General features: G+C 40.3%; 3 protein-coding genes across 7 annotated transcripts; 1 reads left to right on the forward strand and 2 right to left on the reverse strand.

Annotated features, from left to right (window-relative positions):
* Nucleotides 1-3,181: 3,181 nt before the first annotated feature.
* LOC119648654 (2-oxoglutarate dehydrogenase, mitochondrial) lies at nucleotides 3,182-82,313 on the reverse strand. Of its 5 annotated transcripts, none has more exons than XM_038050428.1 (17): nucleotides 82,232-82,313; nucleotides 81,937-82,028; nucleotides 43,624-43,711; nucleotides 43,134-43,274; nucleotides 37,853-38,038; nucleotides 34,638-34,740; nucleotides 27,136-27,214; nucleotides 26,867-27,043; nucleotides 22,724-22,958; nucleotides 22,060-22,639; nucleotides 20,246-20,379; nucleotides 20,035-20,189; nucleotides 19,697-19,968; nucleotides 18,964-19,586; nucleotides 12,296-12,450; nucleotides 10,763-10,966; nucleotides 3,182-4,168 (listed from the first exon to the last, which is right to left on the reverse strand). In XM_038050428.1, exons 3-17 carry the CDS (start codon nucleotides 43,690-43,692, stop codon nucleotides 4,069-4,071), a joined length of 3,213 nt encoding a protein of 1,070 aa, XP_037906356.1. In that variant the 5' UTR covers nucleotides 43,693-43,711; nucleotides 81,937-82,028; nucleotides 82,232-82,313; the 3' UTR covers nucleotides 3,182-4,068. The 5 variants fall into 5 exon arrangements, with proteins under 5 accessions (XP_037906356.1, XP_037906354.1, XP_037906358.1 ...); XM_038050426.1 differs by lacking the exon at nucleotides 34,638-34,740 and adding an exon at nucleotides 35,575-35,704; XM_038050430.1 differs by lacking the exon at nucleotides 10,763-10,966.
* A 13,658-nt stretch (nucleotides 82,314-95,971) lies between these two features.
* On the reverse strand, nucleotides 95,972-105,074 carry LOC119649050 (general odorant-binding protein 70). The gene is made up of 4 exons (XM_038051028.1): nucleotides 104,871-105,074; nucleotides 104,702-104,795; nucleotides 96,633-96,793; nucleotides 95,972-96,279 (listed from the first exon to the last, which is right to left on the reverse strand). The coding sequence occupies exons 1-4, from the start codon at nucleotides 104,955-104,957 to the stop codon at nucleotides 95,995-95,997; spliced, it is 627 nt and encodes a 208-aa protein (XP_037906956.1). The 5' UTR covers nucleotides 104,958-105,074; the 3' UTR covers nucleotides 95,972-95,994.
* An 11,599-nt stretch (nucleotides 105,075-116,673) lies between these two features.
* LOC119650233 (translation initiation factor IF-2) lies at nucleotides 116,674-128,255 on the forward strand. The gene is made up of 5 exons (XM_038052811.1): nucleotides 116,674-116,751; nucleotides 116,823-116,953; nucleotides 125,795-125,932; nucleotides 126,436-126,617; nucleotides 126,696-128,255. The coding sequence occupies exons 2-5, from the start codon at nucleotides 116,841-116,843 to the stop codon at nucleotides 128,120-128,122; spliced, it is 1,860 nt and encodes a 619-aa protein (XP_037908739.1). The 5' UTR covers nucleotides 116,674-116,751; nucleotides 116,823-116,840; the 3' UTR covers nucleotides 128,123-128,255.
* Nucleotides 128,256-144,179: the final 15,924 nt, after the last annotated feature.

The raw sequence follows: 144,179 nt of genomic DNA on the forward strand, positions 1-144,179 counted from the left end.
TCTCGAGACCATTCAGCATCAACAATGGTCAAGGACAAGGGGAAGCCCTATCATGCGTCCTCTTTAACCTGGTCCTGGAGAAAATGATTCGCGATACCAGTGTAAAAACGAGAAGCGCCATCCTCTTCAAGTCCACCCAACTACTGGCCTACGCTGACGATATTGACATCATGGGAGGAACAACCCAAGATGTACAGTCTACTTTCATCCAGATCAAGCAGGCGGCGCGAGATCTTGGGCTGCACAATAATGAAGGCAAGACGAAGTACATGGTAGCAACCTCAGCGCCAAAACCAAAACCGAAAGAACGAACAACATCGAATCGCACTGGTCAGACGAAAACAGTGAAGATAGGAGACTACAACTTTGAGACCGTTGAAAATTTCTCCTATCTAAGGTTGAAAATCAGAACCGATAACAGGTATGACAATGAAATCCGCGCACGGTTGTTGGCAGCCAACAGAGCCTATTTCAATTTACAAAAACTGTTTCGCTCGAAACGTCTCACCATAGGGTTAAAGCTCTTACTGTACAAGACAATGATCTTGCCAGTCCTCATGGAGATTGGGTTCTTAGCAAAAAAACTGCGAACTCTTGGCCGCGTTCGAAAGAAGAACCTCCGAAGAATTTTTGGCCCCCTACATGAGGATGGACGATTCCGTAGTCACGAACGTCTGGTTGTGGATAAAATGCGGCCCAAGAGGCTGCGGTGGGTGGGTCACTTAATCCGTGTGGATGAGGATGATCCAGCCCGAAAAGTCTATAAGGGCAATATCTATGGTAAAAGAAAAAGACGAGGCAGACCCTGCCTGAGATGGAGCGATGGGGTAGGTCAGGACGCTAGACAGGTTTAAGTTATATAGAATTGGTGGACTTCGGCGCAAAACCGGGGTGTGTGGAGTTCCTTATTAAGGCAGACCTAGACCGGATACTGGTTGTTGTGCCGTTAATGATGATGATTGAACCCCTCATGTTTCTAGATTTGTCCTGCCTGGCAGTCATGAACTATACCATCCAGTGTCCGAAGCCAATTCCCAAGGCTATGTATGCAACATCCGACATGTTTCATTTGGCACAGCTCGGTATTTACAATGTGAACTTGCGCCGACCGATAGAACTGAAAACTGGCATTACTTGTTGGAGCTACTTTAAAGCAGACTTGGGGGAGCCGGATAGCTGAGTGATTAGAGCACAAGGCTGTCGTACGGAAGGTCACGGTTCAAATCTCACTGATGGCAGTGGCATTTGTATCGTGGTTTGACGTCGAATACCAGTCGACTCAGCTGTGAATGAGTACCTGAGTCAAATCAGGGTTATAATCTATTATATAATTGCTTCCTACAGTGTACTGTAGTGTGCCGTTAAGGTCTTGAATGAAGTGCTTTAACACACTTCAAGGCCCTGATCCAATATGAATTGTTGCACTAACGATTATTATTATTATTGGAGGAGCCTATCGTGAAAACCTTGTTTGGTAAATCTTGGCTTCAGATTTTTTTCTTGCACAGGCACTTCCGATCGATAGTAAATTGTCCCTGACATCTTGCCATCCTTTGATGAAATTCCCAAGGCGGCGGTCAGAAATGAACACGCAGCTTGCGCATACGTTCTCTTCTTTCGCACCTTCATTTTCTTATTCCTATGGGAGGGAGTTTCGTTGAGATCTCTCTTGCTGACTTGTTACCTTCCGGCACAACGATCGGAGTCTCCGTGGGATGTAAGTCCTAGTGCGGAGCTTACCGCTGGCCGAAGAGTCTGCTGCATTCAGTGTGGGACTTACCGGGGTTACCAGTTTGTCCCCAACTTTCGGCTAAGGTAGCTTGCGTCCAATTTTTCTTTTATATGCAAGTTCTTCTAATTAGTATAAGTATATAGAAATATAGGTTGACCCTGATCAATTTGTAAGGCCAGAAAATGTCAACGGAGTTGCATTCAATATATTTCAGTATCATTAACGATATGCAACAAGGGGATGATCTCTAATGCATCCTTTTCAACCTACACCCAAAAAAAGCGATCTGCGACGCGGAGGTGAGTACTGGAGGCACCATTTCTTCAACGCTATCCAACTGTTCGCCTCTATAGAACATCAGAAAATGTCCAAACTGCCTTCATATATGAGCGAATATGTAGAGCGAGATCTTGGACGCAAATTAATGAAAATCAGCATCAAAATTCTATGCCATTAGTCAACTAACAATATTTTTCTTAACTAGGGTTGAAAATTACACCCAGTAGCGAAAACTTTTTCTTTCGAAAGGTCTCACCGTACGAATAAAGCTATGACTGCACAAAACAATAATCTTGCCAGCCCTCATGTATTCCTCGGGCGTTTAGGTTTTTAGCAAGCAAAATTGCGGTCTATTAGCGATGACCTAGAAGATATCTATGAGCAGTATTGAAAATGTAGACTCTGCCTAAGATGGTGCTGAGGCATAGGCTAGAATACGAAATGCTAGGAATATCGGAATAGAAGACCTCGGCGCAAGATCCGCCACCGATTGTTACATCACTGATGATAATGATGCTTTTCTGGCCTTGAAAACTATCCTAGATAGATAAAAACAATCTGCAAATTTAATGCTACCTGTGGAATTGTCCATATAATTCTAATACCTACCTTCAACTATAAATTAGGGACTTACCACGACTTTAATGAAAAGCCAAAAAGCCGAACAAGTTCCTCCTATACGAAGATAATGATTGTCACCTAATTCAAGTTTTAAGTGGGTCATGCTAATCAGAAAATTATTCACCTTTATATGTTGCATATGAAATTATCAAATAAAATACTACTCAATCACTATTTTAGGAACTCTCCAAGTACAAATATCGCATCCATTTAAATATCAAAGGAAGTGCATACAAACATCTCGCAAAATTGTAAAGGACAAATGAAAATTGAATGCAAATTCAATCGGTAAGAAAAAAACACACAACTGATGTCCAAAGGCTTGGAATCATTACATTTTGAAAAGGGCCCACATAGGGAGTGCGAATTATTGGGATCACCTGGGTTAAGAACAGAATGCAAAATTACGATTTAGTGTTAGTGTAACAATATTTAATTAGTGCAAATATAAATTATCTCTAAAAAATAAACATAGTCCCTAAATAGATTCTTATAAACGTACATCAAATGAATGGTCATTTCGTTTTAGATCGAAAACAAAAACGAACGTCGAGTGCAATGTTAGCAACATTAGAGTGTGCATACTTTATTTCCATTTAGAAATATTTTAAGGTAATTACTTCATATGGTATTTACTACTATGAATAAAAATAAGCAATTCATTATCACGTTTCATTGTATTTTTGTTTCAAATATATCTTCTTCATCAATCGTTATCAATAACTTAACATATACTACTAAATAACATACTATGAAAAATTTGTTTACTAGCTTTGTTTATTAAATATAACGTTGCTTGCTTCCTTCCAAATTTCATGAGAGTTTTTCGGACAGAGAAGCATTTTCTTTTAGCTTTCTTACGATATTATAAGGGGGACAAAACGAACTATCTAAAGTAAAGTCACTGTTTCAAGTTTTATTTGAACTAAACAATAATTCCGCAATTTGTGAAAGTAATTTATTCTCAATGATATTCTAGGAAGCGCGAAAAAACGAAAACCTCGTAGCAGTAGGGAACTTATGACGAAAATCCTTGAGGGAAAGAAAAAAGATATCATGCATACATTTCACGTAGCTGACTACATAAATAGATGTTGCTAAATTATAATGAAAATCCATAATTACATAGTCCAGAAAACGAAAGTTTGCCTTTTAATACGCCTGAATTGCAAAAAACCTTAAAATGACGTTAATCGAAAAAATATAACTTTCTTCCTTTCACAAACTAGATCAAATTCATTTCATTTCTTTAAATTAAAATAATTTAATAAATTAGAGAAAAATGACTTCTTTGATGATACCACGTTAGTTTCTATGTTTGCAGTTGGTGTCGGTTTTTCAATGTTTCTATCATCTCTAGTACTTTTACCAGTATCTCTATCAGATACTTCTAGATTTTTTGGTGATAGGACGCCTTTCGCGTCGTTCTTCTCGATTCAGATCGACATGGCATCTTTCAGTAAATTGTTCAACTCCCGAGTATGCATGTTCTTGGATCCGGTAGCAGTTGATGCTCCACAGGCGCGGCCGATATAGCTAATTGGGTCAAAGTCGAAATGTTATGGTACAGGCGTTGTGGATGTCATGAAGTGGTTGACCGTACGCAAGTTTGCATCGCAGGAAAGAGTAGATTGGAAAGAAGAAAATAAAAAAAATTGTGTTTATTTTTTGTTTAAATTATATTATTATATGTCTTATTCCTGAATGTTATTAGAAGTAGAATTATACATGCATCTTTAAAGGATTAAATAGGCCAAAGCGAAATTATTAGGGTGTCATGCTGTTTTCATATAAAAATATTATTTCCTTAATTTAGTTTTATTTTTCACACATTATCTTAACTTATTAATTCCCATGCATTGTGTGTGGTGAAATTAGTAGTGTACCCTTGGTTAATTATAATATTTTAAATCTAATTGACAAAATTTAATTTAATGGATATTTGTGATGTGCTGAGTTGAATTAAACATTAAACCTAAAGACTCTCGTTATTCACTCAATTTTATGTGTTGCGTGGATCTTTTTCTAGTATGTATGCATACATATATGTAATTCTTCTTCCTTTTTAGCCTTTGTCTCGTTCAGAAGCGGGATCCGCCCATCTTGATCGGTTGCATGGTATCGCGGGGCTCTCAAATCACCACCCAGCGTATCTAGCTATCGCTGTTTCGACGTTTTGGTTCAAACGAATTGTCGCAAGTGAGGTCTCGTCAGGGCGAATTACATGTCCATACCATCGAAGAGCCCTCTCTAGCAATGTTTCCACGAACGGTGCAACCCGATATCGATCGGGGATATCCTCATGGTGTGTTACGTCACTGAGAGTCATGTGATTATAACAAGAAGGATTTCTTCAGAGAGCACATTTCCCTTTGAAAAGACATACTCTGTTGTAATTTCCGAAAAAGAAGGATGACCGCCACGTAGTCAATGATTCTTCGGTATTACGAATAAAAATCTTTTCACCCACAGCTGAACCATGGAAGAAAAAGCAAGGGAATTATTTGAGAACCCGAGGGTGAAGTTGGCCTAGAATTTCCCAAAAATGATCATATTTTCAGTAAGGAGGTACGCCACTCGAATTCGCTCCGTAGTGTTATGACTGCCTTGAACTCGGTCGACTAAGTGAAACAGGAACCGGCTATTGAGCTTTTCAATGATGGGACTACATTCGTGAGGACATAAAAATCCAAATAGAACATCTATCGGAGGCGCTTAAACTATTTCCTGGAGAAAATCGAGGTAGTGCAGGAAATGTACATCTTCGCAACTGCACTCTCCGGGCTCACGCTCCTTTTTAGGGATTGACTCAAGTTTTTCCTTCCATTGTGAACTTTAAGCAGTGAAACTGCGCATGTTCTACATTCTCCAGTCTACTACTCCATATAGGCCAATTCGGGGTATCATCCAACCCAAAGCGGCGTGGATACTGACTGTGGCAACTACCGGATACCGGGTGGGTAATGTGGTAGTTAGCCTCCCCGTGTTTCCGCTCAAGTCGTATCCTAATATTGAGAATGGCCATGTTCGACCCGCGACTCTTCCTGCCTCGGTGGCCGCGCTGTCTACGTGCTCCCTATAGCTCAGTTTGGCGTCAACACTCAGATATTTGATAAGCGGTGTTTTTCTTTCGTTCAGGAAACGGTTTTTTTCTTTTTTCTTTCCCGCCAGGGCCAACACGGCCTTTTTGAGCCAAATGTTTCCCGCTCTCACCATCCTCTGGGTGCTTTTCTGCAGGAACTACAGCCGGGTCATCCGCAAAGCCGACAATCGTAGCACCTCTGTGGCGGGGAGCTCAAGCACGCCATTATACATGAATATGTGGAATCTGAGTGCTGCGTTTGTCTCCATTTTTTCCATCCACTTTCTTATTAATAAATAGCTTTCGTCTTCACCATAATATTCAAAATATAGTATTGTTTAACATTACTGGTGACATCAAGGCATTAGGTCGTGGGTAGCCAGTGAGAAACAAAAGGGGCAAACGCTGTTTAAAGATTTTGCAGAGGAAGACATGTACTGGGAAGGTTGGGCTCGATTATCAATCTAACGTAGTTTAGTGAATCCTCACAGTAAGGGATGACATTTGGTGGATGAATGAACTACGCACCCGAAGAATTCGCCACGGAGGGCAGACTCGACAGTCAGGTTGCTTGACTGGTCCGTCGGTGCTTTCGAGGACTAATTTCTAGTGACTTTTGAAAGGGTGGTGATCCTAAAGGAATGGCGATGTAGAAAGTGGGAAAGCTACTGCGTGTAATCGAGGCAAGCGTCGTTACCATGCGTAATCGTAGTTTGCAACGCTATTAGGTGCTGCCCCGAACTGATGTAGCCAGAAAATTGAAGCTTTGAGGTCGTTTGGCCTCTAAATGAGAAGACTTTGTTGAATGTACAATAAATAATAGTAGGAAATGGAGAAATAGTACCCGTATTTTCGAAAAAGCTACGCCGAATAGCAAGCGAGAATGTTACAGGAAACTGTATTTTATTTTGAACCCGAACCTCTATGCAACTTTTGCCGGAGCAAGAGGGGAGTATACCTCAAATTATTGCTCAACGGGATGTATGGTATGTTTACCTTCAGTAATCTACATCGTACATACGAATGATGAGGATTTCTGAACCTTTGAGAAAGTTCCTCTTCCAGGGAACTATCCCGATTCTCGTGTTATGAGACCTATTTCTGATGAAGAACCAATTGGGTCCTTTGCGATTCGGCATTGCCATTCATTGAATACGTTGGATAGGCATCCTCGAGAGGAACAATACGGAATCTACAGCAATAAGGCTTTGAGGTTGTATGGAATAAGCTAACCCAATTGATTTCTGCATAATGGAAGAAGTGTTTCCCTATTTAGTGGAAGCGACAGAAGTTGATTTTACTATCGTAAGTTCAAAAGTCACCAGATTATTTACTAGTTAAAGTACTGAAGAAGAGGGTAATTGACTCCCGAAATATGCATGTATACACATGAAATAAACATTTTTGTAAGAGAAGTTACCCAGTTTTTATTATTGGTACCAGATGTACTTCCCCCACATCGTCCTATTTATTTTTCAGACAACATTTGAAAGATAGATTAAGAGCTTATTAGCAAAGCTGAATGTGTCTCGCTATTTAGCTTGGCTAATAATGTTCGGGTAGCTGAGTGGTTAGAGCGCAAGGCTCCGTACCGAAGGTCGCGGTTCAAATCTCATTGGAGACAGTGGGATTTGTATCATAATTTGACGTCGAATACCTGAGTCAAATAGGGTAATAATCTCGGGCGAGCACAATGCTGACCACATTGCCTCCTACAGTGTACTGTAGTATACCGTTACGGTCTTGAATGAAGTGTTCTAACACGCTTCAAAGCCCGGATCCAATTGGGTTTTTGCGCAAACGATTATTATTATTATTAATCTGAGAATCAAGAAAGAGCAAGAGCCGAAAGATGTTTCGACGGCAATCCCTCAAAGCGCCGTATTAGAAACTATTTTATGGGATGTTATGTATAACACTTCGCGATGATTATAGTTGCGAAATATACGAAAATGAAGCCGCATATACCATTAACGTAAGATTATTTATAATCAAACGAGACCAGGCAGGACAAGCGATTCCTATCACAAATTGACTATGCTCGGAGACGGCTATGAGAGCTAGCTAGGATGGCCCTTTGAGATGATTCCTGGAGGATGTTTTCGGTCCGATCACTTGCGCCTTGTAGGAATTTCATGCAAGTTATGATTAGACGCAAATCGCGGTCAATCTTTGTGGTCCCAGTGCCACTCAAGGCCATTGGACTCACACACACCGATCCTTGTATTGAGGAATAGTCAAGCGAAGGAAGGGGGAATCAAATTATCACTCGACCTTATGGGGCACGATTATGACAGTATTTCTATCATGTAATATGTCATTATGCGAGGCTCGTGAAGTAGACGACGACGCTGAGGGACGTAATAAATCTAAATACACGATCCCATAATTTGGAGGATGAGATGATGAATTAAGAGGGGAGCTGGACCACACAGCTGTGACATTGACAGTAAAATACAAGCTCTAAGAGAGAGAGAGAGTGGGCTCAGAGGGTGAGACGAACAGCAAAAATTGCCTTCCTATTCTTCCTAGAGCCAAGAACACTAGACACTGGAGTTTCGTCTTCCGGTGTTATTCTTAAAATTGTATGGTAGAAAAAAACCATGGCGCATATCCGATCTTTTTCGGTACGTGGGCGAGAAAGATTCCACATATCATGCATTATCATATACACAGCACTAACATCAGAGTACTGTGTATATGATGATGCAGTGACCATGTGGTTGTGAGCATATGACATTAAACAGCCGTTTATGGCCGAAATGATGAGTACTTTGCGATTCCCACTATAAAAGTATTCTTCACGCAAACGTTTACGCGCTATTTGCGCTTTTTGTAGACATGTATGTACCTGAATACGATGCATTAAGCTTAATACAACATGAGGGCTTAAAACTCAACTCAACTCTTTGATTCAATTCAATGGTAACTGGCCCAACATCCAAAAAAAATCTCTGCTGGAAATTGATGAGAGCGCACCATTCGAACCTGTTCAGATAATCAAGTAGGATTGTGAGCATTAAACGGATAATTACATCGATTCAATTCATATGGAATTATCATAAGGCGCTGTCTAAATTAGATTAAGGAGAAATTGCCAAAAATTTTGCTTTACAATTGCTGACTAAGACCGGCCTTAGTCATATTACCTTCTATTGTCAAGACTATCTCGAGGGAACGAACTGCTAGAGTTTCATGCGGTCGAATGGGGTAATTCAAACTTTTATTGGCAGACAGAAATTTTCGTGAAGGAAATTGATGCCGCTAGACTTTTCCAGAAAAGGGAGTAATGCGGTCCAGAGTAGAGGCAACTCATCAGACGCTGTCGCTCTACTTTATTTTGATTGGGATATGACGCTGAACGAAACCGTTAGTATTTTTTTGTTTTTTGTATGCTTGGGTGCTATGCCCCAAACGAAGGATCCGTGGACCGAAAAACGTGGGAGTAAGTTGCTCTCCATTTGGTCCGGTCGAACATCAAATGACTGTGCACTTGGGATCCTTCATATTCTTAATTATAAATTTCAAGGTTGTCACAAAATTTCCCCAAAGTTGAGTCTTACCGATAATTGTAGTGATAAAATGTATGTATCAATTTCAATTAGAAACTTTATGGTTGAAAACTAATCATTCTAACTATTTTCATTCACCACACTTTGAAAGCAGTTGAAAACAGCAAGGCAAAAAAAAATAATAGCATATTATCAATAAACTCGAAAATGGTGCAAAACACAGAGATGTGTAGATAAAATTTAGAACAAAATTATGTCGCTACAAAGAATTCGACTAACAAATCAATGATTTTCATTAGTAAAACGATGTGTACACAAACAGGCTCAAGCGATATTCGAACTAAGAATATTTTCGAAAACACAAACACTTCCAGATGCTTTTTTTCCGAAATTATAGGCCAATTACAAAAATGTACACTTCGTTTAGTAGCTACGCAACTTTTTTCGTTCTCTAAGGAGGGACGGGTTATTGGAAGTATATTAAAACGTTCTTGGTTAGATACTATTCGAATTTTTGCGACCAAAATACTTCACTATGATTTGAATGTAATGAACAATGAGTAAAACAAGCAAAAATTAAAGTAAAAAGTGTTAAAAGACACCAATTTAAGAAAAAAATATAAAATATATATAGTTGAAGCAAATTCTAACTGCTACTTGAGAGCAAATTCATTTGCTTTTCCAACTGATGTGAATTCAAATTGCGAAGTGAAATGGAAACTAAATGGGAATTATTCTATTGGAAGATGGTTTCTGGTCACCTTGAAACAATTTTAATTGTTCATTTTCTGGCCTGAATTAAATAATATTTGTGCAGGGTAGGATGATGTAGCGCACTTTGCATGCGAATAATGTTAATTTTTGGACAGGTATAATAACAACACATACTACGGGGAATGTTCTTTGGTGATAATGAGAGGAGGAACATCACTGCATTTAAATTTGCGCTTGAGCCAAAGAATGGACTAACCAAACTAAGAGGTTCAAGCCTGATAAGAAGAATATGAGTTCACCTCGCAATCGTCGAGGAGCAACATGAAAACGACCGATCGCATGTTCTCAAAAATTATTTTTCGGCATTGTTGATTTCTTTAATTCCGTAATTTCGTTTAGAAATAGTAAACAGCCATCAGTAGTATTTTAAAGTGAGATATGACCAGTTTTATAAATTCGTTTTTTTTTTGTGGTTATTTAAAGCAACCAAATTTCTTGTTCAAATACATGAACCTCACGGAGGGTCTCCTCTTAAACGTATCTTTCCGAAATTTTATCTCAAAGCAGCGAATAGTGAGTTATTATTGCAATTAAGTTAAAGAAATACTCATCTGAATATACCTTAAAAGGCCTAGTTTAGCACAAATATTTCGAAGAAAATTGATGTTTAGCCAAAATAAAAATAAATCGACCATCATAATCATATTCAGTTAATATTTTCATTTCAAATTGAATTCACAGAATTTACTTTCCTACAGCGCTTTTTGCTTTTATTTGTTCAATGGCATATAGCTCAATGACAATTTAAATCCCGTCCCTCACCTAATTCGTCTTCCCGCTTTGATAGTTTGTGATTTTGCCGCGTTTCCATCGGATGGTCGATTGAAATCTTGCAAACGAACGAACGCGGTATTTTTATCGAATTCTTTATGAACGCCAAAATTATTTGCATCATTTTGGGTTGAGTCTTTCGGAGTGAAAATTCGATTAAGCCACTTTCCATCATCATCTTTCTTATCACTAGGGCTGTAACACAAATTATGTAGGTTACGAAGATACAACAAATATAATAGTGGACGAGTGAATTGGGTAGAAAGAGAGGAAGGAACATGTTGGATAGAGATGAAAATTGAAGGGAATAAGGCATAGATATCGGAGAAGAGGGGATAACAATTGTAGATATGATAAAAGGAAATTATGAAAAAAAGAACGAAAAACATGAATCTGGAAATAAATTTTGTGCTTTGGAATGATAATACATAATACTGTGCGGTTTTGTAACTGTATCTGTCCTTGCGATAATCTATTTTAATATAATTCTTTTTTTCTGTAATTTGTTTTAGGTTGCGGTGGGCAATTAATCATTCAACATGACCCCATTCGATATACGTTTTCCAAGCAGAACTGATGATTATAAAACTCCGCAAGGACCAAATACAATTTTAATTTTTGCTAGATTCGCAATGCATATTTGTTTAGTGCAGGAAGTCTATTATCTTAAGATATAGCTCCATGCGAGAGTTACGTAATGTTTATTATTTTATTTCAATTTAGAAGGTACTAGTGCATTATTTAGCACATAGGGGATATCACATGTTAAAGAGCAAAAGCTATTTTTCAGTTATAAAATATTTTCTAAACTTTGTACCATATTCAATAACGAATAGAAAACTGGCAATCTGATTGCGCAACGGGCGGGCTAAATCGTGAAAAAATACTCTTAAAACATCTAAATATTCCGAATTTTCAGACTAGAAAATATGTACCTATGCTTTCGAATGTGAAGAGTACAAAGACCATATTTTAACAAAATTCTTTGGCTCTTTAACTTTATTCATATAACAAAGAAAGTCGAATTTTTAAAATGAAAAAAACTGGGGACGAGTACGAAAGAGAAAATTAGAAAGGCTCGTTATATGATTTTCTGTTAAATATTTCCAGTTATAAATATTAAGTTCATTATTATATCCATAAAGCGCCAGAAATTATTTGTCATTCAAGAAAGAGTAAGGGAAATCTACGAAAGTTGCAAATGTCGGTGCTTAATTAAATGTTGAGATGGATATAACTAGTTTTCGATACTTTGTGAATGATTTACAAAATAAAAAAAATAATTAAAATGATATTTCCAATTTCTTAAGATTCCCTCTTGAGTAATGAAAAGAAAGAAACACATTAGGGAAGAAAACCAAGGATGACTAAAAGATACCCAAAGGTATAATTATAGGAACAAGAAATTAGATTTTAAATTATGAAAAATATAAAACCATATCCCCATTTAGCTAAACAAACTGGGCTTCAATAAGGAAATAAAACATATTCATCTGAAATGATGAGCAATAACGAAAAAATTACCTGATGTCCCGTGATGAGTTCAATGCAGTCATGAATCGAGGTTGAATGTAAGTCCATGCGCCTTGGTTTTTGTGCTCTTCCTGTACCCAAACGATTTCAGCACACTTGTATTTTTCGCACTCTTTCTTCACTAAATCGAAGGGGAAGGGTGAAATCTATGAAAAATAAGGAATAATAAAAAATTTGCATTAATTACCACAATGTAGTCAGATAGGGGCAGGTAGCTCGCGATTGGTTTTTTTTTTAGACGTTTTATTGCCAGACAGACGCCGACGACTTGGTGATATTAGTATCAACATAAACCCAACCAAAACGCAACTGATGCTATTCATCACCAAAAAAAGGATACCTGAATTCCATCTACCACGGCTGAATGAACAAAGATTGGTTCTTTCCTCTAATGTAAAGTATCTGGGTGTAATCCTGGATCCTAAGCTAAATTGGAGGTTGTAGTGCGTACGATCCTGACGTACGGCTCTATTGTATGGTGGCAGGCTTTGAAGAAAAAATACAATAGAACGAAGCTTAATACGATTCAAAGAACCGCGTGTGCAGGTGCTACGGGGGCTCTGCATTCCTGCCCGGCAGATGCTCTCAATGTACTCCTGCATCTCCTCCCCGTAGACCTCCACATTAAATATGTTGCAGCGTGCAGTGCCGTCAGACTACGTGAGTCCGGATGCTGGACAGCGAAGTCATACGGCCACAGCAACATCGTAGATGAAATACCTCGAGAAATCTGGGCATCCCCCACGGACTATGTCACACGCAAGCTGAACTTCACAAGAAGCTTTGCTATGGACCTTCCAACCAGGGCAAAGTGGAAGACTGGCGGCGTGTTGCAAGACTATGACACGGTATTCTTTACGGACGGATCAAAGATGGCCTATGGAGTCGGCGCGGGGGTTTTCTCGAATACACACGGTGTATCCAAGTCGTATGGTCTCCCAGGTTTCGCCAGTGTATTCCAGGCGGAAGTATTGGCGATATTGGAAGTCTGTCGATGGGTGGAGCGTGATTCGAGCCCCAAGCGTAACATAGCCATAATGACCGACAGCCAAGCGGCCATCAAGGTCTTGTACTCAACGACGACATCTTCCCGGATGGTGGGGTAGTAGAGAGACGTGCTCAACCATCTGGGCGGCACGCTCAAGGTCACTCTCCTCTCGGTTCCCGGGCATAGGAACATACAGGGGAATGAGCGGGCTGACGGATTGGCCAGGCAAGGCTCTGCTCTTGGCAGTCCCTCGGCGAATAGAGCCGATGTTCCGCTGGCGACTGTCGGGGGCGGAGTCTACTCGCACTACCTAGCAGCCGCGGGCCTGAGAGCTCCTGTGCCAGATGCGTGCAAATGCATTCAAGATTACAGCAGTCTGCACGGGGCACTGGCCCATAGGGGACCATGCCGCTAGGCTCGGCATACCCTATAACTCGCATTGCCGAAGCTGCGGAGAAGGAAGGGAAATCCTCATGCACTTTCTCTGCGATTACCCAGCTCTGGCTAGAGTCAAGCTGCGGACACTGGGTAAACCATTCTTTGGGGACCTCAGAGAGATTTCTAGCTGCTGGGTCGGAGAGCTGTTTTCCTTCGTGAATGCTACGGGCTGGCTCTGAAGATCCGAGCCGGCTGGTCTCTGCCTCCTTGCTCCCATAACAACAGTCACGGTCTTAGGAGTTTGTGGCATCAAAACGGCGCACCAAAGCGCTAATTGGGCTCCTCGGAGCGGCCACTGATACTTGCGATACTAAGCGATATTACTCCTTTCTAATTATTTTAACGTGGGATGCTTTATCCTTCTGCTATGACCGTCTTAATACTAATACAGTAGAATCCTGATAATTCGTTTGGTCAAGAAACACCATTTGATACGAAATTTCGGGTTTACCAATTATCGAGAGTGTAAAAGAAAAAAACCTAACTCTGGGGATCGATAAAATTTATACAAATTACCCAGAAATACGAATAATCGATGTACGAATTATCGGGATTCCATTGTGCATGGAAGTGATTTATTTTTTAAATATTATGTATTTAACTCTGCCTGCAAGAAGCCCTCCGCGAGGAAATGAGGTCTGTGGCTGAGGATGGTTCTTCAGATATACATAGTCTTCGTCTGTCATGTAAGCTACTAGAGTTCTGTAGTTCTGTTCGGTGGACGTTCATATCAAATACGTTATATTGTGCAGTATCGTCAGACTCCGTGAGTGGGTGGACAGTGAAGCCCTAATAACATCCTTGCTCTCAGAACTGGGAACAAACTTTTCATAAGGCCAAGTAGCGCAGCCTAAATGCCTCTAGACATACAGAACTTTTGCGGTGCCAGTTCAACCTCGACACTGGTTAGATATTATTTTTAGGACTTTGTTGTGACTTTACCGAGGATGACAGAGCATTGAAATGAACGAAATCAGCTTGGCTTCCAGAAAACTGAAATTATTGCCATGCAGCTGCATTTTCTGTGGATCTTAGTGGCGAACCAGACAGGATAGAAGAGCAAAAGATTTGAAGAAGAATGGACGTAGCACGGATGCACAGTGAGATGTCAGTTGATAATCGCCAGGACTGACAGGCATCAGCAGCGATGTTAGCATCAAATACTGATTATTGAGGTAGGCAATTTTGAAAGATCAAAATCAAGAGTGGAATTGAAATGATGAAAGCCGACTACGTGTTGCGGAGTTACGATACAGTATTCTTTACGGGCGGATCAAAGACGGTCTGTGGAGCGATATTAGTCACTTAGTGATGCCCGCAGCATGATTCGAGCCCCAAGCGTAACATATTACTCTGACCGACAGCAAAGCTTCTATTAAGGCCTTATAATCATTAGCGATATAAACCAAGCTTTTCTGGAGTTCCAATCATAGATGGATAGAGGGGAATGAGCAGGTCAACGCGGGAGGTGCAGGATGCGTCCAGCTAGCGACTGTAAAAGGTTGAACTACTTGCATAGCTTGATGGCTGTGGAATACAAATGACAAAGAATCATCATCGGCGCTAAATCGTAGACGATTCGATCCTCCTATAACGAAACTCGACCACGATATTTCTGGAGATAATATACTACATGAGTCCACCATCAGTTTCATATAAAATGCTTTTCTCATAGGTAGCTGTCGACAATAAGTTAACTGGGAATAACAATCGTAGGTAACGACCACACTCAGCACAATCCACCATGGCGTTAGTTCTGGCATACCCAATAATTCACATTGTCTCTGTAGCTGAATGGAGGTAGAAAACCTCAAGCATCCACTTTACGAGCTTTAATTATAATAATAATAATCGTTGGCGCAACAATCCATATTGGATCAGGGCCTTGAAGTGTGTTAGAGCACTTCATTCAAGACCGTAACGGTACACTACAATACACTGTAGGAGGCAATGTGGTCAGCGAAATTTTTTTTTGTAAGATGTTTGTAAGATGGGGCCTGCTTTCTTCCTGAATTCAACGGCCGGGCTCTGAACATTCGAGCTAGTTAGACTCTACCGCAGTTGCACTTTCCCTAGCAGTCACGGGTCTAGCAGTTTGTGGTTTTAAAACGGCGCATGACCAAAGTTCCAAGCCTTCGTGAACACCTGTCTGCGTTTTATCATCGGAGTACGCTGCCTTGACACTATCTCAAAGAAGAACTTAGTCGGCGTACAGACTTGGCACATAGTTCCTACGCAGGGTTTTGCGAATCGGAGAACCTATTTAGAAGATATCTTCGTCTAAGGAGGTCGAATAGCTGCAAATCAAATTCAGGACCGTCCATTTCCCCTCCTCCTCACTTTCCTCCCTATGGACAGCCCCGATCATATGAACCTTTCTTCCCGGCAGTATATGAGGAATTCATGATTAAGAGTGGTTTGATTCCAAGCTATCTTGCCGCTTCACAAATCACAAGTGTGAAGACATTGTCGATATCTATGAATACACTGTCTGTTGCCTTCTCAATTTTTGCTGACTGACTGACTGACTGCTGTTTCCGTGCTAGGAATGATATCTGCAGTGAAGCGACTAAATACAAACTCAAATAGCCCTTATGAAATGATCCACGATTTCTTTTAATAGAAAAGAAGTTAGACTGATCGGTAGTAAGCTTTTTACGTTCGTTTCTTTGGTTTAGGAGTAAATACCACTCTTAAGTCACGACAAGTAATCGAATTATAAGTGTGTGACAAACATGCGGCAGTATATATTCCGAATATGTAAACCTAGGGCATCCATTTCTCGATCGAATGATGTATCTAAGTTTTATTTAACTCGGTCAAGTCATACTATTTTGCATGTCAGCCTCAGGATTGAAAGCTGCATATGGTTGTCGACCCTGGGCTGTAATTTTAGAAGCTGCTTAGGAAGTGCACTTCCAAGTAGATAAATTGATGCAATAGTTCCAAGCCCGTATAAGAGCCAGCAGCCTGTTTGACATCGCACTTTCTTAACGTTCGCTTCAAGAATTCTAATAGCCGGGAAAATTCCAGGTTTATCAACTGTTCCTTTCTTAATTTGTACAGGTGGCGGTGTTGAGGTGGTTCTGGACTTCAAGTTGTTCTAGGAACTCAGCGTCATTTCGAGTCTTTTCAGGAAACCAGAAAAGACAATTTTAAAAACGGTGACAGCTTAGTTAATTCCTGTTCGAATATAGCTTTCTCGATTTTTTCCGTAAGTTTCAGGAGTGCTGTTTTGGTAGGCTTATCGTTTTGATAGACATGATGCTTGCAATGAAGCTATCTGCTACCTTAAAATATCCCGTATGAAGCGTTCGAATTCTTTTAATAGAAAAGAAATTAGGCTTTTTGCATTCCGGTATGTAAGTCTCTCCGGTTTGGGAATAAATGACACCTTCACGTTACGGCAGGTAATTGGAATATAAGTGTATGACAAGCATGCGTGGTATATATTCTCATCACAAAGTGGAAATGATGTATTTATGGAATTTTATTTAACTCGCTCAAGTGATATTGTTTTGTATGCCATATGGCTGTCAGCCCTAAGCTATAATTTTGATGTTGCCTGGGATGTGAACTTCAAGTGGAAAATTTGCCGTTTCCTTCTTGCTTTCTGTGTACCGCTCTGTAAACGTAGACTACCCACAAGCTGGCTACATTCTCGATCCGCTTAAGCTTCGAGGCAGCTCCACTGCAGGTTATGCTATCTAATGGAACGGACTATCCCATGATGATCGATGAGTGGGTCTTTTCAAACGTTATTCGTTTAAATCTCTAATTTCTCCATCAACAACGGATAGTTATTGTGTGATGTGTATAAATAACTTGCAGCAGTTGATCTGACCTTTGAGTAATGCAGTGGTTACTTCACAATGCTGCAAATTTACTTGAAAATATTATAACCCATCTATGCTTTAGAGGAAGATGGCATGCGCGTTTTCTGCTTCGAGAGCCGATATTTGTAACGTGGCAGTTTCAAGCTCGTAACATTCGCTTCAAAGACGTCGGTAGTTAAGAAAATCCTTGGCCCATGAATTCTTAATGTCGGTGGCGGTGTTAAAGTTGTTTCGAACACTGAGTTATTCTAGAAACTCATCGCAATTTTGATTCTCCCCCCTGATTTCCAAGGAAGGCAGTTTTTCAACGATAGTGGCTCACTGATAGTCGTTAAGGAAAGGCAAAATTTAGCCGTATCACTTTACGATCGAGTTAAGGAAAACCTTAACGGTAAAAGCCTTACAAATAAGCTTCTTCCTAAGCTGTTTTCACTGCTCTCAACGTTGATGGATTGATGTCGTCACATAAGACTCATCCACCATCGCAGATAGCTTAATCAACAAATAAAGACTTCATTGTTGTTGGTTGGTTTGTGGATCGTCAAAAACCGCTGTCCGCCGTTTGTCTGTCTATATTTAGTCATAGATACCAGGGATGATTTTTCCCTCTATACTGACACGGTTATGGCTTGCTCGGGGTCAATTCCATGCCAATGGTTAAGACTATGATCTCAACAGGAGGCGACAATTGAATTGGAGTCTAGTGTCAGGGGTACTCAAAAAAGAAGGGGTTTCTTCAGGAAGCTACATTCCTTCACACTTTTCGTTTCAAAAATTAACTATTGCATGGATTGTTTTTCATAAGACTATAAGGCTTAACGGCAGATGTTGAACCTGAAATCAACTCCTAGGATTAAAAAGATCATTTAAAAAATTTAGATCTATATAGGGGCTGTTGCGTTCATCCAAAGCTATTAATTTCAAGATATCGTCAGAGAAGAACAAAATTATTCAACCACAAAAAAAAAACAAAATGGAAGGAGAATCCAAATGCTGTAGAATTAGCTTAAACCGTGGTAGATTTTAACATTTTCCCCTACAGTAAAATGGTCTGAGTGGAAAGTCGCCGAAATTATCACAGTTGTAGAGACAGATGCAAACATACTCTTTGAAGGGCGTGTATATTGAGAATGGTGGTGCTTCCCAAGCTGCAACCCTTTCCTTCTGCAAATGGAAGGCTCTTTAGAGTTACTTTTGAGGATAAGAGAGCATTTGTAAAACAAAAATAACAACTGATATCACCTAAATAAATTTTTCCAAATTCTGCTTCATTCCTTAAAAAACTTGTGGAATATCCCATCTTTAAGGGCAAATTACAAAAAAAATGTCTCTGGCAATAAACGTTTACAAATTAACATTCTACGAATTTAAAAGAAATAGCATTGAAAATCTCTCACCTGTTCTATCCTAGCAATAGCAATATCGTTCTCCAATTTCTTATCAGCTCGGGCCTTTGTTAGGTCATAATACACACGTCCCGAACAGAAAATCAATTTCTTAACAGATTCAGGATTACCTGAGCATGGACCATTTTCAGGAATAATACGCAAGAATTCGGTATCTTCAATCATTTCGTCGAACGAGCTTCTTGCCTCCGGATGTCTGAGTAGTGATTTCGGAGTCATAAGGATCAATGGTTTGCGGAATGGCAGAGCAATTTGCCGCCTCAAGATATGGAAGTAATTTGCGGGTGTTGAACAGTTGGCAACAATCCAGTTGATATCGTGGAGTTGACGAATAGCGAACTCATCAGATTCTGGTGGGAAATAGTCTGGATCGTCGGAGGACATTTGCAGGAAACGTTCAAGACGAGCGGATGAATGTTCGGGTCCCATGCCTTCCATACCGTGTGGTAGATTGACAACAAGTCCGGATTGACGTACCCATTTGGCTTGACCGCTTGAGATGAATTGATCAATAATACATTGCGCTGTATTGGCGAAGTCACCAAATTGTCCTTCCCAGAGAACTAGAGCATTGGGATTGGTCATTGAGTAGCCGTGTTCGAAGCCAAGTACAGCTGGAAAATTCAAAATTTAAATAAATCAAACGTTCTAGAAAATTAACTGCCAAAGTAATAACGGTCGTGTATTATAAAGTATCGTTCACCTCCAAATATCGATTACTTACCGTATTCAGACAAGGAACTGTTTGAAATTGAGTAAGGAGCTTGATCAGGGTACAAATGGCACAATGGATTATATGTTGCCTTATCAACTAATTGATGGTGCAAAACGTGATGACGATGTGAGAATGTGCCACGTTCAACGTCCTGGCCCGAAACACGAACATGAATACCTTCTTTGAGTAAAGAACCAAAAGCCATGGCTTCACCAAGAGCCCAATCAGCAATACGTTTGTCAACCATATCTTTGCGAGCAGCTAGAACACGTAGCAAACCTCTGCAAAGTAATAAATTTTGAATTTTAATAGAATCTAGCACGAACTATTTTTTCGCTTTTGATTACTTGTGAATTACGAATTCAGCAGCATTTGGTGGGGGCGATGAGAAACGATTACCAATGTGTACGAGAGTTTCTTCCCGAACGCCAGTTGGAGAGTAGCGCAATGGGTCCTTGCCTTCGAAGAATCCAGACCAGGGTGAGTCGAGCCAATCTTTGTACTGTAGAAAAATGAATTTAGAACTTTGCCGTTAAATGTTTTATTTGAATTAGTTACCTTAATGTGAGTTTCCTTCTTTGCTAATTCAAAAGCTTCTTCGCAGATTTTATCGTATTTGTCGGCGACTGATTTGACATCTTCAGCAGTTACAATGCCTTCTTGAATGAGTTTGTCCGCGTATAGATCGAGGCCTGTAAGGAAAGTTGAAAAACAATGTGAAAAAGATGTGTGTGTGTGAAAGAGCTGAGTGCTCAATTTAAAAAGCAACACTCCCTAACCGAATATTCAAAATAACCAAAGTAACCAGCAGCAGAAAAGTATTTTAGCACGAGAAGGGCTTTTGTTAGCAGAGGAGCCAGTGAATGTCCACGAAGAGGCATAGAGGAGAGCGAAAGCGAAAGAATGCAAAACGCCTGGAGAGGTTGATCTTAAGATAAGTTTTGGAACATAACTTGACAGTATTGAGGCAAGCCAGAACTATTGTTTACGGTGGTGTGTGAAAATGATGCCATCAAAAAAGGTTCTTTATAGAAACCGCAACAAATGCAAACAAGGTTGTCGTAGAAATTCAATAGAACCAAACTTAACAGTTCTGCCTGATAGATTCACTCAACGTGTTCCCACACCATCATATTGAATTTTGCTTTGCTTGGCAGAGTGGAAAGACAGCGATATGTTGCGGTGTTACGACACAGTATTCTTCACCGATGAATCAAGATGGTCTCCGCAGTCCGTGCGGGAGTTTTCTTGGATATGCAGTGTCTTCCGGGATTCGCTAATGTATTCCAAGCTGAGATACTGGCGACGCTGAAGGCCAGCCGATGACTGGAGGATGATCCGAGCCCCAGGCGTAACGTAGTCATTCTAACGGACAGCCGGGCGGTCATTAAGCCTTTGTTCTTAGCGCCGATATTTTCCAAGCGAGTGGAGCAAGGCAGGTCCGCTCTGAACAATCTGGATGGCATGCTCAAAGCCAATCCCCTCTGGGTTTCGGGTAACAGGAACGCAGAAGCGAATGAACGGGATGGTAGGCTTGCCAGGCGGGACTCTTGAAAGTCCCTCGGTGGGCGCAGTTGCCTTTCTGCTGGCGAATTCCGCATATCTTACAGTTCACACCTCCGAAGTTGGAGAAAGGAGGGAGAAGCTCTCAGGTACTTTCATTTGCGACTGCCTAATTTTTGATATGACCAGACACTGGCAAACAATTTTTGGGGACCTCAAAGAATCCCTTATCGTAGTGTGGGGGAGTTGCTACTCTTCGTAAACGCTACGGGTTGGCTCTGAAGATTTGAGCCGGCTGCAGTCTGCTTCCCTAGCCGTTCCAACCGCCGTTCATTCCGGTTGGCCCCATGCAGTCGAAGGTCCAAATCTCCGCATGTTATGGAGAGATTATTTTTCTGCGGCGCACATTAGGCAAGAAATCCTGGAAGTTAAGTGACATGCGGATGTTACATAGCTAAGCATCTGATCTCGATCAATGCAGCGGCTGTGTTTGGATAAAGGAAATCACACAATGCACATAAGAAAAAAAAACTTCATTTACAAGGATGAACTGGGCGAAATACGTAATGCCGTTGACTTTTCTATGAAATTGATTGATCAACGAAAGTAACTTGCACATTGACTGCCAATGGAGACGATAGGGTAATAGTCGTAAACCCGTTAATGGAATACATATACAATTTAATTCTTATCCAGATAAAATTATGATTGCTTATAGTCTGGACTGTCGTTCAGTTTTTCTTTTGAGGTGTATTTAGTGATACACACATGTACACATCCTTCGAAGAAAATAGTCCAGTTATTAAGTATCTACTTCACTCATTTTTCTTCGAATTTAATCTTATATAAAATCAAATATATTTACTTACAATTCTTGTGTTTCCTGATCTTCTGGTACATCAACGGTTGGGTGAACATCGGTTCATCAATTTCATTGTGTCCATTACGACGGTAGCCGACCAAATCAATAACAACATCCTTATGGAATGTTGCACGCCATTCTGCAGCTACTTTGCACACATGCATAACCGCTTCAGGTTCATCAGCATTCACATGGAAAATTGGAGCGTTCACGACACGAGCGACATCAGTACAATAGGGCGATGAACGTGAGAAACGAGGATCAGTTGTGAAGCCAATTTGGTTGTTGCAAACAACGTGAATAGTTCCGTGAGTCGTGTAGTCTGGTAAGTCCGACAAGTGCATAGTTTCGTAGACAACACCTTGACCACAGTAGGCGGCATCACCGTGGATCAGTATAGACATTACCTTCTTGCCTTCACCGTCACCGCGATAGAATTGTTCGGCACGAGTTTTTCCCTGGACGACTGGATCGACAGCTTCCAAGTGAGATGGGTTGGCTACGACAGCTAAACGGATGTTTTTGTTTGTGACACGGTTCAATCGTTCGATATATGTACCCAAGTGATATTTCACATCACCGGAGCCCTGAAATGGAACAAGATTTATAATAAGCAAGCGACTCTTTCCCAGGAAAGCACGAATGAAATATATTGACAGTTATATACTTACATCATCAGCAGCCTCAAGACCAGCGAATTGTGTGAAGATTTGATGAAGTGGTTTACGGCATACATTGGCCAATGTGTTCAAACGTCCACGATGTGGCATGCCCATGATAATAGATTCCACGCCCAAATCGGTTGACACATCAATGATTTCTTTCAATGCTGGAATCATAATTTCACAACCTTCCAGACCGAAACGTTTTTCTGATGAGTATTTTTTCGCCAAGAACGATTCGAATCTGTAAAGGTTCAAGAAATTTTGGTAAGAATTTATTCGAATTCAAATCTTTGCGATGAAATAAGTTAACTTTTTAGTTCATTGATTTAATGATTTTATGCAGCTGCCCGGCATCCTCAGATCTCAGACGAAGACACCTTGGCAAGGTTTTCTTCAATGAAGAATCTGCACACTCTCTGCCTCTGGAGAATGTTCTCAGACTCGCTAAAGCCTGCGAACACCGTAGGCGGGAAGTAATTGAATAGGCAATTTACGGGGATAATACAATGGGCCTAAAAAAACTAAACTAAACTAAAACTTGATCCAACGCCTCAGGAAACTTCTTTACAAGTGCGATTGTCACGCTATTCTGTATTATGTCGTCGCTAGGGATAAGATTTATACAATAAGGTGTAGTTCAAAGCCTGATCCGTAAATAACTGCCATCGCAGCGTCGACTTTTTGTGGACGAGTACTGTCTTCTCGAATAAACAGCTCAGCTCGCAACGTCATTAAGAACATCTCAAGTAGAGATGACTAAATATCAGCTTTGTACATCATATGATTTATCACTTCTTGAAAAAAGTGATATTACAATGTAATATTACAATGTAATATCACGAACAACATTTTCAGTTCGACTGCAAGCTCGATTCGAGTCTGAGGACGCACTTTAAGTTCATCCACAAAATAAAAATAATTTTGCCAGGCCGAAGCCAGCCGAGAGAACAGGGAATCATAATACTAATAGGTTCACAAGCAATCATCGGTATGGGTACTGGACAATTGCAACCGACACTTGTATAAGGACAGACGATAAAATACAGTATTATTCGGTGATGTTTAGTGATATGATATCACATCGGCACGGAGATTACAAATCATTACTTATCACTAGAGTAATATCATCATCATTTATCACACAGTAGATGGGGGCGATTTTTGATGATGTTGTAATGCTTGGTGAAGATGTGATGTTTGGAACTTGCTCGTTAATGGTGATGTGATATCATACTTTAAGGTGATATAATTTTTGTGATATTACATTCATCTCTACCCATTTCTAATCTCAAGGTTTTACATGCATATCTACCCATCTTTAACCTCAGGGTTTGCCCTTGAAATATCAAATCCTTTTTTCCGTTCATCGCTTAACAATATCGCCGTCGATGTGCGAATGATTCTTTGCATGCTATTCTGTGAGCTCGTCTAAATGTCTGATGACCACATTTCGCCAGCTTTTTAACACCGCTTCTTGTATGGAGCATAAATGAGCTAGATTCGTAATTTTCGTTTCCTATAGCTGTTTTAACCTCTTCAAAATCCTTGAACTACCGTGTAACTTGGTTTAAGGGTGATCAGAGTCCCTAATGTTTTATCAGGTTATTTTCTTAATAGATATTTTTCTAGAGGGCAGCTCTTCCTCAATTCTTGAGTTTTCCCCGAGAGACTGACGTCCTGTAAATTTCGAAACTTCGTTACTACCGAAACATCCGGATAATGACTGACTTCACAGTTAACGAAAACTCGTTTCGATGTTTCCGAAATATGTGCAAGTTCTTGGACAGCAAGTGAAAATTTCGATGATATAGGCTGAATATTCTGGGCCTAAGCGAAGTGGGATGATTAAACTCTAGAGAGTACTCCTCTCTTTCTTGTGGCATTAGTTATCTGTAATCTGTCAAACTGTTGCTGACAGTCACCTCAAGGGGCCCATTTATGACCTTGATGTCGGCTTCTGAACGGATCTTCGCTGCATGTATAACTATTGTGCATTGCTTCGCACCAATGAAAGATTCCCGATTTCCTCCCTTTGAACAAATACACGCAGTTCAGGAGAGATGGTATTATGATCATGATTGGGTGATCTGAGTGCCAGGGTGGGCTCTAATATCACCTTTTGGGCATGTCGCGAGAATCCATGGTCTTGGTAAAAAAAAAAGACGGTGAAAGTTTTATAGATTCCTGTAATACAGCCCAGATTTTGGCAGAACGAAAACGAACGTTTGATCAGATCAACCCTGTCTTTTGAATGTGCGTAACAAAAAAGGTTCTACCATCGAGCTCGAAAGAGACCATCCGATGATGGTCGCTTCTTTTCACTTGCTTGTTGCTGCTCTATCTGCTCCCAGAAAAACAGAGCGCCGGTCCTCCAAATTCATTGCGGGCCGTCTCCGGATGCGGTTGTCGCCTAGCAGTAAGAAAACTTCTTTGCTGGACAGCGACACAAACTCTGAACAACCCAAGAAAATTGATGAGCGCTGAGTTTTTCTCAAAAGTATCTTTATCTCTGGGGCGAAGTCATCGGCGCCAACCCAAGATCCGGCTGAATTGAGAGTTCTGTTATCTTGTAAGCGGGGGTAGATACGACGCGTCAAGACTATGTTCCCGTGACAACGTACATACGCGAAGTGCAGCACGATCTTTTTGCGGATTGCCACTTCCACTTATCCATAACCTGGGATCTATCCCAGGGAATGGAAGGAGATAATCCTAAAGATTGAAGAAAGGCACTTGTGTAACCATTGGGGGGGGGGGGGGGGGCAGTATTTGCGTGCTTCCTGCTGCTATGGAAATACTAGCTAAAATTTTTGAAGAACGCAGCTGTTTCATGTCCTCTACCTCCTGTATTGACCACATTAACTCTCTCCGGATCATTGTGGAAAAGTGTACGGTGTTTAGATCATCATTCCACCCGTTCTTCATTGATTTCGAAAAAAATTTCGTTAACCTAAACAGTGAGTACATATGGAAATATGTACGTAGGAGGATCATTCCGAAGAAACTAATAGCTACTATAAGAGCAACATAAAACGGCACAAAATGGCACGTGCCAGATCGAGGTAAAATCTCGGAGGAAAGTGGAGTTTAAAGCGAAGTCCTCCATGGTTGTATCTCCTCCTCATCGATACTTTATATTTTCGTTATTTGTGACGACATGCTGCCTTGGATGGAGGACGTGGAGGGTTCAATAGATGATACCATTTTCTCTTAGACACATCGACTATGGTAATGACATTCGCTTGTCCTCTCATCGAGGAATAGAAGCAAGGCAGAGTCGGACTGAAGATAAACACTAAAAAAAACCTAGGTGCTCAGCCTGACTAGTCATATTCTATATGCACATTTGCATTTAAGGACAGAATATCGAAGATGTCAAACAGTTTCTAAAACAAGGAAGTTTTTTCCATTCCGATATTCGAATGGATGTGATGATCGAAACAGTTGAGTGCCAGCCTATAGTTCTCATCACCCCTCCTCCGCTAACTAACTAAAACATAGTTTCATTGAGAACTGTGTTGATGTTCTACAGATGAAAGAACTGGAAACATATAACGTTCTATCAGGTTGTATCACATGGAAAATGATCGGGGATTTTTGAAAGCTCTAAGATAAGTCAACGGAATACTCTAATTTCAGACAGTAATAAATGATTTATCGACGGACGGGTCTAGGATGGCCTATGGGCAAGTCGGCCTGCAGTTATGAGCCGCAAAACAGTGGTAGAAGAGTTCAAATTTCTCGAAAAGTCGTGAGGGTAGTTGAAGTGAGCAGCAATAGACGGCGAAAGCGTATGGGTTTTATGGCAATTCTACACATTTTATGCAAAATTGGATATAAGTTAAAGAATCGCAGATATTCTAAATAGAGCAAGCATTTACGCTTTCTTTTGAAAGCAATATCTCATTTATTATGATTGGAAAAACACAGATTATAAATATAACTGCTATCGGGTAATGTATTGCATTAGATAAATTCAATGCAATAATTATATTGTTTCTACATCAAGATGTCAACACAACTGTCTACATTCTAATAATATTATCGTACTTCCCCTGTCATTTGATTAAAATTAATTGCTTCTTCAATAAAATCGTATCTATTGTAAACAGAACAAGCTATGAATATATAGTCATGTGATTTACTTACCCTGTGGCTCTCGTTACACGTGCTAGGATAAGTCGTTTTTCTTCCGGTGTAAAATTCATGACACCAGGCGTTTCAAATCGCTTACGTATCCAATTACATTGTTCTAATGAATTGATAAACATAAATTCTACGCCGATTTTATTGCAATATACTTGCTCAAGACGATCTAAGATCTCCCTATAAGTGGTTAAAAGTAGAAAAAAAAAAAAACAATTGTTGAGTAATTTATGAGAAAATTAGTTCTTTGTTGTAAGATATAATCAACAGACCTTAGAGATAGGTATTGCTCGTTACCGCCAATAAACGTTGTGCTTGGTAATTTGAATTTACGTTCCATATCTTGATCGCCTGCATGATTGTCATTCATTAGGATGTTGAAAATAAGAATATGTAATTAGTATCATTTTAAGAAAAGTTCTAAATGGATTTACATAAATTATAAAAAAAACCTTTAATTCAAACTAGGAGAAACATAACATAATTCGGATATTATTGAAATTCGGAGGTTATGCAAATAGAAGTTTTAAAATAAAAGTTATGAATAGCGAAAGTATAGAATGCATACATCAATGGCAAAATAGAATTACAAGCTGAGAAGCAAATCTTTAGGAAAGTTTAACATGATAAGCTGAAAGAGCATAGTCGCATTCATAGAATGATTAATAACTTTCGTTAGCTCCATTAGAACTATTCATGGTATGTCTACGTAAAGAAAATGAAACATAATCATTAATTTTATTTACTCCCGTTTTGTTTTGTCATACTCTGACGTGTTGATATAACATTTAATAAATTCTCAGATTCTAAGTCTAGACTATATAATAACAAAACAACAATTTGGAACTTTTGTCATACGTATTCGAAGTGGTCGCTCTGTAACATTTTTATGAGCTGTCGTCATATCGTTATCAATACAGCGCCTGCACGTCTGGTGTATTGAATAACAATGAATAGCTTGACTATAACGGAATATTTCCCTATATTCATTTGTGCTTGCAGATGTTAGATGAATTCAGTTGAATTTTTATGACTTGAAATTCTTCTCGAAAAGTTTATGACTAAATTTTGAATTCAATATTGCTCTGAAAAGCGCTTTGCATACTTGAAGTGGGTAATAAAATGAGCTACAAAGATCCTAATAGACTGTTTGATGAGTTTTGATTATGTTGATTTGGGGAAAAGTTTAACAACCATTTCGTTATAATTCATTCGTGATTGTTTGAGGGGAAATCCATCAGGCAACCTATCAAATCTTAATTGATTCGCATTAAAACCAGAAGAGATTCATTTTCAGTTTGGACTCAACTAGTTATCATGTATGATGAGCTTACAGTTTACTAATCTTTAAAGGAACCTACTAATAACGTTGGAGCCACGCTTAATCTGATAATAGAATGGTAAACAATGCATTGTATGTCTTTTTGTCTGAAATATAATTCGGGAGATTCTAGATTTTATCAAACTTATTTGAATATTTCTATCTGATGAGAATGATTTTGCATTTCAAATAAATGATTAAATTTTGAAAACGTTTCATTTGTTTTGAGTGGAAATGAAAAACAACTAACAAAATTTTTGTTTCTGTAAGTGCACATTTGCTATGGAGACAATGTAATGTTGGGAGATGTGTTTTAGGAAAATACCCATAGGCTTGACTACCAACTTATGTTAGACAAGAATTATTGAAATAACTGGAGAAGCGTTATATATTATATACTGTTTACTAATAAATTCAAGCCAGCGACAAAGTAGCACAAGCTTCTTTGACTCTTCCCTACGACTGTAAAAATGATTATTTACGTAGGAACTAACTTCTACTTTGTAACGTTACAGCCTGTTTCAAGCCTTGGCTTCCCGAATGCATTGCCTCCTGCCTTCTCGGTTCAATGCCCGCGTCCGTTAGTTCCTTATAGCTAGTAATGAAGTACTGTCGGTATGCACTGAGCCACCCCATCGTTTTCTCTCAAAAATCTTCAGTTGTCATTCGTTTTCTAGTTTGAACAAAGATTTTAGTTTTTTTGTTTGTTGACCCGTAATCTTATCGCCTTCGCTCCATTCTTGAGCTTCAAGAAGATTTTTGTTAGAAACCCTTAAGTTTTAAAAATGGATTAACCCGACTCTGCTCTGTAGCGCATTGTCAGTATGGCATCTATTCTATTTGGCTAGAACTAAGCTAAGGTCGCTGTATATGTTGTCCGTAAGCGTGTTTTTTTTCTATATATTATTTTTGAGCAATCCTCAGCAAACCAATTATTCCTTCTTTTCTGGGATTGCGTTCCAAATATTGTTTCGGCGACGATTCCGATAGTGTCGCTTACATTTGCCCATAAATCATTGATAAGATAATTTTCCTTTCTAGAGTAGAAACATAAACCTGCACCACTGGCTCGTTTTGAAGTCCATCGATGTTCAGACCTACACTTGATGTTGAGGTATCGGCATTTCCAGAGCTTAGACAAAACAGTGAATCTAGCGCTGTTAATGCATCTTACCATTCGACCCGAGCAAGTGGATGTCATCAGTGTAGTCGAGATTTAAGTTTTCCAAGTCCTTCGGACAAAGTAGTATTGCATTTTATTATAGATTTTAGTTCTTCCATTTTTCCTTTCTCCTCAGTCCTATGAAAGTTTATTAGCAATACTGCGGCATTCACTTTTTTTCGCATGGCGCAATGCATGTCCATTAAATAAGGTCTTCAACGCGCCGGAGCAGTGCGGCCAATTTACATGTAAGATCCGTCAACACTGCCATATTGCTTAGCTGTCCTCGAATTTCTAACAATTATATTATTTAGTTTTTGTCCTGTGACGAGAGACTTATTTCATATATGCAGTATATTTCCTTTCTCTAATATCGCTCATAGATTTCGTGGTTGTGTAGGCTACGCAATCGTCCATCCTCATGTAGGGGGCCACAAATTCTTGGAAGGATTCTTCTCTCGAACGCGGCCAAGAGTTTGCAGTTTTTTTGTATAGTAAGAGCTTTGACTCTATGGGGAGGCATTTCGAGCGGAACAGTTTTTATAAGCTAAAATAGGCTCTGTTGGCTGCCAACAACCGTGGTTCTGGTTGTTCAGTAGTTCATTAAAGTACTCAACCCATCGCTCTAATATGCCCATTCTGTCGGAAATCAGATTTCCCTCTTTGTCTCGGCAGGATGAGCATCTAGGTGTATAAGGCTTCATCCTGCTCACTTGTTGGTAAAACTTGCGCGCCTGGTCCTGTTGATCCCTGTACTTTTCGAGTTTACAGACCTGTTGATTCTCCCAGGCTTCCTTTTTCCGTCTGTGAAGTCGCTTCTCCGTTCACCGGAGTTCGTGATAAGTCTCTGCGCGTGCCCGCGTTCTTTGAGAATGCAACATTACTCGGTATGCGACATTCTTCCGTTCGGTTGCTAGCTTACATTCATCGTCAAATCAGCCGTTGCGACTCTTTTTGCGGCTGGGGTCAAGTATGTTTGTGGCCGTATCATTGATAACGTTCTTCTTCAAGTGATTGTGAAGGTCATTTGTTGATGCTTCATCTCCAGGATTTATGTTGACTGCAGTTATTGCGGCATCCATTTCCTTCTTATAGATGTTGTGCAGGGCTGTGTGTTGGATGGCTTCAGTGATAACTCTCACCTGATTGTCAGAGGGGATTCTGAGTGGTGTTATTATTCGAGCTCGGAGCTCGTGGAGATTGAACGTTAAAAATGTTTTTTGTGAGTTTCATGAAATCTGGAGTGAGCACTTTGTAGATCGAGAAGGATTCGAATTTTATTGGTTCTATTTTTGTAATATAACGGAAGGAAAATCAAAACGAAGAAAAACTAGAATCGTTGAAAGCTGCTGGCTATTTCGGAAGTCCGGAAAATGTTGTTTCAAAAGAAAGAAATCTTTGCACGGCTGTTCGATTCTAGTAGGAATATACTTTTCGGATTTGTTTCCTAGTCGAGGGTGAAGTTTTGATTTCATGGTGTCCATTTGAAGTGCTCTCAGGACTTCGCGTGTGATCAGAATTATATTTAATATTCTTTTAATCATTCAGGGAAATATCAAATTGAATTGAATATTGAGTGTGACTAAATTACTTAAAACGTTATTCCGTGAAGTATGAAACCGGGTATTTAGCCCGTACAGGTGTCGCTAAAGAGCAACGGCCGCTGATCGCGAAAGTGGAAGCTGAAAGGGAGGCAATACAGACAAAATAGCTAAAACATCTGGCGGATGGTCGGTAAAAGAAGTTGGTAGGAGTAGACAATGCAATTGCAGCTAACAAAACCGCTCAGTTGCCATTAAGAAGGATGGATTTGATAACTTTATTGTTAAATTTTGAAGAAAAATCAATCAATTTATTCGGAAGTTAATTATTATAATAATAAATTTGTCACTAGTTTCTTTGCTTGTTGAGAACGAAACAAAAATATTTATGAAGGTTTTTTTCTTAAACCGGATCAATGTTGCACAGAAAACCTCTTGGGACAGTTTTTTTTGACATTCTTATTATTTTATGATTTTTTCTTTTCTTTTTTTTTTTTTAGTTTTGTTTAAATGCTTTCATTGTTTCTTCATTTCCGTTTATCATGTTAAATTAAATTGAATTAAAATTTTTAATTTAAGGACCTCCTCTACCCCTTCTTCACCCTAATCAGCGAAACTTACAATAACAAAAGGACATTTACAAAGTCATGGCCTCAGGCCCATAGAAAAGGTGTCGATTGACAATATGATCCTTTGTGGATCTTCCTCTTTGATCGCAACACTCGAGTCCTGAGTTTTACGGCTCCATGCGCCCGTTTGTTTCGTATTTCAGATTCCGGTGCGGAGCCGGACGTATGAAGTTTTGTATAATGATGCGTCAAGGACTGCAGTGTTTAAAAGGTTCAAGTGGCAAGTGATGGACAGTCTCTTGTGGATCATGAAAAGCTTAGCTTTGTGCGAATTTACCGCAACCGGTACTGATTGTGACATTTCAAAAAATCTACCATGCTATCCAAAAAAAAAAAAAAAAAAAAAAAAACGCTGACGAAAGGAAGTGTGAAGTGAAGTTTTATCATGACAACGCTCGCTCCATTCCACCCGTCGAATCGTCCCGCCTACAGTCCACATTTACCACCCAGTTAGAATTATCTGTTTCCTGGATGCATCGATGAGTACATCGGAAGATAGCTGAAAGTTCACCGACGTATAGTTCATTGTCAATAAACATGTTTGGTCATGTGAAAAATAATTGGAGTTCTCATTTTACGGACAATCGTGTTATCCTGGGAACTAATCCGAAATCCCTTGGGAGCCATTTTCGTCGATTTATTGGAACATTGGAATCTATTATGCCTAACAATCTGTTCGGCTACAACGTGAAGTTTAAAATCAGGAAGTCGTCTGCACAGAGCAAATAATCGTATGCTAATTGAAATTTCAAAGAGTTTGATATACAATGGCATTGTAATCGCAGCATTTCTTAGTAACTTTGTATTTCAACACTTGTGTTATAAAAACATTAGAAGAATCGTTCGCTTTTGGTTTTCACTGCAGAATTTATTACCTTTTTCGTAAATGTAAATCTTTATCTTTTTTTGCAATGGATGGTATTGGTACAGTTTTAGCACCACGAGTCCTTTCATATATATGTTTGTCTTTTGTCGTCTGACAGTTTACGATTTATGCTTCACCCCTTAAAAAAATTGAGCAATTTGGTTGAGTTTTAGACATTTCAAAACGGGCTAAAAATGCAAGACCAAACGGTACATTCTTGAAATATATTTTACTCTTTTACTTCTGCAAAGGTAAAAAATTGAGTGAGGCGCGTGAAAACTTGTTTGAAAATTATATAAAGACATTTGAATGTGAGAGTACCTCCTGATTTTTTTCAGATTTTTCAGTTGGGTAGTTTCTGAGAATGGGTTCGTTAAAATAGATAATCAGTTTCGACCACTCGCACTCGTCGCCTCTTCAACAAGTGTCAAAACTAAACCCAGCTTCGGAAAGTACTAACCGAGACCTTTCATTTGATACCCCACATGACTACAATTGGGTAAAAAAAAATACACACCCTTTTTGCATGTATGCAGGCCCCTTTTAAATTTGACATAAAAGGAGGTAATTCACTGTATGCGTGAGCGTTCATAGTTTCCACCTTTCCACCAATTTGGTGTCAGTTACTATAACCGTCTCCGAGAAAAATGCGTGTGACGAATAGACAGACAGACAGGCAGTAAACCGATTTTAATAAGGTTTTGTTTTACACAAAACCATAAAAAAGTAGTTCTTATTCAAGGTGCAAATGTTAGTCAGTCTTAGTCGCAAAGCTACCGTGTTGTAAGTGAAACTTCTGAACCAATTTAATGTATTTGAGTAGTCTTGCGTGCGACACCCTTTTACTTTTGATAACAGTAGGTCTGGGAGTCAAATGCCTCGTTACTCAATAGTTTCACTTTTCAGTTAGCGCCGCTTTTAATGAAGAATTGACATCATCGTTCGTTTGCGTGACTGAAAAGAATTCCTTTCGACATTGAAAAATTGGATGTCAACAAACAGTTAATTCTAATAATGCTTGGAAATTCTATTTCACTTTCTTTGACCAAATGAATAAGAAATAATTAGCGGGCGGGAATATTTTCCTCGTTTAACATAAGAAACATTGTTTGAATAATTCCATATGATGTTCAACAGTTAGATCTAAAGTGGATTCATTCACATTAGCAAAAACGACAGTGGTTATATCCATAATAAATATTTGAACCATAAGCACGAGCCGCAAATGGATTCTATAGAAATAAAGTTTATCTCGTCTTTTTTTTGAAAATATTGTGACCGCAAAAGTCAACCCGAAGGTGATTGCGAATTCAGTGTGACTGGAGATTTGATAGAATTGAGCAACTGGTTTCAGCCTTTACAAACGGGAGGGCATTGTTTTTAGTTTTTAATGTGCAAGTCATTACATTGCTCCAAAAACAAAAGAAAAAGTACTTCTAGTGGGGTTGGCTTTGTTTTCATCGAAAATTTTGTTATTTTTTTAAACATTTTTTTTAGTTTATGTTTTGGGATATTAACCACGATTTAGAATTCTTTTTTTCTGAAATTTGTACCTTTTTGTGAACACGAGCAAGAGCGTATTCTTACATATATATGTTTCTTAGTTTTTTCATCCGCCTATCAAATTAGATGTTTAGGACATACAATCTCAAGTGTGAGAAATGAATTAAGTATTACAATAATGAGAATCATCTTCATATCGAACCGAAAAATGATCTTTTCCTAAGATTTGCAGACAATATTGATATTTTTTACATTTCTTGCACCAGTAACTATTCAAAATATTTTACTGATATGCGCTTCTTCGACTTATTTTTTGTCAGTTCTACTATCATTTCCACTCACCGACTTAAAAATATCCAATTCAAGCAAATATATATGTACATGCAACTTCTCCTTTTTAAGCAATAAATTAAAACAAAAACAAATGCATTCCTCTGAGAAAACTTTTATACAAAAACTAGGACAAAGTTATAGAGAAATCCAAACCGAGAACTTGAAAACTTTAACAATCTATAAAAATTAATAAAAAATTCACAAAGGGATCACTGTTTCTTTCACAGAAAGGAAAAACACAAGGGGCATATCTAAATTCCATCGTAAAAGAAATTAATCGCGAAAAAAAGATACATGAACTGAAAACAGTTACATTCTAAACAAATTGAATATTCTTCCTCCTTGACTATGTTTTTTTTTTCTACACATATACGTAGGTTTTCATTTAGTTTCACTTTTCGTGAAAGAAATTATACTCACCAAAATTAAAATTGGCATAAATGGCTTTCGTCGAACAATTGTCTGGCAATTCAGCAACGTTTATACCGAGAGGATCGAGGCGAGCAATATTATGTCCTCGAATCTATGTTTTATATTTTATTTTAATTTAGTTGTGATTAATTGACACAATATGAAAAAAATTAATTCCAATGTGTTTGTTTTTTTTTTTGGTTTTGTAAACTGAACATAAATCTTAAACTATTGAAGAAAATAATGCAGAAATTAAGAAGGTACTACTCTAGGGTTAATATATTATGAACAAAGTAAAAATTGCAAGGTAGTTCTGTTTAGAGGGTTGGTTTAGAATTGCGTGTGCTACGTTTAAAATAACTGATACGGGGCTGTAATAATAGCGTTAACGGTGCCAAATATTATTTTGTGCGAACGAGTATATGTGCGTGACATTGCATGGTGAAATGTGATGAAAGCAGAATTGGTTGTTGGTTGATGCTCCAAAGGAATTCGATATTGATCATGATTTGTATTGTTTTTCTATGTTTGAATGTTAGTTCGAAGCACCTGTCCAACTTCCAACTTCTTAAACTTAATAGATTGAACATGCATAAATAAAACGAATACGGGGAACAAGAAGCAGACAAACACTAACAAAGACTACATATAATGCAATATATACAAAATACAAAGAGTAAAACCCTGGCTACGCTAAAGCCAAATGTATTTTGTTTGTAAAATTGATACTCTTGTTTTCCTATATTGTTACCACGTAAATACATATTTCTCCGAATTTCAATTTGTTATGAAGTTTTGAAAAAGTTTCACTTTTTCATTCGTGTCAGTATTTTGTTTTTTATTGTTGGATTTGATACATAAAACATAAAATATACTAAAATAATCCATAGTTAGAAAAAAGGATAATGATAAAATTAATAGTAATAATAAAGATGGTGAACTTTACCACGCATAAACCAACTATGTTGCCTAAGTACAGCTTCATTAGCCCGTCGTTTAACACCATCTTTTGTTTCGGTTATCTCTGGCGTAACAATTCCTAACGGATCCAATTCAGCTGCCAAGTGACCACGAGACTACACAGGTAAATGCCAATGAGATGTTTTAAAGGATATTTTCACTCTGTATATGTTAGTTTAAGTTTTCAGTAAAGAAAAGTTGACAATCCTAAAGTGTATTTTCTAATTCCTTTACTGTGAGTCCCACCCAGATTTTTTTTTATTTTTTTTGCTGCTACTTAATTTGCACTTTGAACATATTTAAATTAGTAACAAAACGAAGATACTGACGAAGGGACATAGTCATAATGAGATGTGAAACAAAATCTGAGGTCGAAATCAATATCATAGGATTTGCAGGAAAACTTGTTACGTTACACATTTCTGAGTTGACAGCACAAGCTCTACTCGCATTGGCTGGACATTACGTAAGCTAATTTCTTTTTGTTTTTCAGGTCGATTACTGACTATAATGTAAACTAACTAGATTTTGTTTCACAACTTTACAATTGTTAGTCATCCACCCTAACCAGCTCTCTATACTCGTTTGACAATATCCTAACCTTGGCAGAAATGAGGGATATCGTGGTGAACAAATATACGACATATTTCTTTACATTCATTTGAGACGTGTTTGCCTTAATTTTAATAAAATAAATTAGTGTAGTTTCTATGATTGAAAGCATGGAAGCGACATTATTTCGAATCTAGTTATTTGGCAAACAAATAATGCTGTCGACAGACCGGCACGTTTATATAAGCAATCTCTTTATCTGGGAGTCAGGGTAGAAGCGTACTTCTAATAAGAGTGAGGTGTAAACTCAATCATTTTGAAATGGTTTACATCCTATGAACAGGTGTCTTGCGACAAATAAACTAAGCCTATACAATGTACGAGGCGAGAAATATCTCCTTAATTGATTGCGTAAGCGTATAACACTTACTAGTTTAACGTGATAATCTGTCATCGCAATAATAGAACAAAACCAAATTGAATTTCGTCAATTAAGCATAATGTAATAATGTAAATGATACACAAATTCGAAGCATTATTTGTTCACACTAATTGAAATAATAAATAAAACCTTTTCGGACTGCCACACGAAAACAATTTAACTTTTATTTGAATCTTACGTAAAGTAAAGAAATAGTAATAGTAAAATAGTTTCACGTGTTTTCAGTTAATATTTCAAAAAAATTGAATTAAACATTTGCAGAGGAAGGCACATTTGGTCCAGTTGACCTTAAATCAAGTTGGAATTTCCCAGCCACCAACCAGTGTCTCCTTTTCCAAGCATAATTTTTCAATATCAATTTACCATCTGGATGGACAATATCACACAAATATTTGAGTATACCCTTCAAAACAAATTGTATAAAATATTCCATATCACCGGAAAATGTATTTGTCCTTATTATAACTACTCCTCAACTTCACTTCGAGACTAGAATATTAACCCTTTTTTAAATATAAAACCATGCATTATTCTTTCGGCTGAAATAAATAAAATCTAATATTCCGTTGAGAAAAAAAAGAAAGCTAGATAAGAATTAACACCGATTTACGGCCATTTTAAATTATATTGCACATAATATAAGGGACTTGAACTCATGCAACGAAACATAATCATCATAAAAAAATCAATACTTATAATGAAATATGATGAGAACTGCATGAGATTTATGATGATTTATTGTGCTAAATATTTTTTATTGGATACTTTTCATTCTTCATGATTGTTCAGTTATTTATGTGGCATGATGCAAAGTAATATTGCACATAAGATAGGGATACAAACCAAAAATATTTTGCTATTAGAAAAAGTGAATTTAATGATTGAGAAAATAATTGGAAGTGTTTTAGGTGCTATGACTTGTTTTTACAATGAATATCTTATTGAAAATAGGAATTCATTTTAATAACAAAATTTAATATGTTCTACGACCACATATAATAAATAAACAAGAAATTTCTTTGGAATTATGAATTGTTCCTATTAATGTGCATTACTGGAAAACCATAAAATAAACATCCACAGCACACGAATATTTCTCGATGTAAAAATGGATAATAACGCATGATTTCATATTTTTTCCGCGTTCTCTCAATAAGATATTGTGATTTTCCAATAATAAAATTAATCATTTTTCCTGCTTTGTCTTTTAGAAAAATAAGTAGTGTTAGGATTTCGAATTATATGCTGTGAACAATTAATTGGCAATTACCTGGTAACTTCTGATGATTGCTTGCACGGCTAAATGGTCGTCGATTGTCCCCTCATCGGGTTGTCCCATTGTCGCTAAAGCCGATCCAGATCCCAAATATTGTGAAACTGACACGGCATTCCTCTGTAGAGGCGCTAGACTGGGTGGTGCCATATATGTATTACTACGGAAGTATGCATCCCATGACTGGAAAAGAAAGTGGCGGTGAATGTATTTACAACAAAAAAATACTCCAAAATAAAGCAAAAAACATTTGCTTTTAAGCGAAATAGATTTCGGAAAAAACTATTATTAAGAGTACCAAAATCGCTTGATCGTGAATATAAGAATTTAAGGTAAAGAAAAATTATTTACGTGAATTGTTTCTTTAAGATATATTGAGGCAGTCTTTTTTTTCACTTGAGCAAAAGTGTAACAGTAGATATTAAACATTTCGTTTTCATCTGAGAGTCATTCGATTACAAGGCATGGAGTTAAAACGAGTAACAGAGGTCAAATATTTGGGAATCACAGTAGACCAGAAACTACTCTAGAAGAGACATATTGAAAACATATGTCGGAAAGCCACAAGGGCTCTGATGACTTCCAGGTCCATGGCAGGAAAAAAAATGGAGATGCACCCCAAAAATGCTACTCTGGATTTACACTACAATAGTAAGGACAATGATTACCTAGGAGACAACTCAGCACAACAACTAGGAAGTTACACAAACTTCAAAGGCTGACTTATGTGTGTTTATTAGTGGGGCAATGAGAACTTGTCCAACAGCATAGCATGCCTAGAGGTTCTTCTAGGATTGACTTCTCTCCATCTGCACATAAAAATGGAAACAAGGAGGATAATCTTCACAATAGCCGAGAGTACCAGTGAGGCGGGGAGCTTCCTAAATCGAAAGAAAGTTGATATTCTTTCTAGGCGGCATCCTGAATTACTGATACTAAGAAATAACAGAACAGCAAGGTTTCATTTCGATAAGAAGTTTGAAACACGTTGGAGCAACAGGGCATTGGTGTGGTGGTGTGGCATTGGTATACGAAATAGGGAAAGGAAAATGCACTTTGAACCAATCGATAAGCATACTTGCATATCAGAGTGAAATTATGCGGTGTTTCCAACGATTAATTAATTGAAGTAATAAAACTTGTTGTTTCTTTTTCGTTGGTGTGGATATTTATTCTTGCAAATACCGATATTTCGGGAACCACTTGTTCCCTTCATCAGTGCTAACAAGTTAACAACTTGTTAGCAAGTTAAGTTAAGAAACAACAAGTTTTTATTACTTCAATACTTGGATAGTTCAGGTGGAAATATACACCATAGTCAGATGTGTTTTCTTTAACCTCAAAAGAACTATAGGGGGCAGAGCATTGCTATTCTAATCGACAGCCAAGCGGCTATTAAGGCGCTTAGGTCTTACCAGGTAAATTTTAAAGTGGTATGGGAATGTCTGAACACGCCAGGTTCGCTCAATAATGTCTGGATACTCTCGGTTACAAGGCAATAAGGTAGCAGAGGAGCTGGCCAGGAAAGAATCAATGACGTCGCTATACAGGTTAGAGCCATTCTGTGGAGTCGGGAATAACTTTATGGCTACGTCATTGAAAAATCAAGCGGAACGGCTCGGGGAACTTTACTGGACGAACTTGCCAGGAATGAAAGAGTCCAGGGTGCTCAGGGGATACAAGCACAAGCGCTCGAAAGATAGGAAGAAGGTAGGGATATTTACGGACAGTGTCTGTAGATTCTGTGAGGAGAGTGATGAAACCTTCTAATATGTTTGGCACTTTTTCAAAGTAGGTTCAGACATCTAGGAGAATGTTTAATATTAGATGGCAATATTGGAAGCCTCTCAATGGCTGGACTGGCTAGGCGGGGCTCTGCTTTCGACAGTTCGTCCGTTAGCGCAGTCGGCACCCTGGCGACTGTCACGGGTGGCTGAGATGGCGAAGGCTCACCACATGCACCAGGAAAATCTGGTTATCCAAGTATAAGACGCGTTCGCAAGTGTTTTTGGGCCAAACGTGTGCAAATGCGTATAGGATTGCGGTGATTTTCCTGGTACCATGCACCAGATTTGGGATACCCTACAATTCGCATTGCCGAAGTTGCGGAGGGAAAAAAGAAAGCCTCAGATACTTCCTTTGCGACCGCGGCCTTCGGACACTTGGTAACTAATTTTTTGTAGATCTCAAAGAGATCTCTGGTTACAGGGTGGACTCGCTATCCTTCGTAAATGGTAGGAACTGGATTTGAAGATCTGAGCCGATTGAATTCTGCTCCAATTGCTCTTCCCACAGTCCTGGTCGTAGGCCTTAAGAGTTTGTGGCATCAAAACGGGGGCTCCTCATACCTGCCTGTTTTACCCCTCGCACCTCTACCTTGCTCTGATATCAAATCCGAATTCTGCTTTCTAAAGTACTAATTGAGACTTTTTGTGTGACAAGTTACCATACAGAAGAAAAATTTGCTCCACCTCTCTTAAACTCCACACAAAAAAAATACCCTTTACTTTTATGCATGGAATTTTGCATTTTTAGGTCCAACAAATTTGATTCCAATAAGTGCAGCCATTACCGAGAAAAATATGCGAGGCAAAGATTAGTTTTTACACAAAATCTTAAAAATAAATTCCTCAGCAGGATTTGAAGCAATTTAAAAGAGAAAGGATTTCGTATCGTTTTATATCTATGGATGAGAGTTGGGTCTACCATCTTGTAGAGATAGGCAACTCATGAATGAGTCGACTCAATTGTGCTACTCAGTCAGTTCATTGATGTAAGTGAGTCGATTCATCATTTGGTAGACTCGACAACATTGGACCGCCTCATTAGACTTGACGGTATCCAATCGCCTCAATTGATGCGTCGGGGCTTAGAAAATTTGATTTTGAAGCGAATCGAGATAGTGAGTACATCCTGAACAGACAGAAATTCAAGCTTAATTCAATGTTGCAGAAGCTAAACGATATTACACAACAAGGTTGAAAAAACTTCTAGAATGAATTGAACAAGATGATGGAAGGTTGAATGGAATTGAATTAGTAGCAAAAGAGAATAAGATATGCAGACATTTTAAAAGTATATCATAGTAATATTTATTCCAAAGGGCTAACCGTCAAAGGAGGGAATATGAGGGGCTTTCTGTATTTTCTAAAATGACATTTGTTGTATCTGATCAAATTTAATTGATGTACAGTTAACAGGTGTTAAAACAGAAGCAAAAAATTTTAGCTCTTAGGTATATAACTATAAATATGACTCCGCATGACTTATTACTTATATTCCATAAGTAATACGGCATGCGGAGTCATTGATGGAAAATAGTAATAATAAAACGCTGTAGTGTCCGCCGTTGCCTTTGATATCAGTGAACGGAGAGGCACAATTATCACTTTAACTTTTGACCAATTAGTAATATTATTTGTCCATATTTCAACCATTTCGAAGTAAACGGCCCTGCAGATGACAATACTCGTCGCAGCACATCTGTTTAAAGAATATCGGCAGGGGAGAAGATAGAGAGAAAAACCGCTATTTTACAATAATGATTTGCTTGTGGGCGATAGTCAGGAGAATTAAAAACAAAAATATTCGAATACAGGTACGGCAGGGAAGCGACTGGAGACGAGAGAAACTAGAGAAGCGACAACAACGTTAGCCAAGGCTTTTGCGTCCGGACTTTTCGGACCGCTCCGCAATATAAAAATTTATCTGAGATCATTTTTCGAACTTCGAAAGGGAACCATGTCTGGGTGATGTTTACACCAATTCCCTTAGAATCCAGAAGTTATGAATCATGAAGATTCATACTTCATAATTTTCGAAAGAAAAGCGGAGAAAAAGTAGTCAATCTGGGTAAGATGCCAAATGGATACGACAAGCGCCTGTGAACGATCGGGATCTTCCCATTATCAAAAATCCGGATTTGAACAGGGCATTGGAATGAAAACAGGCAAAAGGAATCTTTACGAAGGTATAGGAAGTAGCGTTTTGTACAGAATGCATCATGTAGCGGTATATTATATGCATTTTCGGGCGGTTGAAGTAAGATTGTAGAGTGTTCGCATTGTTTCACATAGCATGGTAGATGTTCTCTAATTTCTGAGGATAATAGCCGACTTTTTATGATTGATCAATTTGGAAATTGGATGTCCTTGTGAAAAACTAACCAGGAAATAGAGGAGTAGGACAGTTTGTATTATTCTGAAATTAAAAACTAATAACGATTTTAAATAACATCGATATGTTGTTGATATTAATTTTATCTGCAAAATAGATTGAAATTGAATGATGTCTTTGAAAAATGCCAACCCTCTGTCAATAATGGTCACGCTCTTTCCAGGATGACGGTGAAACACCGACTGAAGGGTTGTCTTTGTCCTTTGCTAAACAACCAATCAACATTTTTGATAAACAATTATTCATATTCGCAGCAAGAATAAAGGAGAGAAACGGAATCGTAGTTTTCAACAAAAGAAGTATTTCATTTTTGTAGATTTAATTAATTTTGATCATCACAAACAACTATAGAAAAAAAATAATTTGCGGACATTTGACAAGAATTGAGGTATCTAATGTGTGCACATGAAAACTTATTCCCTTGAACTGGAGCGTATTTTTGTAAACGCATAAGATTTTTACTGCCAGATTTCATGATATTGTTGGACTATAGCGTTATAATCGTTCAGTGTTACCTATTAATACGGAGGCTCACAATATACTTGAACGGGTTATCATGAGCAACTAACAGCAATTGTTTCAAGATTTCTTAGAAGTGAGACTCTGACATAGTAGCAGACACTTTGAAACCGTGATGTTGTGGACTACCGACGGTAAAGGACTTGCAATTTTTATTGTTTCATAACTGGTGGTTGATTGCTTGACCACAAAAATTTACTGAAAGTTAACATTAGATAATTTTGACCATATTACGAACAGAAAACCGAGTGAGAGAATGATCCTTCATTTTGTGTACATCATCGACGTCTCAAGATGCCTATTATAAAATTTGGATATTTTCACCTTCATGTTACTAAGAAAGCTAAGGATTTTGATTTTATCATCATAATTTTACCATGCGTACACATATCAGTCGAAATCAGTTGGTCATGTCTCCTTGTGCAACATGCTATTTCTTATTAGGTTTCGAACGAAAATAACTTTCCTTCAAGCATCATATCGCAAAAGTAAGATGTGATTAAAATGTACATATTTTGAGATTCTTACATCCTGATCAATACAGTTTCTTTTTTCGGAACAAAGGAAAGAACATTCTACTTACTGTGTGAACTGATGCTGGATCACGGAGCCAAGCATTGTACATCTCCTCAACATAACTAGATGTCGTTCCATTTAAAAATGGTTCTGCAGCGGCTGAATTATATGTTTTAACCGCTGCTGCAGCGAAAAAATCCTTCGAAAGCTGAAAAAATGAACAATTTTTAAAATCAAAAGATAATGTATTATACGAAATAAAGAAGGCGGTGCTTTTATTTAAATCTAAAAGCAAAACCAAGTCGTCACAATCTACGCAAACATTGTTTTAGAAAAACAAAACTTTATTTTGGATAAGCACCAAAACTTTCTTATATAACATTGTAAGAAAAAAAAAGAAAGTGATTCGTCAGCTAAAAATATTCATATTTTATTACTGTAATGCAAACGAAAGCAAGAAGCTGTACAAAACAACTTGACATTGAAACGACTTAGCCATAAATAGCCATTACTTTGCACATTTAAATGGGAAACTTATCTTTTTTGTACGATCTTACCTTTTGCATAAGATTTTGGTGGCCCATAGGGGCGGTCGCTACCCTTAGCGCTGAGTTTGCCCGATACATGATTTATGATTTAAGTCGCCTGTAATAGAGAAAAGATTAACGTGAATTTCATGCATTTTAAGACAGTCACTATTCAATAATAAATAAACTACTAATAAGAAATAATATGAACAAAATTCCAGATGTAAAAAGTTCCCATCTTTTATTTAAGATATTAGGACGAAAGTTCATTAGACTTTTTTATAATAGCAGTGATATTTCTCCATCCATTATATGGACCAGCTTAGGAAAAAAACCATTAATATTGAAAAAATCACAATTAAAGAAAGCTTAACAACTGCTTTTATTTGTCCCATGATTCGTTAGGCCAGGTAAAATTGTTCAATAATAATTTGCAACCTTTCGTAATCTTGCCTATATATATTTTGCTTTAATTTGTAAGTAATTACGGAACAGCTTTCCGTTCGTTACGTGAAAATATAAATAAAACCTATTGTTGTTAACCTGTTTGCAACAAGAAAACTTTCTAGGGGTCATTGAAAAATGTTCGACTTGTACAATACTAGAAAAAAATTAACCACAGACGAGTAGATTGAAATGAATGATTTAACGCCTTCAATAGTTAGTAATTAGTGGTTTAATAAATTATCCAATTTATGTGTCAAAGTTCACTTTTTTGATTTCGGTTTGTGTGAAATACTTGGTCAAAAATAGAATGTTGAATTGTACTGGATAAAAAATTTAGTATCCATTTCTATGAGAAAAAATTGAGATTATTTTGATTTATAGAAGATTTTCTATTTGTATGTTATAACAGTTCAACCAAATTAGATATTGAGCTTTTATTTCTTGATTTAATGTTCAAAGCCCTGTGCACAAAACTTGCGAAATATTACTGACCGCCCTAAATCCCTTAGATATTGTATTGTCTCATGGTTTGTTCTTACCAACCAATTTTTTTTTTAACTTTTTACAAATACCGATATTTTGGGAACAACTTATTCCCTTCGTCAGTGCAGGGAATAAATTGTTCTCGAAGTTCGGCGCTACAAGTATGCTTGATTTTTTTGTGAAAATAGTTTGGGGCTCTATGGATGCATTTTATGCCTGAGTAGGCAGTTACTTCAGGTGAAAGAGGTAAATTTGACCCATTATAACTTTGTTAATAATGGTAGGATTTCCACCAAGGTTTTCAGTATGATACTCCGTGTTATACCCTAACTTATTTTTCTAGAATGAACTTAAGGGAACTCTCTAGGAAATTTACAAAATATATTTATATAATATTATTTGATAGAGCCAAATGGCGGCATCGATCACGACGAGCCGACCCCGTTTGTGAACGGGACAAAGGCTAAAGAGAAAGAAGAAGTTATATATTATTTACTTTATTTGAACAGAGAATAGGAATGAGAAAATTTTGGAGCATAATTGTCATATGCAGGCATCACTATGATTTGTACAGATTTTTTGGTTGGGTAGTTTCTGGGACCGCGACCTTAAGTAACCAATTTCTTACACTCGTACTCCCCCCTTCCCATTTTTTGTTACAGTTGATGGCAAAACTAACACCTTGTTCGGAAAGTATAATCGAAACCTTTCATTTCATATCCACATGAGTAAGTTCAACCTAAGATGATGCCATCCACCACATGCTTCACAATTTCAATCTTTTCATCAAATTTCGAATCAATAGATGTAACTGTTTCTGAAACAAGCGCGTATGACAGACAGACTAATGAAAAATTCAATTATTTTGATGATTTGAAGCAATATAATACACATTACTTTGGTCCTAAATGTTACATAAATCGGTCAACGATTCTTAATAAAAGAAACTTTAGATTGACAAAATTAGACCAATCAACTCTCCTTCAAACGTGTTTTTTAATAGTTGACAATTTAGAATCAAACATTACAATCCAACCTTATACTGTACACCATAATTAAATGATTTATAATTCCGCTTCTCTGATTTTACTTCCAACCATCAATAAATTACCGGCACTTTGTACTCATAACAACTCATTTATCAACAATTTTCTCGCGGAATTGTTGTAACAAACCGAACTAGAAGCTCACGCGACCATTTTCACCAAGGATAACCTTGAATTACTTTTTAAAACAACTGCTTTGAGAAATAGATTCTTTTCGCGGAAAACTTTGCTCTGAATTGAACCGTAAATAAATGTTGGTGGGTGTCCTTGGCTGTCATACCTGACCTCCGCAACTGATTTTAAATTAAACTTAGTTTCATATGTACGGAATGATATTCAAATTGTTTGTATATTTGAATGATATGTAGAGGAAAAACGTGTAACCTGGATAAAATTGAGATCAGGTAAATAAAAGAAAGGTGTTTAATCATTGATAAGTAATTGTTTATATATTTTTTTGTAATTATTCCATTTTAAATTACATCACGATTCCATTTCTCATTTTATAAGAAAATATTGTTTGAATGAATCTAAACTGATAGTAATAAATTGAAGCCAGATGTCGAGCGTGATAATGTTCGGATGATGAAACACTATGTGGACGATGAATAAGGGTATTTACAAATTCAGATGTTTTCTTTTTAGTGATAAGAAACGCGGCATATACTCGTAATATGATTTGGAAAGTATGAAATTGGACCTCTTGTGATGAAATTCTTATTGTTTGTTGGTTTTATTTGATTTTCAATGGCTCACTTCATTAAATGCGGAAACATGTGTCGGAAAGGTTACCCTAAAGGTTAATTAAGAACGCATATCATCAACCTTCATTGTATGACGGTTTGTTTTTTTGTTACCTTTTACGAAGTTCTGAATATTCAAATGTTAACCGTTCATATACGCTGTCGAAGCTGTCAATTTCAAAACCAAACTCTTTCAAATATTTTAGCGGTTTGTGAATGCAACTTCCGATGAAGAGGCCACAAATTCTAATGAAAGATAGCTTTGTTACCAAAATTATATTGGTACGTTGATTAAAACAGGCGATTTCATCCAATGTATGAAGCTGGGGAAACCCCTTCCCGTATTTTGACGATAGACAGCTTTAAAAGCGGCGTTTCGGAAAAATTTTATGTCAGCAAATTGCGTGATTTCTTCCAAAGTTTAACACAGAGTTCGAGCTCCAAAATGGATGTATCAAATGGACAAATTAGAGCTACCTTAAAGTTATACCTCCTGAATGGTGAAAATGTGACATATTCCAGGCAACAAATTTCCATGGTTTTTGGAAAGACGCTCTACAAGTGCACTAGTGGCTGCAGTGGCTTCGGTTCGGGCATTTCAATTACACTAATCAATTAATTGCAACAAATTTCAATAAAAGCTAAATATCAACCATGAAATTGTTTTGAGTCGTTTGCTTGAGGCATATTCGTCACGAAACTCAATAATTGGGTGTCATGAGATTTGAGAATAAACAATTAACTCGATCGAATTTTTACATTCAATTTATTGCAGAAGCAGTTGTGATGTGAAATGGATCACGTACGACAACATCAGCCCGAAATTGATGAAATCCCGCATTGTTATTTCTCAGAACCGTGCGAGATCACATGTATTTTTGGTGTTTTGACAAAAATGCGAGAGCTTTGCTAAACAGCATTGATTCATCTGTCGTACAGTCCTAACATTCCGGTTTCTGTAAAACTGCTTACAGGACTCTGCCACGTATGATATTATTGCGATAGGAATCCATTCAAGCACAGAGGTGGTAAGTCCTCGCGAAAAATCATCATCCTTCAAACTTATACGGTGTTAGCTAAATAGATGATTACAGTGAAGGATTAGTATACAATCAATTGTGAAAAAGTTTCCATCCTGATTGTCGATATTTTCCTGGTGTTTCTTTCGTCTGCTTTGAGGATGTTTTTCTTATGGTGTGCTTTTCAATGTTCTTTTTTGTATAGTTTTCTTTTTTTTAAGATCTAATTCAAGTACAACAGAACAAAAACATTTCAAAATAAGAGAAAAATATCAAAATTCAGCCATGAAAAGTATATTCTAAGTGCCAAAAATTATGTTTATTTTGAAAATTTATTAGAAAGCAAAATTTTCAATAATGGATTGACCCGTCTTGATTTTCTATTACCTCAAACATTCTTTTAGGCAAGCTTCTAAAAAGTTTTCCGAGCATCGAATTGACAAATTACCCAAGGGTTATCGATGATATTGAGGTGCGGAGATTGTGCTGACCACTCCAATGTAGGAATGTTTTTACTATTCAAAAATAGTTTTACCACCCATGTTGTGTGAATCGCAACGTTATCCTGTTGAAAGACCATGGGTTTTTCTGTAATTTGCATTTCCTGATCACTGACTTGATCCTGAATTACATCGATACATGCTTAGCTGTTCATTGAATCGGAAATAAAATTTATTTTTGTTTTACCGTTGTATCGAATTACAGCCTAGCGTATCGTTTCGTTCTTTTGAAGATTATGAAAATAAATAGCGTAACCATCAGGTCAGTTTAAATTAAACGTTTTTACTCGGTGGAAAGAATTTTGTCAATTTTTCTGGCTTTCTTTTTATTCTTCCGTTCCAGACTTTTATTATGCGACAAACTGTACCCACCTAGCATCCACGCGATCTTTAACCGCGCTCTAAGAAGAAATTCGAAGCTACTTATAATATAGCCAGCTGACATTCTACCTGAAATGGGCCCTCCCATGAAATTCCTTACCACTTTCTTGTTTCTCTTTGAATCTTTATGATTTCTTAAAGGGTTGATTCTTTTTGCAGGAATCAACAACAGCCACGCTTAAAAACTTGATTGAAATAAAAAGAAATTACCAAAAAGTCGGGAACTGGAAGTTTAGCAGTTGAAGTATGAAGGATTTTGGGGATTTTTGATGTAAAAATATTTACATATTTTTTATTACTCCAATTGTATATAGCTCGTAATAATTCATTTCAATGTGGTATTAACATCTTAGAGTGTAGAAAGAGGCATTTTTGATTCATTGTAACTTTGTTGATAATAGTGCATTTTGCACCAAACTTTCCATATTATGGCCTATATCATTGTATGTTTCTAGGATGAAATTAAGCGAAGTTCTAATGACTTTCCAAAAATATACTGTTTTAACTATATTTGAGCAGATATAGGCTTGGAAAGTATTTCGAAGTCTACATATCGCACCATTGAGATAAAAGTGCGTCAACTTAAAAAGTTAATTCAGATTTCAGAAATCGCAAAAAAACCAACCAATTTTCACTTCATTCTAAGGCAGACGTTTGCTTCTCATTCCTTGAAATGAAGACTATCTGGGTTTTGACAAATTTGAACCTGTTCGTAATGTAAATATTAAGGTTTTTACAGTTACGACTGCTTTTTATGTTGTTTTTGAAAAAAATTCGGAAATAATATTTTAAACTAACCGAGGTGTTGTAAGCGTCATCTATTTTCCAATACTGACTAAAAACCGCATATTCCCTTCTACACTATGTTTTCTTCTGAAATTGAAGAATTATTAGGATATTATATGTTGAATTCGGCCAGCTTAAACGGACTAAAGTCATACTTTAAAGGTAAAAATTCCCAGATTCCTTAGAGTCGATGAATATTTATTTTTCCCGTATACATATTTTGGCAACCACTTGGTTCTTCCTCACCGACTTAATTTCACGACGGTGCTCGTAGACATCAAGGATGCATGCAAAAATGGGATTTGAATACTGACAAATATTATAGAATGAATGATTGCATAGTGTTTCCATGATTGTGAGACACCTATTTAGCAACTTCCAACAAAACATGGGACTTCCACTTGAGAAAAGACGTGCGCGAAGAAACGTCACCTTAGTAGATAATGTGACATCACATCACTTCTGCAAGATGTGGTTTTACAAAGTAATATCGCAAACATCAGCTTTCATTTCCCTAACCATACATGTGATGTCATATCGCTAGCATCACATATTGCCTTTGGAAGCTGATATAACCTATTTCTTATCACTGAAGTGATCTTCCCAGCGTTTATCACATTTCTTGCGTAAAATATACGGCAGCACTAAGTAGACAATGAAGAAGTAACTTTCTTCATGCAAAAGATTTTCATATACTACTGTTAAATATTTTCACCTATAAAGAACAGGGAATCATGAGTTTTGCGAAAAAGCAGCTGGCTCAATTTGTGAAATGTACTTCTGTACTAAGGACAGTATGATGTGTTCAACGCATTCCAATATGTATTTTTCGGTGATACGATATTATACCGACATCGACATCACTAAATATTATATATGACTTAAAAATATATGTATTTTCTCTCTATTGCTTTGATCGCCGAAAGCCGGACAGGGAAACAGGGAATTTCAGCACTAACAGATTTGCAAGTGATTTTCGGCATCGGTACTCGTCCACCGCCACTTGTGCTAGGAAGATGGGTTTGATGTATCGAACGACACATTTCAATACTACTCGGTGACGCAGTGATATTTGGATCGCAGTCCATGAAGTATGTGATATTACTGTCGTGAAAGTATGTGATATTAATTTTTAAGGTGATATAATCTTTAAGATATATGTAATATACATCCCCCAGGGAATGTTCAGGATTTGTTATCACATCTGAAGGGAATTTTAAAGACTATCAAGTTAAGTAAATTAGTGTTATACGGTTTCCAAAGTGTTCGCTGAAAGTCAAGTTAAAATCGTGTAATTTTAGTTCATTTCGAAACAAAGGACAACGCAAAAAGTGATGTGCATTATAAGAACCCAAAGGGATTTTGTACTTAGAAACTGCCACAGACCCTACCTAAGTTTGCTGGCCCCATATGGTGGGCTTGTCTAGAAAAGTTTAGCTATGTGGTTGAAAGGTCTGCGCCCAAATAACTTAATCATCACACATTGCACTGCCAAAAACAAACGTTAGGCAAGTAAGTTGCATCTTTCCTTGTTTATGTCTGGCAATCTGAGTCACGATTATTCCTTTTAAATCTAAATATTCCAGCTTAACTAAGAAAGGCACAAATTTTGAATTAAACATATTAGGTTGTTGCAAAAATAACACCGGTTTACGGGGTCGTGTTTTGTTATAAAGAAGAAAGGGACCTACAAATGCCACACAAATTATTTCTCAGATGTCGAAGATCACGATCGGCCGACATTATTTTTTATTGTCAGAGATTTGCCTAATGATTTGGCCCTTCACTTTGGTCTAACCACTGTGTTAACCTTCACGAGTTGTTATAAATAGTTCATTTCATGTCATAACTTACAAAGTACAGTTCGTTGCTTTTCCGTAAAATCAGTGAAAATGCAATTTTAAACCAATTTTTCTATTATTTCAGCAATTCATGAAGTACCAATTTGCTCTTTTTTAATTATTTCAGCTAATGGTAAATATTGACGAACGGTTAAGTATTCAATGTTAAGTTGTTCAGCAAATTATCGTGTAGTTTGAAGCTAATCGAAATTTCACGAGGTTTCTCAAACTGCCGGTGTTTTCTATGTTTATTAGTGATGCTTACGTGAACTACTTTATAAACGTTACGTGTTGTTTTAATTGCATTCATGCCTAATTTGATTTCAAATAGAAAAAATGCTCGAATTCGAAGTAAAGTAAGTAGTAGACAAGTAATAGAGGGGAGGCATAATACCGACCGGTGGTCAAAGGGTAGTATAGCTCCCGGGGCGAAACGTGGATTGGTACCCACGATGGAGCATAAAACCTGGGAAATGCCTGCTGAACCAACACCAACAGCTCTACTACCAAACCCTATCTCCACCTCCACGTGGTGACCGCTGGGAGCTCTTTCTTGACGAAAAGCTGCAGACGGAGAAGGATGAAGGCGAGTCTCCCGCGCCTAAAAACGGGACAAATTGTACCAACTGGTCCTCCAGGTTGGGGGTTGGGTAGGGCTGACAACCCTACACGGAAAACAACCTGTTACGAAGCCACAACAGGAGCCTCGGATAGGACGGATTGTAAAACGACGGACCCGGCAACGACAAAGGAACAACGATTTGCGCATTTTCTCATGGAACGTGCGCTCCCTGTACAGAGATGAAGCTGATAAGCAGCTAGCCGATACCCTGTCCCAATATAGGGCTGATGTAACAGCGTTGCAAGAGATGCGATGGACAGGGACCGGTTTCCTGGAGAAGAGCCACTACACCATATATTATAGCGGCCATCCAGTAAACCATGTGCTCGGAGTAGGTTTCTTAGTCAGCCAAAAAATGAAACCTGCTGTTATCGGCTTTGAAAGTATAAGCGAACGGCTATGCACTCTGCGCTTGCGAGGCAAGTTTAGAAATATAAGCCTCATAAACGTTCACGCCCCTAAAGAGGAGACTGCAGAGTCGGAGAAGGATACCTTCTACGAGGCAGTAGAAAGAACCCTCGAAACCTGTCCCAGATATGATATCAAAATCATACTTGGGGATTTTAACAGCCAAGTAGGGAAGGAGCCCGTATTCAGGCGATACGTTGGCTCCCATAGCTTACACGAAAAAACAAATGATAACGGACTGCGGACTATTCAATTAGCAGGGTCACACGAAATGGTTGTTGGAAGTACCTGGTTTGCGCGGAAAGCGGTCCACAAACATACGTGGGCCTCTCCAGACGGGACCACTTTCAACCAAATTGACCACGTGTTGATCGAACGCCGCCACCTCTCAGCCTTGATGAATGTCAGAACATATAGGGGGGCCAATATAGACTCGGATCACTATCTCGTTGGCATGGTGCTCCGAGCTCGAATAACAATACCACCTAGAATCCCCTCTGACAATCAGGTGAGAGTGAACACTGAAGCCATCCACAACACAACCTTCCGCGACACCTATAAGAGGGAAATGGATGCCGCAATAACCGCAGTCAATAGAGGACCTGGAGATGAAGCATCAACTAATGATCTTCACAACCACCTGAAGAACGTTATCATGGATACGGCCACAAATATACTTGGCCCCAGCCGCAAAAGGAGTCGGAACGGCTGGTTTGACGATGAATGTAAGCTAGCAACGGAACGGAAGAATGCCGCATACCGAGTAATGTTGCATTCTCAAAGAACGCGGGCACGCGCAGAGACTTATCACGAACTCCGTCGAGCGGAGAAGCGACTTCACAGACGGAAAAAGGAAGCCTGGGAGAACCAACAAGTCTGTGAACTAGAAAAGTACAAGGAGCAACCGCACCAGGCGCGGAAGTTTTACCAACAAGTCAGCAGGATGAAGCCTTATACACCTCGATGCTCATCCTGCCGAGACAAAGAGGGAAATCTGATTTCCGACAGAATGGGCATATTAGGGCGATGGGTTGAGTACTTTGATGAGCTACTGAACAACCAGAACATCGGCGAGTTGGAGGTCCCGCCAACTGAAGACGACGGACAAATACTGCCACCACCAAGTTTAGGAGAAACAGTTCGTCCAATTCATCGGCTAAAAAATCATAAGTCGCCAGGAGCCGATGGAATTACAGCCGAATTGGTTAAATATGGAGGCGACCAGTTACACCAAGTGGTTCATCAACTTGTGCTCAAGGTATGGGACAGCGAATCAATGCCTGACGATTGGCAACGAGGCATAATCTGTCTCATACATAAAAAGGGAGATATCACACAGTGCAGCAATTATAGAGGTATCACGTTGCTGAGTACCATCTATAAGATATTCTCCACTATCTTGCTAGGCCGGATAGCCCCATACGCACAGAACATCATTGGCCCATACCAAAGAGGCTTCACTCCGGGCAAATCAGCAACAGATCAGATTTTCTCTCTGCGGCAAGCGATGGAAAAACTGTTGGAATATGGACAACAGTTGCACCATCTGTTCATCGACTTTAAAGCCGCCTATGATAGCATAGCCAGGGTAAAACTGTACACGGCCATGAGAGAATTCGATATCCCGACGAAATTAATAAGACTGACTAGGCTGACCCTGACCAATGTGCGAGGCCAGATAAAAGCAGCAGGATCACTCTCAAGACCATTCGACATCAACAACGGTCTACGACAAGGGGATGCGCTATCATGCGTCCTCTTTAACCTGGCCCTCGAGAAAGTGATCCGTGATGCTGAGGTGAATGCAAGAGGTACGATCCTCTTCAAGTCCACCCAACTAGTGGCCTATGCTGACGATATCGACATCCTGGGAAGAACCACCCGAGACGTTCAAACTGCCTTCATCCAGATCGAGCAGGCGGCGCGAGATCTTGGGCTGCACATCAATGAAGGCAAGACAAAATACATGGTGGCAACGTCAGCACCGAAGACGAATCAACCAACAACATCAAACCGCACTGGTCAAACACAAGCACGAACAAGAATAAGGATAGGGGAATACAACTTTGAGACCGTTGACAATTTCTCCTATCTAGGGTCGAAAATCACAACCGATAACAACTACGATGATGAAATCCGCGCACGGTTGTTGTCAGCCAACAGAGCCTACTTCAGCTTACAAAGACTGTTCCGCTCGAAACGTCTCACCATAGGGTCAAAGCTCTTACTGTACAAGACTATGATCTTGCCAGTCCTCATGTATTCCTCGGAAACTTGGGTTCTTAGCAAGAAAAATTGCGAACTCTTGGCCGCGTTCGAGAGAAGAATCCTCCGAAGAATTTTTGGCCCCCTACATGAGGATGGACGATTCCGTAGCCTACACAATGACGAAATCTATGAGCGATACCATGACCGTCCGGTTGTGGATAAAATCCGGCTCAATAGGTTACGGTGGGCGGGTCACTTAATCCGTATGGATGAAGATGATCCCACCCGGAAAGTCTATAAGGGCAATATCTATGGTAGGAAAAGAAGACGAGGCAGACCCTGCCTAAGATGGAAGGATGGCGTGGGCCAGGACGCCAGACAGCTTTTAGGGATATCGAATTGGTGGACCTCGGCGCAAAACCGGGATGTCTGGAGTTCCTTATTAAGGCAGGCCTAGACCGGATACCGGTTGTTGCGCCGTTGATGATGATGATAATACCGACCAAACACATATTATAAAATGATATGTGTATACCACTTTAAAATTAGTAATAAAAATCTATAGACGAAACATCCAATTGAGATGTATGTTAGACAGCAAAGACACACTAGGGTGCAATGTGGTCAGCATTACTTTGATTAATGGGCGAAGTTGAGAACTAGACAGAAAAAGTGCTACCAAAGGACTCCTTTTCAAGAGAAACCCCAATATCCAAGAAGATCAAATATATTCTAAAACCACTTGTCAGTTTTAAGAACAGACCACTGTCCACGCTAAATTGAATATCCTCACAATTTCTTTCGAATTGGCCGTAAAGACGTTAAATTGAGTAAAATGGAAGAAAACTGGGAAATAATAGGGTGCAATGGAATACTGATATTATAAGTGTCATTATCGGAGAGTCAATGCCACCAGCAACTGAAACATTGAAATTTTATCAATAAAACGTCTTCTGCTTTTCCGAGAAAATTATTTTTTTATTAGTCCCCATCTAATCTTTACCTCATTTTTAAGATGGTCAGTGAACCTACATATATTAGATATGCATACATATGCCTATCTTCAAGATTGAAAGAAAAAATATTTCATAATTTTCACACATATATCCGAGCAAATATAATTAGAAGTGTCAATAACGTGCCGGTTTTTTGATAGTTGAATGACGATGGGAGTAACATTCCAGTGTTTATTCGATGCGAATTTCTAAATAAATCCACGCAATAGCCTCCAAAAGTAATGGTTTCATGGCCAAATCAACATAATTTTCCATACCAGTGCGAAATGACACGCTCATTTGAAAGTAACACTCATGCTTATTTGAATAAATTTACTTTCACTCACTTCCACTCTCGCACGAGATTTGAATTCAGTTTGGTGGTTATCTCCAGTTTTTTTAGCCCATCCCTGAAAACTGTCTTGAAAGAAATGTAAGGGGCATATGAATTTTGCTTGGTAATTGTATTGTGTAATATTTTATGGTTTTCAGGAAGATGCCTATCGTTCACATTTAGCGCCTGCCAAGCCAACATTTCAAAGTGTCCTTCCGAATCTCCACGAGTCAGACAAATAACAATAAAAACTATAAAATAAACAAAGAATAGAAACTATTTTGGGGAAACCCGTATCAACTGTCCAAGGACGAACGTTGACGTTGTCAATGCAGACATCAGAGCAATTCCAGACAATAGTATCTAGAGAGATAATCTCTAGAACCTAGATCTATAATATAATTCCATCTCTAACGTCATACCTAAAACTTTTTACGTAAGCACCGGCTAAAGGCTCGAATATTCAAGATTATCAATAGTCATTCATTTTTACTGCTAATATTATCTCTACGCAAACACGTGATTTAGTCTGCAATATGTAAATACATATATGTATACTGGTATGTTCAGCTTGTATAAGATCTGGAGTAGGCGGAGAACCTACTCGGTGAAGATTTCTCAAGTTTCATTGCGATTGCGCTGAAACCGTCAGCATATTTACACATCTTCGTTAACCTTGGCCTTCAAAATTCGTTACCAGGCATATTCCGCCCATATATGAAAGGACGGAGGAAGGGCGCCGGTTATAGGGTAAACCAGTATATTCCACAGAATTCTACGAACTTTTGTTCCATAGTAAACATTTGCAAACCGATTGGCAACAAGAAAAAAATCGATAAAAACACTATTGATTTTTACACAGGTAAAAACTCATTGACGTGCAAAAACAGCATGAAATGCATAATCTTTCCATCCGGTTCAATGAATGTTTAAATTTTTCAGCGGAACACGTTACGTAACACTGTGGCTCCTGCCAAAAAACTAGAAGTCTCTTTCGGCAGACGACACAACCAATTTAAATCGACGCAATAACTTCTGATTGACCAACTAAGCAGTGGAGTACTTACTTTCCTCTTTGAAAACTTTCTAATCCTTTGCTAGGTAGCGTAAAATTTCTCGAAATATTCGTTACAAAACTATATCACAGCCGCGTTACACAGTCCTTTTCAAATTGCCTAATTTCTATTGAAAAACAGTCCTCTCACTTTTTATTTATCCTATCAAGTGTCTTATATAATCACGACACTATGGAAAAGACCGAGGGGCTTTTTCCTAGGAGAGATTTAAAACCACTAAAAACTAGATTCACTAGCACTAGGATTATGGGTATTTAGATAAAATGATCTAGCACCATTAACTATGTTACGTATGGGAAGTAATAATTTAACCGAGGGAAAAGAATACTATCGCGGCGACAAGATTCTCTGCGACAAACCGGATTGGCAAATGCCCCCCGAATGAAAGGAAAAAGCACCGAACAACCGAGACCCCGTCACTTGATTGTTTAGTACGCGTTAAATTTAGCCAAAGTGTGGCATTGCTCTGAATTTCGAGGTGGTGAAAATTCCTTCGGTCGTGCGAGCTTTGGGCACACGGTACCTATCGCGCTTGAAGTTTAGCTAGCGACTAAAAGATACATTTCACTGTGGAATTGAGTACAGTACATGCTAGCTGAGAGTTAGCCACATCAGTAGAGATTACAGTGTGATATGTGGGTATTGGAGTAACGTAAGTCGCATATTTCGTAAACGTTTACTTTAAAGTTTTAAAAGAAGTAATTTGCATTTATCTTTCCTTAAAAAAAGATATTCAAACAACCTAATCCCCGCTCTATTTCACACGGAATCTTGCATGATTACCACAATTTGAGTACATGTATATGCTGACTAAAGTAGCTCAGATCAATCTGAATTCGAGGGCATTCTAGATGTCTATAACTCCAACAATCCCATTGGGACTGATATCATAAGCGCCGAATGCTTCCAAACATAGGTCGAATTCGAACTGTCGCCTATTGTATTCCTATCAATTGAAACTACTGCGGAAAGAATAGTTTTTCTCGTATCTAAAACAGGGACCGTTAAGAAAGAAACCAAAAGTTATAAGTGGGAGATTTTATCTACTAATATATTCCAATTTTTTTATGTTTATGATCACCCACAATATAATTTTTTGGCACCGCCTGAGTCTCAGTTTTTTTATATATTTTCTAGAATATATACACGCCATATTTATCGTAGAAAACAATTCTCAGCACTAAAATTGGCAGTATAAGTTTTAAATTTTTCTAATAATAAATATTACAGAAAGTAGTAGATTCGCACCAAGCTTTTCACTTTTGTGGTTTATAGTACGCTGTTTCTTAAAATGAACGTTAAAAATGTGTTTTTTTTTGTTTATGATTACCAGGGTAAGAAAAGATGCAACTATTAACAGCATTTCATAAAATATAGTCATACTTTGCATGTTGAGGTCTAGATTTTATATGAAAATATACTGGCCTGAAATTCTGCACTCACTAATCCATACTTTTCATTTGAAACCCCGCAGAGTATTCGGGGAAAAAATCACCCTTTCCCATGGGTACGAAATCTCTTTCATCTCAACATCATATCATAGGATCTAAACACGAAATTCCGCTGGTGGAAATGTACTAGGGGCTACTTGGCTTTTTTTTCAATTTTCCCACTTAGAAGAAAGCAATTGAACTAATTTGAAAGGGTCATTTCATCATCATCATCATCAACGGCGAAACAACCGGTATCCGGTTAGGCCTGCCTTAATAAGGAACTCCAGAAATCCCGGTTTTGCGTCAAGGTCCACCAATTCGATATCTTTAAAAGCTGTCTGGCATCCTGGCCTACGCCATCGCTCCATGAAATCGGAAACCAGATCCCATTTGCTTAACGTATCAAATGTTTTGTGCGTTTTTAAGTAAGAATTTTTGGGTGCACGGTTCTACATTAATATGATACTGACAACTCACGATATTTCAGCTTCTGGTTAAGCAAAATTTCGAATTATTGAACTTTTTTAATTTACACCAAACATTGGCTTATATATTTTGCATTTCAGGGCTGGATTTGCTTTCATATAGGATTGCTCATGCTGCATATTATTACATGTATTTCCATCGTTTGTTTCTTACTGAGGCGAGATGTAAGCGAATGCCAAAGTACTGTGTTGTTGTAATGACGCCTGTTCGGGGCATACAAATTGGAAAAAATAGAGGCAGTTATTGTCACCGCCGACGTTTTATTTCAAGGTCGTGGTTAACCAAAGCAACATTAGCGGAACCTGGAGCGACTGAGGAAAGTAGAATGGTGGATGATCAGCTGGACTAAGGGAGTTTTGGAAGAGCTGGAGCACATTCGTTGGGTGCGTAAAGAGAGTTATAGTAATTGCGGAAAGTGGCCACGGGTTAAACAAATTTGGGAGAAAATTAAGCGGTGCATTTATTCAAGAGGGTGTTCTAAACGATAGGAAGACTACATTATTATTAGGTAATCGGACATATTTTGTCTTGGGATAAAAGGATAAAAAGCAGTTAATTAAGAACAGCTCAACATTCGGCTCGCTTTGAGTGAAGGAAAAACGACAAATTAATTTTGTATACAATGTCAATTAAATGACCATCTCACTTCAATGCACAGAAAGCAGCCTTTCTTGAGGATTCTACATCATACTAGTCAGCATTTCAGATTTTACAGTAGCTATTTGACATGTCTCCTGGGACGTGCGCCGTTAGAACTTCATCGTAGCGGGTGCGGTGTAACAAGCTGGCCATCTTGTTAAAAATAGAAGCTCACACATTTATGGATGCCGAAGACGATTTCTCTTCCTTTGAAAAGATTTTGAGAACACTCCGGACCAAACGGTGACTTTCTCCTCCTGCAGTGACGTTTCGTGAATGACGGGTTCTGTATTTTCCAAATTTGACAGTTTGATTATTGACCCCATCAGAGATTGAACAAGTCGGGAAACCGGAAGCTAGACGCTTCAGGTATGAAAGGTTTTATATATTTCTTTTATAAAGAGATTTGAGTGTGTATTTGTCCCATTAGCATGTAGCACGTAAAATATGCATATATTATGTGAAAATAGCCACTTTCAAGTGATATTGACATTCATAGTCTCGAATTTGCAGAGAAGCGACAGCTTTGACCTAGTATTACTTTGTTAGTAATAGTGCGATTTTCACCAAATTTAGCAGGATCATGCTCTATGCTGTAGCCTATATTGTTGCAATTTTGTGATTCTAGGGTGAACTTAAGGGGGGTTTTCCTGTCAATTACTAAAAATTATAGTAATGTACTATTATTAGCTTTATTTGAACAGCTATCGGTATGGAGGGTATTTCGGAGCCTAGGGACCATATAGTGGCAGCCCTCTGATTTTTTTCAGTTTTTTCGGTTGGGTAGTTTCTGTGAATGGGATCGTTAAAAAAATGACCATTTTCAACCCCCCGCACTCCCCACCTTTTCAACAAAAGTCAAAACTAAGACTGGCTTCGAAAAGTATTAAGCGAGACCTTTAATTTGATACCCCACATGACTATATTTCATGAAAAAAAAAATTACACCCCCCTTTTGCATGTATGGGGACCCCCCCCTTAAATTCGTCGTAAAAGGATGTAACTCACTATATGCGTGAGCGTTCACAGTTCCCATCCTTCTGCCAAATTTGGTGTCAATCGTTATAACCGTCTCCGAGAAAAATGCGTGTGACGGACAGACAGACAGACAGACGGACAGACAGACAGACGGTAAACCGATTTTAATAAGGTTTTGTGTTTACACAAAACTTTAAAAAGGAAGGAAGGACTTCATAGAGATGAAGAAGTATGAAAAAAGGCAGAAGTCTGGATATAGGAAGCAAAACGATCGTAACTTTTAACACGATTGCCTTCCGTCGGCTGATCCTGTGTGGCAAAAAACATTTTGCGCGGTATTGTTGCCCTTCAGATGTTGACCCCGTTGGACTATGCCGTCGCTACACAAAACTTAAAACTGTCCGTTACTTTCACGGATGAATTAGTGACGCAATTATGATTACACAGTCCAAAATGCTAAGCAACACAGTTTCTTTCTCGATATTGGTTCCAGTTATGACGAAGTGAAAAAATATCGATGGTTCCACCGGTGCGGCAAGCAATTGCCACCTCTAGTTCCGCATCTTTTCATGGCGGACGAGGCTCCACTTTCTCAGCGATAAGTAAGCCCGTTTTGTGAATGTTTCCTCAGCGAATGCTTCGTGGTCCTCTGGAAACAATGAATTAGACATTATCGGCTGCAAACGTTTTCGCCATTATAACGTAAGAGAAAATCATTTCCTATTACAAAGTTCAATTAGATATTCGAAGTTGCGTATGTTTCAAAACCTGCAGGTATAGACTTCTCAAGGCACTATGGCTTGTTAGTCTTTAAACGTAATCAAAACTTCCTGGAAGAGATTCAAGTAAAAAATTTTCACTCAACTAAAACCGTAAAACGGAATATTAAATCTCGTGAACCGCTATCTAGATTTTCACAAATATCCCGGCTAAACAAGACAATCGCAGAAGTAGCACATGCAACTAAATATAACCTCCAAACCATTCCAGTGCTGGTGGTAGTTTCAAGATACAACCCAACAACTACGAATTATCTAGTTTAACAGGTAGTTATCTATTTTCAAAAGGAAATGAAGCTTTTTAAAAGGCCATGGTCAACTCCATTGCATCTCGTACCAAAAAGCGATACAGACATTTGATGGTCTTGCAGCGGCAACCGCTTAGGCTATTGATAATTTCTCCTCTCTTGGGTCGAAAATCACAACCGATAACAACTTCGACGATGAAGTACGCGCACGTTTGTTGACTCAGTACCACTACTACTAACTGTCACCAGAAAAACTGACAAATGACACTACCCATGGTGTGCTCTTTGGTTTGCATAAAGCATTGCAAGATGAGCCAAAGATAAGCTTTAGAACCTATTTATGAAAAATTATACGCCTCCCAAAGCCAAAGAATACGATGAAACAGACAATTACATAAAACAACTCAAAGGTCACTTCACGACAAAATATAATACATATTCATTTTTATAAGCTTATCATTGGTCAAAGCAATTTGGATACAACAGAATGGACCGAATTGCAGAGAAAGATAAAGGAATGAATTCAAGAAAGTTTAAGGGAAGTGTTCAGTTTGCAGTTGTTGCAACCTCGTTCTCAATTCATAAGTTTCAGTTCAGTTTTTGAAGGCTTTGGTGCGGCGTATACAGTAGTGGTCACCAAGAAAGTCATTAAGTTATTAAGGAATTGAAACAATAACAATTCTTATTCTCGCCTAGGTCAAGGACGAGCTAGTGACTCATATAAGCACATCCAGCACTAAGCGCATAAATGGTTCCCGAATATCGGATTAAAAAAAAACATAAAAAGGAAACGACGGTTGCTCTATTTGTCTACTTATTTGACAGTTACGAACACAGCGGAAATACACTTGCCACCCTTATATGCCTTTATATAGAATGCGTCTATTTTGGAATGCATATTCCTGGGGAAGCACAATGAGAATCGTATCATGCGACTAATACATGTCTATATATGGATTGCCAAAATCGCAGTTCAATATACGAAATTAAAAATTCCGAAATTTCATGATTTAGTTTTGGTCATTTTGAAGTTCAACGCCCATTAGTGCCTCGTGGAAGATTTTCCATTGACTGCAAAAACCAAATACCAAATAATGGAGGTATTCTTAAAATTGTCAACACTTTAATTTACGCTCGATACACAGCTCTCGTTAGTAGCTCATCATATGATCCCATTAGAAAAAAAAAAGATGAATGGAACCACCATGAATTCACTCGTTGGTTGAATAAATATTAACACTCTCATCATCAAATAGCTAAGTTGGCGAAAATGTATGATTTAACTGGTTCAAACCAATTACGAATACTCCCCGGGACAAACCTCTTTCGAAGATAGATGACTAAGCATATCCACTTATCATTGGAGACGAAAAATATGCGGTGTGTGTTTGGTCCACTCGAAATTAGTGATTGGTCGCTAAGAAAGATCAGCTGCTTTTTTGATAGTAAGCTGTTTGTAAAAATCAAGCTGGCCACTACCTTATCAGGGGAGCCACTATTTGGTATGGGGCCAGAATGGGTCAAACGAAGTTATCGAAGGTGAAACTGAACCGTTCTATGAGTACAATTTTTGGACTTTATGCCTGTTTAGTAGTTTTTTCTTGAAGTGAAATTCATAAAAATTCTTGTTGCCTTGAATCAGATAAGATACAGTAGTGGGCTGGACGATGAAATTTTGGGAGCGGTTACTACGGAGTTTATATTTTCTTATCATATGGTCTTAGGATCGTGCAACCCAATCAGCTAAGTGATGCACGCTCGAATGTTATTGTTTGCTTGTTTGTATAAGTGTTTAGAAAGTGCTAAAAGCGATCAAGTATCATTTTCAATTGATAGTGGAGACAACAGGCTCGATTAATTGACTATTTACACGATTTTACTACCATTTTGATGACTTTTATTTTTATTGACCAGAAACATATATTGTTTTGCAATAAATGCTCTCAACCAAATTGAGAATACATTTTTTTATTAGAAATTTCCAAGAACTGAAAATCAACCACGAAAAGGTAGAATAATTGATGAATAAACAAAACCTATTGATTAAAATATCAATTCTTGAAGAGAGTTTAGTGAAATAATACACAATGAGGACTGAAAAAGTCAAAACAAAAAATTACAATTTGCTTCCAAGTATCTGCACGCAATAATTCAGAATACAATATTGTTGTAACTGTTGTTTTCGTTAGGCCACATGACTCTACTACGAAATATGGTACAGCTCCACACCTCGTAAACCTTTCTGTCAAGTGATTTCTTCATCGATATAAATATCCATTTGTATAAAATTTTACAAGCAGAAGACAATTACAGAAATGTTGGAAAACGACTCTTTTCAAAGCTTATTCTGACCTAACCCAGCATCTTAATTACCTGAAGGATTCTACTCTGCTTGTACTCAGCAAACGCATCCTAAGACAAGGGAAGTCAGTTTTTTTTTCAAAAAAGAATTCGAAAAATGATTGTCAAAATTTTATACAAATCTTTGTGTTTATTAAATTTTTTAAGGAACAATACTCAGAAAAATAAGCTTCCAATTACGTACTCTTCTTCGAAGCAAGTAGCTTATTCTAAGCTTAAAACAAGAAGAGACGGAGGAGGAGAAGCTTGTAGGCTCCGCATAAGCTCGGGATCGGGAAGTGAAAATTGCTGGCAAGAAATTTCAAAGATATCTGCGCGGTGAAAGTATAGTTTATACGGGGAAAGTTTTTATTTAAAGAAGCCAAAAGAGCGAGGCAGTCACAGTTGCGGAAGGGAGACCAGATTACACAGCAATGTTCCAGGATGTTACTAACGTGAAAGTTGAAAGGTTTGAAGGCAGGATTGAGATGAAATCGGAGATGATGCGTAGGATAAAAATAGGCATTTGTTTTGGAAACGCGATTGATGATGTCAACGAAGTGGAAAGCTTGTTATTGAAGGTTACACCCAGCATTGAAGCGAAGTGGCATTTGCTTGTTCACCAAGCACCAACATAGCAGTGTATTTAAATTTAATTACAAGAGAGCACAATCTAGCGGAGGCGAAACGAAGGCTAATAATTTAAAGTCGTCTCCTTAAAGTGAACACCAACATATAATAATAAACAAACCAGAAGCTGGATGCTTCAGGTGTGAAAGGTTTTGTGTATTTCTTATATAAAAACATGTGAGTGGACATTTGTCCCATCAGCAATAATAATAATCATTGGCGCAACAATCCATATTGGATCAGAGCCTTGAAGTGTGTTAGAGCAAGTCATTCAAGACCGTAACCGTACACTACAGTACAGTAGGAGGCAATGTGGTCAGCATTGCGCTTGCCCGAGATTATTACCCTAATTTGACTCAGGTACTCATTCACAGCTGAGTCGACTGGTATCCGACGTCAAATCACGATACAAACCCCATTGCCACCAGTGAGATTTGAACCGCGACCTTCCGTATGACAGCCTTGTGTTCTAACCACTTAGCCATCCGTGTCCCATCAGCACCAAGCGCATAATGTATATGCATATATTATATCAGAATATTCATTTTTCTGTGCTAATGACATTCCAAGTCTTAGAATTTGCACTGAAACGACAACTTTGACCTATTATAACTTTGTTATAATGCCTTTTGCAGCAAACTTGGTAAGATCATGCCTTATATTATAGTCTAAAGTAATGCATTTCATGACTCCAGGATGAACCTAAGGGGGTTATTAACTTTATTGAACAGATATCGGTATAGGGGAGCGTAAGCACCGGTGTTTTTTTTTCAGATTTTTCGGTCGGGTAGGTTCTGAGAAAGGGTTCATGAAAAAAAATTACCATTTTTCAGCCTCCACTCACCCCCTTGTACATTAAATGTCAGAATTGTACCTAGAACAGTACTAACCGAGACCTTTCATTTGATATCCCACATGACTAAATTCGATGAAAAAAAATTGTCCACCCCCGTTTTGTATGTATGGAGACCCCCTTAAATTCCACGTAGAGCGATGTAACACACTGTATGCGTGGGTGTTCACAGTTCTAACCTTCCCACTAAACTTGGTATCAATAGTCTTAACCGTTTTTGAGAAAAATGCGAATGACAGACAGACAAACGGACAGGCAGCAGACCGACTTTTATAAGGTTTTGCTTTACACATGATGGCGATGAGCCATATGACAATTGGGCGGAGGGGCAGAGAGAATTTTAAGAGAAGTATATTGTAGTTGACAGAATCAAAAGCTTTAGAGAAATCAGCATAAACAGCTCCAGCTCAGAATTAAGCCAACAGATAGATATTTCACAAAGCCATGTGGGTCTTCCGCTATGATGGTCAAGTAATCATTGACGTATCTCCCGAGGGCTTTAGAACAAAAGGAGAGTAGTGAGATAGGACGATAATACACAGTAGCATCCTTCGAGACTTTTGATGAAGATTATGCATAGAGGAAGGAAAATGTATTGGAGGAAGAGTGTAAAGGGAAGAAAATGTGTCTAGGAAGAAAGAAATTGAAATACTCATCGTGGCCACGCCCGATATTGATGTCAAGTTCAAGCTGAACGATCTCGTTTTTGCTTTTGGAGACTTAAAAAACTATTCGGACAAAGTAAGCATCCGATGACGAATGCTGTGTCTCAATTCCAGTGTTTTCGGAATGCTGTCATGTCGTCATTGTTACAATTTCGCTCAACAAGTGAGAAGTATCAAAAGAAGAACATGGCGGTTGGGACTCTTGCTCATTTCGATAGGTACACATTGTTTTTTGGAGTGTAAGCGCTAACGAATGCATGTTATCAAGACGTTATCAGTAATTATTCTTTGTCTGCTCCGACTATGGGTATTTGTAAACTGAATCAATAAGTTTGCACCTTGTTTTTTTTATGCTTTTGTCATTTTTGTAATCTTGTGCATAATTTGCTTATTTTCAAATCACACGACCATCAAATTTTGTTTCCGCACTTCGCTGGTTTTAATTGTTTGTATTGAATCAGTTTCATATTTCCACGATATGCGGATGATATTTCACAAACAGTGATATTTTCAATTGGACTGTAGTTTTGCGCAAGATATCATGAATCGATGCGCCTCCCGTAGCCTAAATAGCGAAAATGAAATTCATAAGGCATACCATAACCGTCTTGTTGTGGATAAAATTCGGCTCAATAGGTTGCGGTGGGCCGGCTGATCCAGTCCGGAAAGTCTATCTATGGTAGAAAAAGACGTGGTAGACCCTGCCTCAGATGAAGCGGTGCCGTAAGCCAGGACGCCAGACAGCTTTTAGAGATATCGAAAGCCGGGATGTCTGGAGTCCCTTATTAAAACAGGCTTAGATCGGACATCTGTTGATACGAAGTTGGCGCGCTCTGTTGTTTTTTTTTCGACATTGCAAGTGTACGTTCATTATCAAAACGGAAAACTTCGGTGACCAATTTTATACCAACGATGCGTCTAATTTGGGATTGACTTTCTCTTATCAAACACTGTTTTTTACCGGAAAAGTATTAACTTTTTTTATTGTTTGAGGACTTTAATGGCCAAATCAGACTGTACCAGGTATAACAATAAGAAAAAGAATAATAAATTTAGATCAGTTTCAATTAGTTGAAGTCTATGCTATAGTCTATCGACAACTGGAGAACCAACCGTTCAAGTTTGAAGTGGTCTGTGACGGTGTGCAGATAGAGGCGATTATTCCTGAATAAATTACTTCTGATAGACAGCCTGACGGGCAGTGCATTAGGGTTTTGCAGAAAAGCTTGGCTGGTACCCGAAACAATAATTTGAGTGAGGACGATTCAAAAATTATAATAATTCCTTATCACTGTTGATTGTGGAAAAGTAAAGAGCAATGGCAGCGTTGGTTCGTTGATTTATTAGTCATTTACTTTTAGCGCTCCACTTAATACATAACTGTCTGGGAAGCGTAAACCAGAACCTGATTAAATAGTATTTACGCCCGAAAACGGCATATTTACAAGAAAATATAAATGAATTCATGTTTTTAAAGTGGTATTTAACCGTTCGTAGAAAATTTAGTCAATTAGTGAAATAAAGCCCAAGCAAAATAAGAATGATGCAATCTTGAAATGAAATTGCACAGTCTCAGAAACTCTAGGAAACCTGTAAGACGACTTGTAATTTTTGTTTTCCTAGAATTTCTGAGTGAATATTTGATCTACTGACAAAGCGTTCCAGTTGATATGGACGTCTTATCTAAACTAGTAACGTTAATTATCTATAGTAGAGCCTTGGGGGAGAGCTATCTGAACTTTTATAATTTTAATCCGAGAAAAGTTTCAGTTTTCAGGGTGTATTCGTTTTACTATAAAGAAATATGTGCATACATATTACCAATTGACACTACCATAATCTCCTGCAAATTCCTCTAATAAAAATAATCTGTCATAACATCCTTTTACGTACTTTGTTTGTATGTTATTCAAATCTTCTCATAAATTAAATATCGATTGAATTGCGTAAGAAAAAGTGTAAATTTAATTTACCAGTTCAAATATCGATATACTATTCTTGAATTGTCGACAAGCCCATTTTTTTATCTGAAAGATACATATGTATATACACATGTATATGACACGTGAAAATGGAAAATATCTCAAGCGTTGCCTGATATTATTGAGCGATAGAGGAATTTTTCGAACGTTAGAATTTTATGACTTTCCATATTCCTGATACAATCTAATTAATTCTCGATTTAAGAAACTGGCAAGAAATTAGAAAATTATACTTCTTTGGGTGTCAATATTAGACAAATTAAGTTACCTAATCTATTTTCTGTAAGTTGGTCACTTTTTGCGGTTCCAGTTTTATTCAACCGCAAAGATTTCAGTCGCTAGGCCAGATAGCGTTCTCAGTCATGAGTAAGAAAACAATTCTTTGTTGGGAAATTTCGACATCTGAATATGAATTTATGGGGCTTATTTCCTTGAAATCAAGTTGAAATTATATGGAAGGTGAAAGAATTGCCACATTATTTTATCGCAGATATTGAACTTAATTCAGATAAGATCGAGCAAACGAATCATATCTTAATTGCATACAATATGTTTTGTATCTCCTTCTCCAAGGTTATTATTCTATCTGGCATTCAATCTTTGTTTACTGAAATAATTTCTGCAAGTTAACAACGTCGACTACGAAAATCAACCGAAAATAATCATATGATGAATTAGCGTCTGTGGTTTGGATTGAATACGTTTTGTTACGTAATAAAACGTGCTGGGGGAAATATAAAATTAAGTTTACGTTGTCTCGCTATAAGTTTTATCGACAATTAAAAAGTCATCGATGATGGGAATAGTTAACGCAATATGGAAATGTGATATAACACATAGTCAAACTGTGCAAAGTCTAGTGCTTATTAAACGATGTAACTGGTTTTAACTAATAAAAAAATTAGTCTACGTATGTAGTCTCAAAAATGCCTAGTAACAGTTGCCAGCGTGTCGGTTGATTTCAAATTTATTATTTGTAGTTTCTAAACTCTCACTAATATTTTCAGAAGGATTTGTATTAAGGGCTGAATGTCGGATATCAGCCGATTCAGAAGCGAATGAATATAAGAGTCCAATCAGGATAATAATCCCGAGTGGGCGCAATGTCGATCACATTCCCTCCAAACGTATTCTCAAAATGAAGTGTTCTACGACGTTTTAGGGTTCAAATACCATTGTGTCACCGATTATTATGATTAGTTATAAATGGCTCATAGATCCCCAAATACGTCCGTGCACCATTGGTCCTTGGCTTTGGTTCATTATCCCAAAGACTCATTGACACGTTTGCAGGAAATTCTGCGCTCCGGACTTTAGAAATGAGCCCCTCGTCTGCTTTCTTCTGATCTAAGTCTGTTCGAAAAATAGGCGAACTGCCGTCATAAGTCAGAATGTGTTTCATTTAGAGGTTCCAGATGTTCGTCCCTTTCAAAGTAACCGCCCCTTCAATGTACACAATTGTCCTAAAACCATCGTTTCATCGTTCTCAAAAAGTCCTGGTACGCGTCTTTTGTAAGATGTTCCAGTTCAGTTCAGTTTGGGCCGTAAGAAAAATTCACGAGTACCAAGATCAACGATTTTTCAGGGCCGAATGGACTAGAGTGCAAGTAAAGGTGTTTTCCGTCACAGTGGTCCAATCTCCACATTTTTGGTTTTTCCACGGATGACATCCGTAAAATTTTCATTGTAGTAAATATTATTCACTGTGGAAGGTGCGTGTAGTGAATAATACACTTAGCATCAAAAGAATCTTTGAGCATTATTTTGACATCTCATTGGATCGAACTCAACTTACTTTCGTGCGTCTTGGGACGTTTCACCCAGTCGCTGAGACGATTTGATCTTGGTTTCAATATCATAAACGTAAACCTCTAATTCATCCCCTGTTATCAGTCCTCTGTTTCAATCTTTTTCTAAACGATCTAATGTAAAGAGTTCACCAGTCCTTAGTGGATATGTTGATGGACTGATTTTTGAGATCTGGTATCAGCTGCGTTCAGTGAGGTTTGCCATTTTACTATTTTTCCTACTCATTAGGAAATTCTACCAAAATTCAAGGAACTTTGTTGATACTCAGAGAGCATTTCATGCAAAATATGGCTGTCATTCCGTTCCTTCTGAGCTCACCACCGCTCCTTCTGAGCTCACCGTATAATTGATAAGTTGGAAAAGAACTTTACTCTACATTAAACTAAGCGACCAAAACGACATTGTAGTATATGTAATTCCGTAAATATTGCAGCTGTTCAAGCGAATGTAGTTGCTAAGGATGTGCGAATTCCACGCCATTTGCAGGAGGACCTGTCTACGATGACTACCCGGTGTATTGTGGGCTTGGATCTCGGATAGCATCCATATAAGATGGTATTGCCACCAAATTTTCATTATTTACGACGTGATTTCGCCGATGGGGCTTTAAGGGTCATTGAAACTGATCAAAATTTTCATCGAAAAATCAACATTTGTGTGAGGCACACTTTTGATTGAATGGCTTTGGTTAATAAGCAAAATTGTAGTTGTTGGTGTTAGTCAAATCCTCAATTGATTCATGAACCTCCATTGCATCCGGAAAAACTCACTGCATGGTGCAACTTATGGTGTGATGGCAGCATCGGACCATAATTCTTCAAAAATAAAGGACGACCTCCCATAACTGTGAATGGAGAGCATTATCGTTCGATGTTGATCGGAATTTGATATTGACACGGACGATATTTATTTTTAATAAGACATCGTAACTTATCCCATTGCGATCTTAACAATGGATTATTGGGCGTAAAGCTCGTTGTGTTATTAATTTCGAGAAATGGCTCTCGCAGCTAGCTGCCATGGTCGTTGGATTTAAAACTATTAGACTATTTTCTATGGGGTCATGTTAAATCATAGATTGATGCCAACAAACCCAAGACTCTTGATGAACTTGAAGCCAACATTTGAGCCACCATTGGCGATATATATTTTTTAAGTCATAAATGGAATAAAATATGCCACCTAATAAAAGCAATACATACCATATTTAGGCAAAATTACTTTTTTTTTATTATTTTAATTTAAACATAGGCACGGTTCTCTTTTTGGGTTTTTGTCGTCAAGCAGGACACGATAAGTCTTTAATTCTCCGGGAGAAGTATCGTAACAAGATCCAGTTGACCACGCGTTTATCAACAATTATCATGGAAGGACGTCCAGAACACTCATCGTATTCAATTGACAGTCGGCCGTCCTTAAAGGGCTCATGCCACTTGAAATATGCTGAACGCTTTTTATGAAGGAACGTCACCATAAACCGTGTTCAGAATAAGAAATGTTTCAGTCACAGATTTTTCAAGTTAAACATATTTGCTACTTCATGTCATTCATTTTAATATCCGACAAACCAAAAAATTGCAGTGTATTGAAAATCGTGCAGCTAACCGTTAACTAAAGATATTTGGAAATGGAAACCAGTTCTATTACGAGTAGAAATTATCTGTACAAACCTAGCACCTGCAAAGGGATTCTTCCCGGAAACCATCTGGAGCTGCACCTTTCAAAGAGTCTGCATATTTTTTTGAATAAACGTATATGTCTTCATTTTCTTCGTATGTCCGATCACTAGTATTTGTCCTGAACACCGAAAAGTATACATCAACTTTTATTTTGTCGCTTCTATCCACGATTTCCCAAATGGCTGTTGAACAGTTTAAGGAACTAGCGGGACCACCCGCTGGAAAAGCCATCAGGAATAGAGAGGACCTCACCAGGAAACTGAAAGATGTGGAATTTACGACCCGGGATGAACGACTAGTGTCATTCGACGTGGTTTCCCAGCATCAAAGTGAAGGGGGCGCTTTTGTTTTTGGAAGAGTGGCTACTGAGTAAAAATCCCACATCTTTGACGTGGAAAAGACAAACAGGGGCACTCATGAAACCTGTGGGGGAATACATGCATACAAACTGGAGGAGGATGCTACAGGTTCTGAATAAGGAACATCGAAATTTTAGATTTACAATGGAAGTAGAGGTCAATGGAGAACTCCCGTTTCTTGATTTAAGGATCATTAGAGATGAGATGCAGATAAGGGCATTTCTCCCAACTAACTATTTCCTTTGACGGATATGGAAGAGGTGTTCTACATGATCCTCGCCCCGAGGAAGGCCACACATCGCTGAATATTTTACTGGTATGTTTTGTCTATTGGGCGTGGGATGAGTGTGATATCATCAACGAAACCAAGGTTTTGGAGATCGCGGATGTTCTTTGCAAATTCATGTTGTCAATTTTTGAACCTTGGATGTTAAGCCCAAAAAGGGGAGTACGTGATCCAAAAAATGGGTGGGAGTAAGTTACCTCATATTTGGTCCGATCCGACAGCAAGTGGATGCTGGACAATGGACTCTGCAATTCCTAAGCAAGCTGGTTTTTTTCGGCACTTGTTTACAGAGTCCCTTGGATGCGTTCAACGGTTTCGTCACTGTTCCCGTGTTCATTCCTGGTTTATTTTCCGTCAATGTTTGTATCTTTCTATTCGTTTCTCTTTTTATCCTCCACATTTTCTCCTCCTGAGAAAATCAATTTTTTCGTGGTGTTCTTTTGGACCCCCAATATTTTAGAAATGTGGTCATTGCTGTAGCGAAGCCAATGTGTTACTTGAATATGTTTAAATTTTTTATTATTTTACAAAATCGTGCAGCCATAAGAGCACCATCCACAATAGCGTCCCAAAAGCCAAGTAGCCGGAAAAGTATCTTCTTGTGATTTTCTGGAAAATACTTTCTCATATACAATATTGGTTAGTGTGATTAGGCGATTCTGAATTATGATGCCTCCATGAAACTTCATTGTGAAATGCTGCTTCATGATAAGTATAGCGTTGACATTATACTTTTAGTTTTAGGCGGCATGTCAAAAGCTTTAACATTTATTATATAGCTACAAGGAAGGATAACATGTCATTGCTACCCAGAGATGATGGTGCTAGATGGAGTGGAACCAAATTTAGGCCTTGCGTTGCTTCCGCCTATTCCTAACATACTTTTGAGCGACGATACGATGGCCAAGTTAGCTGAACATCAGCTTCGAATCTCACTCCGTCATGAATGTTTGTGTTTATCTTTGTGCCGTTACGTTATTGTAGGTTTGTCACTTGCATAGCAATGATGTGTGATAATAATGAAAATGACGCAGTCTAATTGAAAAGCAGATTAGACAAAAATGAAATATACTGTGTGGATGTCCTACGCTTTACAAAGAAGTGAACAGGAGACATATATACTGAGACCAGGTGCACTAGTAGAACCTTCGAGTACTATTCATCTATAACAGATAACCCAACCATCAAGAGGCAAATACAAGATTCTTTGAAGCTTTGCACCAAGGTCCATCAATTCGACCACCCTAACAGCTGCCTGGCCTACATCATCCTTCCTATCCGAAGAACGATCTGCCATATCTTCTTTTCCTACCTACGATATTGCCAATTAAGACTTTGTTTCTTTCTCATCACCCATACCGGTTAGCTGACCGGCCCACCGGGTCTCGATAGTTTAAGAAGTACGGATATATTGCAGATTATATACAAATCGTCCGGTTATATTGTTGACAGTATGTTAATAATATTTGGAAGGTAGAGAGCCTGTTACGGATCACTATATTAATCGAAGACACTCGATTTTTCGAAAATTTTCGGTTTCTACATGCTTCATCGAGGCACATGCATTTGAAAAAAAATAAGTAGATTATTTCACAAAATGACTTAATTATTGAATCCACTCAAACGTGTAATTGATTAGATAAGATAAAAGAACGTCACATTGTTACTAGTATTGTGCCGCATGCGTGTGATACGACAAATCATCGCAGTATGGAACCAAATCAAAATGTCATCATTATTAATTTCTCATTCGGTGGCCACTCAACCATTATGGATATTCAGAGAAAGCTTTTCCTGGCTTATTTTCTAAAACAACAAAACATCTCTCAGAACTTACTTGTATAGCATGTAAATCGTATTATCGTCTTAAAGAAACCTGAAACGTTAACTCAAATGTTAAAGGCCTTCAATAAGTTGCATATATTTTGTGCATAGAACGGTTTCTGCCTTCACGGCCAACCAGTCGCCTGAACTTCAGTGAATTCTGTTATTTCCGTTCACGTTTTCCCTGTTCGTTCGTCAGCAGTGCCACATTGATTACCCGTAACACTTCCTTAACCGGCCTAGTCTTACGAAACACCTATTCCATTTGCATCTGGGGTCACAGTCATAAATGTTATTGTATTTTCTAGATTTTCCACGCGGCTACCACGGTCACAATTTCTCTCATTGTCAGAGCGGAAAATAGGAACGACAGCAGTTGATCTTCGCCAAGGTTTTTTCTTGAATTTTCGTTCGTAATTAAGCATCTATAACGCTTCGCAAGCTTATGTTAATATGTAGGTAGCGTAATTCGTTAGCCAATTATCAAGATATAAATTAGGCATGAGACTTTGAATCATATACTATATTGAAGTATTGCATAGATACAGCTACCAGGTGGGTCGAATAGATTCCAATCTAGTCGTAAATTAAGTGTGTCGAAAATCGCTTTATCATGACCTTGGCATTGTGTTCCTTGTCGCTGTGCAACCTGACATTGCAGTTTAGTGATTACCGTATCAATTTATTTTGATACATGTCAGGTGGGTGGATGGAATCAACAAGGGGCTTGAATTCGCTGATTAGATTATGTTGTAAGAAGTTGAGATTTTAAATAAAATCGGAAAACTAATTTAAGTTACTTTTTTACATGAAAATTGAATACGGAACTTAAAAACTCACTAAATCACGCGGTTATCATTTTATTAAAAGAAATTGCTTGCATACGTCTATTTCATTCTGCATTTATTGGCGATTATTTAGATAAGGAATGATTGTTTTTGGGGGACGAGGGAAATTAATACTTAATGGAACTCGGCATAACACAGTGTAGCTATAAATTATATAAAAATGTGGACAATTGCAGATAACTTGCCTATTCTAACTTTACTTCTTAATGGCAGTTAACAAAAGGTGTTAGTCCATGATCGCCTAGCGAGAGAACTCGCCGTTTCGAAATCGGCGAGGAAGTAAGATCAGCCATTTTTCCTAGGACAAAAAACATTGAATTTTATCGCGGCCCAACTGAGCATAATCCTCGCTTGCTAGATGCAGGACTTCATTCACTTTGTGAGTAACGAGTAAGTAAGGGGGGGAAGGGACTGGTCGAACTAGGTCTGAAGACGACGAGAGCAAGAGTACGTTCTGCAAAGCGATGGAGGAGTTACTGGGGGAGAAGGTTCTCCTTTCTTGTCTAGAGTTTATGTGCTCTCTAGAAATCCGAAATCTTGACTGTCTCACAGAAGAGGTCGAAGTGCCGCAAGGCCCGGATAGGAATCACCTCTGTAAATGCTCGAGGTGAAAAACTCTCTGCGCTGGAAGTCCCCAAGTAATATGCGAGCAGCGGGAAAATCATAATTGGATGGATAGTATGCAGGGTGTGAATGCGGATAATTCTCATCAAGTGCTACAGGTGGCTGGTTTATGGACGCACGTCAGCAACAACAAGAAGTGTTATAACCTCCGCCGTTTGGCACACCGTTTACCCGCCAGCCGGGAGGCATATGCCATAAAGGCAGAGTATAGATCAGCAAAAAGGATACTCCGCAGTGCGCTAAATGACGCAAAGGTCGCGGCTGACTGAACCTGGTCAATGAGGTGAATGAAGACCCGCACCGAGGGCTGGACCTCTGGGATGCTCCCTACGAGTCTGTTGAGACACCCCCAGATATCCTGTACGGGTTGATGACAATAGCGCGGAAAGCGTCGGGGATTGCCTCCTTTTCACGATGAAGGAGTTCGAAGAAGCGGTTCTCTCTATGAAAAACAAGAAGATACTGGTGTTCCGCCAATGGCCAGATTTGCTGCTTGGGGCGTTCAACACTTTGCTTGCTGGACAAATATGCTAGACACATTAGAAAATTCATTTCACGTGCCAAGCTACCTCTTGCGGATATTGAAGGATTATCTGAAAGACCGCTCCATGCTCTATGAGACGCTAGAGGGCTAGAGTAGGATGGAAACCACGTCCGGAGTAGCACAGGGATCCATTCTAGGGCCGGACCTCTAGAACGCTTCCTACGATAGTCTGCTGAGACTCGACATGCCTGGTCGGTTATGCAGACGATGTTACGGCACTTGTTACCAGACGCACTGTTAAACAGGCGCAAAGCAAACTTGACATATTGATGCGACGGGTAAGCGGATGGATGACTACTCATGGTTTCAGCCTTGCACTGGAAAAAACCGAAGTAGTCATCTTGACCAGAAAGAGAATTCCAATTCTGCGTCCCATATCGATCGGCGAGTTGACTATAGAGTGGAAACCAGCAGTTAAATACCTTGGTTTAATGCTCGACTCGAAAATGAGCTTATTCGAGCAAATCAAAGCATCAGCAGATAGGGTTGCTGTGGTCTCGGCCTTGAGGCGGCTAATGGCGAATGTAGAGGGTCTTATATCTACTAGGAGGAGACGACGACTAGGAGACGTTTTCTTATGGAAGCACCGCAGTCCGTTCTGCACTATGGCATGGAGGCGCATCGTAAGCGCCTTGCTCGAGTGTAGACACGGGGAGCTCCGCGAGTGGCGTCTGCTTATCGCACTGTCTCAGAACCGGCGGTGATGGTGACCGCAGAAGTGATCTCTGTTGCCATCCTTGCCAAGGAGCGTAAAGCTATATACAGCCGCAAGGGTGAAGACTTAAGCGAGCTGGTTACCCGGGAAGAATGTCAACGCACCCTTATCGAATGGCAACTCTCTTGGCAAAATGAGCCAAGAGAGAGATGGACTGCGCGACTTATCGACGGTTTTGATCTATGGTTGAACCCAAACGCACGGTGAGGTTGATTACTTCCTTACGCCGCTTCTAAGTGAGCATAGAGGTTTTCAGTCCTACCTGCACAAGATTGGGAAGCGCGATCTCCTGATTGTGTGTTCTGCAATGGAGTGGTGGATGACGCTGAACACAACTTTTTTTCTTTTGAAAGTTGGACAACTTTCGCCAGCAGCTTTATGTAGACATAAGGGAACTCTCTTGAGATAACATTGTCAAAGAGATGCTGAGGAGCGCTAATAGATGTGGGGCATTATGTTCAGGTTTTTCTTATTGCGAAGAAGATTCGAGCTCGCTCCCTTCCTCTCCTCCCCTTCCCTCTCGTTGATGAAAGGAATTCCCTAACTTGAAGGCCCTCAAAACCGGAAGAGCGGGAGGGCTAACTCGAAGTAATGTATCAAACGGTTCCAAGCTAGTTTTCTGATGACTGTTATGGGAGTCCAACACTATGCGTAAATGAATTCACCTACCCTATTCCGAAAAAAAAGTAAATAGCCGACTATAGATTCGATGACAAGTGCCTATCGGTAGAAAAGACAAAACTTCTAATCCGTGAAGTGATTTTTTCCCAATGACAAGTTGAGACCTAACCTGCGAACTTGACATACTCGATGATTTGGACAAAAATTGGAAATCTTTGCAATTTCAATCAGCATATGAATGTGGTGGTCAAAGGGTAGTATAGATCCCAAGGCGAAACATGGATTGCTACCCACGATGGAGCATAAAACCTGGGAAACGCCTGCTGAACCAACACCAACAGCTCTACTACCAAACCCTATCTCCACCTCCACGTGGTCACCGCTGGGAGCTCTTTCTTAACGAAAAGCTGCAGACGGAGAAGGATGAAGGCGAGTCTTCCGCGCCTAAAAACGGGACAAATTGTACCAACTCGTCCTCCAGGTTGGGGGTTGGGTAGGGCTGACAACCCTACACCGAAAACAACTTGTTACAAGGCTACGACAGGAGCCTCGGATTGAACTAATAACACAACGACAAACCCGGCAACGACAACGGAATAACGATTTGCCCATTTTCTCATGGAACGTGCGCAGAGACCCTGTCCCAATATAGGGCTGATGTAACAGCGTTGCAGGAGATGCGTTGAGCAAGGACCGGTTTCTTGGAGAAGAATCACTACACCATATATTATAGCGGGCATCCAGTAAACCATGTGCTCGGAGTAGGTTTCTTAGTCAACCAAAAAACGAAACCTGCTGTTATCGGCTTTGAAAACATAAGCGCTTGCGAGGCAAGTTTAGAAATACAAGCCTCATTAACGTTCACGCTCCTACAGAGGAAACTGCAGAGTCGGAGAAGGATACCTTCTACGAGGCAGTAGAGCGAATCCTCGAAGCCTGTTCCAGATATGATATCAAAACCATACTTGGGCATTTTAACAGCCAAGTAGAGGTGGAGCCCATATTCAGGCGATACGTTGGCTCTCATAGCTTACACCAAATAATGTCGGACTGCGGATTATTTAATTAGCAGTGTCCCACGAAATGATTGCTGAAAGTACCTGGTTTGCGTGGAAAACGGTCCACAAACATACATGGGCACGCGCAGAGACTTATCCCGAACTCCGTCAAGCGGAGAAGCGACTTCACAAACGGAAAAAGGAAGCCTGAGAAAACCAACAGGTTTGTAAACTCGAAAAGTACAGGGAGTAACCGCACCAGGTGCGGAAGTTTTACCAACAAGTCAGCAGGATGAAGCCTTATACACCTCGATGCTCATCCTGCCGAGACAAAGAGGGAAATCTGATTTCCGACAGAATGGGCATATTGGAGCAATGGATTGAGTATTGAATTTGATGAACTACTGAACAATCAGAACATCGGCGAGTTCGAGGTCCCGCTAACTGAAGGCGACGGACAAATACTGTCACCACCAAGTTTAGGAGAAACAGTCCGTGCAATTGATCATAAGTCGTCGGGAGCCGATGGAATTACAGCCGAATTGGTTAAATATGGAGGCGACCAGTTACCCCAAGTGGTTCAACAACTTGTACTCAAGGTGTGGGACAGCGAATTAATGTCTGACGACTCGCAAAGAGGCATTATCTATCTCATACATAAAAAGGGGGATATCACGCAGTGCAGCAATTGTAGAGGTATCACTTTTTAGACGTGGTCTTGCTGCGAAACTTCAATTGCTGAGAAAAATTGGACAATTTTTGGAATTGTTCTAAAATTACTTATGACACGGAAGAAGGTAAATATAATGTTATTGTGGAAGTGTTGGTTTTTTTTTGACTTTGTTTTTCAGCTTCTGCTGCCAAAGAGGTGCCCGAACCCAAAACCCGAACGAAAGTTTGAATAATGTCATTTGGCCTCGCGTTCCAAAGACCACCTTTGTAACAAGGAAAACTCTTGAGTTTGGGGTTAATGATGCGGTATCTACCTTCAATGACGGAAATATAGCCCGATGTAGAGTCCTTCATCACCTAGGTATTGAACCTGGGAAATGCTGTTGTGATGCTCTCAAGAAATGTGACATCGAAGGAATTCAGAAGGCGGAAAGAAAAAATGCGGAGACATGACAAAAACCGAGGCAGAGAATGAGAAATGCCAAAAGGAAATTGGAAGAATCATATTTGGAAGAGGAAGGTGGCACTTCCTATAGCAAGGGAAAATTCTGATGTATCGAAAGTTGTGAATTAATTAAAAAAAATTATCTATGAATCTTAGTTTCTTTTTATACCTCCGTTCATATGATGTAATATCATCATATATATTATATTATTTCATCACGTCATCTCTTTAATATGAAATAGTCTTGGTTTTGAGTGATTTCATGGTCCGCTAGCTCACAGGTCATAACAATTAAACTCAATAATTTTTTTCAAGTACTTCTAGTTGTCGGTTTTGATTTTTAAACTTATCACTAGATTCAGAACAGTTTGAAGAATTTTTTAAGCTAATAAAAAAAATTTGATTTTTTTTTTCAATTTTTGCTACCCACTCCCCTTAAAGAATTCACTGAGCCACCGTGTTGGGTCCCAGCTCTTTACTTTCCAGATCTGAGATGCGCTGTCGCCAGATCCTGTGCCTTTCCCCGATTCCAATTTTTTTTATTGCTTTCTCGGTGTTCCTAGGTGAAATTACTCAAAATGTCGGCAAAACTTATGGAAGTGGAGGATGAAAAAATTTTCCGTTGAATCAGCTCGATATATTCTCCCATCTATCCATTGGGGCTCGACGGTCGGTAAACAAAGTACCATTCTTGTAAACGCAACAGAAGTGTTCGATATTTTGTGTGCGTTCGTGTCCAATACAGATCTCTCTCGCAATCCCGAGTGTCCAGTTAATCGGAAATATTTTTGTAATGGGTCGCTCGAGTGACAGCGATCGCTTTCTTTGCTTCTCGGTTGGCATTCTTATAAATTTGCTAAGTGGTCAGTGTTTTGTCGTCGAGAAGTTTCTTTTCATGGACCTTCATTTCAACATCGTCCTTCCAAAGCCAAATATCTCGGTTGATGTACCGCTTACCTGGCTTGTTGACCCTGAGGCTTGCAGAGGCCGCTATGTGGATCGTGTCTTTCATTTGGTTCCACGATTCCTCCACATTCGTAATGGTTGGTAATCACGTAAGTGAGATCATTTCTTCTTTCTTCTCATGAAATCGTCACCATTTAATGCGCGGTGGGCCAGTGCGTTCCTCACGCTCTTTTCTCGGTGGTTTGATTCACAAGACGGCCATCAACGGCCGATGTTGAAATAGGATGGTCTCATAGGGAAGAGTCTATAGCCATTTTTACCACGCCATCACCTTCTATGTCGCGACTTTTAGCACCAGAACATCGGGTTTCTTGTAGAGCCTTTTCCGAAGGACTTTTGCAAGTCCCTCGGTTTCGCCAGTTGTCAATATTTAGCGTACAGACACGTATTTGTTTTGCTCGGACTTACTTTCTTCTGTCCTAACGCCATCCATGGATCAAGAACCCTTACCCATTTCTACGGGCAATATCTAGTTTGTCCCCATATTGGAAAAAAGTCAAGACAGCCACATATGCAATAACCTCCCGCTGAAAAAATATAGATAAATTCGCATCGATACGATCATGCATAGATAACGAAAAATCCCATTAGTTAACTATGGGATGCGTTCAACTAAACCTATAATTTCTCATATCAAAATTATCATCATGACCAGCGACATTCGGCATCTTTTCTGACATCACCTCTGATAAATACGTCAAACCGCTACAGGTGATAATCGCAATACTGCAGATTCCTCGTCACTATCTAACAAACTGTTTCCAACTGTCAATGCCACTGCGTCTGATTAAATTTCCGACTATTGTTGTGGCATTGGACGGTGGCACTTCGATTCGCGAATCGTGTTCATGTGCATCAAAATCGGTCGTTTTAAAAATCGCAACTTGTTGGGAGCAATGGACGGCAATGTTTAAGGAGTAGTGGCTTCGTCCCCACTGCTGTGGCTAAATCCTAAGTGATTACTATTAAATGCTATATAACGACGCGGTCTCAGTTCTATCCTTAGTGTTTCTCCTTTCAATTTCAATCACAACCAGATCTCGCTGTTTATCGGGATTAAGTAAGTCCGTCCTCTCACCTTTGCTACATTATAACGGCCGTTTTCCCTTCGAGGTAGAGTGGTCTTCTACAATTATTGGAAAAACACATTTTTAAAACCAGCTACAGCTAGTGCTCCCCCCGCTCCTAGTCCCATATTGTATGGCACAGCGCTAGACACCGCAAACTAATAACCTTTCTCGCCGTCCTAATGGAAACGTTCAACGCTAACTCATAAGTGCTAATTGGCAATCGGTTCTACCCATCAGCGTGGCTTCGACCCTGCCCTTGCAAAGCGCTATGATCGCGCCCATTAGACTCCATCAAAGCCAGCGCACATTTCTAATTCGATTTCAAATCAGTGACCCAATGACTGATTAAATTAGGAGTCACTTACTTATGCAGTGCAAATTCCTAACCCTGAAGTGAGCATTGTCAATCAAATTAGAGTGCTTCGTCTGGGAAGTCCACCTTCCACAAATCTTGAATTATTCACTTCAGGACTAGCTGCGGGGGTTATGTTGACGACACCCTTGTTTACTTCCTCAGCAGTTTGGCTACACATTCCTGTTATCTGCATTGAGACATCGAAGCCATCCAGCGCAGGACTCTGACATGCCCCCAGAAATCTGTCAACTGCCGTTGCCAACATGTGCCTCCGGCGCATTTCCACCCCACGAAATATCAGATGAGTTCCGCGAAACACATGGAGACGAGTCTCGTGATCCAAATGACTAATCCAGTTCTTGGCGATAAAGAGCGGCTGGGCCAGGTTGACACGCAAGACCCCGCTCTGACGTTTCACGGCGCTGGTTACGTCACTTACTTCCGAGCCCGTGGATTCCGGGCAAGTCTGATTGGTGTCCTCAGAGAGCTGCCACATGACAGGCCAGCGTGCTGCACCCCCGCGACACCGCCTCCTACACGCCCATCAACGCTATTACGCAAGAAACACATCCGCACGGCCAAGAATTGAAAAATCGCAATACTCACCACTGACGTCTACTTCCCGGGGATTCGTCTACGCCGATTGCGCAAAAATTATTCTCACGGCTTATCTCGGTCAAACACTGCACAACCAACCACTTTATGTAATTTTTTGAAGTCGCCGGACGGTGGGAGAAGTGGAAAAAACGCAAAAAGAAATCGGTTAGGAATCAATCGATTGAACAATGGGGGATGTAAACAACTCCGAAATTTTCACAATTTTAGGTTGAGGGAAAAACAAATGAAAGTAGATGGGAAAAGTGAAAATTTTGACGCAATCTTTGACGGGAAACTCATTTACCTTGCGGTCCCGCTCAGAGAACTCGTTCAACTCGCACGCACTCAGTCGTGTGGAAAGGGGAGACACACATTTGAGAATTGACATTTCGAAAATGTTGACAGCAAAGAGGTGAAGTGAGCAACAATTCCAGATCGGCCGGTTCGAACATGGTCCGTTTGTACGAGGAAATTTTGAACCTAAACGGACTTTAATCTAAATTTTATATTAAGGTATAGTTACAACTTAATTCAAACTATTTATGTTCAATGCGATTTACTCATATTTCACTAGAAAATTTATTATTCCACTTATAATTCTATAACTGTCTAGAACTAGTCCATGCAGTAATAAGTAAGTTTCTCCGGCTGCACCTCATGTAATTATTGCTTATTCGGGCCGTGAATTAGCATATAAAGAATATTGAATAATTCCTTCCTTCATCTTTTACTCCCGTTAAATGTGTTACTTGATCAGTCATTTATTTAGCCTAAATAAGATTTTCCCAGCAAACCTAAATGTATGCAATGTATATTTAGATGTTAACGTAGGGGAGCAAAACTATGTGTTGGACAATTTGATATTGGGAATTTTTAGGAATTGTTACTTAATTTTGCGTAATTTGACAGTAAAGTTTGGTTTGTTTTGGCAGTTTCAAAGTAGATAACTTTTCCTATTTCCTGGGGTAAATTTCACTTACCAATCCTCTAGAAATTCATAATGTGCGTTATTAGAGAAAGTACACATCTCGAAATTATCAGAATTCTGTCCGTGGACCAGAAGGGCTGTCGAATTGCATAGAAGGTTTGCAAAGCAATTTATTATTGGACCGGTAGTTAAAGAATAAGCAGAAAGAGAATATAATTTAGTAATTTCTTCGGTTAGACGTGTCGCTTGTTTTCGGCTTATTTTATAATGCCAGCGCTCTAACCACTTGAGCCATCCTGACACAGTTAATTTAATTACTACCCAAGATCCTGGATCCAAAGCTAAATTGGGGATTGAACATAGAACTGTGGGTTAAGAAGACCTGTATAGCCTTCTATGCCTGCAAGAGAACCTTTGCAAAGAAATGGGGTCTCCGGCCGAGGATGGTTCTCTGGATGTACACCGCTGTAGTGCGTCCGATCCTAACGTACGGCTTTATTGTATGGTGGCAGGCTTTAAAAAAAAATACAATAGTAAGAAGCTTAATAGGATTCAAGGAAGTGCGTGTGCAGATGCTACTGGGGCTCTGCAGTCCTGCCCGGCAGATGCACTCAATGTACTCCTGCATCTCCTCCTCCTAGACCTCGACATTAAATATGTTGCAGCGTGCAGTGTCGTCAGACTATGTGATTCCGGATGCTGGGCAGCGAAGTCCTACGGCCACAGCAACATCCTAGATGAAGTACCTCGAGAAATCTGGGCGTTCCCCATGGACTATGCCACACGCAAGCTGAACTTCATGAGAAATTTTGCTGTGGATCATCCAACCAGGGCAAAGTGGAAGACCGGCGGCGTGTTGTAAGGTTATGACACAGTATTCTTTACGGACGGATCAAAGATAACCTTGAGCGTGTCTCTCCTCTGGGTTCCCAGGCATAGAAACATAGAGGGAAATGAGCGGGCTGACGGATTGGCCAGGCAAGGCTCTGCTCGTGGCAGTCTTTCGGCGAATACAGTTGGTGTTCCGCTGGCGGCTGTCGGAGGCCGAGTCTACTCGCACTACCTAGCAGCCGCGGGCCTAAGATGGCGAAGGCTTATGAGCTGTGCCAAGTCAAGGAGAATTTGGCTCGCTTATAACATAACTCGATCACGAGAGCTCCTGTGCCAGACGCGTGCAAATGTATTCAAGATTAAGGCGGTCTGCACGGAGCACTGGCCCATAGGGGACCATGCCGCTAGGACAATTCGCATTGCCGAAGCTGGGGAGAAGGAAGGGAAACCCTCATGCACTTTCTCTGCGAGTGGCCAGCTCTTGCTAGAGTCAGGCTTCGGACACTGGGTAAACCATTCTTTGGGGACCTCAGAGAGATTTCTAGCTACAGGGTGGGAGAGCTGCTTTCTGCTCTGAAGATCCGAACCGGCTGGATTCTGCCTCTCTGCTTCCATAACAACAGTCACGGTCTTAGGAGTTTGTGGCATCAAAACGGCGCACCAAAGCGCTAATTGGGCTCCTCGGAGCGGCCACTGATACCTACCCTACCCTACCCCTACCCAAAAAGCCAACTTTTGACTTTTCCTAAGCACTGTTAATTCTTTTTTTCTCCCTTCTAATGCGTCCAATTTGCGGAAGTCATTAACCTTCTTGGGTGGTCAAAGGGTAGTATAGGTCCTAGGGCGAAACATGGGTTGGTACCCACAATGGAGTATAAAACCTGGGAAACGCCTGCTGAACCAATACCAACAGCTCTACTATCAAACCCTATATCCACCTCCACGTGGTGACCGCTAGGAGCTCTTTCTTAATGAAAAGCTATAGAGCTGCCTTAAAACGCGACAAACTGTACCAACTGGTCCTCCATGTTCGGGGTTGGGTAGGGTTGATAACCTTAAACGGAGAACATCTTGTTACGAAGCCACAAAAGGAGTCTCGGACTGGATTGACGACACAACGACGAACCCGGGAACGACAACGGAATAACGATTTGCGCATTTTCTCATGGAACGTGCGCTCCCTGTCCAGAGATGGAGCTGCCAAGCAGCGAGCCGATACCCTGTCCCAATATAGAGCTGATGTAACAGCGTTGCAGGAAATGCGTGGGACAGGGACCATTTCACGGCGAAGAGCCACTACACCATATATAATAGAGGCCATCCAGTAAACCAGTGATCGGAATAGGTTTCTTAGTCAGCCTAAAAATAAAACCTGCTGTTATCGACTTTGAAAATATAAGCGCAAGGATATTTACTCTGGATTCTCGAGGCAGATTTAGAAATATAAGCCTCATTAATGTTCAGGCCCGTACAAAGGAGACTGCAGAGTCGGAGAAGGATACCTTCTACGAGGCAGTCGAGCGGACTCTCGGAGCCTGTGCCAACTATAATATCAAAATCGTACTTGGAGATTTAAAAAGTCAAGTAGAAACGGAGCCCGTATTCAGGTGAAATGTCGGCTCCATAACTTACATAGGGATACCAATTATAACGGACTTCGGACTTCGGAAGAATCTTACATAACGAGTAATGTGCATTCCCAAACAACGCGCAGAGACCTATCAAGAACTCCGCCGAACGGAGAAGCGACTTCACAGAAAGAAGCCTGAGGTCTATGAACTCGATAAGTACAGGGAGCGACCGCTGATTTCTGACAGAATGGGCATATTGGAGCGATGGGTTTAGTACTTTGATGAACTACTGAACAACCAGAACATCGGCGAGCTGGAAGTCCCGCCAACTGAAGACGGCAGATAAATGGTACCACCACTAAGTATAGAAGAAACAGTCCGTGCAATCCACCGGCTTAAAAATCATAAGTCGCCAGGAGCCGATGGAATTTCAGCCGAATTGGTGAAGTGGTTCATCAACTAATGCTCAAGGTATGGGACAGTGAATCAATGCCTGACGACTGGCAAAGAGGCGTTATCTGTCCCATACATAAAAAGAGGGATATCACACAGTGTAGCAATTATAGAGGTATCATGTTGCTGAGTACCATCTATAAGATATCCTCCGCTATCTTGCTAGACTAGCAATAAAAAATATTCTCCTCTATCTAAATATTCTCCGCTATCTTGCTCGACCGGATGGCCCCATACGCCCAGAACATCATTGGCCCATACCAAAGAGGCTTCATTCCAGGCAAATCAGCAACAGATCAGATTTTCTCTCTGCGGCAAGCAATCGAAAAATTGTTGGAATATGAACATCAGTTGCACCTTTTCACCTTTTCATCGACTGTGCCAGCATAGCTAGGGTAAAACTGTACACGGCCATGAGGGAATTTGGTATCCCGACGAAATTGATAAGACTGACTAGGCTGAGCAGAGAGGAGGACAGATAAAAGCAGCAGGATCACTTTCGAGACCATCCAATATCCACAACGGTTTAACGATTCCCTTCACCCTGCCCCTGGAGAAAGTGAGTGACGTAAATGTGAGAGGCACCATCCTCTTCAAGTCCACCCAGCTACTGGCCTACCCTGACGATATTGACATTATGGGAAGAACAACCCAAGATGTACAGTCTACCTTCATCCAGATCAAGCAGATGGCGTGTGATCTCGGGCTGCACATAAATGAAGGCAAGGACCTGCATCACCTTTTCTTCTGTGTTTCCCACCGGAATTGCTTCCTGCAGAAGTAATTCCTCGAATATTTGCTTGTCAAGTTTTTGGATGTCCAACCCGGTTTTCTTGATACGTTTCGCTCCTGACCTACGCTCTATGTGGAAGATGATGGTCTAATGATCACTGTGAGTATATTCCTCGCTCACCTGCCATTGGAGATTCTTAGATAATGTGTTGCTAACAAACTTAAGGTCTATCACCGATCTCATATCTCGTCTCCGAAAAGTGTTCAAGATGCCAGTATTTGCCAGAGCGACATTTAGACGTGAAAATACTTGGAGCAATAAGCGGCTTGCATTTGTTTCCCGACTACCCCAATCTTCGGCCTAAGCGTTAAAATCCCCCCTATTATTATGGAGTTCTTGGTTTAGAACGACAGTTCCTGTGCGATACGCGTGCAAATGCATTCCAGATTACTACGGTCTGCACGGGGCACTGGCCCATAGGGGACAATCCTACAAATTGCTCGGCATATCCTACAAATTGCATTGCCGAAGCTGCGCAGGAAAGGGGGGTGGGACCCTCATGCACTTTTTCTGCGATTGCCCAGCTGTTGCTAGAGTCTGGATACGGATACCATTCTTTGGGGACTTCAGAGAGATTTCTAGCTGCAGGGTGGGGGAGCTGGTTTCCTTCGTGAATACTACAGGCTGGCTCTGAAGATCCGAGCCATCTGGACTCTGTCTTCCTGTTCTCATAAAAGCAGCCACGGTTTTAGGAGTTCGTGGTATTAAAACGGCACACCATAGCGCTAATTAGGCTCCTCGGAGCGGCTGATACGTACCTGCCCCTACCCGAAACACCAGCTTCCGGTATTCCGACTTGTTTCTTAAGATATAGATTTTTCCTACTTTTCAGCCATTTTATAACTCTGTATTTCGTCCGTCCGGAGAGGGGGATAGAAAATATTAATAATATGTAAGGTTATCGTGTAGTTTAGTACCTTTGGTCAATGACTGGAAAAAGGAACAATTTGAACCAAGAAAAAAATTCTTCAATATAACAATATAACTTCATGATAACATCTACTGCCCCCATCCCCAGAAATATTTTCTGTAGGCATCATTCTGGAGCTGACACTCATGGCTCGATAGGTACAACGACACTGAATTTGTTGAATCAGTTTCTTGAAGTCGTTGAAAGAAAATTATGTTATCTTTATACCTAAACTGATAGCTGCCGAGCTTTCATTAGTACGCAATCTTATTCCCTCAGCTCTGAGCAATCTTGATTCATTGATATCTATCCACTCAGTATGCAGTGAATTAAATCTAAACGAAAAAGCATAAATAAATGGGAGAATAAATTGTGGTGACGTGATAATTACTCCGGTAATATTTCACCTGAAATTCGCAAACCAAAGGGAAAACAAACATACAATATTCATGAAGTTGATAATTTATTTACATAAAACAAACCTTGACTCGATCTGGATTGATATCTTGCGCTGCATCGACACTTAATTCATTCTTTGCTTAACTAAGTAGATGTGCAGAGGAGGATGGCCTCAGTAAGCTTTTTGGCCCCTTCTTCAATTGCAAAGAATTGTCTCCACTAATAAGTCAATTTTACACTATTTTGTAGGTTTATAGAGTGACTTCTTGACGAGTGAAATCACAAACTGCCAGCTCCTAATCCTCCCGTTTATTTTCGTGCTTATCCTGTATAATTATCTATATTTCTTCAAGCGCCTATAAAAACATTTCTGCCAACCTCGCGGGTCTCCAATCCAAGACTTACCCATGTCCCCTACAGTGCATTTGAAATAAATGCAGCTAAGCACGCACTTTGTGATAATCACATAATTAAGAGTCTTGGGAACAATCAAACAGTCTCGCTAATTCTAATTACCATAAGAAAAACATAACATAATGGACTCGTCAGAAGATGGAATTTAATTTTTTGGACGTTGATGCAAACAAAGAGGTGGACGATCTTATCACCGCATATTTATGTGAATTCTCAATTAAATCTTTAATCGAAGAGGAAATATGGATTCTTCTCTGGCTTATTCAGAAAATTAACGAGCTGTGATGTAGCAAGTAGTGCGGTAGGTAGGAAGCCCGTGGTTGCTGTTTCCGCAAGTTTATACCGGATACCATATGTGAAGAATATACTGTAAACCCGTAAAATATGTATGCTCACGTGAATGCGTGTAGAAAAAATGCATGATTTATATGACGAGGTGCTTATCTAATTTAACAAATCCAACTAAAGTTACAGAATTATGGGGTTTTCACTAGTCCCAAGCCCAGATAAAGGAGGATGGTTTGAGGCAACGTACTTTGTACTATCCTCAGTAAAACAAACATAAAATATTGAAATCAGAGATAAATGAAGTATAGTTCGAGTTATTCAACTAGGCTACGTCCTACCTGATCTCTCTTGGTGACAAGTCCCGCGACTGACCGATCCAAAAATGTTCACCTCAGTCGGCGCAGCAGGGCGGACTCCGGTCCTGTCGAGAAATGGGGAACAGTTCTCGGCGCATGGACGGGGTCAGGACGCAAGTAAATTAGCAAAACAAACACGTATCTACACGGTAAATATTGAAAAGACGGAGGAACTTGCAAGAGCCCTTTGGAAAAGGGGCAATGATATTTGCGCTACAGAAGAAATTCGATGACAAACATTGCGACATAAAACGCGAATACGATAAAAATGGCTATAAACTGTCCAAACAAAAGTTTGTGAAAAAAACGCCTCTACCATAAGCTCTTGACCATAAAATCCTGACCAATTGGCAAATTTATAAGAATGCCAACCGGAAGCAAAGAAAGCGATCGCTGTCACCCGTCCGGTCCGTTACAAAGACCTTTTTGGTTAATTGGACACTCGGGATGTGTTACGCACGCAACAACTGTGGCCCCACGTTGGGCGCCAACCCTATTGTGAAGAGAGTAGGGCGTTCTATCACTTTGCATAGTTCCTTCGCAATGCGATGATTCCGGAGTTGCATTTAACGTCTGTATGCCTGAATCTGACAAGTCCCTAGTGTCTTCCAACGATAACCTTATAAAAATAGCCAAACACCCAACTCGGATTCGTCGACAAGCGTTGCAGCCAATATTGGCAATTTAAGTAAACAGTCAATTGATTCTAATACATACAATAATACCTAGATCTAGACACTGGCTCCCGTTTCATGTTCGGCTATGGAGGTATTAGGAAGCTTAGGAAGCATCTCGGAGTTGCATGATACCTGCCTGCTCAAACGTTCCACTCTTCGTGTCCGCCACTATTAGGTTGCAGGAAAGAGGACACAACAATTCCTTTCGTTGGTAGTGTTAGCGGATAAGCCAAAGGGAGACTTACCACCATATGCGAACATTATCTTTTCGGTTCGGTGGACACCGGAGCTTCGGTGAATTGTATCCCTTCTGAGGTCGAGAGCTTTGAAGACTGTCGGTGACACCTGTAGCCAGCGGCATGTTCTGTTGCTCATGCAGGAGCTTCAGCTGCAAGCTGCTATATTCATGTTTCCCTTTTCCATGAAACAAGGACTGGGACGCACATCGGTGGTATCGCATCACATTGATGCAGAAGATTCCAACCGGACAAAACAGCGTCACTATCCGGTATCGCTAGCTGTGGAGAAGCTTTTGTATGCGGAGGTGGATCGGCTGTTGGAAATAGGGGTCGTCGAGAAGTCGCAAAGCGCTTGTGCTCCTCCTGTGGTGGTTGTCGTTAAACCAGGCAAGGTGAGAATGCGGCCCGATGCCCGTAAAGTCCATGCCATTTATTGATGGGATGTTGAGTCGGTTACCTAAGGTTCAATACATTTCTGGTATTGACCTTAAGGACGCCTTCTTGCAGATACCCTTCGATGAGGCGTCAAGGGATATGACCGCCTTCGTCATCCCAGGTAGATTCTTGTATTAGTTCGAAACAATGCCTTCCGGATTGTGGAATGCTCAACAAACATTGTGGGAGTTAATAGACAAGGTGATTCCAGCCCATCTGAGGAATCAAGTATTCATCTATCTGGATGATTTGTTGGTCGTGTCTGAGACGTTCGAGGACTACATTCGCAACCTACAGCAGGTTGCTGTTCATCTAAAGAGCCCGGGTTTGCACGGAAGGAGGTGAAGTACTTAGGGCAGATCATCAAACATGAAGTAATCCGGACTTACCCAGACAAAATAAAGGTTATTGTGGAGTCTCCGCTATCGAAATCAGTGAGACAGTTGCGTCGGTCCTTGGGTGTCTGCGGGTGGTACCGTAGGTTCATCGCCGACTTCGCAGCTGTTACAACGCCTTTGACCAATATGCCATGTAAGGGACGTCGGTCGAATGGACCGATAATGGGCTCCAAGCGTTTCATCAACTGAAGCCGGCGCTTACTTCCGCTCCGGCGCTGCATAATGCAGATTTCACCAAACCGTTTTCCGTACATTGGAACGCCGTATTCTCATCGCAACAGAGTTGTTGCCAAACGTGGGGCCACATTTCTTGCGTACGTAACAAATGGCGAGAGAGATTGAGCCGTAACGGATAGATGGCGAGAATATATCGAGCAGATTAAGAAATTGGATGATGACAAATTCGACACAGAGCGGTTACAGTCACTTCCGGAGAGCCCACAGGCTAACCTGGCTTATCCGGATTTGAAGTCTCGGATTGACAAATAGACCTGAGCTGTGGTTGACGAGGTGTCGCTTGACACGTCAAACCAAGTGGCCCTGTTTGACAGAGAAAGTCGGTGTTTTTCGTTCGGAAATAGGATCACGGTTTAGGTTCGCCTCCTGAAAAGAGCGATCGAATAGTAGGTCGTCGGGACCTTGACAATTCTCAAAGTATGCTGGTACCCCTGAAATGTACCAGCACTAGCGCTGTTTCGAAAAAAAAAATACACTTGCCGAGAGTTCTGGCGACGACTACCTGAAATGCAGCATCAATCTACAATCTACGACCCCTTGAGAGGGCGCAGCCAGGTTATCGATACAGGCGCTGAAGTCCCAGTTCTCTCTACATCCCGGAATCATAGGCTAACATTGTAAACCTTAAAATTCGCGGTGCAGCAGATTCCTCGTCAATCTAAATGTAAGGCGACAGGCAGGTAGACAGAAGTCTAGGACTTCGAGGAGCGTTTTCTTGGCGCCGTATTGTAGCGAAAATCAACACTCCCGTCTTACGTGCAGATCACGTGTGTCACTGTGAGTTACTAGTAAATCTGTTGAATGGAGACTTTGTGGCGATTACAGATGTCTAAATGTAAAGACCTTCCAGGCTGATACCCCACTCCAATCACCCACGATTTTGCGCACTCTATCGCAGGCAAGAGCGCATTTTTTCGACCTTGAATTAAGTGAAGATGTGTTATCAAATCCTCGCAACTCCTAAAGACATTCTAAAAACGCATACCTTACGGACTAAGTTAGTTCACTAGGATGACTTTTAGGTGCATGCGCAATTTTTTCACTTCTGTTTTATTTTATATTTGGATCATGTTCTGGTCACGTGCTTTGCTGAATCTAAGCATTAAGAGCACCTCGAGTGCATTTATCAAAGTCTGCTTGTGGCCATTCTAGTACTCGACGTCAAGAAATGCAAATTCTTACAATTGCAAATGATATCGCTCAGCTACCTTATAACCCCTGAAGGCATCCAACCGGTCCCAGTCAAAGTGGAAGTGAACTTGAAGAGGTTTTTGGGCATGTTAAACTTCTATCGTCTTTTCTTTCCCAAAGCCGAGCATCAATCGATCCTTAACCCGTACCTATCTAGGTGGAAGACCAAAGACTCCCGTCGTCTCTAAACGGTGTCCATTTCTGGTATACCTTCATTAAATTGCAAAACTAGCCGTATTCGTCAATGCCCCACAAAAAAAGCCTAGCTTAACCCTGCACTGCGTAATTACAACACCTACAATCGTGAGTTATTAGCCACGTTTGTCGCAATAAGATGCTTCCGGTATTCCCTTGAAGGCAGGTCTTTCATCATGTTGCTTTGCTTTGAAACATAAGCCCAACAAAACGCTCTCTCGCTCACTTCGGCATCTGAGTTTTATTAGTCAGTACACTTCCGACATGCAACACGTAATTACCAATGGTTTGTCGGGTGTTGCAGAGGTCAAGATCGCAGCCGTCGATTTTCCGGCAATCGAATGATGCAGTTCTTCAAAGCCTCAGCGTCAACTCCAAATACTCAATAAGTAACGTCTTGTATATACGTCAGGTTGTGGATAAAATTCGGCTCAATAGGTTATGGTGGGCGGGTCACTTAATCCGTATAGATGAGGATGATCCAGCCTGGAAAGTCTATAAGGGCAATATCTATGGTAGAAAAAGAAGACGAGGCAGACCCTGCCTAAGATGGAGCGATGGCGTAGGTCAGGATGCTAGACAGCTTTTAGGTATGTCGAATTGGTGGACCTCGGCGCAAAACCGGGGTGTCTGGAGTTCCTTATTAAGAGAAGTCTAGACCGGATACCGGTTGTAGCCGTTGATGATGATGATATTCTACAAGAACTCAGATAAGAGACTAAGGTCGTGTATTCCGGCTAGGAAATATTTCATGCCGTTTATGATCTAGTACACCCAGGTATCTGGCTGGCTAAGAAATCGGTTAGTCCCCAGAAAATATTTCTGGGCGTCCGCGAACAAAGACATTAATTCTTGGGACAAATAGTCCATTGCTTGCCAGAAGGACAAAACAAAGTAACGCGTGAGATAAGAGGCAAGTGTTTTGCTTCGATCCATCAAGCACTTTCATACAAACCATCTCGACATAATTGGTCCTTTAGGAGACTCCCACGATATAAGGTTTCAGGGATATCTTTTAAGTGCATTACTGCTCAGTTGTGTGCCGAGGCCCTCCATCGAGAGTGGATTCCACGCTTCGATATATCGGAAATTATAATACTCCCTGCGCCTTCGAAGTATTGTAGGGCGCGATGCGTTTCTTTCACCTACAGCGTTCAAATACCAAAGAACCCCTCAAACAGCTTTTAATCTACAATTCTGAAACTTAGTTGTTTCGTCAGCCAGAAAACCATCTAGCAAGTAGTTATGGATTCAACCGACCAGCGGGAATCTGTTGTAATTGCACATGAAATTCCAAGCAAGCTCTTTGCTTTACTTATCTTAGCTACACATAATCAAGGTAGCCATCTGGACTCTCCGCAGGTGATAGTCAAAAGAGCAGTGCTCCATTATAAGTCGTACTAGAGTTCTCAAATTCTCTTCCTGAGAGATAATAAAAATGAGGCAACAATAGCAGCCTTTCGATTGCTGGTAGCAACTCAGCCATAGACGGCCCTAAGCTCGTTTGAGAGAGGAGGAATGAAGACTTATTATAGTCTGAATGACCGTGTCAAACCTTGGCGTCACAGGAGTGGGGAACATCGAGCCCGGTCCAAATGAGGTTGTTGGCCGCGTCCTGAAGGTCTAACTGACTTCGGGGACATGAAGGCGAATCAAGTAATATAGAAAACTCAAGGGTCTTTTTCTGCTGCAAGCCGGTGTGTATATGACGTGCTTGACCTCCGGTACCGTAGTAGATGTTGGGTGGTGAAGCAAAGCGTGTGATGTGTCAGAAGGAATTTCATTGCTCCGCTGATTAGAGAAGCAGAAGTTGCTGCAAGCAATTACGATTTCGCTACCGTATATCGTCTTTTGATGGTTCTGTGAGGGCACTTAATGACTCCACATTCACGACAGTGTACTGGTTAAGAGGTGGAAGGAATATTTCTCCACGGTTATCAACCGTATAAGATTTGGTAAAGTGTCACATCATCTGAACCAAGTGGCTAATGGCCGTAACATGCGGATGTGGACTACTCCGCCAAGTAACTTTTCATTGCAGCTCCGGCTGTATTTAAAGAGCTACGTTTTCCACTCATCTGCCATCCTGCACATCCGTATATTCTGGGAATTTGAGATTTTCCCCATTGAGTGGAAGACCGTCTTGCGAAAAAGGGAAACCGTCTTTAGTAGAGGGGTATTGGCGTGATTCCTGCATCGTAGAGGATAATAGATAAAATTAACCTGGGACAGATTAAAGAACATCTTAAAGGCTTAGTCGATAGAATGCAGGCTGGTTTTCGCTCTGGATCCCCCTGCATTTATTACATTAACGCCCTACGATCATTGTATAGTAGTGTGCTCGGACCAAATGTTTGCTTCATCTAGGTTTAATCGATTTCTAGTAAGCTTTAGATGGCATGAACAGGACGTGTATCTGGAATGTTCTATCTGAGGGACATATCATGGCGTAAAATGTCACGTACTGCATCAAGCCTAAATTGCTGAAGAATTTGAAGTTCAAGGCGGAGTTTAGCAAAGCTGCATTCTGACGTCGATACTATTCCTTTTCTTTATCGGTAATGTTCCTCATACTGGAGGACTTTAATGGATCATGATATGTTTGTTCTCTCAAGGAGCTATGGACCGTGGCAAAATGGCCTTAGATTTGGAAATAGTGGCAAGTAGAGTCGGGCAGACACCAGAAAAGTTAAGTTTCTCAATTTGATTGGCCATTACATCCTTAATATCTGTGTTAGTGTGACGATCCATTTACCTATCTTGGTGGCGTGGCTTCTGCCGATAGTGCCGAGCTTGATGTCACCAGACGTATTAACAGCGCTAGATCCGCCTTTGCTGCTTCGTTTAAAATTTGGAAATTCAAATACATCAATAACAACATCAAGTTGAGGTTGTTCCACGCCAATGTTCTCTCTGTGATGTTATATGGGAGCAGTGACTACTGTTGCTTAAAAAATCCAAGCCTGCGTTAGCACCTGCTTCTTCTTTGCCATCAGTGTATTTTGGCCTGAGAAAATCTGAAACGAGGGGCATACTGGCCAATTAGCGGTAGACGTGTTGATTAAAGGGCGGAAGTGGCAGGGGGTGGGTCACACTTTAAGAAAGGGCATTGAATGCCACGTGATTCGATTGAAAATCCCCCCTCACCCCTGCAAAGTGGCCGACGAGTTGGCCACCCCAGGAGCACATGACACAGAACAGTAGATGAAGAGTACAGGGGGGTAGGCCTAGAGATTTGTTCTCGGGAAGACCTGAAGGCAGGTAAAATGCATTTCGTCGAATGGCGACAATGGCGCATAGGGGTGGTAGATGCGCCATGCTTTATTTAGGAGATACTTATTGGTTACCTTCTATTTACATATATCTACGTATATGCCAAACAGTTTTCGCAGTAGACAGAATAACGACTAAATATTAGCTATAGTCTCATTCCTGTGGGATTAGACCTTTGGAGATCTTATCTGCCAGCCTCTTCATCATTCACCGGTACTGGGATTGTATATTTGCGACGAATTGTTTTTTTGGAGCTGTTATAATGAGAGTTGTAGGCATGCAATTTTGTTCCAAATGGAGCTTCGCATCTTTTCTGTTAGTTCCGGGATATTTGCTCCACGATTGTGCACTATTCGGTCCTGAAGGGACCTTGAGAAAAATTAATAATTGCTGAAAGCTAATGGTAATTACTTTTATTATAAAAATGTAACAACAATATAATAACAAATTCTCTTCGCTGGAGATTCCAGTGATTTATCTTATGGACTAAACTGATCAAAACAATATTCCGTCATTTGATCCGAAACACAGTCGAAAACATCAAAGGCAAGATCACAGCTTTCGCCGTGTTTTGGATGTTCAAGTCGATCGATTCCATACTTCTCACCAGTCGCCCTAAGACAGCAATTAGTTGCCCTCAAAGTGGCCATGAAGAAAGCATGATCGCTGACGCCATCCGAATAGAAATGGACGAGGCCATCAAGCGTCGGCCAGCCAAGTTTGTCAATGGCATTGTTCTTAGCGTAGATGCAATGAAGTAGACACTTTGCGATTCGATTATATGCAAAATAGAAGAAGTAAAAAAAAACAACAAATTAATAACAAATTCTGCAAATTTTAGTACAATAAAAATGAAGGAAAGCTGAGGAGTTCCACAACCAAAAGACACGGTAGTAAGTCAACCGTGGGTTGGAAGACAGTCTGCGGGAAACAATACAACATAAGATTGATGATGTGATCAATGGTTGCAGTGTTATGATGGTTCTTTAAGACATTCTTCAAATTTTTGGGGAAGGTTCTTTGTTTACAGAATTAGCGGGTTTTCACCATTGAGGAATTGAATGGTTGGTTGCTAATTTGGAGATAAATTAATGATCTTTTACGGGTTGTTAGTTACCCCGGCTATTCGCTTGTCCTCTCGCGATACTAAAGTTGGATTATATCCCAAATGTCTTCTGATTCGAGAATATCCATTATTGTTGTCGTAAAATGATGCATGAGATGCCTCGTATTCGTTGTGACCTTCTCCATATTTTCCGTTTAAGATGATAAGTGCTTCTGTAAATGGTAGTAAAGAGGAAGCATTTAGTATTAGACAAAAGAAGAGTTAACAATGGGTGAATGGCTTATAAATCCTGTGGTAACTAATATTTTTGTTTACCATATTTTTATAAGGTAAAGTGAAAATTGCATGAAAAGTGGGCATAAGGCCTCACAGCTTAATCTTAAGGATGTTGGGAGTCTCGAGAAAATTGATAGACAGTAAACGTGATAAAAAAGCTTCATGACCTGAATCATGCTTGGAAAAAAAAAGGGCAGGTAACTTGAATATGATATATTATACAGACCTGGCCTTCCTTCTTCACTTTCCCCCTCTTGGTAGGCCCCGATTGTGGCGAGGAGCGATATCGAGGAAAAACTTAATTCTCTCTTATCTGTTTTTCTAAAATTTCCCCCTCAATATACTCGTAATACAAGTCTGAGACCGGTAGCTTGGTGTCTTAATTATTAGGGTCTTGTATATCTGTCCTTCTGACAATTGTTCAGGGGTACTTGCTCAAGAGGCACGATAACTACCTTCAGAGATTGATGAGATGACTACTCAAAGAGCTGCTCGAGATTTGTCGCAGGTAACAAAACACCGGGCCTTGACGGTAAATTCAATAAAGATATTAAACTATCTGTCAAGTCGAGGCCGGACATGTTTGTAAAGTCGTTTTAGATATGCCTAATGGAGAGAAAGTAATGTTGTTGCCTAAGATAGATAAATTCCCTGATGAAAAATCGACATATAGATTTACTGGATATCTCCTCGATATTGAGAACCTGGGCAACTTCTTAGGCCGAGAATTTTATTTTTGCAGAGATTAACCACTGATCCCATCAAATCCGTTTCTTGTTTGTTCGAAGATGGAACGTACCGAAATGTTAATGCCAGCAAGTATTGTGGAGTAACTAATATGAATTTGCTGAACTCATTTAACTTCATTAATTAGAATCTATTAAGGAGGTCTAATCACCTTGCTACACTTATCTACAGCTATCTTGGTAAAAGATAGATAGTACGACACGGACGACGGGCCCGAGGAGAACCAATGTCCCACAGGGTTCGGCGCTGGGCTCACCATTGTAAAATGTCATGTTTAACGCAGCTCGCAGTCCCAGTTGCTGAGAAGCTTATTACAATGGGTGCCGCAAACAACATAGCAGCGATTGTTGTTGGAAAATATCTTGCGAATGTTAAGTAGTATTGATCTGAAATAAACATTTTTATAATGAAATGACTGAAGAATGCAGGACTGGCATTTGCGAAGGTCAAAATGGAGGAGGTGCTTCTACCATAGGGACATATCTGTTCGTGTTAAAGTAGCCTACTATACCATGATATCCTCAAGTTTAATCAAAATCGTACCATTACTGGTAAAGTTACAGTAGGCCAAATATCAATATCACACTAAAGTGAGTAGTTTGACATGGTAAATATACATATACATAACGGGCTACGTGCAAATGGGATAGTTCGGCGTTCAAATATATTTACATAAGAAACAAACAAAACCTTTCATGCCTGAAGCGCCGAGCTTCCGGTATTTACTGTACTTTCTTATTCGGCCGTAATTCAATGGCAGAACGGTTAGGCGCCACATGAGTGACCTGCGACACTGGGACACCAAGTTTTGGCTTTTCCTTGGGATTTTTTTTTGTCCTACTGCAATCTGTTATAGAGGACTTTGACAGCCCTACCTTACCCCTACCATAAAGAATATGGCTTGGTGCACGTCGTGCTTGCCCTTGTTGAACTCGAACAGCTCAACTATTTTTACCCCGAGTTGGGTGAAGGCTAATTTCTCCGGATCAGGGCTCTGTTCTCTATGACCCTCGACGGAATTACTCCTTTTATACGCTCCTTCACTTTTGACTTGTATAGACCTTTGCCGTTCTTTTTCTTTTATAGCCTTTGACATTGGGGGTGATTTCAAAGTTGGCGAGCTCTTTCTTGGTCCTGGAGTACCTCCTGCTATCGCCCCTTTTAAACAAACGCGGTGGGTGTTATTAATGATTTTGTAGTTCAGCGATTTGCTTTTAACTCACCTGTCTTTGGTTTTATTACTGGTGTTTTCGGTAAGATGGTACTACGTTTCAACACTTTTTCCTCTAAATCTAAAACACTTGGCACTGTCCGTTTGTTTGCCACGTCGATTTATTCGCAAACAGTTCAGGCTATCGTCATGAAATTTAGTGAGAACATGTGGTCCCTTTATATACAGCAAGTAGCATATATTTCTGTTGAATTCAAGGGGGGATAGGGGTGGTTAAATTTTTTTCATAGAACATAGTCAAGTGGGGTATCAAATGCAAAGGTTCGATTAGTACTTTTCGAAACAGTTTTCACTTCTAATATTAGATGAAACATAGGGGAGCGAGGGCTCAAAAGTATGCCCCGAAAAGTGTAAAAGATCTCCTTCTGAAAACCTGTCCAACCGATAAATTGGAAAAAATCAATCAGTAGTAGTAGTAATCAATTTGATGGAAATCGTATTATCGTATTACGCTGCATTACTTCGAAGTCAATTATAAAACAATTTAATGTGATAAGGTACGATCCCCTTTAAGTCCACCCAACTACTGGCCTATGCTGACAATATCGACATCATGGGAAGATCGAGCAGGCGGCGTGAGATCTGGGCCTGCACATCAATGCAGGCAACACAAAGTATATGGTGGCAACGTCAGCACCAAAAAACAACCAACCAACAACATCAAACCGTACTGGTCAAACAGGAAGAATAAAGATAAGAGACTACAACTTGAGACCGTTGATAATTTCTCCTATCTAGGATCGAAAATCACAACCGATAACAGCTACGATGACGAAATCCGCGCACGGTTGTTGTCAGCCAATAGAGCCTATTTCAGCTTACAAAAACTGTTCCGCTCGAAACGCCTCACCATAGGGTCAAAGCTCTTACTGTACAAGACAATAATCTTGCTAGTCCTCATGTATTCCTCGGAAGCTTGGAATTTTAGCAAGAGAAATTGCGAACTCTAGGCCGCGTCCGAGAGAGGAATCCTCCAAAGAATTTTTGGCCCCTACATGAGGATAGACGATTCCGTAGCCTACATAACGACGAAATCTATGAGCGATACCATGACCGTCAGGTTGTGGATAAAATCCGGCTAAATAGGTTACGGTGGGTGGGTCGCTAATGCGTATGGATGAGGCTGATTCAGCCCGGAAAGTCTATAAGGGCAATATCTATGGTAGAAAAAGAAGACGAGGCAGGCCCTGCCTGAGATGGAGCGATGGCGCAGGTCAGGAAGCCAGACAGCTTTTAGGAATATCGAATTGGTGGACCTCGGCGCAAAACCGGGATGTCTGGAATTCCTTCTTAAGTTAGGCCTAGACCGGATACCGGTGGTAGCGCCGTTGATGATGATGAATGTTATAATAGACGCTTGGCTAAACTTCAAGCAGCATCCGGAACATGCTTGTGCTTAGGTATCCTATGGGAGGTATAACAAATGTTAAACGCCCACGTTGTACTCATAGGCAGTTTATTGTTAGAGTGGTAAGTTGCATACTTGTTCAGGCAGCGCCAGTCTAAACAGGTGCATCTTATACTATATGCGTGTGGTTTATGAACGATCAATTAATGAGGTTCATAAAAAGGCAGCCCAAAGAGTATGTTGTAACTTCAGGACCATCTTGGATGACGCGAGACATGCTTCGACATCATTCTAATATTGAAATAACGTGCATCTGCGACGGGTCCAGTACCGTGGTCGAAAAGTGAAGAACGCTAGAAAGGAGGAATCGCCGAGCAATTGGCAGCAATGTTGGGAATATGCTTCTATGTCAGAAAAACTGGAACTGAAACCGCATGGTAGACTGAAACAGAAAAGGAGAGGAAAGGACGGTTGCGAGTGAAATTGATGATTGAGGGGGGAGGTCCGCCCCGTAATAAAATATCTTGCTTTATTACTTTACGGTAGTTGCACGGGGAAAGCATAGGAGTCAGGAGTTGTTTACTTGCGTAAATATCCAAAACGCTGGCTGATTCCGGAAAACCCACCTTCTTATACTTTAGCCTCTACCTCGATCAGAAGCGGAGTTGACTCGCCTCTGAAAAAAGACATATAGACGGCAAACTCTTTTTAAAAGAAAAGCTACCAATAGAGACTTTGATATATCAAAGTTATTTTCTAAACCTAATATGGATTATTTGGCGTTGAAGCGGTTATTGGATTAACATTTTGAAGTTACGTTAAACAAATGAATATGTGTTAAAGCTTCTATTTCTTCTTCTCCGGCCATTCTTCCGTTCAGCAGCGGGGTTGGATCGTCTTGATCGATTGCGCCACCTAATTGATGAACACGAAGCGATTCTAATGTACCTGCCACAATTCGAACTTTACTCTTCAGATCGCGGTAGAGCAATTTAACCCAGCGCACCAATTGGTCCAGCAACAGGTGCTGTCGCAGAGCGTATCAGATGAGTTCGTGTGGCACACGACCTAACGCTTTCCAAAATTGAGAAATGCAATGTAAAGAGGGTGATGCTTCTCATGGTATTTTTCTATGAGTAAACGCGCAGTGTGCCTCTGTTGGTGTTCATTAAGGAAGCGCCCTCTCACCACTCCCCTTTGTTCTTTTTATGGACACGGTTACACGGAACATCTGACGTCCAATGCACTGTACACTGCTTTATGCAGATAATGTTTTTCTAGCGTCTAACAGCAAAAATGGTCTCGAGTAGCTTGTCTAAAAATGGAATGATCGCTCCATGCAACACGATCCCACATCGAATCTGAATAAAACTGAATTTTTTGACGATTTAAATATTTCGGGTCAATGCTATTAGCCAATGGAGAACTGCGTTATGAAATTACTTCAGGCATTAATGCAACCTGGATGAAGTGGCATTCCACAACTAGTGTTCTTTGTGATCGATGTATCAACGAGCGCCTCCAATCTAAAATTGACCGCAATGTCGTCCGTCCTGTCGCTCTCTATGGTTCCGAGTGTTGGCCGACTATAAAAGACAATGAACGGCATCTTGCGGTAATGGAGACGAAGATGTTACGTTGGACTAGTGGCGTGACACGTTTTGTTCACATCCGAAATGCGGATATCCGTGATCGACATGGGATTGCATTGATCGTAGAATAACTGCGAGAGGGACGTCTTCGATGGTATGGTCACATAATGCGTGCTAACGAAACCCCAAACCGCCCAAGCAACGGTCGCTTGATACGCTGGATGGGGATTTAAAAGTCTTGCGATTGCATTCAGATTAGGCATTTGATAGAACTAAATGATGAAGCCGATCACGACGAACTGACCCTGCTTGTGAACACGACAAAACAAAACTGAAGAATATTAAGTATAGTCTCGTTACCCTCTTATGGGGCACTGAGGGTACCATAGATAACTGCATAGGGGCATAGCTACGATGAAATAGAAAATGGCGAGCACGTATTCTTACATTACCTGATATTTTTAGATGAAGGGCATTTTCTCGAGAAGACGTTGTAATGAATAGTAACGCCAGAAAATGTTTTTGGGGAAACTGAAATTGGAGCTACGTCCGTAAGGTCCATTCAGACTAGGCTGAGGGAAGCAACAAAGGTGGTTCCGAGAGAAAATGATGAGAGGAAGGAGAAGTAGTTAGAACTTAGTGAACCTGTGCTCATATATCCTTAGTCACCGCAATGCGGTATTATTTGACGTGTTGATATCTGAAAATTTAATCGAAAGCACATCGAGTTTCGTATATGTGATATGTATCTACTATCCCAATCAATATTTCCATCCTAATGACTTTAACACCGTACGCAGAACTACTCAATATATTTAACGCAGAATAACTCAATATAACTATGATAATAAGGTATGATCCTTGGTAATAGGGAGCGACTTAAAGTGTAGGCACATCTGCGGATTGGACCCTTCTGGCGGTTTAGGATTGACCTCATGACTACGATTTTTGCTATCGAAAACGAATTTTGAATTTCGCGGAATTGATTCTAAATTTTGCAAAACAAATTCTGAATTTTCGAAGTAATTTCCTTTCCTAATTCATTTCAGAATTTTCCATTACAAATTCAGACTTTTCCACTCCAAAATCAAAATTTTGCATTTCATATTCAGAATTTTGTGAACATTTTACTGTATCGATATCAACTTTTCGCCGCTGGCTGCCGATAACTTCAGCTGCCCCCGAATAAACGGCTGTTCCAGATGGGCAGACAAACATCCAACCGGTTTTAATAAAAAGAACTTCAGAACGGACTTCAGACGGGATCTGCGTGAAAACTTTCAACACATTTTGAAAATGCCACGCTGATCGAAACAGATATACCAATGAAATAATCGTAGACGGATATGAAAAGCGGAGTAAAGATAATTGCGGAGGTTTCGCCAATAGACCACGAAATGACTGGTTTGATGAGGAATATACCGATGCTTACGGTGAGTAAGAAAAATTATGCATATGAACAATAGATAGAACGACCAACTCCTTGTACTGTACCGGGAACCTCCGCTCAAACAATCATCCCAGAAAACCCCGAAAGTGTCGAAGTTCATTGACAACCACCATAATTAAGTGATGTTGAAGCAGGCCTACAGAAAGGGGAAACAAAACGACTCATGTTGATAAGATACCGATGGAATAACGGAAAAAAGGCACATGTTACTTGACAACTCCTCTATACAAGAAGGTAAGATAAGCTTCTTTATGACAATTAGAGAGGCGTTTTTTTATGATCGTGATATCAAATTTAAGGCCGCATACAGGAAAGATCATTGGTGAAATGTAGGGCGGCTTCAGAGCTAGGCGGTATATAACTGATCAATTATTCTTAGTAAAATAGGTGTTTGAACAATGCTGAGAATTTTCGTCGATGTCCACCAGATCTTTGCAACTTCGACCGGGGTAACACCAATATAGATCGTCACACATTGTGCAAAAGAATGTTCCGTTTTGAAATTCCACCGAAACTGGTACAAATTATGAAACTGATTATTTGCAACATCCAAGAGAAGTTGACAGAGTTTCAGAACAAACTCGGGTTTGAAAGAGGGGGAGAGTCTCCCTCCACCTTTCTTCAATATAGTTCTAGAACTCGTCATCCGAGGAATCGCCATCGCCACAAAAAGCACTCAACTAGTAAAATAAGCTCAGTTAGTACCATACGCCGCCAATATTATGGTACACTTAGCAAGAAAATCAGTGTGAAAACGACAAAACATGACAATAGGGGAATACAACCTTGAAGGTGTAGACAGTTTCATATATCCAGGAGCAAAGAGATTCGAAGGCGAATAAGCCTATATTCTTTACTCAGTTCTGATTCATTGATTGAAATCATAAAAGGTACATAGGAGGGGCAAAAACTATCATCAGACCTGTGTTAATGTTTGACTATGAAACTTGAGCCTTGATAAAAGCGTTGATAGAAGCATCTGAAAGTGTCGTTAACGTCATTCAGCGCCAAGTCCTACGACATATACTTGGCCCGATGCGGAAAATCCTTGACAACACTCTATTCATTCTATTCAACGAACGATGCAAGAATCCCCAAATTTACGCTAAAGGGTGAAGCTCGTGGCATACGACCACAAGGAAAACCACGAAAAAGATGAAAAGACACGATATATGACTACAACAGGTAGCAAATGCACGTTGTTGCAAGCGGAATGAGATTGTTGAAGGTTATGCATCCTGGAGGGCAAAGCTCGAATAATGCCAGCGCGTGTTACCTAGATATTCTAGCTGTCTTATACATAGGTACTGGCCTATTTTTGAATATTAGCTAGCTCTCACTGACAGACCAAACGGACTTAAGTCCAAACAATCACCACTATTTTTGTATATAATTTCATATACAATAAAATCAAAAAATTCAGGAGTAACTCAATAAATCTGCACTTTTTTAGGACTCTTTATCAATTTTTTTCACCTTGGACAATTTTAGTTTTAATTTCCTCTTGGCACTCCTTTATAAACATTTCCACCTTTTTCGCTGTGGTTGGTGGATTTAAGCACTTCATTTTCTGAAGTATAAAAACAAAATATTTTGAACATTACTATCTGATAAAATTCAATAAAAACATGTATCTCGCGGATACCTTCGCTTGCTTGGAACAATTGATAGGAACAAGAAACAAAAGGATCAAAAAATACTTCATTTTCTTTAATTTTCTAATTTCTGACATCACTTTATTATTCCCGAGTTAACTGCTATTTTCCGTGCGTTTAACAAACCACGTAACTCCTATTTGATAACTGAAATGAAACTGAAACTGCTCGCAAAGTTGTCCAGTATTAATCGAATGCCGTGCATTTACTATTAAAGTTCATTTCACCCATCCATTTGCAGGCCAGATTAAAAGTAAAATTTCTTGTAGTGGTAGCGGTCACTCTTGATTAGGAAAAGTCTGAAACATCAAGAAAAACCCGTTGAGCAGAGGATTGACACCGAAAAACTGTTGCAAATTACTATCGAACTTAGTGTAACGGCTAGACAGATAGGTGGAAAATCTATAGGAGGATGGAAATGCGAAAACACTTTCCTTGTAGTTTTCTACTCCGTATAATTTACACTTCGCCATTAAAATTTAAATAATATCTCGGTCATCTAGTAGCCTTGCAGCTGTTGGCTAACACCAAAGTTCCGCCGGTATATTCCGATACTTAGCTGAGATAAAGAAGTATAGGGTGTCTGGGATGAATTTGAAAGAGGTAAAAACCCTCCTTTCTATATGGTTTTCTAAAATTTACGTAGGCGTACTTTCTTCCCTATGTTCAGTCTATTGGAAAACTACGAGAGGCATATGTATCGTCGCGCTATCAACCTGTATGGAGAATGTACATATATGCATAATGCTAGAGAGCCCTGAAGTCTTAAATTTTTAATTATAGATATAATAATTATCAGGAGTTGTAATAGCCACTAGAGGGTCACTTTCTTCATCAACTTGGTGAAAGATCCCAAAACAAGCCCCTCAACTTCTAAGGCAAGTCTGGGTGAAAAAATACCCATTTCATTTGCAAATATAATGAGGAAAAGTAAAAAATTATAAACACATGAGTTTCTTAATAGTTCCCTCATCAACCTTGTGCTGAGCTTTTTTTTCGGTGGTAGCTCAGAATGGTACGTAGAACAGGAAATTACAACTTGAAACTATAGAAAAAAAAACTTCCGATTGCTAATAAAATATCTTTTTTTTTAAAATTTATTAATTTTTTTATTTTCTTTCAAGCTTGCGTGTTTGCATGTATTATATATTTTTAATTTTTCAAGTAACTAACTCAAAATTGAATTAAACTTATCAGAAGCATCCGCAATCTTTCCTAAATTTAGTAACATCCGCTGGGGTGCATGTTAACTATGATGATGATAATCAGCGGAGCAGAAATTTTAGATGAAAATCAGTGAAAGATGAAAAAATAATAAGAATAAAATGCGTATATAGAAATTTAGGAAAAGCAAAGCTTGGACGATACGATACTACTTCGTTGTTGCATTCTAGTACTTATGCATTGATTATGAATGAAGTCTTCAGCCTTTTTAAGGTTTTGCGTGAAAAAAAAAACATTAGAATCAATTCGATGTCTGTCTGTCACACGTACTTTTCTCCAAAGCGGCTGAACCGGTCTAAACGAAATTTGGTTGATAGATGGGAACTATGAAATCCTTCGCATACAGCGAGTGGTATAAATTTAGGTGGAGTTTAAACGGAGGTTCCCCATATATGGAAGGGGAAATTTAAAAAAAAAATCACCGGATATGGTCGTGTAGGATATCAAATGAAAGGTTTCCGAAACTGACATTAGTTTTGGCGTGAATTGCAAAGTGCACGAGTAAGGAGTCAAAATGTATGCACTTAAAGTGAGACGGGACTAATTTTCGGAAACTACCCAGCCCAAAAATCCGAAACAAATCAGGATGGTGCGCTAAGATGAAATCTAGGCCTCAAAATATGTCCCATTCCAATATCTGCTCAAATAAACTTACTAATAGTATATTGGCAACTTTTCGAAATTTACTGAAAACCCCCCCTTAAGTTCATCCTAGGTGCACTAAATTGCACCGACATAGAGAACTATCTCGTGCATACACATACCACATCTTATGGAAATCCGACTATTAGTGTCAAAGTTATAGCAGTTCAAACTTATCAATTTCTTGCAAATTTACCGAATCCTAAGCCATACAAATAAGATGGCGACGTCATAATTAACGAGAATGATTGACATTAGACTGAAATATTAAAATTCCATTCATGAAGAAACTATTTCTCCCCAGCCATTTTTTGTATCTGTTGTAGGTTAAACTCTTCGCATTTGCTAATAATATTAAGCTCAGAGTGTGAAGCGTATGAGGTTGACTATTATCAATACAGTGCTTTCCATCAAATCTTCTTCTTTTTCTTCACCCTTTGTCCCGTTCACAAGCGGGGTCGGTTTGTCATGATCGGTTTCACCATTGTATTTTATCAAATGCCTCACTTGGATGTAATCGCGAGGCTTTTAAATGCCCATCCAGCTTGTCAAACCATCGTTATTTCAGCCGGCCTTTTGGTCGTTTACCATTGACTTCGATGACTAATATTGGTAAGTGAATTCTCGTAAGCGTGAATTACGTGACCGCACCATCGAAAAAACCTCTCTTGCAGTTTTTCCGTGATCGGTGCAAACCCATATCGATTGCGGATATTCTCATTTCAGACGTGATCCATTACCGCAAGATGCCGTTCATTGTCTTTTATAGTCGGCCAACACTCAGAACTATAGAGAGTGGCAGACGGATGACATTGCGGTAAATTTTAGATTTGGGACGTTTGCTGATACGTCGATCAAAAAGAACACCAGTTTTGGAATGCCACTTCATCCAGGTGGCATTAATGCGTGAAGCAATTTCATTACCCAGTTCTCCATTAGCTGATAGCATTAACTCGAGATATTTAATTCGCTCAGTTCTGAGCAGGTTACTGAATCTGACAACACTGAGCAATTTAAATATCTCGAGCCAATGCTGTCAGCCAATGTAGAACTGCGTTATGCTTCTCACATCGGGAAACATAAAACCTTTTATACCTGTAGCGTCAAGCTTCGCGTTGCCGAATTGTTTTTTTAAAACATCGAAAGCCATCGAAGCCACCTCTCCTCACCCCCTTGGAACTATTTTGAGACATTACATCGTGGGCTGAGTTAAAGCCCTATCGGTTTGTTCCTACGCGCTCAAATTCAATCGAGGGTGGCATAGGGCTACTAGTAAAAAAGTAGAAACAGCATATTTTGTCTCTATAGTATATACTTCAAGCGTTTCTTTAAAAGGAACTGCAAAAAAATGATGAGTGTATTGGAAAAAAAGACAACCAGTGAAAAGAAAATTTCGATCCAGAGTACCATAAGGCATATGTACTCTCCAGATCCAGCATCTTCGGTGCGCTCTCCCACAATGGAGTTGCGTGCGGAGGATAGTGCATACAGATCGCACTGGTGAAGGGACTATAGAGTGAATCCTACCTGCTAGTAACTTTTCCGACACCTTCCAAGGAACAGGCGGAAGAAAGGGAAACCAAAGACCCCCTACATTTATCTGGTGAAAAAGCCGTGGGTTCGATTTAACAGAATCTGTGGCATTAGATCAGTAAAGGGAGCTAGGATCTTCTACGATGAAAGATCTATAAGACCGAGAGCTTGCGCCCTGATGTCAAGATGGTTATAGGCAACCATGCTGAGACAGTTCTGTTCCTTGGACTTAGCTCCGGTCATAATACAATATCAGATAAATGACGAGCGGAAAAACATCATAGTTGCCTCCGCTAATTTACCCTATGAATCTTTGTATCCTCCACCGACGCAAGAGCTTAGTGATCTGGTGACGTATGCAAAATCAAGTGGTTTCGAACTCTTAATAGGTTGCGGAGCGAATGCTCAACTATTTTGTTGGGTCTCACTGTCAGATCACCGATACCTAGAATTCAATCTGACTATTGCGGGCGAACAGTACAAAGATGCTGGCCATAAAGTGCAGTCCCCTAGGCGACTAAGGACTTCTTTGGCGCTGGAAGATGAATTGAAAACTCTGCAGAGTGCAATGAAGAGGGGTGTCAAATTTTCCAAAGCGGTAAAAAGGTTCCTTGGTGGAACCGGGAACTGTTAAATCTCAGGAAATCAACCAGGCGACTTCTGAATCGTGCTTGCAAAAGTAATAGGAACAAAGACTGGTTAAATTTCAGGAACTCGCAGCATGAATATAAGAGGCTCGTTAGGTGTTCGAAACGAGACTCCTTTAGAGCGTACTTTGAGGAACTGGAAGGCGAAAGAGGGACCTCAAGGCTGCGCAGAGTCCTCAAAAGGGATGACTCGGCCCAGTTGGATTTTCTTAGAAAACCCGATTGTACTTTCGCGAGCTGCAGACTGGATTCAGTACAGCCCTCCTGGAAGTATACCACCCTGGAGAACGGGTGAGAGAAGCGGCAGGGGGAGAGTTGATGGTTCTTGCAATTCTTCAACACGCAACTGCTGCAAGGGGAACTGGAACACTGCGAAAGCGGTTGTTACTCATGGTAAGGTGAGAGCTGTCATACTGTTCTTTGAACATTTCAAAGTACCTGGCATGGATGGCATCTATCCGGCAATGCTAAAGGAGGGTATGAAGCGCTTAGAGCAACCTCTAAGAAATATTTTTCAAGGATGTCTTGCTCTGGGCTATATGCCTTCCTCTTGGCACAAGGTTAAGATAGTTTTCATACCGAAACTTGGGAAAGATGACTATTCTAATCCAAAGAACTACAGACAGATTAGATTGACTTGACTTGGAGCGTCACATTCGTGGACACGCACTCAGGTCGCACTCACTTAATGAAAACCAACATGCTTACAAGCGTGGAAAGTCCTGTGAGTCTACTCTTCATTCTTTGGTCACAAAGATAGAGGATGCAACTTTGAATGCTGAGTACGCGATGGGGGTGTTCGTGGAAATTGAAGGGGTTTTTGACTGTGCGCCTTTTCAAAAACTATGTGATGTCGCAGAAGATTATGGTGTTGATGATGCTTTAATTAAGTGGATCCATGCTATGCTAACGCAGACATTGCTTTGCGCTGAGGTGGGTGTCGTTCGCTATCTGACTGCAGAAGCAATGAAGGGTTGCCCCCAAGTAGGTGTGCTTTCGCCATTTCTGTGGAGTATGCTGATCGACTCACAACTATGCGAGCTGCAAAATTTGCCAATACACCCTCAAGCTTATGCTGATGACGTGGCTGTGCTTGCTGTTGATCAGGATCTTGGAATGGTGTGTAGGAATATACAACATGCCAACAGTTGGTGTCCCAGACAAGGTCTTTAAGTTAATCCAAATAAAACCACAATGGTATTATTCACAAAAAGGAGAAAACTGGACGGGAGGCACTACCCTTCAACTCTCCGAAGAAGTGAAATATCTGGGAGTCACTCTAGATAAAAAACTTCTTTGGAACAAACATGTAAAGGTAAAAATGAAACGAGCTCTCACAGCTTATGGGCTGTGTAGACGGACCTTTGCCTCGACATGGGTACTCAGGCCTCATGTGGTAATGTGGATATACGTTGCTATCATTAGGCCGATGTTCGTTTATGCATCCGTTGTGTGGTGGGTTAAGGTGAGACAAAAAGGTTTTCATCGTAAACTAGCCGCACTGCAAAGAACTGTGTGTCTGGGAATCACTGGTGCCATTAGCACGACATCCGGCGCAGCTCTAAATGCACTACTCAATTTGCAGCCCCTGGTTATATTTATTCAAAACACTGCAATGAGAGCAGTTCATAGACTAATTCAATTAGATCTATGGGGAAACAACGGATGTGGGGGCACAGAGCATTGGAAGAGTTACTGGGAGTACTGAATCCAGTTCTTACAATGTCTTCCGATTCTCGTGTCCCCATACATCTGTTTAGTAGAAGATGTGAAGTTTCCCTGAAGCGTAGAGAGAACTGGGAAGTCCCAGAGGAATGCGTGGCGGGATATACGGAAGTCTTCTATACCGATGGCTCAAAAACAAAAGAGGATTCTGGAGCCGGAGTCTACTTTTCGAATAAAAACGAGAAGTGGGCTTTTCCTTTGGGACAATATGCAAAGGTTTTTGAAGTCGAAGTTTATGCGATCCTAAGGGCCTTAAACTGTGGGGATTTAAGAGCGGTTGGAGGGCAGGCGCATCGCAATCTGTAGTGACAACCAAGCTCCATTGAGGGCATTGAGTAGTCCTTTGATCACCTGGAAAATCGTTCAGGAATGCAGAAACCGTTTGAACTCTATCTCCAGATTCAATGTGATGGAACTACTCTGGGTATCTGAGTGTAATTATGCGGTGTTTCGAACGATTAATTATCTGAAATAATAAAAAAGCTTGTTGTTTCTTTTTCGTTGATGTGGATATTTATTCTTGCAAATACCGATATTTCGGGAACCACTTGTTCCCTTCATCAGTGCTAACAAACAGAAACAGAAAATTGTTAGCACTGATGAAGGGAATAAGTGGTTCCCGAAATATCGGTATTTGCAAGAATAGATATCCACACCAACCAATTCAATTCGTGGTGGTATTGACGAATTGTTATGTGATGATGACGTCATACAGGTTGTAGAGTGCACGAAATTCACAAAAATGACAAAGTTTCACCCCTTATAGCTTTTTTAATTATAGTTGCATTTTCTTCAAACTTAACCAACTTATGCATTATGTTATCACTTACACCCATGCCAAATTTTGCATCTATGGGATGGACGGGTAAATTTCTAAAATGTGGAAATATACTATTATTAAATTTATTTGTATAGACATCGTAACCGGATGTATTTTGAGGCCTAGATTTCGTAGAGATGCACCACTGTGATTTTTTGCAGATTTTTCGGCTGGATAGTATCTGAGGACGAGACCTGTTACACTTTTTGATGGTCATATTTTGCGCCCTCACTCTCCTATGTTTCACTCGATATCAAATATGGGACCAGTTTCGAAAAGCACTAATTGAGCCATTTGGTTTGATACCCCACATGGCTACATTCTGTGAAAAAAAATTATTTACATGGATTGGGACAGTCGCACTACGAACAGCAGGGACTGTATCCTGCTCGAGGCTTTCGCGGAGCTAGATTTGGTGCTTGCCAATACGGAAAAAGGTTTCCACTTTTCGTAGGACAGGGTCGGGCTCAATAGTCGATCTGACATATGTGAGTACCACATTGGCGAGGGGAATGACATGGTTTGCCAGTGAGCATTATACTCACAGCGACCACCAGGCGATTTTCCTCCACATTGAATATGGGCCATGCATCGATGTGCGTTTCCGTGAAGCTGATGCATTCATAGAGAAAAGGTAGAGCAAATGATGGGACTCATAACGAATGGAATGAAGAAGTCGCGATGTAACGGGATACATGTTTTCGAGCTAGAAGGATCTGCCAACGATCTAGAGGAAGACCGGACTTCGACGAGAAACGGCAAGTATATGTGAACCTTCGATGTAGGCTTAAACAGGGTATACGAACCAACAAGCGAAAATGCTTCAAGGAAGTTCGCGCAGAGGCAGCCCAAAGCCCCTGGGGAAGAGCGTACAGGGTGGTTATGAAGAAGATGAGAGGCAAACACCACAACTCACCTGCCCGCATCTTCTGATCTTCGATATCGTGATGGCGCTCTACCCCCCGGATAAAGGGGAGCGCAAACAACACAAACAAGCATTGGACATCTACACCATACCTGCGGTAACTGAGGAGGAACTTGCGCAAATTTGTCGCAGAAATGGTGATAGCAAAGCACCCGGTCTGGATGCTATTCCCAATAGAACTCTTAAACTCGCTGTTAAGACCAGACCCGACTGGTTTATCAGTGTTTTTGAAACATGCATGGTAGAAGGAGTTTTCCTCGACCGGTGGAAGAGGCAAAAACAAATTTCGCTCCCGAAGCCGAATAAGCACCCAGGACACCCATTATCATACCGACCGATTTACCTCATGGACACGGCAGGAAAGATGTTTGAAAGGGTCATCTACAACAGACTGCTCCCTATCATTGAATATAAGGATAGACTATCGGAGCGACAATTTGGATTTCGTCAAGCCCACTCAACGATCGACGTCGTAGCCGTTGTTTTGAAGCTGGCTCGAGACGCGATGTCGTCTAAAAATTGCTGTGCCGTGGTGACGTTGGGCATCAAAAATGCCCTAGTTATTTCACTAAACTCCTCGACAGTTACCTTTCGGAGAGGACACTTTGGTACGACAGGGATGAGGGATCCGAGAAATACACCGTCACCGCAGGAGTACCACAGAGCTTAGTGTTGGGTCATCTCCTGTGGAACGTCATGTACAATGGGGTCCTTGTCCTTCCAGTGCCAAAGGAGGCCATGATAATCGGTTCCGCAGATGATCCAACTGTAGTTGTCGTCGCGAAACAACCTGAAGATGTTGAAATGTACGCTAACGAAACCATTAGCGCTATAAAAGCGTGGCTGGAGATGGTTCAGCGTGACCTTGCGGAACAAAAGACGGAAGCGGTCTTGACTACCAATCTCTTACGAGGAGGAATACGGTTAATATTCGTGTTGGTGATCACGTCATCACTTCGAAACCGCTTACCAAATACCTAAGGGTGATGATTGACGCAAAAATCTATTTCAAGAGACATCTGGACTATGCCTGTGAGAAAGCGGAAAATACTAGCGTATCATTAGTGCGGATGATGCCTAACATTGGAGGCCCAAAATACAGTCGCAGATTACTTGTGGCCGGAGTGGTTCGCTTCACACTATTATATGTGGAACCAGTTTGGGAGGAAGCACTACTGTGTGAGAGTAATCGGAGAAGGGGAATATGACTTACCGCTTAGTGCCGCTAAGGGTGTACCTTCAAAACAATATCAGGCGAGGCAGATCCCGATAGATAATCTGGCAAGTGGCACACGCTGCCTGTACGAGAAAAGGAAAATGAATCATCCTGAAAAGGATGCAGAATAGCGAAAGGCGGCAAGGCAAGAGTCGATGGAGAAGTGGCAGCAACGGTGGGACGACTCGCTGGAACCACACTTTGATTCCCCGTATTGAGGAGTGGATCCAGCGACGACACGGAGGGATTAACTACCATCTGACGCAATTCCTGTCAGGACATGTTGGTTACAGGAAGTACCTGCACCAATTCAGGCTGGATGATTCTCCCTTTTGTCCTGAATGTGGTTGCACACCTGAGGACCCGGAGCATGTTATGTTCCACTGCCCACGATTTTTCTCAGAAAGGAGGAGTCTAGAAGACTCCCTGAAAACCAACCTAAGCCCGCAGAACACCGTCGGGGAAATGTTGAAGTCGGAGGGAAACTGGTTTGCGGTGAATTCCGCAATAAAAAGAATACAGGAGGAACTTGGAAGAGCGGAGCGCGCAAGAAGGACGCGAAGAACGGAAGTCTTGACCCGCTTAAAGCGCAGTCCACCCCGCGAGGTAATGCTTTGCGGCGGTTCCGTGGGGAAGGAAGGAAAAAACAGACATAAAACCTTAAAAAAATACAATATTGCAGGGCTGCATCTGTATGCTTACCAGAGATCCTCCATCTAACGTCTTGGAGAGTCTGTACTACAGCCATTCTGGATAAAGCCTGTCGCGATACGCGTATGTCTTTCAGAAATTTTTCTTCATTGGTTACCGTAAAAGAGAATAATTTGTCCTTGCCATATTATGGATAATATTTCGTTCGCTCATAATTTCAAAATTTCCAGATTTCTGGCCTACAAATTTCAGATTTATTTACCTTCAGTTGCATCACGATTATCTCCGCATGTAGTCGCTATGATGCCTAAATATCTTTCACCTATTCAAAGTCGGCTTGTGATCATTAAAGTGGTATTCAATAGGCATTTAGATAAATTCAGTAAGGGTAGAAATCTGTTTTTACTGAAGAAGGTAGTCCAATTTTTCCTTGCTAGATAGACTAATATCTCCCTCAGACAAGGTGAACATGCTGGAAAAGAAGCTTAATTAATAATAGTCAAAAATAAAAGCGTCGTTACTAGGCAGTCCTTGGACATGATGAATTGTCATTTTTAATCTTAATTTCATTGAACTATATAATAGCTAAATTCGTAGTTATTTGTAAGTATCAAAGTCAGAAGCTTTTGCGTAATGAAAGAATTTACCATGAGAAATGCCTTAATTAAGGCTCTAATCTATTCTACTGCCAACAGTTCTCATAAATTTCATTCCACTGAGTTCGTGCTGCACTGAAATAGGCGGAATTGATTTCCCCACATCCTCACTATGACTTGTCATTAGGTTAATTTTGTTTCTTGGAGTCTTGAGTCGTAATTAATTTCCAAATCCATCCGTAATTCGATTCACACGAGCAGAAGGCTCCCCATGTAACACCTATCTATTAACCAGGAATTACTCAAATCGAGCCTTCGTTGGCTTGGCGCAATGCAACCAGCGGACGACAATGAGGCACTATATTATTTTTAATGGTAACAAAACTGCACATTAAGCCGAATACAACGCCATTCATGAAAACAGAACGTTCAATTAAAAACATTTGCATTTTATCATAATCGGGGGCCAGTAAATTACACGGCAAACGAAAATATTGTGGATATGCAGCATTGAAGACATCATCATTATCGTCTTCTGAATGAGTGAATATGAGACATTGACCTAACCTCTTCCTCGGGAAATTTAAGTGATCTGGACAGTATATGAATATGGCACATTATCAAAGAACAATATGTGAAAACTCCTTGGTGTTGTGCAGCATTGTTGTGGCCAAGTGGACTCCGTAATGAACTATCGTGCAATTAATTCAACTGAAACTTGAACACCTCTGAAAACAACAATCGGCTCTGGCACACAACAAGCACATTATCAGTGACGCAGGTGAGAATTTCGGTTGATGGTAGTATTAACACTTTGAGTGACCATTTTAGCGAGGTTCATGCTCAGTTGTACATTGGTTTGTACTAACTCCTTTTCAGTTTGAACAACAGTGTGAAAGGACCTAGAAGATTTCGATAATCGCATGACATCCTACGGTGGTAGAGATACCTTTTGTCTTTTCCCACAACGGTATCAGAATTTCAAATTTAAATATCCTGGTATTTCGTAGCAGTACATAACGACGAAATCTATGAGCGATATCATGACCATCAGGTTGTGGATAAAATCCGGCTAAATAGGTTACGGTGGGCGGGTCACTTAATCCGTGTGGATGAGGATGATCCAGCCCGGAAAGTCTATAAGGGCAATATCTATGATAGAAAAAGAAGACGAGGCAGACCCTGCCTGAGATGGAGCGATGGCGTAGGTCAGGACGCCAAACAGCTTTTAGGGATATCAAATTGGTGGACCTCGGCGCAAAACCGGGATGTCTGCAGTTCCTTATTAAGACCGGCCTAGACCGGATACCGGTTGTTGCACCGTTGATGATGATGATGATGAATATCCTGGTAATGTTTTGATTTTGACGCAAAGAAAATGAAAGTGAGGTCCTGACTCTATTCTGATTTCTGAATATTACCTGAGAAACTTCACTGATAAAGTAGAACGACATTTTCTTGCTGGCAACTAACGTGTTAAAGAAAAAAGCGTACATCTTCAGCAACAACCGATATGGTCAATTAACTCGACAGCGGGTGGCTATCTTAAGACTTTACACGCTGCTTAAGAAGATAGTGGTCGTTCATTGAAAGCTCCCTACCATCGCTACTATCGTTTTCGTTCTATGCACTGTTGGGGGATAAGGGAGTCCACGCGAGGCTTTGTTCTAGCTCCATCTTTTCATTGATTGAGCCCCAATGAATGGAAAATATCTGAGGGGAGGGCTATGGAGTTCCGTGGAATCTACGATTTTTCTCGTCTAGATCAGAGCAATTTGAAAATGCTTGCATATAAAAAGTGAATATACAGAGGATGATAAGTCAGTTGCAAAGTTCAACCAGGTCCGATAAGATTTCAACGAGTTGGGGTTCTTAGTGTTTGGTCTAACAGAGTTCAGTATAATAAGAGGTTTTGTGAAAATTAGCAAATAAAAGTGAATTCATATATTTTCCGATCATTAAGGACTATTGAAGGAAGAATATGAGATTTCTTAGAACTTTTTGGATTTTGTGTGCAGTGCAAATTGCAAATGTCCTGTCTGATGCGGCAACGGATTATAACAAAGTTAACAATGATGGATCATTTTCGTTCGGGTAAATTTCAGTTGTTTGTGATAAGTTTTTACAATTTTAATTAGCGTCGTTAGGATCATTTGTTACCTCGTTTGTGTTCATTTTTCTGTACCTTCCATCACATTCGTGATACTCCATGTTTTTCTTTTGGGAAAGACGGATCATTAATTGACTTAGTGTGACTATTATATCTAAAGTGATTTTAGAATTCGCTGATATATTAAAAATGTTGTTTCCCATCCATTCTAAGTTGGGGATTCGTGAACAATTCTTTCTACATATTACTGGATTAGTCACTAGAATCTTTAACGTTTTTTCCTTTTTACTAAGATGGTCATTTGTCAGGAAATGAATGAGTATCTGAGTTAAATCAGGATTGTAATACCAACCACATTGTCTCCTAGTGTTCTATTATGGTTAAGACATCACGTACTTCAACATACCATAATTCAAAATGTTATGTGTACGTTTTTGAAGCTAGGAACAGCAGCTCCAGCAATCAGCACCTTTCGCCGGTCTCCTGTTAAGGTTTTGTGTAAAACAAAACAAAACATCTCGTAAAAAGGAACTTTCCAAGGCCTTCATACTTACGCCTTAACTATCGGAAGTATTCAATTTTGTTTCATTTTTTGAACATTCTTCCGTAGTAGTTTATCCCCCACAGTTGAATTAGACCTGCAGGAATTATCCCATTTAATCCATTCCAAATTCTCCTTTTAAATACAGCAATTCTTCTAGCCTCAGGTGTTACAGTTACATGAGCCCATCATAGTTTAATAGAGGGTAACCACTCTCAAGCTACTCAGGTCCCACCTCAATCATCATTTTTCTAAAACCCATCATTTCGGATTTGAAGCAACTGCTTGATATTGACATTTTGTTGATATTGTTTGATTATGCCTCTATGTTTCTATTTACTGATGAGGGGGATAAACTTTATTTATATAGTATAAAAGTAGATATGACTTCCAATCATAAGGTCTCGATTATTTTAGCATAAATAATTCTTTCAATATTACTTATAATCTCAATTATTTTAATTATTTCTTTAGTAGTAATAATTCTATTGTTGATCGAGAAAAGTCCTCCCCCTTCGAATGTGGATTTGACCCTAAAAGTTCTTCCCGTCTACCCTTTTCTCTTCGATTCTTCCTATCGCCATTAGTTTTTTAATTTTCGATGTAGACATCGGCCTAATTTTACTCATTATTCCCCAACTCCCCACATCGGAGGCTGACGCAGCGATTAACACCAAATTTGGTGGAAAGGTGGGAACTGTGAACGCTTACACATACAGTGAGTTCCTTTTATGTCGAATATAAGGGGAGGTCCCCATACCTGCAAAAGGGGGGTGTACATTTTTTTTCGCTAAAAATATTCTCAAGTGGGGTGTCAAATGAAAGGTCTTGATTAGTACTTTCCGAAGCTGGTCTTAGTTTTGACATTTTTTTGAAAGGCGGGGGGTTTGGGGGGGGGGTGTCCAAAGTGATCATTTATTTAACGGGACCATTCTCAGAAACCACCCAAAAAATCAAGAGGCTGCCACTATATGGTGGCTAGGCTCCGAAATACCTTCCATACTGATGTCCCTTCAAATAAAGTTAATAATATATGTTATATATATTACTACAATTCAACCTAGCAGCAATATAGGTCATAATATAGAGTTTGATCCTACTAAGTTTGGTGGAAATCGCACTATTACTAATAAAGTTATAATAGGTTAAAGTTGTCATTTCTTTGGAAATTCAAGATTTTGAATGTCAATATCAACCGAAAGTGGATATTCTATGATACTCCAAAATACAAATGATAACGGACTGCGGATTATTCAATTAGCAGCGTCACACGAAATGGTTGTTGGAAGTACCTGGTTTGCGCGGAAAGCGGTCCACAAACATACATGGGCCCCTCCAGACGGGACCACTTTCAACCAAATTGACCACGTGGTTGATCGAATGTCTCCACTTCTCAGCCTTGACGAATGTCAGAACATATAGGGGGGCCAATATAGACTCGGATCACTATCTCGTTGGCATGGTGTTCCGAGCCCGAATAATAACACCACCCAGAATCCCCTCTGACAATCAGGTGAGAGTTAACACTAAAGCCATCCAAAACACAACCCTCCGCTTCACCTATAAGAGGGAAACGGATGCCGCAATAACCGCAGTCAATAGAGGACCTGGAGATGAAGCATCAACAAATGATCTTCACAACCACCTGCTCATTGATACGGCCACAAACATACTTGAGCCCCAGCCACAAAAGGAGTCGGAACGGCTGGTTTGGCGATGAATGTAAGCTAGCAACGGAATGCAAGAATGCCGCATACCGAGTAATGTTGCATTCTCAAAGAACGCGGGCACGCGCAGAGACCTATCACGAACTCCGTCGAGCGGAGAAGCGACTTCACAGACGGAAAAAGGAAGCCTGGGAGAACCAAAAAGTCTATGAACTAGAAAAGTACAGGGAGCAACTGCACCAGGCGCGGAAGTTTTACCAACCAGTCAGCAAGATGAAGCATTATACACCTCGATGCTCATCCTGCCGAGACAAAGAGGGAAATCTGATTTCCGACAGAATGGGCATATTGGCGCGATGGGTTGAGTATTTTGATGAACTGCTCAACTACCAAATTATCGGCGAGTTGGAGGTCCCGCCAACTGAAGACGACGGACAAATACTGTCACCACCAAGTTTAGGAGAAATAGTCCGTGCAATTCTTCAGCTAAAAAATCATAAGTCGCCAGGAGCCGATGGAATTACAGCCGAATTGGTTAAATATGGAGGCGACCAGTTACACCAAGTGGTTCAGCAACTTGTCCTTAAGGTATGGGACGGCGAATCAATGCTTGACGATTGGCAACGAGGCATTATCTGTCTCATACATAAAAAGGGAGATATCACACAGTGCAGCAATTATAGAGGTACCACGTTGCTGAGTACCATCTGTTATATATTCTCCGCTATCTTGGTAGGCTGGATAGCCCCATACGCCCAGAACATCATTGGCCCATACCAAAGAGGTTTCACTCCAGACAAATCAGCTTCAGATCAGATTTTCTCTCTGCGGCAAGCGATGAAAAAACTGTTGGAATATGGACAACAGTTGCACCATCTATTCGTCGACTTTAAAGCCGCCTATGATAGCATAGCCAGGGTAAAACTGTACACGACCATGAGAGAATTCGTTATCCAGACGAAGAACTGACTAGGCTGACCTGACCAATGTGCGAGGACAGATAAAAGCAGCAGGATCTGCGGTCTGCGACAAGGAGATGCCCTATCATGCGTCCTTTTTAACCTGGCCCTCGAAAAAGTGATACGTGATGCTGAGATAAATGCAAGAAGTACGATCCTCTTTAAATCCACCCTACTACTGGTCTATGCTGCTGATATCGACATTATGGGAGGAACCACCCGAGATGTACAAACTGCCTTCATCCAGATCGATCAGGCGGCGCGAGATCTTGGGCTGCACATCAATGAAGGCAAGACAAAATATATGGTGGTAACGTCAGCACCGAAAACTAATCAACCAACAACATTAAACCGCACTGGTCAAACAGGAAGAATAAGGATAGGAGAATACAACTTTGAGACCGTTGATAATTTCTCCTATCTAGGGTCGAAAATCACAACCGATAATAGCTACGATGATGAAATCCGCGCACGGTTGTTGTCAGCCAACAGAGCCTATTTCAGCTTTCAAAACCTGTTCCGCTCGAAACGTCTCACCATAGGGTCAAAGCTCTTACTGTACAAGACAATGATCTTGCCAGTCCTCATGTATTCCTCGTAAACTTGGGTTCTTAGCAAGAAAAATTGCGAACTCTTGGCCGCGTTCGAGAGAAGAATGCTCCGAAGAATTTTTGGCCCCCTACATGAGGATGGACGATTCCGTAGCCTACACAATAACACAATCTATGAGCAATACCATGACCGTCAAGTTGTGGATAAAATTCGGCTCAATAGGTTACGGTGGGCGGGTCACCTAATCCGTATGGATGAGGAAGATTCAGCTCGGAAAGTCTATAGGGCAATATCTTAGGCAGACCCTGCCTAAGATGGAGCAGCGCAAAACCGGGACGTCTGGTGTTCCCCATTAAGGCAGGCCTAGACCCGATACCAGTTGTTGCGCCGTTGATGTTGATGATGAATAACGAATTCAAATTAATACGAGAATGTCATATTCAGTAAAGACATCAAATGTCCTGAATATTAATTGAAACGAAACGCTTTTAAGAGCAGGATTATTCCTTGCTTCCTTACTGGCGATTGGGTAGTCGAATTGGGATGGTCAGAAAACTGCTACCGCCTCGCAAATACCTTTGTAGAATGTTTGTTAGCGTTCAGTTTATAGTGACTTATGTTTAGCACTAATGAAGGTTGGAGATTATTTTTGGGTCGATCGATTTTCAAAGCGTTTTAATGGTATCTGATGCTTCTTTTGCTCTTTCATCAGTAATACAATTATTTACCATGATACACTTCTTACCTAGAATATGGATCATTTTAGTTACTTGGATCGTTGGCAAGGACCTGCGGATAGTTTCTACTCTTGGTTTGCAACTACAATCAAGTCGTTCTTGAATTCTGCCTAGAATATAGAGAAGGGAAACAAGCCTACCAGATTACGATTGCCTTCAGGGATGTTCTGGCTTCAGGATGAACACGAGGGGAACTACGTTTTATGAACTTACTTATGCGAATTTGCAGCTGCCCTGATTGCTAATTTCAGAAACTAATCTAGAATATGGTGGAGCATTGTCAACAATTACCGTCGCAATTTCAAGAATTTTTTTCTTTAGGAATTACTTCTCCCCAAAAAAGGAATTGTCTTTATTTTACATTACCTGCCTTAATGGTTCCTCTTCATGCACTTATGACAAAGTATTCTTTTAGTACTGTCTTCATTTGCTGGTCTCTCAGTTGATAGAGGAGTGAATGTTAGTGAATACGTCCTGGAGTGGTGTAACGTCACCTAAACTGACTGTAAGAAATGGTAGACGCCCATCAGTGGCCCCCCTTCTTAAAATGAGATGCAGGTCAATGCCAATTAGGGCCTCATTAGGGATTTCATTTTCATGTCAGTGGTTCTAGGACACAACTCTGTGGTGTTCGTTTCATGATATGAAAAGTAAAGTTCGAAGTGTGTCGGGCATATCAAAACCGCTTCGCGTTCCCGTCGGTGTTCCTTAAGGGAACGCCCTCTCCCCACTCCTCTTTATTCTTGTTATGGACATTGTCACACGAGACATCCAATGTCCAGCGCCCTATACATTGCTCCTTGCAGATGATGTTTCAACAATGCCCATGAAACATGTAATCTCGGATCAATGCTATCAGTCAATGCTGAAATTGCTTCCCGCATTAGCGCAACCTAGATGAAATAGCTTTCCTCAATTGGTGCATTTGTGATCAACGTATCAACGAACGTCTCAAAACTAAAATTTACGAAAATGCCGTCCGCCTTGTCACACTCACGATTCCGAATAATTCCGCGGTAATGGGGACGAAGATGTTACCTTGAACCAGTGACGAACAACAGCATTATTATGTCCGAAATGAGGATATCGTCGAAAAACGACGAGTCGTCCCCACTTCTGAACGGAACAAAAGCTAAAGAAAAAGAAAGGCAAGTCGGGAAATCGGAAGCAGGACGCTTCAGCTATGAAAGGTTTTGTGTATTTAATACCTAGCACGTAATGTATTGCTTATATCATGTCAGAATATTCACTTTCGTGTGCCAGTCACATTCAAAGTCTTAGCATTTGCACTGAAACGACAACTTCGACCTGTTATAATTTTGTTAGGAGTAGTGCACCGAGCTTAGTAGGATCATGCTTCTTATTAAACCTTAAATTACTGCAAAATTGCATGATTGTCGAATGAAGTTAAGGGTCATTTGCTAAAAATTATAGTATTATATATTATTAACTTTATTTGAACAGATGTCGGGGTATTTCGGAGCCTAGGCACAGTGGAAACTTCGTGATTTTTTCAGATTTTTCGGTTGGGTAGGTTTTGAGACTCCCTGAAAGAAATGACCACTTTTCAGCCTCGGCTTGCCCCCTGTGTAAATTAAATGTCAGAACTAAAACTAGATTTGAAAAGTATTAACCGGGGCCTTTCGTTTGACATCCCACATGGCTATATTTTTTGGCAAAAAATTACACGCACCTATATCCAAAAGGTGCGTGGATATATGGAGACCACCTTAAATTCAAGATAGAACGACGTAGCTCACTGTATGTGTGTGCGTTCACAGTTCCCACCATCCCACTAAATTGATTCGGACCGGTATAAGCATTTCTGAGAAAAATGCATGTGACAGGCAAACACAGACAGATGGCATTCTGAATAAAGCTCTGGTAGTGACCATTAAAACAGTGCCAATGTAGTTCGATGCAACATTTACGACGCTCTTCAAAGAAGGGATTTTCCTGGAAAATTAGAGGAAGCAAAAGCTTGTGCTAATCGTGAAGCTAAAAAAACCTTTGGGTAATCCTTCGTTTTGTAAGCTTATATGCCTATTAAACGGCGTCGGCAAACTTTTCGACTGGGTCAGCTACAATAGGCTTGTACTTATCACAGAAAAGGAGGCTGGCCTTTCGGATAAGCAGTTTGGATCCCGAAAGGCAAGATCTACAAAAATGCCAAACGATGACGGCTTTACGGTTTCTTACCAGGGCAGAGGCAAATCGTCAGACGCTGCCTCACCGCTGCCCTGGGAGCGGCGTGATCGTGGCGGCTCGCAAATGTTGAGTGCTCCTTTATATAATTCGTAGAACACTCCACTCCACCATCATTCTCAAAAAAAAAATATGTTTTCAAGATCTACAGTCAATGCGACCAGCACGGTGACAAAAATTGCGGAGGAAGCAATAGAGGTCAATAAATCGTAGATGATAGTTACTCTTCATGTGAAGAATGTCTTCAATGCTGCAAAATGGAGTAAGATAATTGCGGGTTTAGCCAAATTGAGCGCTCTCAAATACCTGGTGGGCAGAGTAATAGAATTCCTCCGGGGGAGACTATGGTGCTACGATTCGGAGGGGGGACCTAAGATACGTGGAATAAGGATTAGTCTTCGGTCCTCTCATGTGGATAATGATGTATGACGGAATTTTTAAGTTGAAACTGCCCAAGGGGGTGGCAATCATTGACTTCGCAGACGATATCGGAGTAACTATCGTGGCACAATATATTGACGAGATCGAGGTCCTCACAAACGAGGCAATCTTTGAAATGAAATCTTCGCTTGAAGTCGCTGGTCTTACGCTTTCTGCGAACGATAAAACCAAGGTAATTTTGATCACCAAGCGAAGGAAGCAACCGTTGATGAAGATTATATTTGGCGAACACATCATACACTCGTAACCAACGCTTAAAAACCTAGGAGTCATGGTTGACAAAAAATTGAAATTCAAGCCCCATGAGAATTTAGCAACAGAGGCTTCCGGGGTTACTACGTTGTTGGCATGAATATTACCGAATGTAGGTGAACCTAGGCAAAGCCATCAGTTCGTTACCTCTAGAGTTGTCAGCTTCATTTTGCTTTATGCAGTTCCCCTCTGGCCATCGACGTTAAAGCTAGAAGCAAATGCAATAAATATCGTCCCACATCGATTGAGTGCGTTGCAAACGTCGTGCGCTTACCGTACAACATCGGACGAAGCAGCATGTGGGATAGCAGGTATGGTCCCCATCGACTTCATGGCGAATGAGAGTAGACGCCTCTATGACCCATCATATGTAATATGCGAGTTCTGTACCTACCTGTACCTAAAATGAAGCGGTTTCGGAGTGGCAAAAAAGGTGGGGTTCAACTAAAGGATACTGGACTCGTAGGATTATTCCAGATGTCTCAAAATGGATCAAACGAAGTCACGTTGAAGTTAACTACGACGTAACTCAGTTCCTAAGGGAGGGTACCGTGCATAACTTTGTCGCTTCGAGTGTGACGAGTCTCCATATTACCTGAGATGATTCCGAGGATGCGGAGTATGTTCGCCGCACACAGAGCTGAGGCGAAAATTGACGCCGGGGAGCGGTTGTCAGTCGAGAATATCGTGGATGAAATGGTAGCGTCTAAAAATGGTAAGGGCGATGGAAAATTTAATGAAGGCGATCCACAACCTGCTGAGGAAGGAGGAGCAAATAACAACACGAGCCGCAGTTGGTAACTGGGGGGGTAAGTGAAGGAGAAGGAGGTGGTTTTAGTGAGTAAAGGCCTCACATAACCGTATGGCAGGAACCAGCGGTAAGTTTTAAGCCTTTCTACCTTCCAACATAAAAAAGACATGCGGAAAGACAGTAAATCGAATTTAATAAGGTTTTGTATTACATAAGTTATATGTATTTCATACTCGTATGTTTATGTTTTTTGTTAATTACTTCCTTGAACGTTTAGAATGTCCTTTAATCTGTCTGGTACTTAACATCTCCTTTGCTCCTATATACTGATATTTGTCGCCCTTCTTGTTCATCATCTGTGGGGTGGAACTGGTTCATCTGTGCCTTCCATGCACTTTTTATGGTTCAGTTTCTTCTTTTTATTGTTAGTTAATTATGGTGTGATGGCCGAGGTGGTTAAGCGTCAGCCTGTCGATCTGGCGTCCAGGTTTTGAATCCTGGTTATGTTATGGATATTTATTTTAGTCTCTGTGCTTGCCTTGCTACTGCAGGCTTATCAGTGGCATTCAGTGTAATGATAATGAAACACTTTAGCTATTCACACTGTTACAAACTCCTCTATTAAAAGAATATAACATTCTTCATTAACATCAAACGTAAATATTTAAATAGAAAAAAAGTAGGTTTACAGTCATTTAAGTTCATAAAATCTATTTTCAGTCTATCCAATAAAGATATTGGTGGTCATTACCATGAAGCTACTGGTTCTGCAGACAAGATAGTTCGAGGTCGTTATGGTGCAAGAAGTCCGGCAAGCGGTCGTATTGAAGAAACCGTCTATACAGCGGGACCACGTGGGTAAGTGCTATGCTGTCATAATAACAAACAAACAAAAGGCACCTTACAGATATCCATCCGCAAATCTGATGAATTATTCATGAGATCTTCCAGCTGGGTAAGTTATATGTCTAAGAATCACCCTGGAATCAATCCATCAGTGATGAAGTGTTACGCTTGGATTACACACTCTTGTGATTGTCGATTAGATTTCTTTGCTTCGCCCAAGTCTTTCTTGGGACGAGTTTCACGATCTAAAATCGTAACCGTTTATTGTATCTGGGATACACAATGATGATCGTTTGCTTTAGTAAGTGATCATAGTTCTGTGTTTCCGCTCTTTTTCTGTGTAAGGAGAATTACTGAAATTTTGCTCCAGACTTTTAAAGCGAGCCCATTATTCTTGTTGTATTGTTGGTAATGTGCATGTACGTTGCGAAAATGACATGAGTTTTGCATGAAAATCGATGGAGGGTGAAGATGTTTGATATGTTTCTTTGCTTGCTTTTGCTTTAAATTTACAGATTCCGCGCACGAGGCCCTCGAATTCATCGAAAAATGGATCTGTCGCAGTATCCTCGAGGACCAATTGGAACTCCGGGTGACCCCTATGGTGACCCTAATGAAGATCCTAGCTATGCATTCAATTTCCGGACATCTGAGTATGAACGACGGGAGGACGCTGATAGCACTGGGAGAGTTCGAGGTATTTTGTTTCTTTAATAGCGCAACCAAGGGGGTGAAGAGTTTGCATCAAGTACATTATCATCTCTCATTTCTGCAGGGCTTTACTCATATCTTGATGACATTGGAGAGCGGCATACTGTCCGATACGCTGCTGGAGCTGGAACAGGCTTTGAAGTCCTGAATGCTGTTCCTGACTCGCCAGCAAACGTCGCATATGGTGCACCTTTGTACAAAGCACCTAAAGGAACACGAGGTCGAATGGCAACGGTAAGGGGACCGGACGGCCAGTATCGTTTTATACTATCAGCTCCTGATCATCGTAGATCGGAATCTAGCGGGCCAGATGGAGTTGTGCGAGGATCGTATTCATTTTTAGATGACAAAGGCACCCAACGCACAGTACAATACATTGCTGGTGCGGGAATAGGATACAGAGTAGTCCAAAGTACAACGGGCGCAGGATCACATTTGGCGCCAAGGCCAGCAATCCCACAACTTGGTATAAGAGACCAACAATCTAATGATCTTGCAGATGATGGATATTTGAAAACTTCAGAGTCCGGAAGATTCCGCCCGACTGACCGCGATAGGGATCCTAATGATGACCGTTTAAATCAATATGATGACATTGGGACCGAGGACCGTTATGATGATTGGTATAATGATCGTGATGGAGGTTTTTCAGGTGATCGACAAGGAAGTCGCGACAAAAATGATGGTGGTTTTTCGGCAAATGGACAGGATGCTGATAAAAGGAGACCTTTTGGAGAAGGTGCCGATGGAAATAAAAGAAGACCCTTTGGAGATCGTGATGATGGAAATAAAAGGCGACCTTTTGGGGATCGAGGTGAAGGGGATAAAAGGCGACCTTTTGGGGATCGAGGTGAAGGAGATAAAAGGCGACCTTTTGGGGATCGAGGTGAAGGAGATAAGAGGAGGCCTTTTGGAGATCGCGATGATAGTGGAGATCGTCGAAATCCTTTTTTTGATAACAGGACTGCCGGTTATGACTACAGCCAAGGATCGCTAGGTACAAACACTAGATATGGCGGCAAGGGCGGTTCCAATGTCGATCGAGGTTCAACTTTTGGCATCAAGGTATCCACTGATCGTTATGATGACCGATATGATGATGACTATAGCTTCAACAAAAAGTTCGGTAGTGGAGCCCAGAAAGGGTCAAAAAACGATTACCCCTCACGAGATGAATATTCGCCAGATCGCAACAGAATTCCCTCAGATACGGGCTTAGGTCAAGATCGGCCAGAATTCTATGACGATGATGATCAAGGTTTCCCGGTAATCTCTACAGATCAGCGGCCGCTAAATAAAGATCGCAATCGTGATTTTGCTCAATATGGACGAGATTCAACTATCCTCAAAAATGTAGGGAAATGGTATGTAGGATTGCCGCCCGGAGCTTCGGTTCGAGCTCATGTACAAAATATTGACCTTCTACCACTAGGCGGAAGACAGCCATCGCCATCTGAAGCATTACGGAGAGACGAATTGGCATCAGCTTGAATAATTTTTGTATAATCATTACAGCCGATTTTATTCACTTCCATACATATGTATTTATTTTTTTCTATGTATAATACTTTGTATATTTAATGTAAAACTACTTTTTTAAGAACATATAATACAACATGTACAATGTAATTACCACATTTTGCGTTTTATTAATTCATTTGTTGGGATTTATTAAAAAGTGTTTGGTGCATTTATATAGGAAGCGTACCCCCACGAACATTCCGCGTTGTGAATTCGCTGAAGTGTGAAAAGTGGACATTTCCGAATGGAGGAAAATTGTTAATTATCATAAAAAATAATATTTTCGGTGGGTTATACTTTTAACGAGAATTATTTATAGAAGCTGACTGGTGGTGTCGTCTTTCTTGCAGCGTATTTTCTTTGGCCTTCTTCATGCCCATCAATGCGTTAAAAACGCATCACACGTTGAAATTCTATAGCAATAGCAAGTTGATGGTTGTTAGGAGGAAAATGGAGATTAATAAAATTACGGAAGGAAGGTGATTGCAATTAAAAATCCTCAATATCAGAACAAGGTTAGTTGGTTTATTAGCATTAAAGAGGCGTAAATTAATCTATTGTTTTTTGGTGATTTATGACTGCTGACGCTGCTTTGTAAATGTGAATTTAGGGTCTATTGAGTTCGCGAATTATTTTGTTTGCAATAAGGTTTAGAGGTTTTTTCTTTAAAACGAAGATCAAGTTTTGCAGAGATGTGCAATCAAAATACGAAGAGAAATATCATTTGTCGTGTCTGAAAATGAAGGCTATCACATTGGAGATTATGAGATGCTGATAGTTACAAAGAGACAAAAGTTTCAGTAGGTAATGAGACAATTCGTAACCGTTTATCATCATCATCAACGGCGCAACAACCGGTATCCGGTTTAGGACTGCCTTAATAAGGAACTCCAGACATCCCGGCTTTGCGCCGAGATCCACCAATTCGATATCCTTAAAAGCTGTCTGGCATCCTGACCTACCTCATCGCTCCATTTTAGGCAGGGTCTGCCTCGTCTTCTTTTTCTACCATAGATAATGCCCTTATAGACTTCCCGGGCTGGATCATCCTCATCCATACGGATTAAGTGACCCGCCCACCGTAACCTATTGAGCCGAATTTTATCCACAACCGGACGGTCATGGTATCGCTTATAGATTTCGTCATTGTGTAGACTACGGAATCGTCCATCCTCATGTAGGGGGCCAAAAATTCTTCTCTCAAACGTGGCCACGAGTTCACAATTTTTTTTGCTAAGAACCCAACTTTCCGAGGAATATATGGGGACTGGCAAGATCATAGTCTTGTACAGTAAGAGCTCTGACCCTATGGTGAGACGTTTCGAGCGGGACAGTCTTTGTAAGCTGAAATAGGTTCTTTTGGCAGCCAACAACCGTGCGCGGATATCATCATCGTAGCTGTTATCGGTTGTGAGTTTCGACTCTGGATAGGAGAAATTATCAACGGTCTCAAAGTTGTAGTCTCTTATCTTTATTCTTCCTTTTTGACCCGTGCCGTTTGATGTTGTTGATTGGTTGGTTTTTGGTGCTGACGTGGCCACCATATAACCGTTTATACTTTCAGGTAATTCAGTCCTTTTCTGTGTATGAAACAAAGTCTTATATGGGTTTATTATCTGTCTGTCTTCTTCACATGGGGGAAATTCTTCGTGGATATCTAATCGTGCATATGCATGCGTTTTCAAAGGACTGAAACCCTCTAAAGGTTCTCCATACTCTTCCTGCGGAACTAACCTTCTGCCGTTATTTCACAGGGCAAGCTTAACCTCAGACTACTCTTCTTAGTATCTATCCGCTGATTGCAATTGTTTGTTGCTCCACGACGACCTTTTATTTTTATTCAACTAGGGGAAGTTGTTCTGCGTCCTAAAAGAATTGTGGTGCCTCTTTCACTAGTAATAGTGTATATATTAACTATAATATGTCAACCAAGGCTATAACCGTCATTTCTTATTCCAAGTATCTCAATTTGGCAACCGTTATTAAGTATTTTTCCAGTTGTCTCGACCTACGCCTTGTGCCAGACACTGTCCCAGCATGTGTATGGAGGTTTCGTCAGACTGCACAGAACCTGCAGGTAGTGTCTGTATATATCTCCGACTTACCCAGGTGATAGTACAGTGGGTAGTGACCAGCGAGTATTCTCATTATAATCCGGAGGTTCTTCTTGGTGAGTTTTAAACAGTCCTTAGAGCGCTAAGTTCATATTTCCCCATAAACAATGTTCTGGTCCGTGTAGAGGCTTCCATGTTCCCTTCTTGGCCAGTTTGCTCACCATTTCTTTGCTTTTCAACCCAACATGGCCTGAAATCTAGAATATGCAGACCTTATTGTGCGAGCTGAGCGTTTTCAGTCTTTCAAGGCATTCCCATATCAGTCTGGAGTTCACCTGGTTGTTACTAAGTGCCTTGATTGCCGCTATCGTGTAGAATATCAATGTTCTCCCCCTATAGTTCCTTTGGAGGCATATCTATCTATGGCGTGTATTTCCGCCTGGACTATGTTAGTGTGGTTACCTATTAGTTCAAAGTATGTTTTCCTTGGGCCAGTGACGCCAGCGCCCACTCCCTCTGCTCTGAGGGATGTACCAGGTAATTAGTTTCTAGTTTAAGCCGTTTGTCACAGCCACGCTCTCCCAGTTTTCTTGTTACTTCAAAGCGATTGCACCCCATCCATTATCATATTCCATATAAATGGTGATGGTTTGGATAATCTTGATAACAGAATTTATGGTATACTTGTCGGTATTTCTATTTGCCTACTATCAAATATTTTTTCCATCCAGAAAGCCAGGCTAGTTACCACTGTTTTGCGGATCAGGGCATCTTGTATCTCTGTGTGCGATGTGTTATCAAACGTTCCTTCGATGTCCACAAACAATACAGTGCTATTTCCGTTGTTTCTATGTCGTCCCGTACTCCATCCGTGAGCTGATACAGGGCAGTTTGAGGTTGACTGTCCTGTCCGGTAAGCTTGTTGATACTGATGTAGTCCATTACGCATTAGAAAGTTATCTCTAATATAGTTGCCTATGACCTTCTCCGCCATTTTGAGTACGAACGAAGTTAGGCAAATTGTTCTTAAGGATTTTGGGTGAAAAGCATCCACCTTTGCCGCCAATTACCACCCTTAGATAAGACTCTAAAATCATTATGAGGCCTCTTTGAAGTAGTACTGGAAGATGCCATTTACTGCGGATTATTTCAATGGTTTGCAGGTTGTAATTGCACACCTTACCCTAGCTGTATGCTCATTTCCAGTTCTCCTTTCTTCTCATTTTGCTCGTTGTTGGGGTGGCAGGAAGTTGTTCCGTTTAGCTTGTATTATTTTGTGATCGAGCATAGAGGGCTCATCCGTCGTCCTTCAATTCTGGACCAGCTTTCTCATCAGGATATTCCCTAGAGTTATGTCTATATTATATACTTCTAACTTTTTGCGAAGAATAAATTCAAGAAGGTACGCATTTCTTCGATTGGCGTCACTGCATCCCCAGACTAGTAGCGGCGCTGTCTAGCGACTAGCTCCGGCGGAATGCAGATGTCGTCTTAGGATGTAGGAAGTAGCCCGATGCCATAACAATCTCTTTAGTTCCCCCCCCCCCCCCCCCCCCCTCCCCCGGCTGCTGGTGAGACGTCAGGAACTCTCAAAGACATATTTATTTTAAGTTACGGTTAAGAATGATGTAAGCTTTTGGTTTTCGCAAGATGTGTCCAAAATTACCTGCACATTTCTTCCTTCCAGGCCACGAATCTGCCCCTGGTACACCCAGGGTTTTTGAGTCTGCACTATTCTTTGTTTTGTACTGTTGTCCTTCGAGATTGCCCTTGCAAGCAACATCAGATACATCTTTTGCATGGTGGAGGTTTACCTAGGTTATTTTAGTGGTAGTCATAAGCTCCGGTAGTGTTTGGAGCTGTTCTCCACTGTCGGAGTATCACCCCCCACTTCCAACATGGCCCCTCCGATCCAGGTCTAGATCGTGCAGCTTCCCCTCTTCACTGGGCAACAGTTCTACTTCCCTGATTGATCCTGTGCCTCTGTCTCCTCCGAAATTTTTTCGGAGACCTCAGTAGATTTTCCACCCAATGTCTTTTCCTCAATAGTATCTTTCCTTGGCTTTTCCCTGTGCATGTCCATAGGTATAGTTGATATGGTAATTCCGACGTTTGATTACTTCCCGGTCGTCTACCCTGATCGTGAGTTTATCTTTGCCTCCACCTTTCCTCTGAAGACTTTCAATAATCCCGTATCGAGATCATAATTCTGAGCAAATTGGAAGCTCTTAAGGTCTTGCGCCTCTGGCGCTGCGACTTTAGGAAGAAACCCTGTGAGTCTCTGGTATATTATCCCAGCACATGTCGACAATTCTGTTTCTTGTCAGGTTGGAAATTTAGGGGCTGTAGTTCTAAGCCATTCCACACTGTCCTCCGTTACGCAGTGTACCAGTATATGACTCGATCGGAAGGGTATCTCGGTGAACACAAACTTTGCAGTCCATCCCTAGCACTCCTGCTTGACGACAAATTCTTCGATAGGTTCCTGTCGAGTGAGTGAGTATTTGCTCCACAAACGTTTTAGGCAGTATGGCCAGTCAAATGTCTTTGAACGCACTAGCATAGCTAATAGCGGGTTTCCCGACTCCTGGCTTCACCTCTAACCTAACAAAAGTTTCCCCTCTCTTCGGTTCAGGTTTGGGTTTTTTTGGGAGCGTTCCCCTCATGTGGGCTAATCTTCGCTGCTCCCCACTTTCTTGGCTCCGATAAAGGGCCTCTTCTGGTTTCAGGCCTACTTTCAGATAACGCAGGTACTATTTCGCACCTGCGCCACTGAGACCTGTCTTCTTTCTGACGTCTGATATATCCCTACTTTTTGAGCAGTGGCTTTTGTTGGTTGTAGTCCTCGCACTGTTCAAATAGATCCTAATTTCGTTTCAAATTTTCCAAATTTATCGACTCGAATTTCGATAGGTCATAGGTCACCTCAAGTGTTTTCATTTAGTCCACTCGTTTCTACCGCGATAAGTCTATGACTCCACTGCCCATTCCTATATAGCTTTCAAGGTAAAGAAAGATCTCATTCGCATAATTTTTTGTGTGTCTGCTCACTTATGCATAACATAAATCAACACCCTTAATTGGCCAGAGTATCTACCGGGCAGTATCCACGAAGCAGCTTGTTTGTAGTGCATTTGGTTGGTATGCTGTTTGAAATCATCTGGGAAACCAGAGCTTCCATATTTAAGAGAGCTGAATTGTCAACTATGCATCGGGCAACATATTGCGACAGGATCCTTGCTTTAGAGTCAATGAGAAATGAATTATGCCAAACATGCTTGAAATCCGCCATGAAGCTTTGACTTGAGTCAAACGTTCTAAGTATTTTAACCATGTTTGCGAATGGATAACACGTCCATCAGCGAGGACGTGGGTTTTCGCCACCTGTAATATCTCATCATCTCTGTTTTTGTTCGGCGAGCTACAGGCTGAGATTTTTGACCGGAGTAGAAAACGAGTTGCTATATTATAGCTTCTTGAGCACAGTAGCACAGTTTTCAGTTCTGAAAACATTCCTTGGCGACACTCAAGATAACTTTTCTTTTTTCCATGATGAATATTTCATGAAACACTTTCACCACGCACAACGGAGGGGTATTTCCTTTCATTGAAGGGTTTTTAGTAACATCGTACACTGGGTCTTCTGGAAGGCAAACTGAGAATCTTGAAGTAACCTTCGCCACTTCCACGTCCGAGATGTGAACTCATGTGTGAACATATGTCATGTTGTTGTTACGGTACCTTCTCGGCAGCTATTATTAACTTTTCAAAAATCGAGTCCTAGCATTGAGGAAGCAATGTCGTAAATATTTCGCACAACAGTCTAGGACGCGCGATATAGGGAGATATTTTTTCCTTAATTATAGAAATGATTGACTTTTATGCACCCCCGCATAAGTCTGACTTTGCTTTTTTTTCAGTGGCCCATTGCTACTTTTGGCTTGCATGTTTATACTCAAGAAGGTTCTGTTCATAATTTAGGGTTTCTTCCCGATGATTTTCCTTTTGGTTTACAGTCAATTTTTTTCTGGCACTTTGTCATCACCGCGGCTCACTTCGTGGTTATTTATTGTAGCTTGTAATGGTGCCCAATGGTTAGTACGTGGCGATGAAAGTTTGGTAAGCGCAGTGGACGACATCAGCCTGGCTTGTACGGATTCTGAGATGTATGTATATGTTCACTTATTGCCCAAGTTGGGTAGGTGGGAGCAAAACGCCGACCTATGGAAATTGGCCAGGGGTAGGTAGGTAGGTAGGTATCGATGGTCACACTGAGGAGCACAATCAGTGCTGTGGTGTGTCATTTTGATGTATCAAGCCGGCTTAGATTTTCAGCGCCAGCCAGAGATCTCTCTTTGAGGTCCCCAAAGAATAGTTCACTCAGCTCTAGCATCCGCACCCTGGCTGTAGTTTCAACTTAGGTCTTAGGTCCTAGATACCTTATGTTCGACGAAAGAGCTAATTTTTGTTCATTCAGCTGCAGAAGGTGGAATTCTGGTACCTTTGTTTTGGTGGTAAATACCATCAGCTTCGTTTTACTTGAACTTGTACCGGGTCCAAAACTTGCAGCTCACAAGCACACCTTTTTCATCGCGAAATAAAGCCGAACATGGAGAGGAATGTGAATGAGAATGTTACGGTAAAGTGCAGTGACCAGTAGAAAGCTCAATTTATCGCAATAGAGAGTAAGATCATGGAGCCCACAGAGTTTTTTAAGGATATTTACTTGAAAATATGGGGGCTACAATAAGAGCCATGTTGACCATGTTGGCGTATGTCAACATTTAGGTCAGAAGGGGTGCTAAAGCGTCGACAGGAAAGGTGAGCCAGGCAATGCAATTAACATCCAGACTGCTCGACAGTCCAGCAAGCTGACAGGACAGCAAAAAAGAAGACAAAGAAAGTAGCGCAAGTGAGGACAGTTGGTGATATTGCGGTCGAAGTTCACACAACTGCAGCGCCTGAAAAAAGAAGTCCAAAGTCGAAAAAGTATGCGAGAGCCTGGAGAAAGGCGGTACCTAGGGAAAGGGCGGATTGGAAGAGGATAACACCGGATGATCATCATCTCCGAACTTGTTAATTTGAACGGAAATTTAAGCTGCGTTAGATGGTTTTAGGAAGAAAACCTTACGTTAGTGCACAATAAATCTAAGGATGTGACCAAAGAAAACAAATTGGAGAGCCCTCAGAACATGAAGCACGCGTATGCGCTAGGGGACAGGAGATCACTTTAGAATGCAAAGATATAGATGAGACCATCACGATGGTACGTGAAAGAGCTCGATCTTATTGGACTTCAAAGAGCAGAGATAAAGCACACTATACAATGGAGGTAGCATTTAAACCGTAGACACCATGCAGACAAAAGCTGCGTTATCTATAAGCTCAGGGACCAGATAGATATTTTAGTTGTATTCCCGATGATAATAACGCGAAGATATGTATTTGAGTGAATGAAATCTTCAAGTAATGCAGAAAATGTAGAGTACTGTAACATTGAAGAAAGCATTACAGAGTTAATCATCGTATTGCGGAAAAAATGAGGGCGTGCACCATCGGCAGATTGGAAGCAGCAGCAATCACTGCGTGGTGGGCATTCGCGAAAAAGATAATTATGTGGCAATAATTATCGATCCATATCGGAATCACGATGGTGGCATTCAAGCCAGAGGCCAACCAGCCCGAGTAGTACAATCGATTTGCGGTGACCACGTCATTTAAGTAACAATGCACCTGGAGCGAGGGTGGAAGGAATTTCCATATAAAGCTACTATGTTCTACCTGCTGCTACACTTGCCGAAAATGAGCAAATGGGTAGTGCTTTGGTGTTGAAAGCGGAGTACGTTGACCGAAAACCGTATTGGGGGATTTTAATACATGAGCTCTTAAGTATTGAATATAGGAGACGTACTCTAGTCGAAAAATTCGTGGTGTTGGATGTGATACCCATGAGTGTTGGGATTTCATACCCTTCCCTAGGAAAAAACTTCTATATTGAATCTGATGTACGTGCGCGCCCCTTTTGCCAAGAAAGTACTTTGGCATATTTGTGTGAAATATACTTACAGCAATAACCAGGTAATCTGAATCGAGATCGAAGGAAAATCGAGGTCTTAATTAGCTTTTAAAAAATGGCAGGCGGACTACACGGATGGATCACCAAGGCTTTACAAAAACCCACTCGATTTGCGAAACAAGTCACGGAAACATGCGATACCACTATGTCCAGGAGGCGGTTGATTTAGTGTTAGGTAACTCTACCACTGATTGAATAATAAAATCAAAATGCTAGCAACTTCAGAAGGAAACCTGATAGCAATGGTCTAGAGGAAATTTACAGGCAATTGCAAGGCAGAATAAAATAAGACATTCGAAAAAGTAATAGAAACTATTTCAAGCAGCTATGTGAAGATGTCGACATAGATTCTTGTGTTGCGGCTTCCAAGGACATAATGTAAATGCCGCCAGGACAAAAATCGTCGCAAGCGACCTGCTCACTGCCTTAAAGAAATTTTTCATACTTTTTTTCCTCACCACAAAAGTAAAATCCAATGCAACGAGTGAGTGATACCTTCAGTTACCGAGGAAAGAGTAACAAACTTTGCTTGTTTCCAAACCCAATAAGGTATCCAGCATGCACACATTGGGAAGATAATAGAGTTTTGGAGTTGAATTTCAGGATGCTTTCCACTCTACAAATTGGAGTCGAATTAGAGGGGCATTTTCTAAAATAGGTTATCTGAATATCTGACTAGAAATCATCTTACGGAGGAGGCTCTTTGATATGGAATGGATGAGGACCCCACAGAGTATACCATCACCGCAGGTGTACTAGAATGCTCGGTGCTAGCAAAACAGCAAACTAGCCGACTAATTCAGAAGACACTTCTTAGGTTTCATAGGTTCAGTTCATTATCCAGTTTAACCTACTGGCCCAATTACAAACAATAAAAACCCCATGAAGGCGTGTAATTACTCCAATTGGGATTGTTCTAAAACAATCCTTAAAACAATATAAATCTGGGCAACTTGATACAAATACGGGTTAACTCAAAAACAAGTTCTTAAGTTTCACCATCAAACATGTTTTGTGGGATAACGTCCCCCCGTCTGATCACAGAATAATCAAAATAAAAAGAATAATAAGAAATCCCAGGAGAACGGATTGGGAATCCTATGTAACGCACTTGAGCAACAACATGGCCCACCTTCAAGCGGGCGATAACATCAAAAGCACACTGGAACTAGAAGCAGTGGTGGAAAACCTCAACACAGTAGTCATTGACGCATGTGAGGCTAGCTGTCCGGCTAAGACAGTTAAGAAGCCATCAAGGGATATACCCCGGTGGAATAGGAACCTGAGAAATGAGAAGAGAGGTACGAAAAATTTTCAACCGGGTAAACCAAACCGGGGACTGGCCGAGGAAGCAAAGCGGAATATGTGCAGGGTTTCAAGGAATTCTGTGAACGAATCGAACAGAAGCAACCAGGCTCTACAAAGCTGCAGCCAAAGACGGGGCAATATCTTCTGTCCTTTTGAAGAAGGAAGATGGGACATTTACCGAGAATAAGTGGGACAGAGTATACCTGTTTCCCAGAACTCTTTTCCCGGGGTCTTATCTCACGGCGACAGGCGACAATATTCTGCCTGACACCCTAACAACGAATAAAAGGGGAAGAAAGGAGCAGTGGAAACTAGCAAAAGAGGTATGCTCGGAAGACAGGGTAAGGTGGGCAGCGGGAGCTTTTAAACCACTGAAATCACCCGAAGTAGATGGCATCTTCCCAGCACGAAACTAGAGAGGCCTAGAAGTGGTCTTTATTATGAAAGCGGGTAAAAAGGATCCTTTCACCCTAAATCTTTCAGACCAATTTGCCTAACATCGTTCGTACTCAAAACGGTGGAGAAGGTCATTGACAACTATATTAGAACTAACGTTCTAAAGCGTAATAGGGGATCAGTGTCAACACACTTACCGGGCAGGACGGTCAACTGAAACTGCTCTGTATCAGCTGACGGATATACTACGGGATGGCATAGAAACAAAAGAAATAACACTGTGTGCGTTTTTGGACATCGAAGGAGCATTCGACAATACATCGCACAGAGATACAAGATGCCCTAAGTTACGGCTTTCTGGATGGGAAAATGCTAGAAAGTAGACAAAAAAAAGTACTGATAGGTACAAATTCTATTGTCATGAACACTACTCAAGGCTGTACAGAGGGCGGGGCAATTGATGAAACTCGGCGCAAAACCGGGATGTCTGGAGTTACTTTAGCAGCCCTAGATCGGATACCGATTGTTGCGCCGGTGATGAAGATGATGATTCCTAAGGCCGTCAATAATTTCCTATCTCTCCTATTCGTAATGCCGAAGCTATTCAAAACACTGCTATAAAACGACATTGATGGGATAGTACGAAAAACACAGTACCAAGCAATTTATTTAAGTTTCCGAAAGGCCATTCAAGCAGATCAACTGTTCAACGTAAAGAATAGCTATCATCGACGAAAATTCCAAATGAATAAGAAAGCACTGCAACTTTTGATGCGTGGTACTTGCATACATCAAATGCCTGGACGGCACATTTGATATATGTAAGTATTCGACCAAGGTCTACTTTATAGGCGAGGATTGCTTCTTCCAATGCAATTCACTTAAATTTTAAAATCTTACTAGCAAAGGAAATATAAAGCAACTAGCTGACCCGGCAGACTTCGAACTGCCTCAATCGATTTGTCAGCTCGAACGATAATATTATGGCTATCAGATGGCATCCGATCCAATGCTATTTTGAACATGTTTACTAAATTGTTATTCTGATGCAGAAACATTTGTAATTCATGGATCACTGTTGGATTGTGAGCACAACGATTATCAACTTCCGCATCTGAATTGCCCATAAAATAAATTTGTAAAAATTGATAATCTGCATCAGGTACTGGTAACAGTGGCCCCAATTAGTGATAAATTTGTCCTTGTATCTGTAATTTTTAAAAATTTGTCGATTCATTATTTCCAATACATACATATTGAATATTATAAAAAAATATTATATACCAGAACCTTGAAAGTGGGCATGAAATTGTCCTGTATAATATGCGTAGCGCCAAATGATATCATCTGGAAACAGCTGTTATACTTCTTAATGTTGGCCAAGAAGTGCTTAGAATCATTTCCAATCCCAGAAACTAAAGATCGTAAAGGATCTGGTGGTGGGAGCAATTGTGGCAATTTTGCTTTGCCTCCAGCACAACATAATCCAGTAGATTGATGAGTGTATTTTAACGCCTTACAATATTTACAAATTATTTTCATTTCCCCAATTGTTACCGATTTGTCAGCACTATAATCAATTGCCGGATCATAGTGCAATGCAGCTCGTTCAAGAATCATAGGAACATTCCGTCTGCGGATTCGATCAATTTCATTATGTCGTGATTGCTGTTGTTATGTTTGATGTGCACGAACTCGTTGCATTCTAAGCCTATCATCTACTTCATTATCACTCACTAAATAACACAATTCTGACATGGCAATACGACTATTTTCTTGATCTGTCTCTCTCTGGTCATCAGTGCGGTTAGCACGTGAGGTAGCTCTTCGCACATTTGATTGACTGCGACGACCTAAGTCAGCTCGTCTTCTCCTCGGCATCGTAAATTGTAAATAATCAAAGTGAGAACATTTTTCGCTCACTTAGCAGTAAAGTGTCGCAATCGCAAAATATCAAAAAAAAGAGCACATTTATTGGAATGTCACTATCACAAAGGATCGCCAAAGTAAAGAAAGTTGTCGCGCACTCATAGATATCGTAACACAATATCGTAATACTTTTTTCCGTGTTCTAAAGTGCAAGAGGATGGATTGACATATTAGTTGGTTGTCAAATCTAATGTCAAATATTATCGTTGCATTCAGAAATTTAATTTGTAACAAAACTTAATATCTAGTCTAGGTCTAGGTAGTCTAGTTTGGTCTTGAAATATTTATGGAAATTCAGAGAAGGTTTAAACGGTGAGAAACAAAAATACTAAAAACAGAAATTCTACTTTCCAATACAACATGTTCTGAGCTGTGAAAAATTTGATGTCTTTTGTCTTTTTAGGAATAAAAGATTGTCACTTGGTTATAATATGAGGTCCGATGAACATAGTGAGTGATTGAACTTTATTGAATATCAATAAAGTTCAAATTTACTCTAAATTTTATTTAGAAAAAAACGTTTATATGGGAAGAAGAAGAGTGCTATTTTTAGGGTTTTACCGGCAATTATTCGAATTTTTCTCACCTTTTAAACCTTCCCTAGACCTCCACGGATATTTCAAAACCAAGATAACATAAATCCGTTCAGCCGTTCTCGAGTTTTAGCGAGACTAACGAACAGCAATTGATTTTTATATATAAGATAATTATTCTTCAAGGTGTAGTTGTTCCCTAACCTCACCATACACTTCCCTCATGAATATTAAATATTCGCTTTCAAATTATTCAACTGCTACCTTAGCAGTGAATACTGTAATCCTTGCTGTTGACGATTCGAAATGTAAGAAGATTAATTATCTTCAATAAATTGAAATTATTCAAACTTTAGGACTTACAAATTCATTATTCTTCGAAAACAAAAGATTTAAGCCAGCAACTTGATTTATTTTGATCTGTAGGCACAATAGTCCTTTGAGTAGAAGATCAGAAACTAAAATCGTTCAAACTTAACTGCGTATGTGTATATATATCTTTCAGTTTGCATAGTTTGAGGCTGACTGAACAGTGCGAGCAAAAGTATTTCTCCAATTGCTTTCGATAAATTTTCATATTAGATATTTTCCATATTGCATGATCAGTGGAGCAACTGAAGTTGAATTCTGTAAAAACGAAATATAACCAGATGGGAGAAGTGAAAAAACAGGAGTGACATACCATATACATACATATGCATGTATAGCTTAATAAATCAATGTGCCAATTGTGATTACTTCTTGTATATTTCTTAGTTGTACACGCATTTTATTCGAAAATGGTCTATATATTGGCAAAACAATTTCTGTTTAGGTTGGAAATGTAAACGGCAAGGGTAAAATTTATTCTTACCAAAGATAGTCTGAATTAGAACTTTCCGAAGCAGGCTTCAAATTAGTTATTTTGTTGTGGGGGCAGAGTATGAGATGGGGTTTGAAAACAGTACACTGTAGTTAAATTGCTGGAACCTCCCTCTAATAAGTTTAATTCTTGGGATCATAGAGTGCTAAAATTTAGGACATAACATATACACCATATTGAAAATATTCGTGCAAATCTTATTACAGTAGAATCCAGATAATTGGTATGCTTATGGGACTATGGGGACCGGTACGAATTAGCCGGAAATATGAATACCTGAGATACGTATTATCAGAATATGACTGTACCTCGTTAAAGTGAGTAGCATCTTAGCATAAAGTACCTGCATCTTCGTAGTATTTTTCGCACAGAGAGAGTGAAAGTAGCATAAGAGCTCCACGAATGAAAACGTTAAAAGTGCAAGAGAGAGTGAGAGACTCTACTTACTCCGCCACTCTTAAATATAGCCTCTGAGACTGCACTGCATTCCTTTCTCTGATTAGGAAATAGAAATCTTAAATCCTGACCCACGGTGGCTGAAAATCTTACATATTATAGTGAAAGTTACTCTTCACGATTTAATTTTTGTAATTATCTTGTTCACTTGAAACATCGAAATACATATGTATATACTTGAAAGGAAGGCATTAAATGACACTAATCCACAAGAAGATATGTTGCGTCACACATGCGTTGGCTAATATAATCGGTCAAACGGTACATATAGTGGCGCATACAACATGGGGAACGCATTCTGGAGTAACATCAACAGTTCTACTACCAAACAATATCTCTACCCCCACGTGGTGATCCCTCAGAGCTCTTTAATGAAAAACCGCAGACGGAGAAGGAAAAAATCGTGTCTCCCGCAGCTAAAAACGGAACAAATTATACCAACTATACCAGCTTGGGTAGACCCGAAAAAAGTTACGAAACCACGAAAGGAGTCTCGGACTGGATTGACTACACAACGACGAACCCGGTAGTAAAAATGGACTAACGATTTGCGCATTTTTTTCCTGAAACGTACGCTCCCTGTACAGAAAAGAAGCTACCAAGTAGCAAGTCGATACGCTGCCCCATTGTAACGCTGATGTAAAAGCGTTGCAGGAAATGCACTCGACGGAGAACGGCTTCCTGGAGAAGAGCCACTATACAATATGCTCGAAGTAAGCTTCCTAGTCAACCAAAAAATGAAAGGCTATGCACTCTGCGTATGCAGAAGCTGTTCACAAACATACGTGAGCTTCTCCAGAGGGGACCAGTTTCAACCCAATTGATCACGTGCTGATCGAATGCACCTTTCACCCTTGATAAATGTAAGAACATATAAGGGGGACGCGAATCTACCTGCATCCAGATTAAGCAGGTGGCACAAGATCTTGGACTGCATTTTAATGAAGGCAAGACGAAGTACATTTTGGCAATGCCAGCACCAAAAGACAAAGAAGTAACAGCATCAAATGACTCTGGTCAAATAAGAACAATAAAAATTGGGGACCACAACTTTGAGATCGTTGATAATTTTACCTATTTCATGTTGAAAATTACAACCGATAACAGTTACGACGATGGACCACTTGCACGGCTGTTGGCTGCTAACAGAGCCTATTTCAGCTTAGAAAGACTATTCCGCTCGAAGGGTCAAAGCTTTTATTGTATAAGACGATAATCTTGGCAGTCCTCATGTATTCCACGGAGCCCTGAGTTTTTAGCAAGAAGAATGGTTTTAGGCGCGTTCGAGAGAAGAATCCTCCAAAGAACTTTTGGCCTCCTGCATTAGGATGGATGGATTCGATGAAATTTAAGAGCCATACCACGGTTGTGGATAAAATCCGAATCAAACGATTACGGTAAGCGGATTACTTAATCTGTATGGATGAGAATGATCCAGTCCAGAAGGTCTGCATGAGATGGAGCGATGGCGTAGGCCAGGATGCCAAGCAGCTTTTAAGGATATTGAATTGGTGGACCTTCCCGCAAAACTGAGCTGTCTGGAGTTCCTTACTACGTCAGGACTGGTGACCGATAATCATTGAAATCACATTTCAGCGATGTGTACGATTGTGCAAACGGTCTCTTTATACTTGTCCATTTTATCACAAAAGTCATCTAACTTGCTTTCAAGGCTCGTTGATTGGATTGAAGCATGGGGGCATTCATTCTACCTTCTCCTAGAAAGGGATTTGCCGAAATGGGCTGCAACGTACGCAAACTTTTGCGAAACTGAAAAAACTGGGCAGTTTGGATTTTCATGCCAACTTTCTTGAGGGACATTAAAGTGCTCTTCTAGAGGCGTTGGGTTCTTTCGCAAAGATGTTCGCCTACTGGCAGAACCGTGTATTCTGCTAGCATCCACACAGCCAGCGATGTCTCCGTTCAGTCGGCTAAGTGTGGGCAGCAATTAGTAGCACTTTCACACCAATTGGTTAGATAAAACTGATAAAACTGCCCGAATGTCGGAACAGATCTACATCATGCCAATTTTACCGTAGACATTCTTCTGCTGTCAATAAAAGGGTATGTATCTCCGCTTGGAATATGGCCATTATTTTTCCGAGTGGTTGGGTTAGTTCCATAATTGGGTTTTCCGAAAATATCCCTGAGCCCAATCCACCTTCCATAGCTGGCCGGCCAGAAAAAATTATTAAATCTGTAATCCCAAAAGGCTCGTGGCCATTTGTCGACCATTCTTCTCTAATGGTGATTACTCTAGAGAATGCCTTCTCAAAGACCAATCTGCAAACCACTTGATATCCGCACGAGGACTTCCAGATGGACGCGTGACCGTAAGATTCATTGTCCTTCTTGACGCCAATAGTATCGAGCTTACATGCGTTGTTAGCTGCTTTTCGTTTCACCTCTAAAT

Source organism: Hermetia illucens, chromosome 2 (assembly GCF_905115235.1).
Source record: "Hermetia illucens chromosome 2, iHerIll2.2.curated.20191125, whole genome shotgun sequence".
In the NCBI taxonomy this organism is placed as follows: domain Eukaryota; kingdom Metazoa; phylum Arthropoda; class Insecta; order Diptera; family Stratiomyidae; genus Hermetia; species Hermetia illucens.

Bases quoted from the DNA above. Each gene is read 5' to 3' on its own strand.
- LOC119648654 (XM_038050426.1), bottom strand. From the start codon at position 43,692: ATGTATCGGGCAAACTCAGCGCTAAGGGTAGCGACCGCCCCTATGGGC. The intron at 35,705-37,852 runs GTAATTGCCAAT...TTACCTGTGTAG, and splicing joins CAATCATCAGAAGTTACCAG to TCTCGTGGTCACTTGGCAGC. The intron at 12,451-18,963 runs GTGAGAGATTTT...TATTTTTCATAG, and splicing joins CTATTGCTAGGATAGAACAG to ATTTCACCCTTCCCCTTCGA.
- LOC119649050 (XM_038051028.1), bottom strand. From the start codon at position 104,957: ATGTCAGAAATTAGAAAATTAAAGAAAATGAAGTATTTTTTGATCCTT. The intron at 104,796-104,870 runs GTATCCGCGAGA...TTTATACTTCAG, and splicing joins ATTGTTCCAAGCAAGCGAAG to AAAATGAAGTGCTTAAATCC. The intron at 96,794-104,701 runs GTGAAAAAAATT...TACCATTTACAG, and splicing joins TAAAACTAAAATTGTCCAAG to AAGCACTTATCATCTTAAAC.
- LOC119650233 (XM_038052811.1), top strand. From the start codon at position 116,841: ATGAGATTTCTTAGAACTTTTTGGATTTTGTGTGCAGTGCAAATTGCA. The intron at 116,954-125,794 runs GTAAATTTCAGT...ATCTATTTTCAG, and splicing joins GATGGATCATTTTCGTTCGG to TCTATCCAATAAAGATATTG. The intron at 126,618-126,695 runs GTATTTTGTTTC...TCATTTCTGCAG, and splicing joins TAGCACTGGGAGAGTTCGAG to GGCTTTACTCATATCTTGAT.